Raw genomic sequence first — 126,927 nt, forward strand, 5'->3', positions numbered from 1 at the left:
ATCTCTCTCTCTCTCTCTCTCTCTCTCTCTCTCTCTCCCTCCCTCCTTCCCTCCCACCAGGTTCCTTATTGTGGATAAAGTGTGGTCTGTCTGTGTGTCTGTCCATCCATCTCTCTCCCTCCCTCCCTCCCTCCCTCCCTCTCTCTCTCTCTCTCTGTCTGTCTGTCTCTCTCTGCCAGCTCCATTCCCTCTTCCCCCTCGGAGCTCTCAGATTGCCTTGATGTTGACCCTGAGTCCCATGCTTCCTCCTCCTCCTCCTCCGATTCGGCTGTCTGACTCCTTCCCCCAGCTCAACCAGCCTCTGCCTGACCATAAACAGCTCCTGGCAGAGAACATAACTTTCCTTGTCCTTCTATTTCAAGGCTAGATGGGTTTGTCCAGGTGCTTCAGAAAGCAAACGGCTCAGCACCAGCTTTCAAGATTCCATCCATAGATCACGCGCCAGAGAGCAGCTCTCTGCGTCCTGAAAGGCCCAACACGGAGGATTATTTATAGCACAACTAGGTATTTGTAATAATCCATGTCACATCAGCTTGTCTTAAAATTATTTCAATTACTGTAAGAAGCTGATTGGGAGGGGGGAGGGTCAAAGAACTGTGTAATGGATGAGATTATTTTGTTTAATTTACTGTTTTGGACAAGCTATAAATCAGTCATGAGAACTATCCTCATCTGGCTGCAGATTCTTTGGCCGGCTGCCTCACCTTCCACCTGGGCTGTGAGTCCAAAGGAACAAAATCTGGTAGAAGGGAATGTTCGTGGCTCAAGGCTGAACTTTGGAGTCCTTGCTGCTCTCTGGACTTGGATATTTTCTTGCAGACATTTCATGACCCAACTAGGTAGCATCATCAGTGCTAGAAGGAGTGGGTTGTGCAGAAAACAGGAGGAGGAGGAGGAGGAGGAGGAGGAGGAGGAGGGGAAGCAGCTAGGAGGGAGACGAGGAGGACTGTGGGGTCCGTGGTGCTCTCTGAGCTTGGTTGCTTTCTTGCAAATGTTTCATAACCCAGTTAGGTAACATCATCAGTGCTAGAGGGGAGAGAGATTTGTGGAAAGGAAAAGGAGGAGAAATAGGTTGATGAAGAAGGGTGGTGTCAGGGTTCCAAATAGCATCCAACAGTAAATCAGAGTCCGAGGCAAAGGATTCCTCAAAGTTCCCATTTATTAAGAGAGCCATGTTGACACATCTGGGAAAACCCGAATCTGAAAGCTTCCCAGTTTCCCCCACCCAGTTGAAAGTTCAAGATCTTGCCCCCCCCCCACACCCACAAGCCCATCCCATGGTCCCATCTCCCACTGCCATGCTGGCAGCTTCCACCCATCCAGTTCCGGCCACGTGCAGAGGTGCAGAGACAAAGGATAATGACCTTGGCTTTCTGGAAAGAATGTTGTTATGGCTACGTAGCATCTAACTCCATACAATCCCTCCCTCCCGTTTTCCCAAAATAGGAAATTCCTAGTAGAATAATAGAAAGTGTGGCAGCCCAAAGACCCAAAGGAAAAGACGGCTGCAGGCCTGACAGATGCCAGGACTGTGGGGTCCTTGGTGATCTCTGAGCTTGGTGGTTTTCTTGCAGATGTTTCATTACTTAGGTAGAAGGGAATAGAGTTTATAGAGAGGAGGAGGAGGAGGAGGAGGAGGAGGAGGAGGAGGAGGAGGAGGAGGAGGAGGAGGAAGAGGAGGAGGAGGGTGTGTGTGTGTCCTGGGTGTTTTCTGAACTTGGTTGTCTGCTTCCTTGCAGATGTTTCATTACCCAACTAGGTTATATCTTCAGTGTGAGGGAGTTTAGGCGTACTATTTATACACAGCAGCTTGTGGTGTATGTATGTGTGTGTGCATGTATGCACACACGTACACACATGCACACTCATGCACGTATGCATAATGCGCATCCCACCAATGTTAGATGGGTTTGGAGGGACACGGTAAGGATGTCGGCACACTAAGCCCTCGTGCGAAATTGCCTTCTGCCTCATCCCCCATTTGATATCCTCTTTCTGCTCTTAACGTGGAGATCATGTGTGAACAACTCAAAAGCCAAACATTTCGGCTTCCTCCTCCTGCGACAGGTTACGCCTGGCATTATCTGCTGCAAAGGGAGCCCATGGAGTGCGGGAGACCAAGGCAATATATCTAAAAGTTTTGCTTGGCATCCCTGGTGCTTCCATCCGATGCCGCCTCCCTTCGCCCAGCTGACCAATCCGACAGATCCTTTTTTTTTAAAAAAAAAAGTTTTTTATTCTCTTACATACCATTTTGCGTATACATTCACCTAATTGTCATTCTTCTTTACATTTATCATTCTTATACATTTATTATTTCATTTAATAGGTTATAATGTATATTTTGGGTTGCTTTGTTTACCATCCCTTCCTCCTGTTGTAACACCACCTTCTTTTCCCTTTCTTTTCTCCTTCCCTCCCTTCTCTACTTCCTTCCTTCCTCCTCTCCTTCCCCTTCCTTCTTCCCTTAACTCTCCCCTACTCCTGCTCTTCCCCTTCCTACCCTCTTCTCCTTCTCTTCCTCTCCCTTCCATCCTTCTCTCCTTCCCTCTTCCTTCCTTCCCTCTTCTCCTTCCCTCTTCCTTCCTTCCCTTCCTTCTCCCCTTCTCCTACCCAGACGATACACTATTAAATGAGAAAGGGGGGAGAGAAGGAAAATAGAAAAGAAAGTACTAAATATGAAAGTATATATTCAAACGAGAGGTGTAAAGGGGTTAGGATAGATTAGCGAAGGGAAGGGAATAAGAAATGATACCAAATTACCATCCCACGAAAACATAACCTGAGGTTTGAAAGAGACCCCTATAAGAGCAGAAAAAGAAAGGGAGAGAGGAGGAGAGAATGAAAGGAAGATGGGGGGAAGAAGAAAGAGGTAAGGAGAGGAGGGTGGAAGGGAGAGAAAGAGAAGGAGGGAGGGTAGGAAGGGGAAGAAATCAGACGGATTCCGATTCTTCTCCCCAAAGTCTATTGCAACCTTTTCCATCAAGACCACAGATTTATGGCACCTAACCCTCGAGTGGCTCAGGGTGTGTTTTACTTTCCTTGATCTTCCTTTCATCCGAGATCCTGAATGGGGCATCCTGGGTGTCGCATTCAGGAACATCAGTTGCCTGGCAGGACTTACAAATGATGCTTTATTGGGCAGGGTCAGTCCCACCCATCGCCCGAGCTCTTCATCCTTCCAAGATAAACGCAGGAATTCGCAGGAAGCCGCCTGCCAAAGGCTGATGGATGGTTGAAGCTCTTCCTTCCTGCAGTCGGCTTAGATTAGCTGGCTGCCGGGGCCCTACAATCAGGCCTTCCCCCATTTCCTTCACAGCCAGACGCTCCGAGCAGGGCCAGCAATTTTACTTCTTCCTTATTTATTTATGTGGCAGAGGGATGGAGAGAGGAGACGCCCGTGTGCACCCAAGGAAACGCTGGGGGGGGGACGGGACGGGTGTTTCCGTAATTGTGGCTCTTCTCCGGAGGCCAAACTAGGCGGCAGAGGCTGAAGCCTACCAGGAAAGGGGCAGCATTGCAGTCAGCCTTCATTGCTCTTCCCTCTTCTACATGGGCGGAATATCATATTTAGTCTCCTGAGCAACGCATTCGAAGGAGGACGGGCACCGAGAGAGGAGACGATTCTTGGCTCAAGGTTGAAGGAGAACGTCCTTCGTGGCCTTTCAGCAGAGGTTTCATGGCCCCACTGAGTCAACCGGGCTGTGACCAGGGGGGCCTTTGCCCAGGTTCGACTGGTGCACCAGTTGCGGCCCTATTTGGACCGGGGGGCACTGCGAACAGTCACTCACGCCCTCCTCACCTCAAGACTGGATTACTGTAATGCGCTCTACATGGGGCTGCCCCTGAAAAGTGTTCGGAGACTACAATTAGTCCAGAATGCAGCCGTGCGAGCGATACTGGGTGTATCTAGGTACACCCACATTACACCTATCCTCCGTGAGCTGCACTGGCTTCCTATTGGTCTCCGAGCACGATTCAAGGTGCTGGTTGTTACCTTTAAAGCCCTACATGGCTTAGGACCCGGATATCTACGAGACCATCTTCTGCCATATAGCTCCCTAAGACCGATAAGATCGCACAGGATGGGCCTTCTCCGGATGCCATCAGCTGGACAATGTCGGCTGGCAACGCCTCGGAGTAGGGCCTTCTCTGTTGCTGCTCCGGCCCTATGGAATGAGCTACCCCCAGAGATCCAGACCCCTCCCACTCTCATGGCCTTCCGAAAGGCTATCAAAACCAGGCCTGGGGTTGTTGACCTCTTGATTGAGGTCCAGCCCCGCTTAGACTGAGTGCATGGTGTGTTTCTTTTAATTTGTTGTGTTGTATTTGTTTTTAATCTTTTCTTAATATTTTTATTTCTGTAAGCCACCCGGAGTCCTCCAGGATTGGGCGGCCTATAAATTTAATAAATAGAATAGAATAGAATAGAATAGAATAGAACCAAGGAACCTTTCATGACCCTACTAAGTCACGTCACCAGTATATACTGATGGTTTTCCCACTCCGGATTGGTGGGAGAATTCTCGGTGGTTCCTGATTAGGCTCTGGTTTAGTGTTTGGTTCTTTGTCTGAACCCATAATTCCTCATATGGGATATTGTGCTCTGCCTTCTGAGAGAGGGGGGGGAGGGATGGATGGAGGGATGATAGATAGATAGATAGATAGATAGATAGATAGATAGATAGATAGATAGATAGATAGATAGATAGATAGAGATAGAGATAGAGATAGAGATAGAGATAGAATTAGAATTAGAATTTATTAGAATTTGTAGGCCGCCCTTTTCCCTGAGGGGACTCAGGGCGGCTCACACAAAAACTGGGAAGGGGAAATACAGACATTAGGACAAACAAGTAATAAAATAGCAAGCAACATACATTCATCATTCGGGAGGGGTAACTATCCTATCCCCAGGCCTGACGGGCGAGCCAGTTCTTCAAGGCTATGCGGAAGGCTTGGACAGTGGAGAGGGTACGAATCTCCACGGGGAGCTCGTTCCAAAGGGTCGGGGCTACTACTGAGAAGGCCCTCCTCCTTGTGGTTGCCAGCCGGCACTGGCTGGCCGATGGAATACGGAGGAGGCCTAATCTATGGGATCTTATCGGTCGCAGGGATGTAATTGGCAGATAGATAGATAGATAGATAGATAGATAGATAGATAGATAGATAGATAGATAGATAGCAATAGCAGTTAGACTTATATACCGCTTCATAGGGCTTTCAGCCCTCTCTAAGCGGTTTACAGAGTCAGCATATTGCCCCCAACAACAATCCGGGTCCTCATTTCACCCACCTCGGAAGGATGGAAGGCTGAGTCAACCCTGAGCCGGTGAGATTTGAACTGCTGAACTGCAGCTAACAGTTAGCTGAAGTGGCCTGCAGTGCTGCATTTAACCACTGCGCCACCTCGGCTCATATTGGACTGCCATTTTTCAGAAATGGTGTACAATCTCCTGCTTGGGAGGGGATGGACTAGATGACCTCCAAGGTCTCTTCCAACTCTGTTAATCTGTTCTCTTCTTTCTTCCTTTTCCTTCCTTCCTTCCTTCTTTCTTTCCTTCTTTCTTCCTTTCTTTCTGTCTGTCTCTCTGTCTGTCTTGGATTAGATGACCTTCAAGATCCCTTCCAACTCTGTTATTCAGTTCTTTTCTTTCTTTCTTTCTTTCTTTCTTTCTTTCTTTCTTTCTTTCTTTCTTTCTTTCTTTCTTTCTTTCATAATGTAGGGAATCCTGCTTGGGCAGGGGGGTTGGGCTAGATGACCTTCAAGGTCCCTTCCAACTCTGTTATTCAGTTCTTTTCTTTCTTTCTTTCTTTCTTTCTTTCTTTCTTTCTTTCTTTCTTTCTTTCTTTCATGATGTAAGGTATCCTGCTTGGGCAGGGGGTGGGTGGGCTAGATGACCTACAAGGTCCCTTCCATTCATCTGTTAAATCTGTTAAATCAAGCGTAGGACTTTTCGTTCTAAGATTTCAAAGGGTTGCAATCGTACAATTGGAGCTGCTGTTCTTCGAAAGGTGAGCCCTGTTCAGACTGATTATGTTCCCAGCCTACACGGCCCACTTTTATACATCTGTGACAATTTATCAGGCATTAAATACCAACCATTCATCATCTTGTAAAAATTCTCCTTCAAGTTATAAATCAATGTTACTTTCAGCCCAGGCCCCACGTCAGAGAGCTTAGAAATATTAGCATCAGGTATGTAACTTTAATTCTGAGCATTCTCGAAATAAACGTCTAATTAAAAGCAGAGATTTTTCTTTGAGGTTTGATGGATCAACTCTTTGCAAGGAAAAAAAAACATGGGGTTGTTGTTTTTTATATGTCAGGGTTTCTCAGCCTTGGCTACTTGATGGTTTGTGGACTTTGATTCCCAGAATTCCTCAGCCTGCACAGCAGGAATTCTGGGAATTGAAGGCCACGGATCTTCACGTAGCCACGCTATCCTATGTGCTAATGGCATCCAGATTTTTCTTGTACGCAAAGAGGTGGAAGGAAGGGATAAATTCTCCCAACAGAAGGATGGGTGGAGAAGTCCATGGAGTTGGCAAAATTGACAGTTTTGATTAAAGACAAAACACTTTATCCTTAGGATAGAACAGAACAGAATTAAGAAATGGATAGAAATGAATGGAATGGAAAGGAAAGGAACAGAATTGCCATAGCAATAGCCCTTAGACTTCTATACCTCTTCACCAGTGCTTTTACAGCCCTCCCTAGGAGGTTTACGGAATCAGCCTTTTGCCCCTTAACGATCTGGCTCCTCATTTTACCCACCTGGGAACACTGGAGTCAACCTTGAGCCAGGTGAGATTCAAACTGCCAAACTGCTGGCAGCCGAAGTAGCTTGCTGACAGAATGGGATGGGACGGGACGGGACAGAATAGAAATATGGGATGGGATAGGATTGGAGAGCATCCAATACAGTGCAATGCAATGCAATGAAAAGTAATACAGTATAATGCAATACAATGCAATACAATCTTCCAGTGTTGGAGCATCCACAACTTCTGGAGGCAGCCAGTTCCACTGATTAATTGTTCTAACTGTCAGGAAAGTTCCCTGAGGATGGCCTCCGGGATCAGTCTGAAAGCTCAGAAGACAGAACCTCTGGTCCCAGTGATCAACCCAGATTAGAACCTGTTCTGACCCCTCCTCCTCCGTCCAGGAACGAAAGCTGAAACCAACGTAAATGAGAAGGTTTCTTTTAATCAGTCAAGACTCTCGTTGGCTGCAAGCCACATTAACAAAGAGATCAGCACTCTGGCAGCAAGTCCTACAAAACTTCGCAGCTGACACTGGAACACCATCTGTCGGCTGTGACCAGGGGGGCCTTTGCCCAGGTGCGCCTGGTACACCAATTGCGGCCATACTTGGACAGGGGGGCACTTCAGACGGTCACTCAGGCCCTTGTCACCTCAAGGCTCAATTATTGTAACACGCTCTACATGGGGCTACCCTTGAAAAGTGTTCGGAGACTACAGCTAGTCCAGAATGCAGCCATGCGAGCGATATTGGGTGCACCGAGGTACAGCCACGTTACACCTGTCCTCCGCGAGCTGCACTGGCTGCCAATTGGTCTCCGGACGCAATTCAAGGTGTTTGTTATTACCTTTAAAGCCCTACATGGCTTAGGACCAGCCTATCTGCGAGACCACTTACTTCCATACACCTCCCAACGGCCGATAAGATCCCACAGGGTGGGCCTCCTTCGGATACCGTCAGCCGGACAGTGTCGGCTGGCGGGCCCCCGGAGGAGAGCCTTCTCTGTGGCTGCTCCGACCCTGTGGAATCAGCTACCCCCAGAGGTCCGGACCTTACCCACTCTCATGGCCTTCAGGAAAGCCGTTAAAACCTGGCTGTTCCGGCAGGCCTGGGGCTGTTGACCTTAGTGTTAAGGTCCAGCCCCGATTAGAACATATGTGTGTTGTGAATTTTTAAACTATTTTTAAACTTATTTTGCTTTTCTTTTTTCTTCTTTCGTTGTAAGCCGCCCGGAGTCCTCCGGGATTGGGAGGCCTATAAATTTAATAAATGAAATAAATGAAATGAAAACTTGGCAGCAATGCAAACAAACTCTGGCAGCAATCCAGCCTCCCAAGTTTGTTTTTTGTTAGTCCTTAACGTTGACTTCTGCAGAAGGCGGTGGCACAAGCAGTCTCTTTTATAATCAGGAGAGGATCTTAATGAGCATCACCTGAGTGTAATCACCTCTTATAATTACGCCGTTGTTCTTGACGCCAAGTAGCCCTTCGATGGCGTGCATCCTGGAACAACTCACAGGTGTTTTCTGGATCACTCACTCTTGTCTCCTCCCCACTGATCCAAGGCTCCGGCACCACCTGGTGGCCAGCCAGTCTCTCCTCTCCCTGCTCGGAGTCAGAACCCTGTCCAGGTCCTCCACATCCTCCAGGGCCGACTCATAAGACCCCTCGCTGTCAGAGTCTGGTAGCAGCTCCAACGGCTCCTGCCGGGCCACAACAGAACCCCCACGATCCCTTCGGGCCCTAGAAGTCTGTGTTTCTATAATGAAGACCACAGGTGGCAAGGCTTGCTGACTGGGGAATTCTGGAAGTTGAACGCCACTCAAAGCTTACTGGCTGAGGAATTCTGGGAATTGAAGTCCCCATTTCTTAAAGCTGCCAAGGTTGAGACACACCAGGGTGCACAACCTCCTTCAGAAAAACTTACATTTTCTCGTCTTTTTCTGCTGCAGAGACAGTCTCTTCCTTCTGCTCCCCTCCTAACACCAAGGAAGGTGAGACAAGGGTTTTTTTCAGCCCTGCGGTTCCCTTTCAAACCAGGTTGAGGGGGTGGGGGAGAAAAACTCTCTTTAACTAAATAATCCAGAAATGGACACGTGCTTCGCCAGGAGGACCCTGCTTGCAAAACTGACATGAGATTGCAAAAGATGCCTTCGCTGAATACATTTTATTTTCACTTTATTATTTTATGTTTAGGGAAAACGGGGGAAGAATGGCAGAGTTACCTGGGTGCGTTCATCAGCCCTTGCTCCAAAGCTCATCCCTGGGTTTTATTTCCTATAATAAGGCCTATTATGGTGGCTGTTGGGGGGCCGGGGGGGGGGGACGACAGCTTTTCCGTCCTGCATGCCATTAACCTAATGGGAAAGGCTAATAGATGTTTACGGCCCTTCCTTTGTATCCCAGCTTCGCCATCTCCTTCCCAAGAGCGGCCTCAACAGGCGTCATTATTCTGATGAACCTTTAGAGACTCCAAATGCCACCAGCACCCCAGGAGCCCCTGCCGGCTCACAGCTTCCTTTCCTCTTACCTCGGCCGGCTGTTCTACCTGGGAGACAGGTTGGGGGGGAGGGTTCAAATTGGCACCAGGGGGGAGGTTGGTCACACAGAGAGGAATGCAGCCCCCTCCCTTCTCTCACCTTCCTCAATGTCAGGAAGGGAGCAGAAGGGGGGAGGGTTCCTCTACAGCGGAAAATGGCAAAAGGAATGGCCAGGTTTTCTGCAGGAAAGAATAGAATAAGACTAGAGCAGAACAGAACAGAATAGAACAGAACAGAATTAGAATGGAGAGAATTAGAATTAGAATTAGAATTAGAATTAGAATTAGAATTAGAATTAGAATTAGAATTAGAATTAGAATTAGAATTAGAATTAGAATTAGAATTAGAATTAGAATGAATAGAGTAGGGTAGGATAGAGTAGAACAGAACAGAACTAGAATGAATAGTAGAGTAGAGTAGAGTAGAGTAGAGTAGAACAGAACAGAACAGAACAGAACAGAATTAGAATGAGTAGAGTAGAGCAGAGCAGAATAAAATAGAATAGATTAGAATAGAATAAGGAATAAAATAGAATAAGAAGTAGAGTAGAGTAGAGTAGAGTAGAGTAGAGTAGAGTAGAGTAGAGTAGAGTAGAGTAGAATGGAGCAGAGCAGAATAGAATGGAAAAGAACTCTGTGATTCTTCCCGTCCTTTTGGCAACCCAAGGATTCACTTCTATAGTCTCTCTCTCTCTCTCTCTCTCTCTCTCTCTCTCTCTCTCTCTCTCTCTCTCTCTCTCTCTCTCTCTCTCTCTCTCTCTCTCTGTCTCTCTCTCTCTCTCTCTCTCTGTCTCTCAATTAACTTGTACATTTTCTCTGGCGTTCCCATTCTTCCAATTAATAAAGTAGACAAAAGCTTTTAGCCTCAGGTCTTTCCGCTTCTTCCACAAATATTCCTTTTTTCACAGCTAATCACAGATCATCCACTAGCTTTTTGCACACATTTGCACACCTTGAATTGCCTCCATTTCCCCCTCTCAAATAAATAATTGACGAAGACTCACACATTCATTTCCTTTCCCTGTTTTTTCACTCTTTCATACCCCTTGCCTTCCTTCACCCTTTTTCGTCAGGCCTCTGGTGCATCTAATGAAGCCAGTGGTGGGATTCAGCCGGTTCGCACCTGTTCGGGAGAACCGGTTGTTAACTTTCTAAGCAATTTGGAGAACCGGCGGTTGGAAGAAATCCCATTTCGTTTTTTCCTCACTTTACTGGGCTAATCCTGTAAGGAAGGCAGGAAAGAAACATTCTGGTGTTGTTTGTAGCCTAATCTTTATTGCCCTGCTTACAGAAACTGCCTCTCCGCTTAACCCTTATCACCATTGTAACAACTAAGGAGAAGCACCCAACCATGTGAGTGATGTTGAGTTGGCCACGCCCACCCAGTCACATGACCACCGAGCCACACCCAGCCAGCCAGTCATTAGGGTAGAGAACCAGTTGTTAAATTATTTGAATCCCACCACTGAATGAATGTCCTGAGTTAATGTAGGGACTCTGTGTCTCTGCAGCATCATTCAATCTACCTAACATCTGCTGCAAATCATTCCGTTTCCCAAATCTCATCAAATGTATGCAGGGTCTGCGCTTGGTTGTTTTCCTGCAGACATCTCATGGCTCAACTAGGTAACATCATCAGTGCCAGAAGAAAGAGGAGGAGGAGGAGGAGCCTCCTGTTGGAATTCATTGTTGGTATTTCTATTCGACAACTACAGTAGTAGACAGCCAGTAGGTGGCAGTGTTTACAAGTTTAGCTCTATGGTATATACTCTATGTTCTTTTGTTCTTCCTGTTTCCTGTCACTTGTCTGGAATGGTAAAAGATCTCCAGCTTGAGCAGAGGGTTGGACTAGATGACCTCCAAGGTCCCTTCCAACTCTGTGATTCTGTTATGCCTCTTGCAGCACTCATGCCCTCCTCACATCATTGCAAAACAAGGCATGCTCAATGCCCAGCGTGTTTAAATCCTCAGGAGGCAGATGAATCCTTTTAATGGACTTGCAAAGTGGTTACTATGAAGACCTCCCGTCCTGGATGGCTTCTCTGCATTCCAGAGCCGGACCCTGAAGGGAATTGAATCCTCCGGCAATGATGGACTTGAAAGCATCTCCTCTTAATGCATTAAAAAAAAATTGCATTGTGGCAATGTCTCACAAGGACTTGGAAGTTTCCTTCTGCTTATCTTTTTTCCTTCTACTTGTCTTGTTTCTCTTTCCTTTTTTCTTTCTTTCTTTTCTTTCTTTCTTTCTTTCTTTCTTTCTTCTATAACTGTCTGGTTTGGCTCTGCAACCCAACAAGACAGACAGAGACTTCCGAGGAGAGTCAGAACTGCAGAAGGAACAATTGCTACCAACCTGCCTTCCGTTGAGGGTCTGTAACACTGCAGGAGTCAAAAAGAGGGCTGTGAAAATATCTACGGACCCCTCGCATCCTGGACGTAAATTGTTTCAACTCCTACCCTCAAAACGATGCTGTAGGACACCGCACACCCAGACAACTAGACTCAAGTTTTTCCCCGAATGCCAAAACTTTGCTAAACAATTAATCCCAACAACACTGTCAAATTATCTACTAAGAGTGTATTACTATTATTCTTCACTTCCTTCCTAGTAACTATCTCTCCCTACTTATGAACATAACTATGTTGCTTGTATCTTTAAAATTTATATTGTTTTTATTTGTTTCCTAGTATGATTTGATTGCTTATTAGTAACCAATAGTAACTATCACTAAGCGTTTTATGATTCTTGATGAATGTATTCTATTTTATTTTTCTTTATGTCCACTGAGAGCATCTGCACCAAAGACAAATTCCTTGTGTGTCCAATCACACTTGGCCAATAAAGAATTCTATTCTATTCCATTCCATTCCATATTTCTATTCTATTCCATATTTCTATTCTATTCCTTATTTCTATTCTATTCCATACTTCTATTCTATTTCTCTCTCCTTTCTTTCTTTCTCCCCGGTGTTTCTCTCCTCAGGCAAACCTTACACCTCTGTTAGAGGCAGGGGAGGACTTTCCACCCTGTGGGGAGGGGCAGAGAAGTGACTGAGCCCATATTTATTAAGGGGGGGTGGGCTCCTCTTCGAATCGTAAAAGAAAGGCAGGAGGGGGTGGCATCTACTGCAAGGATCTTGTTTTCCAGGAGCTCCATTAGATAAGATTCAATTAGAAAAGGGGGGGATGTCAATAAGATTGATTGATTGATTGATTGATTGATTGATTGATTGATCCAGTTATTTATTGACAGGGGTTGAAAGCATGCCTTACTCCCTACAGTTCAGGGGTCTCGACATTATCCAAAGCCGGAACAATTAGATGCAAGAACAAAAGGCAGTTGTGGTGTCCTGTTCTGGTCACCACAATACACAAAAGAGATGTTGGAACAATCAGCCATTAAGAAATACAACTAGCATTTGATACACGAGCCATGAAGTCCTCAGAAAACACAGGTAATTCTCAACTTACAACCACAATTGAGCCCAATAAGTATGTTGTTAAGTGAGTTTTGCCCCGCTTTACAACTTTTCTTGCCACCGCTGTTAAGTGAATCACGGCAGCTGTTAAAGTAGTCACACAGTTGTTAAGTGAATCTGTCTTGGCTTGTCGGAAGGTCGCAAAAGGGGATCGCGTGACACCCCCCCCCCCCCGCCAAGACACTGCCACCGTCATAAATGCGAGTCAGTTGTCAAGTGCCTGAATTTGGATCGTATGAGTATGGGATGGTGATAAGTGTGAAAAACAATTGTCACTTTTTTTCAGTCTGTTGTAACTTTGGTCACTAAATGAACTGTTGTATGTGAGCATTTAAGAGGTAGGTCATGTTTCTCCCCACCCATCGACCCTCAGGGCTAATTTCTGAACGGGTTGCCTCCAGGCGTTGTGCGTGCTCCATCACCGCAGGTTTTCAAGAAGGGACGGTATAGCGGCCTCCTGCTTGAGCAGGGGGTTGGACTAGAAGACCTCCAAGGCCCCTTCCAACTCTTCATTCTGTTATTCTGTTCTGTTCTCTTTCCCTTCACCAGCTTAGAGGAAGTCCTCAGTTGGCGTCCAACGTCTGAAGCTTCCAGAAGGACAGACCTCCTTCCTCCCCCCCAGGGCCACCGGAGCCTCTTAAGCATAAGAACAAGCAAGGATCGCGAAAGGACCATCATCTGATCGCGTCAGCAATTTGGGTGACTTCGCCGTCTCCGAAGCCTTCAGACTCTGGATCCAAATGGGCAATTCATCTCATTTCTTTGTTGCAGGGTCTTCATCCAAAATGCATGAGGTTCCCCATCAGAGGGTCCATTAAAACAGCTGGAAATATGGGCGAGGGGGGAGGGAGGGAAGGAGGGAGGGAGGGAGGGAGGGAGGCAAGAATGGGAGACAGAGAAATTGTGAGGAAGGGAGGGAGAAAAGGAAGGGAGGAAGAAAAAGAAAGGAAAGGAAGACAGAGAAAAGAAAGGAGAGAAAGAAAGAGAGAGAGAGAGAGAGAGAGAGAAAGAAAAAAGAGGACTGTAACCAGGCAGGCAGGCAGGAAGGAAGGGAGGCAGGGAGGAAGAAAGGAAAGGAAGAGAGAGAAAAGAAAGGAGAGAGAAAGAGAGAGAAAGGAAAGAAAGGAAGGAAGGAAGGAAAAAAGAAAGAAAGGAAAAAGAGAAGGATTGTAGGCAGGCAGAAGGGAAGGAAGAAAAAGAGGGAGAGAGGGAGGGAGGAAGAAAGAAAGAAAAAGAAAGAAAGAGAAGGACTGTAACCAGGCAGGAAGGAAGGAAGGAAGAAAAAGAAAGGAGGGAAGGAAGGAAGAAGAGAAAGAAAGAAAAAAACAGGGAAGGAAGGAAAGAAAAGGGGTCTCATTCAAATGAAAAAGACATTTTTCTTTGGATTTCGATTTGAATTAATTCACAGGGCTCACGTTTTAATCAGAGTCCCAAACATCAACTTTAATTACTGCCATTTCATTAGTTCAGCCTAAAATGAACTGGTTGAACTAATTGGCACTGAAGTCTGACTTTAATGAAATTGGGAACAAAGCAAATTAATCAAAGCTTCTCCCCCAAATGGCTGAGAGGCAGCAATTCGCATTTCACACCCGTAACACAAGTCAGGCTACGCAGCAGGGACTTTACGCCCCACCCTTTCCCCACCTGACACTCATCCCGGCATGATGGAGAGGGGGCAAAGGGCAGGGGTTCTCAACCACTATCAGGCCACGGCTCATTCAGACCCGGGCCCTGCGACTGGTGGATGTTCACACTCGCGAAGCTCTGCTTGTGGAAGCGACATGCACACCGGCACCCGCTGCTTATGGAAATTGTTGTCGGCCGCGGGCCCCTCCAGCAGCCGAATCAGAGGAGGAGGAGATGTGGGAGTCAGGGAGGGCAGGAAGAGGGAACGGAGCTGGCACAGAGAGAGAGAGAGAGAGGAGCCTGGGCCGTCCTTCAGCCCTCAGATGGAGGGTCAACAGCCCCCAGGTCTGGAGGTGGCAGATGAGGAAGAGGAGGAACAGCTGGGCCCAGTGCCTGACGCGCGGATGCACAGAAGGCAGAAGGAGAGGAGAGCAGTGGAAATCTATGGGCCGGTCCTTGGGACGGAAGAGCCCCCGCTGCTTAGCGAAGCCCCACCCGAGCTCCAGAAATAAAAGGAAGCGGGGTGGACATGAAACCACGAAAACGGCTCTCCCGGGCTCTGGAGGCTCTCCAGAGGCTGGAAACAGGCCTGTTCCCGGACTTCTAGGAGGTCCAGTTTTCACCCTCCCGGAGCCTCTGCGCAGGCCCTGCACTCACCTGCCATCCAAAACAAGCCTCATGGAGACTCTTGGGATAGGGGGGGGCAGTGTGGGGCGGGGCCCGCTGGTCATTGGAACTACTGGTTCAGTGAACCCGGTTAAAATTAACATCCGGTTTACCTGAACCATTCCCAAGCGGCTGAATCCCATACCTGGACAGGGCATGACCTTTAGGACATAATAGGATTGACCCACCACCATTACAATAGCAAGAAAAGTCCCATCATTGCACAACCCCCCCCCATGGGCATTTCAGGCATTTCACAACCCCCAGCAGCATCGCAGAAACCTCTAAAGATTTACCCACTCATTTAAGCAATTGGTCAGCTGTCCCAGAACTGTGGTTGGTTCTGCTCATCCATTAACGGAATCCTTCTGCGCATGGGCAAGGAACATGGCTGCTGAGTTCGCCGCTCTGGCTTTGCACTGAAAGAAAATCTCGTGGAGAGGAGGAATTTGTGCTCTGGAGCTGAGCCGAGGGAGGCTGGGGGTGGTGTGAACTTCTTGCGGTCCGGGAGCTGGCAGTGGACCGGCAAATTTCTACTTCTCCGAGCTGCCAGCTCCGAAAGACGCCGGCACAGTTGAAGCCGCTGACGCCGCCCAACACCGCGGCCCAGCTGGTTTGAGAAGCCCAACCTCCCCCTTCGTGTTTGCTGCCTGACCGCCGCGACTACGACCTCCGCTGTGCCGCTAGCCTGCCGTTGCCGGCTTGAAAAACGCCGCGGCTCAGCTCAGCTGTTTTGGGACTTCATGGCCAAGCTGCCTGGGAAACTTTGATCTTCCCCCGACTATTGTTGGTGCCGCGGCCCCCGTTGTCTGTTGGCTCGCTGGTTGTGGAAGCGTTGTGTCTCTTTCCATCTGAGCCGCCTAACATCGCGGCTCGAACGAACGAGCGTAGCAGACGGTGGAGATTGGAACTAACTTAAACAACAAACAACGAGAGAGCTGGTGAGAGAGGGGAGTTTGGGAAGCGTCAGGGACGCAGAGGGACGCTGCCTGTTGCTGGCCACCGACATTGCCGGCCGTGGTTACCATCTAATGCCGCCTAACATCGCGGCTTGAACAGAAGGAACTGGTGGAGACCGTGGAGATTAAAGGAGAACTAAGAGAGAGTTGGTGAGGGGGAAATTGGCCCCTGGGACAGAGTTGAGGGAAGGTGGAGAGTCCTATGATTCACAGCTGGCAGCGGACCGGCAAACTTTAATTTCCGAGCTGCCAGCCTCCATAGACGCCAGCATTGTTGGCTAATGAAATTGACCACCCTGGACTTGTTTTTGATGCGCTGGGCCCCAAGAACGTCGGGCCCGATTATTGAATGGAGCGCCCCCCCTCCCCTTCTACCAGAGATAGGCTTCCCTCCCTCCCTCTTTGGACTCTTTGGACTCCTTTGATCCTGGAAATGTCATCAAAAGAAGCTGTTGAAATGAACACACTTACCAGACTTCTTGCTACTATGGTTAACTCCCCGGTTCGTACCATTGCAGCTGACTCCCGAACTCACTTTACCCCCCAGCCCCTCCCCCCCCTGGACTACACTGAACTTTTCAGAAGAGCCCCCCCTCAAGGTAGGCCCTCCCTTAGGAGAGGGCAGAAGACACCTCTGGACTACCTTAAACTGAACATTGTGTCTATGAGCCCGTGCAATTTTTAAACTTTTAAATTTTAAATTTTACTTTAATACGGTATGTTGAGTGCATGGGACTGCTTGGGATGATATGAATGATCTCACTTTTATTACTATTACTGTTGTAACTTTGTGTTTTAATTATTTCGTGAGGATTGTTTGAGTGAGAGTTTGGGTATGACTGATTCGGAGGACCTGCCGGGGTATACGGGGGTCATCGGGGTGGTTGGGGGGACCACAACCACGGGTGAGGGTCGGAGCATTGCGGTCATGACAGGGAGAGGCAGATACGGCGGGGACTTTAGGGCAGGCCATCATCGGGGAAGGAGGGCTCGCTGTGTCATAGAGATCCCTCCTTCCGGCCCTAGGAGTCCCACTCCAAGGTCAGATGGCGCGGGTGTTCAGGACCCTGGTCTCAGGCTGCTGTCGCTAAATGCCAGGTCTGTTGTTCATAAGGCCCCCCTCATCCGGGACTTGATAACTGATGAGGGCGCAGACCTGGCATGTATTACTGAAACATGGCTGGGCCCTGAGGGAGGAGTCCCCCTCGTCGAGATGTGCCCAGCCGGATTTCAGGTGCTACACCAGCCGAGAGCCCAGGGAAGGGGTGGCGGTGTGGCTATTGTAGTCCGGGAGTCTTTAGTACCTCGTAGGATCCCTGCTCCAGAGCTTGTCGGGTGTGAGTCCCTGCTAGTGAAGCTGGACCTCAAGGGTCAAGTGGGTTTGCTGCTTACGTACCTGCCTCCCAACTACGTTGCAGCAGCCCTCCCCTCGCTCCTCGAGTCAGTAGCCGAGCTAGCGGTTGAGTTCCCTAGACTTATAGTTCTGGGGGACTTTAACTTGCCTTCGCTCGGTGAACACTCTGATGGAGCGCAGGAGTTCATGGCTTCCATGACAGCCATGGGCTTGACTCAAGTAATTCGAGGCCCAACTCACTCAGCGGGTCACACGCTTGACCTCGTATTCCTCTCGGAGCAGTGGAGTTACGATCTTGGTCTGAGGGGTAATGAGGTCATACCCCTGTCGTGGTCAGACCACTACCTACTGAGGCTAGACTTCCGGAGGCCAAACCTCCACCGTAGGGAGGAGGAACCGACCAGCTGGTTCCGCCCCAAGCGACTGATGGATCCTGTTAGGTTCCAGACGGAGCTTGGGGTTATTCCTGATACCCTCGCCCACAGTTCGGCGGAGACTCTCGTCGCTGCCTGGCACTCGGCAGCTTCGGAGTCTCTCGACCGGATTGCGCCGCTACGGCCCCTCCGGGTCAGCGGCCCCCGGAGGCCTCCTTGGTTTACTGAGGAGCTCCGGGAGGTAAAGCGCCGGAGGAGACGCCTAGAGCACTCGTGGAGGTCCGATAGGTCCGAGTCGAAACGGGCACTTTTGACAGCATGCACCAAGGAGTATATTCGGACCCTAAGAACAACAAAAAGAACATACATTGCCTCCTTGGTAGCGTCCGCCGAGTCCCGCCCAGCCGCCCTGTTTAGGATAACCCGCTCCCTCCTAAATAGGAGGGAGACGGGGGACTCCTTACAGTGTAAGGCTGAGGAATATGTCCAGTTCTTGGCGGACAAAGTTGCCCGGTTTCGAGCGGACCTGGACTCCACCCCAGTAGATCCAGCCGAGACACAAGGAGAAAACTTGGCAAACCATCTCTGGGTTGAGTTTCAGGAAGTTGCCTCTGGGGATGTGGACAAGGCTATGCGAGCTGTGAGTGCCTCCACCTGCATACTGGACCCATGTCCCTCCTGGCTGGTTGCCAACAGCAGTGAGGTGACACGAGGCTGGATCCAGGCGGTTGTTACCGCTTCTCTTCGGGAGGGGTACTTTCCCACCGCGCTTAAGACAGCGGTGGTGAGACCCCTCCTGAAGAAGCCGTCTCTGGATCCAGCTATTCTTAATAACTATCGTCCAGTCTCCAACCTTCCCTTTGTAGGGAAGGTTGTTGAGAAGGTGGTGGCTCTCCAGCTTCAGCGTACCTTGGAGGAAGCTAACTATCTTGACCCCTTCCAGTCTGGCTTCAGACCCGGTTACAGCACAGAAACCGCTTTGGTCGCATTGACTGATGATCTCTGGAGAGCTAGGGATGGAGGCCATGCTTCCATCCTAGTTCTCCTGGACCTCTCAGCGGCTTTCGATACCATCGACCATGGTATCCTTCTGCGACGACTGCAGGAGATAGGGGTGGGCGGCACTGTCTTGCAGTGGTTCTCCTCCTATCTCTCGGACAGGTCGCAGTCGGTGTTAGTGGGGGGGCAGAGATCGTCCCTGAGGCCCCTAACCTATGGGGTGCCGCAGGGGTCGGTCCTATCCCCCCTACTATTTAACATTTACATGAAACCGCTGGGCGAGATCATCCGAAGGCACGGGATAAAATATCACCAATATGCGGACAATACACAGTTGTATCTGTCCGCCCCGTGCCAACTCAATGAAGCGGTGGACGTGATGAACCGGGGACTGGAAGCCGTTAAAGACTGGATGAGAGCGAACAAGCTGATACTCAACCCAGACAAGACCGAGTGGCTGTTGTGTTTCCCTCCCAAAAATTTGACCACCATACCATCACTCAGGCTGGGGGGACAAAATTTAAACCCCTCAGAAAGGGCCCGCAACTTGGGAGTCCTCCTGGATTCACAGCTAACTTTTGACCACCATCTCTCAGCTGTGACCAGGGGGGCATTTGCCCAGGTTCGCCTGGTGCGCCAGTTGCGGCCCTACCTGAATCGGGAGGCCCTCACAACAGTCACTCGAGCCCTTGTGATCTCTAGGCTGGAATACTGTAATGTGCTCTACATGGGGCTGCCCTTGAAGAGCATCCGAAGACTTCAGCTAGTCCAGAATGCGGCCGCGCAAGTGATCGTGGGCGCACCACGGTTCGCCCACATAACACCGATCCTCCGTGAGCTGCACTGGCTACCTGTTGGTCCCCGGGTGCACTTCAAGGTCTTACTCACCACCTATAAAGCGCTCCATGGTAGTGGATCTGGCTATTTGAGAGACCGCCTTCTGCCAATTACCTCCCTGCGTCCCATCAGATCGCACAGAGTTGGCCTCCTCCGTATTCCATCCGCCAGTCAGTGCCGACTGGCGACTACTCGGAGGAGAGCCTTCTCTGTTGCGGCTCCGACACTATGGAACAATCTCCCCGTGGAGATTCGTACCCTCACCACCGTCCAGGCCTTCCGTACAGCCCTCAAGAACTGGCTAACCCGTCAGGCCTGGGGATAATCTTATTTCGCCCCTCCCGAATGCTGAGTGAATGTTGAGTTTTATTGTCTAATTTACTTTGTGCACATTTCTTTTTTTGTATTGTCCTACACTCCCCTTCCTTTTTTGATTGTAAGCCGCCCTGAGTCCCCTCAGGGAAAAGGGCGGCCTATAAATAAACTACAAACTACAAACTACAAACCTTCTTTCCAGTCAGCCTCCATTTTATCTTCAGTACCTGTCTGAACCAGATGCATTTTTCTCCCTATATTTTTCTTCCTTCCTTCCTTCTTGGCTTCTCTGCTAATGACCCTTTTGAAGAGGACTGTTCCTTCCTTCTAGACAGCCTTCTGGACCATGATGGGTGGTCATTGTTTAATCTGTCATCTGTGGTGGACTTCCAATTAGGAAGGACTCACGGCACTCACCCTCTGGTAGGGAGGAAGCATGTAAAAAGGACAAGGCTTCATTCATACATACACACAGAGTAAAAAGGGAGAACAGTCACCATGTGCTTTACTGCTCAACTATTTAACTGTAACAGGAAACAGGAAACTCTACATAGAACAAAAGAGCATAGAGTATATACCATTGATCCAAATCCGTAAAACACTGCCATCTACTGGTTGAATACTACTGTAGTTGATGCATAGAAATATGTTCCAACAATGAATTCTAACAGGAGACGGCTTCTTCTCCTTTCTTCTCCTTCTTCCATCCATCTCCTCCTCCTCCTCCTCTCCCTCTCCAGGAACTGCCCTTCCTTCTGGCACTGATGATTCACTGGTTGTAGCTGCCATCTTGATTCTTTGGTCCCCTTGCAGTGGACGCCTCTGCCTGGAGGCCAAGATCCCATTAGTATTATGTACATTCCCATCCCCATTATGTACATTATGAAAATAGGCCTCTTCTCTTCTTTTTTAAGATTCTCCCATTCATTTCTCAACCATCTTAACAGTCTTATTCTCCCGTTAGCGCCTTTCGGTATCACTCCATTTGTTATCCTCGGAATGGTGCGCTTTTAATTAATTTGTTATTTATTTGGCTTGGTTTTTATTGTTTTATACCCTGCTTTGATTATTGCCTCCCACCACGAAAGTGTTGGGCTAGCAAGGAAACCATAAACATTTTAAATAGGGAAATAAATGTCCTAGCGGGAGATTTTCCTAGAAAAGAGACTAAGTGGGATGTCTTAAAGCAGAGACGATAAAAGGAAGGGGGAAAAAATACCCTTGCAAACGATTCCAATTAGGGCTGAAAAAAATGATGGAAACAGAAGAGACCTGGCACCAAAAAAATACTGTAAATTCTTAAAAGGGGATCCAGTTCCAGAGAAGCTGGTGTAAATAAAGGGAGAACTCAGAACAAGCAGATGGTCCAAAGACTCAGTTTTAAAGACAACACAAAGGTATTTTTTTTAGTTCAAAAGAAAAGGGAAAAAAATAATAATTGGTGCACCGGCTAGAAAATGCTAGCTGGTTTTCAGAAAATGACAGGACTCTTCTCTTCTGATTCCATGTTTTGCAGTCCAAAGTCACAGCCTTGCTAGGAAGCTTGAGAATGGAGAGATTCCAGGGGCAGAATTGAAACTCCAGATTAAGGATAACCTGGTTAGAAAAAGCTTTGCCGAGGCAGGAAAGGTAAGCCAGTGAACTGAAGGCTGGAGAGTTTGGCATCAATAGTGGAAAGGTTTTTTTTAGCCATGGATAATTATTGAAAAGTTGCTTTTAATAATCACCTTGCAAACGATACGGTAACTACAGAGAGAAGTCAACATGGATTTGGAAACTAGCCAAGGAGAAAAGCAACTTGAAATAAGGAGGAATTTCCTGAGGACAATTAACCCGTGGAACTGCTTGCTACCAGAGGTTGTGGGTGCTCCATCACTGGAGGCTTTTAAGCAGAGACTGCACAGCCTTTTGGGTCTGAAATGGTGTAGGGTCTCCTGCTTGACCAGGAGGTTGGCCTAGAAGACCCCCAAGGTCCCTTTCCTATTGTGCTATTTTGATCATTAAAGAAAGAAGCAACCTAGAATTGACAACTAGTTTCCTGTCAGTCAGAACAATTAACCAGTGGGTTCTCTACAGAGGTTGTGCGTGCCTCATCACTGGAGGCTTTTAAGAAGAGAACAGACAGCCTTTGGGGTCTGAAATGGTGTAGGGTCTCCTGCTTGACCAGGAGGTTGGACTAGAAGACCCCCAAGATCCCTTCCAACTCTCTTATTCTGTTAATTAATTAGTGAAAAATGCCTTGTCTCTAGAAGTTGTGGGTGCTCCATCATAGGAAGCTTTTAAGAAGAGAATGGACTGCCATTGTGTCTGAAATGTTCTCCTGCTTGAGTAGGGGGTAGAACTAGAAGACCTTCAAGGTCCCTTCCAGCTCTGATGCTAATGATGAGGACCAAATCTTGCTATACTATACTAATATTCTGTTTTCAAGGAAATGTTCCGTAATAGACGGGAGCAATGCTGTGTGAGTAATATATCTTGATTTGAAGAGTGCTTCACAAGGTGCCTGTGATGTGTGAATAGCAAGCTAGTTTTGTGCATGCTGGAAAGCATGAACACTAAATGGATGAGTAACCCTCCTCAAAAAGTGTTCATCAATGGGTCCTCACCAGATTGGAGAAGATCCTGGCACTTCAACATTTTTATTAATGGCTTGGATGAAGGTGGGAAGCGTGGTGGAATGCAGTCTGGATTCCCAGCAGGTGGGGGCTGCATTCCAGAGGGGAAAAGGACAGCCAAGTTTTAGATAGTTCGGTTGGGAGAAAGAGAGTTAAGACAGTGGCCCTCTAGCCATTCTCAGAACATGTATCTTTAATGATGCCAGCAGTTGCTTTCACTTGGCAGGATTTCTGTTTATACTCGAAGGGGCTGTTGGAAAGACAGCTGGGCTTCCTTGGAGTTGTCTTTTTTCCCTTGAAAACATTTTGCTTCGGTTCTTCTGAACTGAAGAAGCTTCTTGGCTGAGAAGTGAAACTTTTTCAAGGGAAACAAAAAGCAAAAAAGACCAGTTGCCTTTTGAAAAAGCAACTTTGGGACAACAATGACCTCCATGGATCACCATAGACGGAAATGTGGGTCATGGAAGAATATCAAATCCCCTTCTTCATCGGCTCAGCATGCAAGATGGATGCAGAGAAAGCAGACTCAGACCAATCCCTAAAGTTAAGGACAATTCAGAAGGCCGAAGAGCAGATCCACACCCATTGGGCAAGACTACTTTTCCTCCTGCTGAGTGTGAAGTTTCCGAAAGACGGCCTAATTAATTTACGAGCCTCGAGACAAAGTTCCAAAGAAATCCAGTCATTTATTAGGATCAACATTTTAGCATGTTCTTCTGCGGAGCCGAAACTGATTTCCGGTTAATGGTCTTTGCACTTTAGCCCTAACTCTCCCCGCCCTCAGTCTGTGTCATAAATCACATCCACCAACGAGGTTGTAGAAATATGAGATCCGACTCTGGCCGAAGGTATGCATGGAATCCTCCCTCCAATGTCAACTTGATAACAGTCATGGTAACGCTTTACAAGTTGACACTGAGCTTTATGAAGTGGGGAGACAATTCGGGGTCCTTAGTGCTCTCGGAGCTTGTTTGTTTTCTTGTAGATATTCCATTACCCTGCTAGGTAGCATCATCAGGGCTACAAGGGAGTGGGGTTTGTGGAGGGGGAGGAGAGGAGGAGGCGGAGGAGATGACAACGACTCTGGGGTCCTTGGTGCTCTCTGAGCTTGCTACAAGGGAGTGGGGTTTGCTCTCTGTTTCTATACTAGTGTTGGTGGGAGTGTTCTTGTTAAGTGTTTGCTTGAGTGGGTAGTTCCTTGATTGGGGTATTTTATAACTTCTTGGTTGTTGTGTCTAGTCTTCCTCTTGGTGTCCATCTCTGCTCATCTGATAGTTGATTGAGGAGATTTTGGTCCTTTTGCTTCCTTTCTGGGTTTTTCATTCTCTCTTTTGAATGGTGTGTAGCGGCTGTTTCTCTCTATGTGCCTGTTGATGGCTGATTCATTTGAGTGCCAGGATTCCAGGTCTTCTCTAACGTTTTGTATTTGGCTTAACTAGGATGCTCACCGTCTCCCAGTTAAAACTGTAGTTGCATCTTTCCATGTGTTGGAAGAGCTTCCACCATGTCTTGTGACTGCCAGTTGATGTGCATGAATGTGAACTGGTAGCCTTCTGGCATCTCCAACAACTCGCCACAGTCATCTCTATCAACCAGTGGAATTAAGCAGTGAATTAACAATTAATTAATTAACAATTAAGCAGTGGAGCAACTTGCCTCCAGGAGTTGTGGGTGCTACATTATTGAAAATGTTTCAAGAAGAGACTGGACAGTCATTTATCTGAAATAGTATAGGATCTCCTGATTGAGCAAGGAGCTGGACTAGAGGACCTCCAAAGGTCCCTTCCAGCTCTATTTTATTTGATTGATTGATCTCACTGCGGATCAATTCCACGCAGGATAAATAGTATCTACCATTATTTCTTCCTTATTTTCATTTTTTGTCAAAGAAACAGTGCCAAATAATATTTCTTACATTGAGTTATCCTGCGTGGAATTGTCCCGTGTCAAGTTATCCCTTGGTGAGTTGAGCGTGGTGAGTTGTCCCATTTTGGTGATCCTCCTGTTTGTTCTAGGACCCCGCAGTTAAGAATTTAAGAATACTGTATTGTCATTGTACCTATATACACCGTACACCCATACAACGAAATTCACATATCACCCAGAGACCAGGCCCAACACACATGACAATCCCCCCCCACACACACACATACCAAAAATTCCCTCCCCCTAAACCACCCAAGCATCCACACAACAGACCAAGGAGTGCTGTCCAATAGCTCACGGATGGTGGCCCTTTAGTTCATTGTTGAGTGCAATTATAGCTCTGGGATAAAAGCTGTTCGGAAGACGTGTGGTCCGAGTTTTAATGGTTCTCTATCTTCTGCCAGAAGGCAACAGTCTAAAAAGATTGTAAGCAGGATGGGAAGAGCCTCCCAGAATGTTGTGCGACTTCCTCAAACAGCGAGATGGGAAGATGTCGTCCAGGGCTGGTAGTTGGAGCCCAGTGATATTTTGGGCAGTTATATTCTGAGTTGAATTCAGTTGAACCCTGACTTGCAAATATTATCTTCTATTGGGAAAATAATTGAACCCATAGTAGATTAAGCTCCAGTTTTTCTCCTGTTCTGCAGATTAACTGCAGGTAGATAGAGATGTTTTATAATGGCCATTGGTTTTGAAAGAGGAGTTACATTGGTTCCTATCAGCTATTTGAACATCTCAGACAGATACAGATTAACAGAGTGGGGAGGGAGCTTGTAGGTCATCTAGTCCAACCCCTTGCCCAAGCAGAAGACCCTACACCATTTCAGACAAATGGTTGTCCAATCTCTTCTTGAAAGCCTCCAGTGATGAAAGTTCCCACAACTTCTGAAGGCAACTTCAGTTTCATTGGTTAATTGTTCTCATTGTCAGAAAATGTCTCCTTATTTCCAGGTTGAATCTCTCCTTGGTCAGCTTCCATCCATTATTTCTTGTGTGGCCTTCAGGTGCTTTGGAGAATAGCTTGACCCCTTCCACTCTGTTGCAGCCCCCAAATATTGGAAGACAGCTATCCTGTCCCCCCTGGTCCTTTCCTTCACTAGACTAGCCATGCCCAGTTCCTGCAACCGTTCATCGTATGTTTTAGCCTCAAGTCCCACCCATTAGTTTCCACCCATTGCTTCTTGCCCTGCTTTCAGGTGTTTGGGAGAACAGGTTGACCCCTTCTTCTCTGCAACAGCCCCTCAAATATTGGAAGACTGCCATCATGCCTCCCCTGGTCCTTCTCTTCACTAAACTGGACACCCCCAGTTCCTACAACTGTTCTTTGTATGTTTTAGCCTCCGGTCCCCTCATCATCCTGGTTGCTCTTCTCTGCACTCTTTCGAGAGTCTCCACATCTTTTTTATAGTGTGGTGACCAAAACTGGATGCAGGACTCTAGGAACAGGAAATAGACCCTATTTCAAATCTTCTGAATCCCATCTCCCTCCGGGGGAAAAAAATCATCCCCAACACATTCGCTAAAATGTAGGAGCAAAATCAGCCATCCCCCAAGTGGCAGCTTTTCTAGACATTCGTCTTTCCTTTTTCCTTTTATTGTTCTTTTCTAGTTCAAATACAAAAGGTCTCCAGGGAAACTTTGGGTGGTCTCCCAATGCCAATAAATAATTAAGGGGTTTGGGAGGGAAATTAACACAAGAAGCAAGAGATTAGGACACTTTACAAGGCAATCAAATTTGGTCACCCTTTATTAGCTGTATTAATCGTGTTTTCTTAATAGATCCCCCTCAGCTACAGTGCATAAAGGCCAATTTGGAATATGAATGTGGAAACGTTCTGACTTCCTTATCAAGACTGAATTAATTTGTGTGGGCAAATGTACTGAATATGAGCCAAGCTGGTTTCCCAGTCAATACATGGCCTTATGCTTGAATTCTTCTCCCAATGCTCCCATAGAGGGTATAGATCTCTTGGTGGTCTTCTGTCCATTTGCTAACTAGGTTTAACCTGCTTAGCTTTCTTGATAAAATCAGTTCAAATCAGGAGATCAAATTATCTCCTTCGGTTTAGAGCAATTGGCTCTATTCTATTCTATTCCATTCCATTCCATTCCTAAGTCTTTATTCTATTCTATTGTGTTTTCCATTCTAATTTCTATTCTAGTCTCTATTCTATTCTAATTTAATTCTCTACTCTATTCTATTCCTGTTCTATTCTATTCTTATTCCTATCTACTGTAGCCTATCCTACCCATCCCTACATTTCCCTTCCCTTCCCTACCCTTCCCTCCCCTATCCTACTCTAACCCTAACCCTAACCCTATCCTACTCTAACCTTCCCTATCCTACCCTTCCCTTCCCCACCCATTCCTACCCCTTTCTTCCCTTCCCTTCCCTCCCCTATCCTGTTCATCTCCAAGTCCCCTTGATTAACCCTCCTGCCTTCCCCAGGGTCAGCAGCTGTCAGCTCCTTCCTACCACCCACTTTCCATTCAACACAAGAAAGAGCTTTTTCCCAGCTGCGATTCGACTGGGGCAGGTGGAGCGTGGCGTTTAACCAAGAAGGATGCCAACCTGCAGGAAAGGTTGGCATCTTTCCGTAGGGAGCTGAACCACACTCCCTGCACCTAGACGGGCAGGCACAACGCCCAAGGACCCCCGAGCAGGAGCCTCCCTTCTCCCTTCCTCCACCCCCAGCAAGTTCGAATCCCACTTTGGGAGATGTACAGATGCGCAACGCCCGGCGTCTTTTATCCGGAGCTTTCAAACGCTCCGCGGGGAAAGCGGTTCCCTTTGTCTTCCGCCCGGCCTGAAAGCAAGATAGATTTTCATTAGCAGAATCGGTAATGAGCATATGGCATGAGAGTTTTAATCTTGCCTTCCTCCGATAATTACGGATGGCAGGGGGGCAGGAAGGCAGGCAAGAGGCGCAGATGGCATTAGCCGGCCTCCGTGCCGCCACCTGGGAGAAATATCGCCAGATCAGCCCTGGAAGGCTTGGCGGACACGTCTGTCTGGGGGGGGGGGCAGGCGAGCTGAAATGCCCCTGGCAGAAAAGAGAATACCAGAGCTGGAGGGGACCTTGGAGGTCTTCTAGTCCAGCCCCCTGCACAAGCAGGAGACCCTATACTATTTAGGACAAATCATTATCCAATCTCTTTTTAAAACTCTGCAGTGATGGAACAAGCAGAATTTCTGGAGTCGTTTCTCTGGTGAAGGGTTCTGTCCCGAAATGGCTCCTTAGTTCTAAGTGGGTTCTTTCCTCGATTCGTTTTCCATCCGTTTCCTGACTGTTCAAACAGCACTGACCTATAACAAAGTGGGGGGTTCTATGGCTAAGACGAGCGATACGATCACGGGAGGAAAGAGAAGGAGAAAGGGAAAGAGAGAAAGAGGATGAAAAAAGGAAAAGAGAGAGAGAGAAAGCGAGAGTGGAGGGAAGGAAGAAAGGAAAGTGGGAGGGAGGGAGAAAGGAAGGAAGGAAATGGAAGAGAGCAGAGCTAGGTTGCTCCCGGTTCGGCCCAACTGGTAGTGGAATTCAGGCCTGGGTTGGCAGAACCGGCAGGGACCCAGGCCTGCCAGGCCCACGAACTGGTTCCCTCACTGCCGCTGGGCTGCTGCCATTCTGGTTTTGAGTGAGGAGTTCACTGTAAATTGTTTTGGCCATGCACAAAGAACAACTGACAATTGCAAACTGGTACTAAAACCGGCAGCAACACTCCCCCCCCCCCCGGAAGGGAGGAAGGAAATGGAAGGGAGGGAGGGAGGAAGTAAGGAAATGGGAGGGAGGGAGGAAGGAAATCGGAGGAAGGAAGGAAATGGGAGGGAGGGAGGACATGGAAGGAAGGAAATGGAAAGGAGGGAAGAAGGATGGAAATGGAAAGGAGGGAAGGAGGAAGGAAGGAGCTGAGAAAAAAGAATCAAAAAAAGAAAGGAAGGCTAAGGAAAGCCGTAAATTTGCTTAAAAGCTTCTCTGCTCTTTAACGAAATTGACACCTTCCTCCATTTGCAAAATTACCGTAACAAGCGCAGACAAAGCATAAAATACCTGAAAGCTCTTTGCGCTGAACGCCGTTTCCAGGCCCGGCCAGGCAGACGCTCTTGGGAAGGGCACAGAGAGGGGTGGGCGCAGATCCACCCACCCGGCCCAGCCTCTCCTCCTGTTATTCTGCTGGAGAATAGCTGCCTTCCGACCATTCTTCTATGCCTTTTTCTATGGTGGGAAAATGGGAGGGGGGATTGTACCGTGTTAAATGCTACGTAGTCATAACAACATTCTTTCTAGAAAGCCAAGGTCATTATCCTTTGTCTTTGCACCTGACCGGAACTGGATGGGAGGAATCTGTCTTCGTGGCAGTGGGAGATGGGACCATGGGATGGACTGATGGGTGTGGGGGGCAAGATCTTGGACTTTCAACTGGGTGGGGAAAACCGGGAAGCTTTCAGATTTGGGTTTCCACAGGTGTGCCAAGATGTCTCTCTTAATAGATTGGAACTTTGAGGAATCCTTTGCCTCGGACTCTGATTTAATTTTGGATGATATTTGGGACCCTGACACACACATTCCAACAATTTCAAAAAGAAAAGGAAGCACAAATAGTCCTTGACTTACCGCAATTCATTTAATGACCGTTGAAAGTTACGAGGGCAGTGAAAAAAAGGGACATTATCAGTTTTCGCACATACGACCATCAAAATTCAGACACGGTCACAATATTCCCGGGAATATTCTCCATGAGGAAGCCAGATTCACTGCAGGTTTCGGAAGTGAGTTTTGCCCCGTTTTATGACCTTTCTTGCTGCGGTTGTTCAGCGAATCACTGCAGCTGTTCAATTAGTCGCCCAGTTGTTAAGTGAATCGGGATTCCCCTGTGGACTTTGCTCATCAGAAGGCGGCCCAAAGGGATGGCGTGATGCTGCAACCGTCACAAGTACGAGTCAGTTGCCAAGCCTCTGAATTTTGTTCATATCACATCCCAATTTTAATGTTGCAACGGTCGTATGTGTGAAAAAGGGTCGCTTTTTTCAGTGCTGATGTAACTTCACCAAACAAAGGGTTGTATATCAAGTACTTCCTGTAGTTTAGTTTATTTGTCTTAGTTTATTTGTCTTGTATGCTGCCCACTCCCGGAGGACTCCGCGCGGCTGACAATAGACAAGGGAAGGGGGATAAATAGACAAAGACAACACTTTAAAAAAACGCAACATTCACAGTTTCCATGGGGCTGGATGTTTCACAAGCCCCCCGGCCTGTTGGAGCAGCCAGGACTTGGTGGCTTTGCGGAAGGCCGGGAGGGTAGTAAGGGTCTGGATCTCCACGGGGAGGTCATTCCAGAGGGCCGGAGCAGCTACAGAGAAGGCCCTCCCCCGGGGGGTGGCCAGCCGACATTGGCTGGCAGATGGAATCCGGAGGAGACCTAACCTGTGAGATCTAATCGGTCTATGGGAGGTAATCTGCAGGAGGCGGTCTCTCAGGTACCCAGGTCCAATGCCATGTAGGTCGTTTATAGGTAGCGACCAGCACCTTGAAGCGGGTCCGGAGACTAATGGGTAGTCAGTGCAGCTCGCGGAGGATAGGTGTGACGTGGGTGTACCTGGGAGCACCCACAATCGCTCGCGCGGCTGCATTCTGGACTAACTGGAGTCTTCGAACACTCTTCAAGGGCAGCCCCATGTAGAGCACGTAGGCCATTCCTTTGAGCTGCTTTCTGCTGAATTCCTTGCACCGACCAAGGTGGGGGTCAGACACGATGACCTCAAGGGAACCGTCCGTATTCCATGCAGAGCCTGATAATAACTTCCTCCGATTTTATTCCCATTGCCTTTGCCGATTGCTGTTTTTGTGTTCCCGGTGCGTTTATTTTAATGCTATCTTTATTCACAAGGCCACAATGTTAGTTCCTCCTTTCCGCCCTCGTCTGTGATTACGCTGTGGATGATGGGATTATGGCTCTTTGGGAAAGTAGCCTCAATTGTTCTCCTGCAGTTGTTCAGCAACGCAATATTCTGCTTTTATCTCCCCTGTTGGGAGCTCAAGGGCACCGCTGGAGCTGTTTGGGTTGCAATTTTGAGCCTGTTGCTCCCTCTCTCTGAGGGAGCTTTACTCTTTGGGGTGCCGTTTCCAACCCTGTGTAACGGGCCTGCACCTCCGTGGCGGAGCAAAGCACGAGAGCTGAAGAAGCTTCTCGGAGGAGAAGTGAAATATCTTCAAAGAAAAAACAAGAAAAGTCCAGTTGCCTCTTGAAAAAGCACCTTTGGGACAACCGTGACCTGGAGGATGGAGAACCTCCATAGACATGAAGAGATGGAGGGTTGGGGGGAAGGCAGGCAGGGAAGGGAAGGGAAGGGAAGGAAAGGAACGTCTTTTTCAAGGTCACCTAAATAAAAACCATCTCCACAAATGCTTCAGTTTTAGAAACTTCTTATCAAGCAATGAGAGACACAGAGAGAGAGACAGAGAGACAGAGACAGAGAGAGAGAAAAAAGAAAGCTTGGGGGAAAAATTTTGGACATGGGATTGAACTAAAGAAATTGTGGTTTCAAAATTATAAAATGACAATGTCAACAGCTTATAAGGAAAATTTGTATAAGATGTTTTACAGGGGGCACCTACCCCCAACGAGAATAGCAAGAATGTCCAAGAATAAATCGGAAAAGTGTTGAAAATGTCATCAGACTCCGGGATCATATTGCCACCTGTGGTGGACTTGCATAGAAGCTAAAAGGTATTGGACTAAAATCGACATGTGGTTGAAAAAATGACACAGAAATGCATAGACTTTAAACCAGAGACTTTTTTATTGGGTATTTTACCAGATATATACACTAAAGACTTGAAATATTTGATCGTAAATATTTTAACGGCAGCTAGAATTGTATTTGCAAAAAACTGGAAAAATGAGAAAATACCAATGCAGGAGAAAGTTATTCGAAAAACAATGGAATGTGCTGAAATGAGTAAATTGACATTTGAAATCAGAGAACAAGAGGATGAACTTTTTTTTTTTAAGATTTGGGACTTGTTCTATCAATGGATACAATTACCACAATCTTGAATTGTAATAATAGAATGTGATAGGAGATATCATAAAGACATATTACTATTATACAGATTATATAGATTTATAACAGTAATGGACTATTGGGATATATATGAATTAAATATTTAGAATATCTTGTTTAAAATGAAGAAATAATAATTGTAGTTGAATATATGAGACACAATGATAAAGATATATTTATATACATTAGATAGATATTTTATGATTTTGCATACAATTGAATGTAATGATACGCAAATATAAAATGTTGGTGAACCTTTTTTTTATACTGCAAGAAATACCAGAATAAGATAGATGATATGATAAAGATAAGTTATTATTAAATAGATTTATAATGATGTAACAGATAGTTGGCATACATATGAATTTAATTCTTAGAATACATGTCTAAAAGGAAGGAATTATAAGAGTAGACTGAATATATGATTTACAATGATAACAATGTACTCATGTATATTAGGTTAATAATTACTGATTTTATACACAATTGAAAGCGGTGATGCACAGGTGTTTGTGACCAAACTACATGCTAAACACACATATAATTGATGGTATTTTTATGTTATATGTATGTTTGTTTTTGTTTGTTTAAAAATAAAAAACTTCTAATAAAAAAGAAAAAGAAAGAAAGGGAAAGAAAGAAAGAAAGAAAGAAAGAAAGAAATTGGTAGAGAATGATGTCTAATCCTCTAACAGTAACTCAGACAAAGATCTTTGAGTCTCTGTACTGAGTACAGAGTGGTGATATATCTATATCTATATCTAATCTATATTATATTCTTACTACTACTATATTCTCCTTCAAAGAAAAAGCGACTGGACTTTCTGGTTTCCCTTCTCCTCCCAGAAGCCTCTTCAGCTCTGGATGGACACACAGATTAATCAATGGAACATCTTGCCTCCTGGGTGGATGGACAGACGGATGGACAAACATACATATTAATCAATGGAACAGCTGGCCTCTGGAAGTTGTGGATGCTCCATCATTGGAGGCTTTCAAGTAAAACCTGCACAACTGTCTCTGCTGGTATAAAGACTCCTGATCTGGAGAAGGGGTTGGGACTAGAGGACCTCCAAGGTCCCTTTTCAGCTCTAGGATTCTAGGAGATAAATAAGATTCATATGAGAAAGAGATAGATAGATAGATAGATAGATAGATAGATAGATAGATAGATAGATGGATGGATGGATGGATGGATGGATGGATGGATGGATGGATAGAAGGATAGATAGATAGATAGATAGATAGATAGATAGATAGATAGATAGATGGATGGATGGATGGATGGATGGATGGATGGATGGATGGATGGATGGATGGATGGATGGATGGATGGATGGATGGATGGATGGATAGAAGGATAGATAGATAGATAGATAGATAGATAGATAGATAGATAGATAGATAGACAGACAGACAGACAGACAGACAGACAGACAGACAGACAGACAGACAGACAGAAAATGGATGGGTGGACGGATGGACAGACATACTGATTAATATCAGTTGAACAGCTTGCCACTGTTCCATCACTGGAGGTTTTCAAGAAGAGACTGGACAGCTGTTTGACTGGGATAGTATAAGGACTCCCGCTTTCGGCCGGGGGTTGGACTAGAAGACCCCCAAGGCCCCTTCCAGCCCTCGGATTCTATGGTTTTGTCCTTATGCCCAATGGATTGGAGACCTTTCTCTGCCCAGCCAGCCAAGAAATTCCTCTGCAAATGCTCCTCTGGCAAATGCAGCTTTCCTTCAGTTAGAAGTCATGGCCAACGGTTTAATGATCATGGCCAGGCTGCTTAGGATGGGACTCCTGGCCCTCTTCCGCAGCCTTCATCTCGTTGGCAGCCGATTTGAGAAATGTTTTAGGCCCATTGCTTTTATTGATTTTGCTGCCCTGCGTTGACTTGGCTGCTGAAAATGACTCATAATCAACAATGATGAAGAATGAGACTGAAGGAACGCTGGAGGTGCCAACTCTCCCGGCCTCCCCAGGCAGGGAGTTTTCTACATGCGCTCTCCAGGCACAGTAATAGCAGTAGACTTATATACCGCTTCATAGGCCTTTCAGCCCTCTCTAAGCGGTTTACAGAGAGTCAGCATATTGCCCCCAACAATCTGGGTCCTCATTTCACCCACCTCGGAAGGATGGAAGGCTGAGTCAACCCTGAGCCGGTGGGATTTGAACCGCTGAACTGCTGATCTAGCAGTAGCCTGCAGTGCTGCATTTAACCACTGCGCCACCTTGGCTCTTCCAACGTGGCATGGGGGCAATTGCTCCAGAGCCCAGATAGATTGATCTCCACGTGGTGGTATTGAATTTGGTTATCTTATTGAACAGGCTGTGCTGGGATTTGGAAGCAACCAACGTCTAGCCCGGGTATAGGCAGTGTGTGGCTCTCGAGCCACATGCGGCTCTTTCGTCCCCCTGCTGTGGCTCCCTGTCGGCTGGCTGGCCCTGCCCCTAGCCCTGCCCTCCCAGTCACTCCTCGCAAGGCCTGAGAAGGTAAGGGTGACGGTGGGAATGGAGACTCCCTCCATATTCCAAAGCGGGAGGGAAGCACCCCTGTACTTGCCTCTTACCTCGCGGGAGCTGATTTATTTAGAATGGAATAACAGAGTTGGAAGGGACCTTGGAGGTCTTCTAGTCCAACCCTCTGCCTAGGAAATCCTACACCATTTCAGACAAATGGTTGTCCAATCTCTTCTTAAAAACTTCCAGTGTTGGGGCTTTCACAACTTCTGATTCCACTGATTAATTGTTCTCACTGTCAGGAAGTTTCTCCTCCGTTCTAGGTTGCTTCTCTCCTTGGTTACAATACAATACAATAGCAGAGATACACAAATATAAAATGTTGGTGAATAGAATAACAGAGTTGGAAGGGACCTTGGAGGTCTTCTAGTCCAACCCCCCGCCTAGTCAGGGAACCCTACACCACTTCAGACAAATGGCCGTCCAACCTCTTCTTAAAGACTTCCAGTTTTGGGGCATTCACATCTTCTGGAGGCAACTTCTGTTCCACTGATTAATTCTTCTCACTGTCAGGAAATTTCTCCTCCATTCTAGGTTGCTTCTCTCCTTGATTAGTTTCCACCCATTGCTTCTTGTTCTACCCTCAGGTGCCTTGGAGAATAGCTTGACTCCCTCTTCTTTGTGGCAACCCCTGAGATATTGGAAGACTGCTATCATGTCTCCCCTGGTCCTTCTTTTCATTAAACTAGACATACCCAGTTCCTGCAACCGTTCTTCATAAGTTTTAGCCTCCAGTCCCCTAATCCTCTTTCTTGCTCTTCTCTGCACTCTTTCTGGAGTCTCCACATCTTTTCTACATCATGGTGACCAAAACTGAATGCCGTATTCCAAGTGTGGCCTTACCAAAGGATTATAAAGTGGTATTAACACTTCACGTGATCTTGATTCTCTCCCTCTGTTGATGCAGCCTAGAACTGCGTTGGCTTTTTTGGCAGCTGCTGCACACGGATGGCTCATATTTAAACAGTTCTCCACTAGGACTCCAAGATCCCTCTCACAGTTAGGACTATTGAGCGAGGTACCACCTATCCTTTACCTGGGCATTTTGTACAGTTTAAGGTTGAACCTGTGGGGGTTTGAGGATGTAACAATGGAGCCAGGTAGAGCATTCCAGGCGCTGACCACTCTGTGAATGTTGTAGCGGATGATTTTGGGTGCTATGCATAGATCAGATCCTGGGCGGTGCAGTTCCAGATTGTCCAAGCCCAAAATTTCGAGCCTGGTGGCGTAAGGGATCTTCTTCCAGTGCTCCTTGGTGCTGCGCGAACCTTGGTCACTCGGGGAGAGCTGCAACTTGATCTCCGGCCTGAGATACTAGCCTGGCCTGGCTGCAGCCAATGCTGGGTGTCATAATGGGCTCCAGGGGGAGGAGGAGGAGGAGGAGGGGATGCCGTCTCCCCCATTGTGGAGCTGCGCAAAATGAAAACCCACCAGTGATGGAACATCCACAACCTCTGGAGGAAAATTGTTCCATTGGTTAATTCACCTCACTGTCCGGAGATTTCTCCTTAGTGCTAGGTTGCTCGTCTCCTTGATTGCATAACAGATAACAGATTAACAGAGTTGGAACTTGGAGGTCATCTAGCCCAACCCCCCACCCAAGCAGGAGATCCTACACCATCTCTGACTGAGAGCAGCCCAGTCTCTTCCTGAAAGCCTCCAGGGATGAAGCTCCCACAACTTCCGAAGGCAACTTCTGTTCCATGGGTTGATTGCTGGTCTCACTGTCAGGAAATCTCTCATTATTTCCAGGTTGAATCTCTCCTTGGTCAGTTTCCATCCATTCTTCCTTGTCTGAACTTGAGGTGCTTTGGAAAACAGGTTGACACCCCCTCTTCCTCTCTGGGGCAGCCCCTCAAATATTGGTTGATGCTGTCATGTCCCCGCTGGTCCTTCTCTTCCCTAGACCAGCCATGCCCAGTTCTTGCAACCGTCCATCGGATGTTTTACCCTCCCATCCCCTCATCATCCTGGCTGCTCTTCTCTGCCCTCTTTCTAGAGTCTCAACATCTTTTTATATAGTGGCGAACAAAACTGGGTGCAATCTTGTTTGGTTTCTCCTGTTCTGGGGAAAGGGACTTGCAAATCTGGGGTCCTTTCTTCTATGCTCTGTCTCTGTCCCCAGTCTTCCTGAAGGACAACCAAATGGAGAACCATAACAGGCTGGAACTTGGAGGAAGTGAAAAATGACTGGAGCTGGAAGAGTCAACCCTTCATTCTTTAACATGTATAAACTTTGGGGAAGTAATTAATGTTATTGCCAATGATTTAGGATGCCTGAATTAAAATTGGAAAGGTAGGAAAAAACAGATCTTTGCGTTCAGTTTCAAATATGTTTTTATGCTGCCCAATTCTGCCCTTTTTGGTGATTAATTGCTCATCATTTTTTTCCGATTAGCCTTTCTAAATTTTTCAACCATGCTCCCTTGTTTAAATTAGAAAAACGAATACATGCATTGTTATTTTTCCAAGCAACTGTTTCTGTCAGAAGAAATGTGAGGATTAGCTGACAAATATCTTTCAAGGCCTTAAATTAGGATTTCTATAGCCAAGCTGCTAAACTTGGGCCCACCACTAAAAAGGTAAAAGTTCCCCTCGCACATATGTGCTAGTCGTTCCCGACTCTAGGGGGCACTGCTCATCTCCGTTTCAAAGCCAAAGAGCCAGCGTTGTCCGAAGACGTCTCCGTGGTCATGCGGCTGGCATGACTCAACACCAAAGGCGCACGGAACGCCGTTACCTTCCCACCAAAGGTGGTTCCTATTTTTCTATTTGTATTTTTATGTGCTTTCGAACTGCTAGGTTGGCAGAAGCTGGGACAAGTAACGGGAGCTCACTCTATTACGTGGCACTAGGGATTCAAACCGCCGAACTGCCAGCTTTTCTGATTTACAAGCTCAGTGTCTTAGCCACTGAGCCACCGTGTCCCTGGTCCAACCACTAGATGGCAGCAAAAGATGGGGGGGAGGGGGATCTCAAATCTGCTGCCACCTAGAGGTGGAGCCAATAATAGCCACTATGGGAACCATTGCAAATCAGGTTGGCCTTTTCGTTCTCAATTGCTTTGGGGGGGGGGACATTTTTAGCTTTGGGGATATTTCACACATTTGCTAGCATCCCTCTGGCAGACTCAGGATGGGCTTTGTGGTTGAATAAGGAGGGAGGGGGGAGGAAATGCCACCACTGCCGACTGCTGGAACTGTGAATAGCAGGAGTGAAATCAACTTACCTTCACCACCACTTCGCATGCGCAGAGTGTCAAAAATGGGACACTGTGATGATGTCCAGGCGGGTGGGCGGAGCCTCCCACCACCACCACTCACAGTTCACCCAAACCGTGTAGAACTGGCCGAATTGCACCACTGGCAAATAGGTTTTGTGGGGGAAGAGCGTTTGTGTGTGCACGCTTAGGTGTGTCGGTGTGTTGTAATAATCTTCAGAGACAAAATGGGTCTTTGGGAAACACACATAAATTAACCACACCTTAAAAATAAGCGTTTGTGTACAGAGAGTCCTCAACATGATCCCAATTGGGACCGGAATTTCCATTACTAAGAAAGGAGGTTAAGTGAGTCATGGGCAATTTTATGACCTTTTTTTGCCCTGGTCATTAAGTGAATCACTGCAGTTGTTAATTGAATCATGTGGTCATTAAATGAACCCAGCTTCCCCCATGGACTTTACTTGTTAGAAGCTGGCTGGGACACTCCACAAATGGCGATCATGTGATCCCAGGACAGGGCAACCCTCATAAATGCAGGTAGTCCTCGACTTACAACAGTTTACTTAGTGACTGTTCAAAGTTACGACTGAAAAAAGTGACTTATGGATGGTTTTTCACCCTTACGACCATTGCCTCATCCCCAGGGTCATGTGATCAAGATTCAGATGCTTGGCAACTGATTCATATTTATGACCGTTACTTGTGATCCCCTTTTGCAACCTTCTGACCAGCCAAGTCAACAGAAAAGCCAGATTCACTTAACAACCCTCATACTAACTTAACTGCTGCAGTGCTTCTCTTAACAACGATGGCAGGAAACATCATAAAATGAGGCAAAACTCACTTAACAATCGTCTCACTTAGCAACGGAGCTTTTTGGGCTCCATTGGGGGTCACACACTGAGGACTACCCCCTGTGCACGCTGGTTTCCCAGCATCTGAATTTTGATCACGCGACCGTTGGGATGCCGGGCTGGTCATAAATGCGAGGACCAGTCATGAGTCCTTCTTTTCAGGGCTGTTGTAACTTCAAACCATTGTTAAGCAGATGGTCATAAGTGGAGGACCTCCTATCTGTCCGTTCCCATTAAAAGGATGTCCCAAATACAATAGAAAGTCACACCTCAGAGGATGAAGAATTGGCAGGAAGCAGCCTTCCTTAGTTCTCCTGGTAACACACACACACACACACACACACACACACAAGGGATCTCTCTCCCTTCCCCATGCATTTAAATTCCTTTCAAATGCTTCTCAGTCATTTTACTGTGGGAGGTGTGTGTGTGTGCGTGGGTGTGTGTGCCCGTGGGTGTTTTCAACCTGACCCTATTATTCCTGAAGCTGTGATGGTTTTATTATTCTTTCCGCACAAAAAATTGTGATGGAACCTCGCGACCTCTGCCTTGCCTAAAAGAAGCTTTGGAAAATGACATGCTGAGATCCACTTCCGAATGTGCTCACGGTTCCACGCTTGAGGTGCCCCATTCACACACACACACACACACACGGCCCATATTTAATTCTGCCTCTTCCTCCTCCTCCTCCTCCTGGGGTTCTAAACCAGTGATTTTCAAACTTGCCAATTTGAAGGTGGGTGGACTTCAACTCCCAGCATTCCCCAGGCAGCACAAGAAAAGAGAAGGAGGAGAAGGAGCACAAAGGACAGAAAAAGAAAAAGAAGAAGAAAAGGGAAGGGAAGAGGAAGAGGAAGAGGAAGGGAAGGAATGAGAGAGGGGAGAGAGGGGGGGAGGAAAAGGAGGAGAAAGAAGGAGCACAACGGAAAGAAAAAGAAAAGGGAAGGGAAGGATAGAGGAAGAGAAGGAGAGAGAGGGGGAAACCGGGAGAGAAAGAGAAGGAGAAAAGGGAGGGGGAGGAAGAAGAGTAGAAAGAAAAGGAAAAAAGGGAAGGGAAGAGGAGCGGAAGAAAGGAAAGAGAGAGACAGAATGAAAGAATGAGGAAAAAAGAGAAGGAGAAGAAGCAGCAGGAAGAGAAGGGAATGGGAGCTAGAAAAAAAGGAGGAGGAGGAGGAGGAGGAGGAGGAGGAGGAGGAGGAGGAAGGAGAAAGGAGAGAGAGAGAGAGAGAGAGGAGAGAAGGAGGAAAAGGAAGGAGAAATTGAAGCAGGAGGAGGAGGAGAAGGACCAAGAAGACTGTTTCAGCATCCCCAGGGTCACATGATCACAATCCAGTTGCTTGGCAACTGACTCATGACGGATGATATGCCCCAGGGTCACGTGATCCCATTTTGCAACCTTTTGACAAGCAAAGTCAATGGGGAAGCCAGATTCACTTAGCAACCGAGTTACTAACTTATCAACTGCAGTGTTACACTTAACAACCATGGCAAGAAAAGTCATAAAATGAAGCAAAACGCATTGTGGTCGTAAGTCAAGGCACCCAGAGAGCAGCCCTGTGTTTCAGCAACCTCTCCCTGGGACCCAACAGGCCAGCCTGGAGCCAAAAAGAGACGGAGGTGGATTTCAGCACCATGGAAAGCAACCGGCCATCGCCCTGATGAAGGGAAGGTGAGCTCTGGCCATCCTCCTGCCTAGACCACTGCAATGAGCTCTACGTGGGGCTACCCTTGAGGAGTGTCCAGAGGTCTCACAAAGTGACCACCCTGAGGACAGAGACAAACCTCCAGGTGGCCTCAAGGACCCTCTCAGACGGTTGCAAATGACCAGCTGTCTGCAAGGAATATAAAATCCTTCCCTTCCCCACCATCCAGTCAGAGCTGAAGGAGCTTCTCGGATGAGAAGTGAAATGTCTTCAAAGAAAAAACAAGAAAGCCCAGTTGCCTCCTGAAAAAAGCACCTTTGGGACACCCAGGACCTTGGATGGCTGGGAATCTCTACAGGCTCCCCCCACCAGAAGAGGCAGAGATGGATTTCAGCACCATGGAAAGCAAATGGACTGGACTGAACTCAAGAAGCTTCTTGGATGAAAAACGAAACCTTTTTCAGAGAAAACACCAAGAAAGTCCAGTTTCCTTTTAGAAAAACCACCAAATGACCTGGATGGTGGAGAACCTTCACAGGCAACTGGCAATTGCACTGATAAAGGATACCTTGGCTCAGCCATTCAAGCCCTGGTTATCTCCTGTCTAGACTCTTGCAATGAGCTCTACCCTTGAGAAATATCCAGGTGTTTCAGCTAGTGCAGAATGCAACTACGTGGTGGTGTGGCCTGTCAGCAGCCGAATCAGAGGAGGAGGAGGAGGCGTGGGAATCAGGCATGGGAAAGAGCATCAAGGCAACCTGGGAGCTCCGAGGGGGAAGAGGGAATGGAGCTGGCAGAGAGAGAGAGGGAGGGAGGGAGGGAGAGAGACAGAGAGACAGAGACGGAGCCTGGGCCGTCCTTCAGCCCTCAGATGGAGAGTCAACCTCCCCCAGGTCTGGAGGTGGCTGATGAGGACGAGGAGGAAGAGCTGGGCCCAGTGCCTGATGCACAGAAGTGCAGAAGGCAGAGGAGAGCCGTGGAAATCTATGGGCCGGTCCTCGGGACGGAAGAGCCACTGCTGCTGGAGAAGCCCCGCCCTAGCTCTGGGGGTAAAAGGCAGGGGGCGGGGATGAATAGATGTAGCAGACAACTATTCATCTTCTGGACAGACGGACTTGTTAGCCTGCAGTGGGAGAGAAACTTTTTTGTTTCCGGCATTCCTAATGAAGGATCCTTTGGGTTCACTTCAGAGGGTCGGCCGTGTTTGGGGAGCTGGGTCAGAACAGACGGGCAATCTTGGGTGCCCAAAGGAGGGTTGATGTAACACCTTTGCTCCACGATCTGGATTGGGTGCCAGTTTCCTCCTGGCTCAAATTCAAGGTGTGGATTGCGATCAGACCACAACACGGAGGAGGAGGAGGAAAAGGAGGAGAAAGAAGGAGGAGCAGAAGGTGCACAAAGGAAAGAAAAAGAAAAGAGAAAGGAAGGAAAGAGGAAGGGAAGGAGAGAGGGAGCGAGAGAGAGAAGGAAAAGGAGGAGAAAGGAGGAGGAGCAGAAGGTGCACAAAGGAAAGAAAAAGAAAAAAGAAAGGAAGGAAGGAGGAAGGGAAGGAGAGGAGAGAGAAAGAAAGAAAAGGAGAAGAAAGGAGGAGGAGCAGAATATGGGGCCCTTTTCGCCCCCTTCCATCAACCCATCCCATCTGCTTAGGCAGGGAAGACATGTTGCAGACCCCATTAGTTAAAGACCTCCAACTGGGGAGGGGGAGTTTACAGGAAGAGAGCTTTCTCTGTCATTGACCCCACCCTGGGGAATGTTCTCCCCCAGAGATGAGGCAGCCCCTCCCCTCTCCTGTCCTTCCAAAAAGGAATGAAAACATGACTCTGTGCCAGGGATGGCTAAGCTTTTTCTCATTGTGTGCCGAAAGCCATAATGCAATGCACACATGACACACACACACACCTGTGTAGCGCCCCCCCTGCACATGTATGCACTCCCCCTCCTCTTCCCACACTCCCTGTTTTGGGCGGAGTGGGCCTCCCCGCAGCCTCCTGGAACCAAAAATGAGCCACGGTGGTTGGTGGGTGCACCCGCTGTGTTCCCCCATGCCCCCCCCATGCATGTCCATGTGACCCCTGATGTATCCAAGCGTGACCCCGGCGCATGCGCACGCAACCCCCCTGCCCCCTCCCTGTGCATGTGCATGTGCATCGGTTGGCCAGCGGGAGGCGCACACACATGCAGAGGGGAGCTGAGCTGGGGTTTGCCACTATGGCTCCCTGGCCTTGCGTGGGGAGTCCAGAGGGCCACCAGCTGTGGGGCCGGTTGGTGCCCCCCAAGTCTCCCTTTTGCCTTTTTGCTCACTTCAATGGTAATTAATGATCCCTGCCACTTTCCACATGTGTAACTTCTTTTAAAAAAAAACTATTGAACAGGTTTTTTTTAGAAAAAAGACAAAAAGAAAAAAAATTGCAATTTCCTGCTGTACGACATTTCCATCTCGGTATACACCCATTGTAAACGTACTTCTCCCAGTAAGGGAAGGGAGAAGGGGAAGGAGAGGAGGAAGGAAGGAAGTAGAGAAGGAAGGGAGGGAGAAAAGAAAAGGAAGAGAAAATAAGGTGGTGTCATAGCAGGTGTGAAGGATGGTAAACAATACATTCCAAATTATATCTTATATCCTTTTAAATGGAATAATAATAATATAAGAATGGCAAAGAAAAAGAATAACTATGTGAATGTATACCTATGACTGCATGTAGGAGAATAAATGACAGTAAAAATATAAAGCACAATATAGGTAAATAATACTTGATCATAAGTAGCTAAGTATAAATAAATAAAGAAATGTACATAAAGATGCATAATGAATAAGGAGATTGTGAACGCAGGATAGAAACGTATAGAAGGGAAAACACTAACTGCAAAGAAACCGATTCGGAACTGCTGTATGATATACGATGGAACTTATTGTTCCTATGTTGTTTTCAAGTCATGTGTTTGTTTTTGTTAATGTGTTTATGTGTTCTGTTGATGTGCTTATGTGTATAAAATAAAAGTTCAAAAAAAAAAGTAAATGTACTTCTCCCCCCCCCCCTTATTTCAGATTCTCTTTGTGTTTGCATATGATACTACTCTATACATGCCTTAATTTACAATCCTTCATTCCATTGATACAGGTTTGTTCATCTCTGCCTACCCATTGCTCATTCCTCACTTCTCCCGTCCCTTCTTCATTTCGCCTTTCCTTAAGCTTTACGCCTGTCCTCCAGCCATCTGTACCACTCGTTCCGCACCATATAATATTCCCTTTCCCCCTTTTCTTTTATTTCTCTTGGAAATTTGTCCACTTTCACTATAACATTCCCCTCTGTTGGTGCATTATTATTCTTCCAATTTTCTGCATACGTTATTCTCGCTGCCGTGGTGATATGTATAATTAAATATTGTGATTTTTTTTGTCATATTTCCTTGTAGGTATTCCCAATAGAAGTAATTCTTAATTATTTTTAACTTTTATATACGCTATTTTTATATGCCAATGTGTTGTCGTCCACCCCCTCTCCAAGGCCCCTCTCGGGAGTGACAGGGGGGGGCAGTTCTGAAACAGGGAAAAATAAATCAAGAGAATGAAAGAATAAATAAACACCCCAGTGCCTTTTTCCCTCCACCCATTTTGCACTTGGGAGGAGCAAAGAAGAAGGAATTCCTACAAAAGGCAGGCAGTCTTCACACGTTTTGAGACAAAAGGGCTCGGCAGCTCTTCCAGGAACCGAGAGACTCTACAGCTTCAATCGGGCCTAGCGGAATTCGCGGAGGTCCTCCTCGCGTCCCACCAGCCAGGGATGCGCAGGAGAGTAGATGAGAAGAGTTTGCCGCCGATTCATCTCGGCTTGATGCTGGCAGAGGCCGAGCACCTCAGATGTGGGGCTGTGGGTTTTGGGCAGAGTGCTGTGCTTTGCCTTTCGCTCTTTTGCTACCTTTTTTTTCCTCCTTGCTGAAAATGTCACCGGGAGGGAAACGAGCAAAACGGAGACAAACAAATCCCTTCAAATCTCACGAGTCCCCCCCCCCCCAAAGCAGAGGCGAAGGCGCCCAGCGCGAGAAGGAATGAAAAAGCAGTGTGTGCACTTGGCTTCCCCAGCCACCCAGGGGGTTGCCCCGATGAAAGGGGCAGGCGGAAGTCCTCCGGGGGCTTGAACGACACGGTACACACAACGTTAGAAGCTGGGTTGGTGCTAACATGGAGAGGGAGGGAGGGAGGGAGGGAGGGTGAGGGAGGGGGCCTACTTTAGTACGGGGTAAATCCAGCCTCTTTGGTTAATTTATAGCAAAGGGTATTGTGCCAATCCAGGTAAATTTGATCTGTCATTTTCTATCTGTCTGTCTCTCCATCTTTATCTCTCTATATGTATCTCATGCACCATCTTCCTATCTGTCTGTCTATCTGTTTATCTATCTGTATCTAACTCATCTATCTATCTATCTATCTATCTATCTATCTATCTATCTATCTATCTATCTATCGTCATCTATCTATCTATCTATCTAAAGCCCTACATGGTATTGGACCTGGGTACTTGAGAGACCACCTGCTGCCAATTACCTCCAACAGACCTATTAGATCCCACAGATTAGGGAGGATCCCTCCTCCAAATTCCATCCACTGGCCAATGCCGATTGGCTACCACCCGGAGGAGGGCTTTCTCTGTGGCTGCTCCGGCCCTCTGGAACGAGCTCACCGTTGAGATTCGGACCCTCAACACCCTTCAGGCCTTCCGCAAAGCCCTTAAAACCTGGCTGTTCCGACAGGCCTGGGGCTGACGGGTGCCCCGCCCCCACTCAAATTGTGTGATTGTTGAGAGTTTTTTTAAATTGTTTGTAGTTGTTTGTCCGTTGTTTTTTTCCTCCTGTTTGTATTCCCCACCCCCTTACTTTGGTTTGTGAGCCACCCTGAGTCCCTCTGGGAATAGGGCAGCATAGAAATGCAAAATCAAATCAAATCAAATCAAATCTATCTATCTATCTATCTATCTATCTATCTATCTATCTATCTATCTATCTATCTATCTATCTATCTACCATCTATTGATCTTATCTATCGATCTCATTTATCATCTGTCTATCTATATCTGCCTATCTCTCTATCTATCTGTATCTATTATCTACCTGTGTCTATCTATCCCATCCATCCATCTCATCTATCATCTACCTCTCAATGTCTGTCTATCGATACCTGTCTGTCTTTCTATCTGTATCTATCATCTACCTGTATCTATCTCATCCGCCCACCCATCCATCCATCTATCTCATCTATCATCTGTCTGTCTGTCTGTCTGTCTGTCTGTCTGTCTGTCTGTATCTATCTATCTATCTATCTATCTATCTATCTATCTATCTATCTCTTTCTTATCTATCTTATTTACCATCCATCTATCTACATTATCTATCTAATCTATTTCTAATATATGTGTGTATGTGTATGTGTGTGTGTATATATGTATGTATGTGTATACATACATACATACATACATACATACACACACAAATACACACACACACATACACACACACACATATATATTTTAGAAATAGATTAGATAGATGATAGATAGATAGATAGATAGATAGATAGATAGATAGATAGATAGATAGATAGATAGATAGATGAGAGACAGACAGACAGAGACAGATAGAGACAGACAGACAGACAGACAGACACACCTCTGGTCAAACTACGTCTTTTCGAGGGAGCATCACTGGCTGCTGATTTGCTTCCGGGTCCAATTCAAGGTTTTGGAGTAGGGAGGGAATGGGGATTTTGCAGTATCCTTCCCCTTCCATGCCCACAGAACCACACCCACAAACTGTGCCACGCCCACAAAGCCACACCCACAGAACCAGTAGTACAAAAATTGAATCCCACCACTAGTCCAGATAATCTGGCTTTAAATAGGATGCGGCATTTGTGGTGTGCAACACCCCAGTTACTCCTGCAAACCATCACACAAAGCCACAACATCCTTGTTTGTTGGTCAGTGGGCGAACATGTGTCGACAGAGAGATTCCCTTGGGCTCATCTGGTAAACCCCAGAATTGGACTCTACAAATCTAGAAACTCATTTTGGTTTTCAGCAGCTCCTGGCCCTGATCCTGAAGCTCCTTGGCAGCTTGGGGGTATCTAAGCAACACAGCCAGGACTCCTGGTCACCCCCAGCACACACACACAAAAAAAGGTTTGGCAGGCAGAAAAGGAAAAAATATTGGATGAAAATTCAAACATGGTTGGAGAAAATGATAAAGCAACATATAGATTTAAAGAAGTATTTTTGTTAGGTATATTGCCAGAAAAATATGGCAAAGGGGTTGTATATTTAATATTGCATTGACAGCAGTGAGAATTCGATTTGCACAATATTGGAAAAATCGAGATGAAAAGATAATTTAAAAAAATATTAGACTGTGCGGAAATAGATAGGTTAACGTTAAAGAACAAAGAGAAAGAAGACAGAATATTATTTTAAGATGGGATTTGTTTTACAAATGGTCAGGCAACAAAGGGAGAAATTAGAAGTTGGACAAAGACGAATCAGAACATTATAAGATCTGGGATAAATTTTATCGATGGTTGGAACAAAAAAGGAAAAATCCAAAATAAGCGATGACTAAGATTTATAGAATGCAGATTGGAATTATGTATGAAATTGTAACAGTGAAAATGTGTAAGACGAGAACAAAGCAACGTGGAGGGAAATACGATATCTTTATATTTGTAAATACTGACTAGACCAATTGTAAATAAGCAGCGTGGTTATAATATTTAACTTTATATTTTAGTGTGTATGGCAAAGACATTGCCAGGATGGTTACGCTGTGCCCAATGTTTTAATGTGTGTTTAATTAAAAAATCTTTTTAAATAAATAAAAAAAGAAATTAAAAGTTGGAAGAATAGCACTATATAGAAGTAAATATTGTTATTATTCTTGATATTACGTATAAGTAAATTGACCAAGAACAATGCACTTTTTATGAAGCACTTGGGTATGTTAAAGAAAAAAGCACAAATAAAATTTACCATAAATAAAAAATAAAAAGGGCTGCTGTTTGGCATGAGATAAGGCTATTTACAGAAAGACAAAATGCCATTTCCCTAGAAGGACCTTCTCGTGGGAGAAGGAGGTGTGTGTGTGCCTGGCTTTTATGCCAGCGATAAAGCATTGGGGACAAGAGACGCATAAGAAAACATCCTGTTCTCCAGCAACCTTCCAATCCTACCTGTTATGCAAAACTGAGCCTCACAACCTCCAGCGTAAATGAGCCGTGTTACTTTATGTCGTCCTACAGGACAGGATCATTAACATATAAAACGTATAAAATCCAGCGTGCCTGAAATACGTACTCGCGGCTCAGGTTGGTGGCGATGTCCGTGATACGCATGGTATTTTTACGGCCCTTATGGCATCCGCTTTTCGCTCTTATCTTTGAAGGTCTAGACTCCGACTGACTTAGAATAACTTTACTTTGTCACTACTTCAAATGTACACTAATCGGCAGGCGTTAAAATGAAATCCCGTTGGCTACCCAGTCTGCTCTTCTTCCAGGGCTTCTTGGAGATGCTCCTGCCTCTGTTTCGCCTCCTTGGGAGAACTGTGAGTACTTTGATGGCATCTCAGCTGCCACCTCATTATCTGCACTCACACAAAACACTGAATCATGAAGTAGAGTTCACACAACTTGGCAACTAATTGAGGTTTAACATGACCACATTTAGCCTGGGGTCCTTGATACTCTCTGAACTCGGGTTGTTTCCTTGCAGCTGTTTCATGACCCAACTAAGTAATGTTCTCAGTGTTGGAAGAGTTTGTCAAGAGGAGGAGGAGGAGGAGGAGGAGGAGGAGGAGGAGGAGAGTTGTGGGGTCTTTGGTGGTCTCTGAGCTTGGTTCTTTTCTTGCAGATATTTCATATCTCAAGCTAGATAATATCATCAATGGTAGAAGGGAGTGGGGTTTGCAGAGAGGAGAAGGAGAAGATGAAGGAGAAGGAGAAAGAGAAAGAGAAGGAGGAGGAAGTTTTGTGGAAAGGAGGGGGAAGAGGAGGAGGAGGAGGACAACTGTGGCATCTTTGGTGCTCTCTGAAGTTGGGTTGTTTTCTTTACCCAACTAGGGAACATCGTCAGTGCTAGAAGGGAGAGGGGTTTGCTCTCTGTTTACATACTAGTAGCTCGCTCTGTAATCTTGATAGGAATGTCCTTGGGGCATGGATGATAGATGCATACATGGATAGATACATATAGATAGATAGATAGATAGATAGATAGATAGATAGATAGATAGATAGATAGATAGATAGATAGATAGATAGATAGATAAGATCAATATATATATATAAAAGCGAAATACCACTCACTCATCGTCACCAAATCTCCAGAACCATAAAAGCCTACAAACTTGAAATTTGGCACACATGTTCCTCTTGGCTTCTAGGTGCTCACAAAGAAAGGATTTTTTGAAATGACCACCACATCATTAGTATTTCTTATATTATTATTAACACGCTCTGATGCTAAGGAGTTAGACATTCTACTCCCCCTCCCCACTTGAAAAGAACTCTGTTCCAACTGCCACTTGGGTGTGGGTGTGGCCATCACGTGACTCATCTGGACTGCAGGTTGGCAGTTTAGACATTCTACTCCCCCTCCCCACCTGAAAAACGCTCTGATCTAAGGAGTTGGATTGAGGGGGGGAGGCCTCTGTGGGGCAAGCCTGGGGGAGAGAAGGGGAGAGGAGAGACCCATTGTAACTATTCATTAATTTTCAATCTGTAAGTGTCTATTTATCAAGCCAGATCACATAGTTTCATAGCGGAGCACGGGTATCCAGTTAGCTGATAGATGAGAGAGAGAGAGAGAGAGAGATGGAGATATAGACAGACAGAGGTAGATAAATGGATAGACAGACAGACCAATAGAAGAGACCATCTGTAGTTTAGCCTTGAATTGTGGGGTCCTTGGTGCTCTCTGGTTATTTTCTTGTAGATGTTTCATTACCCAACTAGATAACATCATCAGTGCTAGAAGGGAGTGGGGTTGGAAGAGGAGGAGGGGGAGGGGAGGAGGAGGGGGAGGAGGAGGAGGAGGAGGAGGAGGAGGAGGAGGAGGAAGAGGAAGAGGAAGAGAAGGATTGTGGGGTCCTTGGTGATCTCTGAGCCTGGTTATTTTCTTGTAGATATTTCATTACCCAATTGGGTAACATCATCAGTGCTAGAAGGGAGTGGGGTTTGTTGTCTGTTTATCTACCGGTGGCTTGTCGTTTCAGTGTTGGTGGTCTTGGTCTTGGTAGTTCCTTGATTAGGCTGTTGTTTACTGTTTGATTGTTTGGTAGCTCCTTGATTGGAGTATTTTAGTCTGTGCCTAAATAGGACTAGGAGGTTTCAGTCTGTCTGACTTGTCTGTCTGTCCGTTGTTCAATTTACAAGACCACCCATCTCACTGGGGTGACTCTGAGCAGCTAACATCATTTAAACTCAAAATACCATCAACAATGTGCAAAGAAAACCCAGCCGGTGTCTCTCTCTCTCTCTCTATTCTTCCTCCTGTCCTTCCTCTCACCTCCTTTTCCTTTATCTTTTTTAAAAAACCACATTTTGGGGCGACTGCAGGCATCCACCTGGGCCCCCTTCCTTCAGAGGAACTGTGGAGATTATGGAAAGTGCAGAAGAAGAAAGCTGAGGGCAAGCTCTACCCTGAGGCCGAAACTACACAACTGGGATCACAAAGAAGCTTTGACTGATTGACGTCCTCCTGAGCTTCCTTCATCAGAAGTCCAAGAGAAGCTCTACGGTGGGGAAGACCCACTTGCCACACAGGTATTGGTCAGCCACACCCAAGGTCTCCTCTCCTGCTGTACCCCAAGGTTAAAAGATTAACCAAGGTGGAAGGGACCTTAACAGGTCATCTAGTCCAACCCCTTACCCAAGCAGCAGACCCTACACCATTTCTGACAGAGGACAGTCCAGTCTCTCCTTGAAAGCCTCCAGGGATGAAGCTCCCACAACTTCCGAAGGCAACTTCTCTTCCATCGGTTGATTGCTGGTCTCACTGTCAGGAAATTTCTCCTTGTTTCCAGGTTGAATCTCTCCTTGGTCAGTTTCCATCCATTCTTCCTTGTCTGGCCTTCGGGGGCTTTGGAGAATAGCTTGACCCCCAACTCCTCTCTGTGGCAGCCCCTCAAATATTGGAAGATGCTATCATCCTTCTCTTCCCTAGACCAGCCATGCCCAGTTCTTGCAACCGTCCATCGTATCTTTTAGCCTCCAGCCCCCTCATCATCCTGGTTGCTCTTCTCTGCCCTCTTTCTAGAATCTCCACATCTTTTTTATAGTGTGGTGACCAAAACTGGATGCAGTACTCCAGGTGTGGCCTTACTAAGGCTTTGTAGAGGGGTATTAGTCCCTCCCTTGATCTAGATTCCATCCCTCTGTTAATGCAACTTAGGATTGTGTTGGCTTTTTTGGCTGCCTCCACACCCGGCTGGCTCCTATTTAGCTGGTTGTCCACTAAGCCTCCAAGATCCCCCTCACAGTCACTGCTCTTCAGCCTGGTTTCACCCAATTTTTATGTGTCCTTTGGGGTTTTCCTTGCCTAAGTGGAAGACTTCACTTTTCTCTCCATTGAATTTCATTTTGTTCGAGAGGGCCTAGGGTTCAAGCCTATCAGAAGGCTTTGGTGCAAATATCCAAATTCCTTGGACAGCAGAGGTGACCAATGAGAGGGGCCTTCTCATTGGACACACCTGATGGACCTATTTAAGAGAGGGAGCCCATAACATCTCCTGTCTCTCTGCTCTGGTGGGACAGGTAGAGATGACTAGGAAACGATGGTCCTTCAAATAACAGGGATGGAGCCACCATGGAGAAGGTCCTTCTTCTTGGTCCCACCAGGTGGCCCTCCTTAAGAGAGGAGACCCATAACATCTCCTGTCTCTCTGCTCTGGTTGGTCAGGTAGAGTTGACTGAGAAATGATGGTCCTTCAAATAACTAGGTGGAAGCCACCACAGAGAAGGTCCTTCTTCTTGGTTCCACCAGATGGATTTTCTAAAGAGAGGGGACCATTGACATGTCCAGCTTCCCTTCTTTGGTGGATCAGGTGGACATAACTGAGAAAATTCAGCCTTTCAAACAACAGGGAGGGAGCCACCACGGAGAAGGCCCTTCTGAAGAAGGCTTGCAGGTTGACACTTCTCCTTGGTACCATCCAGGTGGACCTTTCTAGGACATCAATATGAGACCATGGCCCGGTGTCTGAATTTTGACCATGTGACCTTGGGGATGCTGCAACGGTTGTGTGAAAACGACTGTACGTCACTCTTTCCAGTGCGGTTGTAACTTGGAATGGCCGTGAAAGAAACTGTCGTAAGCCGAGGACCAGCTCTGTCTCTGAGAGGTTTGGTTTGGAGTTTGGTTTCCCTTTTCCCTGCTTGTCTCTGGGAAATTGTATGGATGGGGGTGTTGGGCTTTCCACAGGCTCCGGCACGAAGGTCTGTGTGAGTTCCTTCCCTGCGTTTTCCCTTTGGCCTTCGAGGTGGCATTGTCCACTCTGGATAATTTCTTCTTCTATAAATCACGACCGACCGACTCAAGGAACGGCTTGGGAGCCCACCTCGGATGGCATGCAAGAAAAGGGGGTCTCTGAAAAATCCTCTGGGAGGGCAGCCTCAACAGGTGAGAGAGAGAGAGAGAGAAAATAGAGAGAAAGAGACAAAGAGAAAACAAGGAAGAGAGAGAGATAATGAGAAAGAGAGAGGGGGAGAAATAGAGAATGAGGAAGAGATAGGGAAAGGGAAAGAAAGAGGGAGAGAGAAAGAGAGAGAGACAGGAGAAAGGAAGAGACTGAAAAAGGGAAAGATAGAGAATGGGGAAGAGGGAGGGAGAAAGAAAGATGGAACAAAGGAAGGAAAAGAGGGAGAGCAGAGATGAAGGGAGGGACAAAGAGAGGGAGGGGGACAGGTAGAAAAAAGGAAAGAGAAAGTAAGATAGGAAGAAAGAAAGAAGGACGGAAGAAGGAAAGGGGGGAGAGCAGAGATGAAGGGAGGGAGGGAGAGAAGAAAGGTAGGGAGGAAGAAAGGAAGGAGGAAGGAAGGAGGAAGGAAGGAAGGAAAAGAGGAAGAGCAGAGATGGAGGGAGGGAGAAAAGAAAGGGAGTGAGGAAGAAAGAAAAAAGAAAAAGAAAGAGGGGGAGGGAGAAAGAGAAGAAAAGGAAGGAAGGAAGGAAGGAAGGAAGGAAGGGCAGTGCAGGCATTGCAGAAGAACCTTGTTAGTCTCTGATTGCCAAAATTCAGATGAGCGCCTTCATAAAATGTGTTAGTTCAACAAAGGTGCTCTCACACTCCTCCTCCCTTTGCACACTGACAGCCTCATTTCTTCTTAGCATCGGTGCTAGGCTTCCTCTGCCTGGAAGAGCCTCTGACTTTCCTTCCTAGATTGGTTTGGACTGAAGTTCCAGCTCTGGCAGCAAAACATGCTGTAAGTGAAACCTCCGAAACATCCGTGTTAAATAAGGTTGTGAGAATGAGAACGGATAAATTGACTCTCCCAAGGCTAGGAGGGAAAAAGACAGGCAGCAGAGGCCTTAGGAGCACGGAGAGAACACAATAACATTGTAAAAGTAAGGGATAGTATTCATTCTTTCATTCTTTCATTCTTTCATTCATTCATTCATTCATTCATTCATTCATTCATTCATTCATTCGTTGACATAAAGCAACTCTGGGCAGCTTGCATGCAAAGCTGACCTACTGGTGGAGGGACGTAGACCAGAGGTGGGTTCCTACTGGTTCGTACCGGTTCAGTAGAACCGGTTCGTCAAATCTACCGAACCGGTTAGAAGAGGTTCCACCAGTGGACCCGGAAAGCAGGCCACACCTACAGAAGAGCTTCCAAAAAATTTTGAAACCCACCACTGACACACACATACACACCCACACACCCCACACACAGACACAGAGAGAAAGAGAAAGAAAGGACAAAAGAACGAAAGAACGAAAGAAAGAAAGAAAGAAAGGTGAGAGAGGATTGAAAGAAAAAAAGGAAAAAGGGACAGAGAGACAAAAGGAAGGAAAGAGAGAGAGAGAGAGAGAAAACACATGGCTGGCAAGCCACTCCCACCAGGTCACATGGCCAGCAAGCCACTCCCACAAAGGAGGCCACACCCACAGAGAAGGTTAGAAAAATTTTTGCAACCCACCCCTGACGTAGACCTCTATTAGACGTATTTACTCAGGGTAGATCAGAGGTGCGTTCCTTTTTTTAACGTTTTGCGTATGCCCAGACCTATTTTTGTGCAAAGGCGCATGGACGCACATACTGCCGGGAGCAAAATCCCTTTCTGCTCTTTTTCCTCATTTTCCTCAATCTGAGCCATTGGGAATGGATTGAGCGGCCCAGAAATCTCGGTTGTTCATGAGGTTATTTATTTGTATCCCATATATTTGTATTATTTTTAGAAATAAGGCAGTGAAGGTACTCAACACACCTTCCTCCCCCTATTTCCCCCCTGAGGTGGGCTGGGCTGAGAGAGAGAGAGAGAGAGAGAGAGAGAGAGAGAGACCGGCCCACGTTCAGCTCACTGTCTTTCATGGCTAAGGCGGGACTAGAACTCACCTTCTCCTGGTGATAGGCCCAAAGTTCACCCAGCTGTCTTTCTTGCCTAAGGCGGAACTAGAACTCACAGTCTCCTTGGGATTGGCCCAAAGTCAGTCAAATGGCTTTGTTGTAAGTCAAGGATTATCTACCGATGTTTCCCCAAAAATAAGACAGGGTCTTATTTTAGCAATAGCAACAGCAGTTAGACTTATATACCGCTTCTTAGGGCTTTCAGCCCTCTCTAAGCGGTTTACAGAGTCAGCATATCGCCCCCAACAACAATCCGGGTCCTCATTTCACCCACCTCGGAAGGATGGAAGGCTGAGTCAACCTTGAGCCGGTGAGATTAGAACCGCTGAACTGCAGATAACAGTCAGCTGAAGTGGCCTGCAGTGCTGCACCCTGACCACTGCGCCACCTCGGCTCCCTTTTCTTTTGATCCCCCCCCCCCGAAACAAGCGCTTGACCTTATTTTCGGGGAGGCCTTATTATTTTCGAGGTGCAGGAGGCGGCGAGCGTGGTCACCTCATGGCTGCTGCTGTGTTGCAATATTTTGGGGGAGGGCTTATTTTGGGGGGAGGGCTTATTTGAGCGTATGCGCTCAAAAGCCTAATTGGGCTTATTATACGGGGAGGGTTTATTTTCAGGGAAACAGGTATAAACAGCGAGGAGACCTAGAACTCTTCTGCTTTGGTTAAAAAGAAAGCGGGATGTGGGTTAAGTAGCTTTATTGATGCTTGCTTTATTATTCCCTAGGCGAGGTCTGGGGTGAGGCGAGCTGATTGGGGTCATTCTCGGATGAAGCTGCAGCTGAGAAGGATCGTGGTTACCACTGCAACAAAACATGTTATCTTTGGTTTGGCAACCAATTAGCTTGTAAAGATGACAGGGTTTGCTTTTATTCAAGGCCAGCGTTTGCCCCCCCCCCCCCCCACTTAGAGCGGTGGCTCTATGGGCTGGTTTTCCCAACGTCTGTCTTAGCTGCCTGTTGAGGGGTTGGGGGTTTTTTTGGCGATGGAAGAATTGCAGCGATGGCCGGTTGTGTTGTATTCCGAGGAGGTTCTCTCACCAGGCCCAAACAGCGGGAGAGAGATTGTCTTTCTCCCGCTTAATCTAGAAATTTAGAAACACTTTCTAAAGCTTTGTCAGGCCTGCAGCCGTCTTTTCCTTTGGATCTTTGGCCTGCCACGCTTTCTATTATTCTACTAGGCATTTCCTATGGTGGGAAAATGGGAGGGAGGGATTGTACGGAGTTAGATGCTATGTAGCCATAACAACATTCTTTCTAGAAAGCCAAGGTCATTATCCTTTCTCTTTGCACCTCTGCACCTGACCGGAACTGGATGGGTGGAAGATGCCAGCGTGGCGGTGGGAGATTGGACCATGGAATGGACTGGTGGGTGTGGGGGGGCAAGATCTCGAACTTTCAACTGGGTGGGGGAAACCGGGAACCTTTCAGATTTGGGTTTTCCCAGATGTGCCAACGTGGCTCTCTTAATAAATTGGAACTGAGCAATACTTTGCCTCGGATTCTGATTTACTTTTGGAGGCTGTTTGGAACCCTGACAACTTCCCCGCTGAGGAACAGGGTTTGAATCAGCCTGTAATATCAAAATGAAGCTGTTTTGCCCAGTTTCCCTCCCACCAGAACTTCACCCACTGCAAAAGAGATGCGGGAACGACGGAGGGCAAAAGAAGAAGAAGGGACGACAGAGAAGGAGGTGGCTGGATGGAGTCACCAAAGCAGTCTGCTTGAGGATGGCAGAGGACCGGAAGGCCTGGAGGAACATTGTCCATGGGATCGCAAAGGGTTGGACAGGACTTTGCAACTAACAACAACAACAGAGCAATTAACCAGTAGAACAGCTCACCTCCAGAAGTTGTGGGTGCTCCATCACTGGAGGCTTTCAAGAAGAAATTGCACAGCCATTTGTCCAGAATTGTACAGGGTCCCCTGCTTGAGCAGGGGGTTGGACTAGAAGACCTCCAAAACCCCTTCCGATAGTGTTGTTCTCTTATTCTGTTCAGTGATACGCTGATCTTTCTCCCAAAGGTGCTTTTTTTCAAGAACAGTAGCAATAGCAATAGCAGTTAGACTTATATACCGCTTCACAGGGCTTTCAGCCCTCTCTAAGCGGTTTACAGAGTCAGCATATCGCCCCCAACAACAATCCAGGTTCTGGACTTCCTTGTTTTTCTTTAAAGATATTTCATTTCTCATCCAAGAAGCTTCTTCAGTTCATCTCCGCAATCCAGGATAACCTCACCCAAAGTCTAATTACCAATTCATACCCAACCATCTAGAAATTACATGCCTTTTACTAACAGTGGATGTTCTGCACCTGATATTCCTTAATATATTGGTGAGGTCAAGAGGCCATAACTGATCCAAATTTATCAAACAAGCATCCGTAATTAAGGTCAACACCTTAGCTTCCTTGGCAAACGTGCAGATAATGGGGTTTTAAAATATTAAGGTGAACGGATGACATCACGGCAACCTGAGGTTCGGCAGCCCAATTCATACCTAGGAATTCAACCCCAGGGGCAACCTTTAAAATAGAGAGACGTCAACGAATGAGAAAATAAGGAAAGATGCTGGAGGATTGGTAAAAAAGCTAAGTATGCCCTTGAATGAATGTTGCCTCTTGATAGTTGTGCATCCATGCCATGTCCTTGTCTGTTTAATAGGAGAGGATTGCCGCCTTCTTCTGAATTTTATTTCCTCCATCCTAAACAGAGGAAGCAGGTGGGCACCTAACGAAGTACGGATAATCCTCAACTTACAACCACAATGTCTGTTGCTGAGTGAGACGGTTGTTAAGTGAGTTTTGCCCTATTTTATGACCTTTCTTGCTACAACTGTTACGTGAATCACTGCAGTTGTTAAGGTAGTCACACGGTTATTAAGTGAATCTGATTTCTCCATGGAACTTTGCTTGTCAGAAAGTTAATTAGAATAGAGCTGGAAAGGACCCAGGAGGTCTTCTAGTCCAGCCCCCTGCTCAAGCAGGAGACCCCTCTCCCATTTCAGACCAAGTGGTTTTCCAGTCTCTTCTTCAAAGCCTCCACTGATGGAGCCCCCACAACCTCTGGTGGCAACCTCTGTTCCACTGGTTGATTGTCCTCGCTGTTAGGAACTTTCTCCTTAATTCTAGGTTGCTTCTCTCCTTGCTTAGTTTCCATCCATCGTTTCTTCTCCGGCCTTCCGGTGCTTTGGAGAATAGGTTGACCCCCCTCCTTTTTAAATATTGCAGTGCTGCTAATATCATGTCCCCCCCCCTTCGTCCTTTTCTCTAGACTGGCCAAACCCAGATCCTACAAGCCTTCTTCATAGGATTTTGTCCCCAAGCCTTTCCTCAGTCGCTCCTCTCTGCGTTTTTTCCCAAGTCCAAATATCTTTTTTTCTTCTCTTGTGGTGACCAAAGCTGGATGCCGTAATTGTGTTTAAAAACTGGTTGCAAAATCACGCAACCCAGGGACACCGCAACCGTCGTAGATATGAGTCCCTTGCCGTGTGTCGGAATTTTGACCCTGTGGATATTGCAATGGTTGTGAGTGTGAAAAATGGCCATAAGCCACGTTTTGCAGTACAGATGTAACTTCAGTCACTAAATGGGCTGTTGTTAAGTCGAGGACTACCTGTACAAACCAAGCCTGAACCTAATTAGTTTCCGAGATCGACCAAAGTCAACTGGATGTTGCCAGATGCAAAGGCTGTGAGAGGGAGAACGGACAGCCCTGGGGTTTTGTGGGCGCAGCTATGGAACCGTCTTCCCAACACAGTGGAAGGGGCTCCCTGTAGGGAGTAAGGACGGTGACCTGGATGGAAAGACCAAGGACCTTCTCTTTGGCAAAGGAGACGGAGACACTTTAAAACCCTGAGAAATCTGAAGAAGCTCAGGCAAGATGCCTCCCTGATTGACAAGAGGATAAGTGTGGGGGGGGGCACAATCAGCCGTGGACGATTGGGTTATTATAGCTGATCTCAATCAAGGGTGACTCTGCTCTTCCTTTGCAGGTGAGATCCACTCTGATCTACTTAGTGGGTAGACACTGGATGACATTTGCCCTTTCTTTCTTTCTATCTTTCTTTCTTTCTTTCTTTCTTTCTTTTCTTTTTCTTCCACCCTTTTCCTTCCTTTTTGCTTTTTGCTCTTTTTCCCTTCTTTCTTTTCCTTTTTTCTTTCTTCCCTTGCATTCTTACTCCTTCCTTCCTTCTTTCTTTTCTTGCTTCCATCCTTTTATTCTTTACTTCCCCTTTCTTCCCTTTCTTCCTTTTCTCTTTCATTCCTTTCTTCCTCCCCTTCCTCCTTTCTTTTTTCTTTCTTTACTTCTACCTTTTCTTCCTTCCTTCTTTCTCTCTTTCCTTCTTGCTACCCTTTCTTTCTTTCCTTTCCACCTTTCCTTCCTTCTTTCCTTCTTCCCTTCCTTTCCTCTTCCCTTTCTTCCTTTTCTTTTTCATTCCTTCCTTTCCTTCCTCCTTTCTTCATTTTCCTCCCCCCTTTTCTTTCTCTTCCCTTTCTTCCCTCTCTTCTTTGACCTTTGTAGCAATGACATTCCCCAGCTCTGGTGCAGTACCTCTGAAGAATTCAAGCTCCTTGCAACATCTACCCCTACTCACTAATGCACCCCTACTCACCAAACTGTCCAAACTGCCTGGAGTTGTTGGGGAAGAACGCCAGAGGGCCAGTGGTGAGAGGGCAGCACCCTCGGAGACCCAGCCGAGTATAAATGCCTGCATTGGGGAGGGGGGGTCAGCTATGGGGGGAGGGGGAGGATGAAGTGGGCATGTTGAGGCAGCACCCAAGAGGCCACAGGTTCCTTCTTCCGACTGGACTGGGATGGGAGTGAGGGACATCAACCCTCCTACAAAGAGTGAAATATTTTGAGAAATATTTTTAAAGGCAGGATAAAATATTTCCCCCTAAAAGAGAAATAAAAAAAATCTTAAGGGAGACAGTAACTCAGCCCTAGCCCCCTGCCCCCAACAGATGTTTGGTGCCGACTGAGAAGGACTGGGTCAGCCTATCTACAAGGCAGCTCCAGGGTGATGGGATTGAGACGTGACCCTCCAAGCCAGGACGTAATAGGGTCATCTAGCAGCAGGGCTCACTGCATTGCAAAATCTCCAAAGGACTTTGCACCAGAACTTCAACCAAACTTATCTCAGGCAAGCATGGCACCATATGGGACTCTGACTACAGCCAATAGAATACGTGTTCTTGCGCAGGAATAGGAAGCTCAAGTTCAAAGCCCAAAAGAAGGTATAAAAGCCCCTCGCTCTTAACCCCCCAGGTGTTCAGCTGCACTAGAGAACCATGTGCTTGGTGATTGTCTGAAAAACTTAGAGAGAGCTTGGGAAAAATTCCATGGATGAGAATCCTCAAGGGGAAAACAACTCAAGAAGCTTGGGAAATTTTGAAAAACGAGATTACAAAAGCCCAGTCTAGCACAATACCAATGAAGAAGAAAAATAACAGCTCCCAAAAGAAACCAGCATGGCTGCATAAAGAACTCTCTGACAAATTGAAAGACAAAAAGGATAAGTATAAAAAGTGAAAAGAGGGGGACATAACTAAGGCAGAATATCAGCAAATAGCCCAAGCCTGTAAAGATGAAGTGAGGAAAGCTAAGGCTCACAATGAAGAATGGCTTGCCACAAAAGTAAAAAAAACAACAAAAAAAAAAGCTTCTTCCAACATGTTAAAAAGAAGAAAAAAGTTAAGGAAACAATTGGTCCATGGCTGGGAGAAAGTGGCAAGAAGGTGACAAGCAACAGGGAGAAAGCAGAACTATTTAACTCATGTTTTGCATCTGTCTTTACACAAAGGGATAAAACAGTCCAACCTATCAAAAACAGCACCTCAAAAATCAGATTAGGAACACAAGTTGAAATAGGGAAGAAAACGGTAAGTGAGCCCCTGTCTACCCTGGACGAGTTCAAATCACCAGGACCGGACGGATTACACCCCAGGGTTCCGAAGGGACTGGCAGACGAGATCTCAGAACCACTGAACTTTATCTTTCAGAGATCCTGGAGCATCGGAGAACTGCCAGAGGACTGGAAAAGAGCTGATGTGGTTCCCATCAAATAGCCATTTGTCTGGAACGGTATAGGGTTTCCTGCCTAGGCAGGGGGTTGGACTAGAAGACCTCCAAGGTCCCGTCCAACTCTGCTATTGTATTGTATTGTATTGTGTTCACCATTAAATCATCTTTCCAGCCAGCCTCCATGCTTCCAGTGTCTTTCTCCCAGCTTGGAACTGAGCCAGATAGATATTTCTCAATGGAGTTCATACTCCCTTCTCCAAACCGCAGGGACGTGACTGTGTGGGAAGCTCCGGAAGGCTCTTTTCCGGGCCCTGCCCCGCGGTCGCTCGGCCCCTTCCTCCTTGCAGGCTCCTGAGCCCCCCCCCCCCCATCCACCTGGCTTCATGCCTGTTCAGCTGTGGCTATAAATTGCTTTCCCGGTTGTGCCGAACTCTACCTGCTGTAATATTAAAAGGTGACGAAGGTTTTATGAAGCCGGCCCAACCGCTCCTATGAATGTCAATGACAGCCATCATTTCCCCACAAGGCTTTCGTGGCCACTCATGCCTGAGAAGTCCCATGAATTCCCTCCCCCCACCCAAGTCAATTCTCCGTCTGGAGAGAAAAACAGCTTCACCTCTGGAATGGCCAAGTCAGCTGAGGAAACTGCCATATACAAGCCCACATTATTTGCCCAACGTCATTCCCAAGAACGACTCCAGCCTGCCTCAAGCTGACACTCACACACACACACAAACACAAACACACACACACACACACACACAGACACTTGTGTAATCCCCAACTACCCTGTTTTCCTGAAAACAAGACCTCCCCGGAGAAGGGTAGGCTGCTCTTACTGCTGGTTCGGCATGCAAGAAACATTTTGCGTGCATGCTTTGCTCGTGCAAAGGCCAAATGCGCGCTCTGTGCCAGTGCGCGTTTGCAGCTGAAAAGGTCAGCGCATGCGCAGAACATTAGAAAAGGGGGAAAAACAAATCCTTGCAATGAAGATTGTCCTGCGTATGCGCAGAACCAAAGACCAAGATGGCGGTGCCGACAATAGAGCCGGTTGGGAGGTGTGACAGGTGAAGTTACTACCTACTCGGCTGAACCAGCCTGGAACCCCCCTCCGTCCCCGGATAATAAGCCCAGTTGGGCTTTTGAGCCCATGCAGTAAATAAACCCTCCCCGGAAATATTGCAACACAGCAGCAGCCATGAGGTGACCCCGCTCCCCGTCTCCCGCACCTCAGAAATAATAAGACCTCCCCCAAAATAAGGCCAAGCGCTTGTTTCAGGGGGGGGGGGGTCAAAAGGAAATAAGACCCTGTCTTACTTTTGGGGAAAGACGGTAGCTTTATTCCAAAGAGGCTTTTTTTCCCAAGAGGCAGAGGGACTTTCGTGTTTTGTTTTTTTTGCTCGAAGGCGTTTCGCTTCTCATCCAAGAAGCTTCTTCAGCTCTGACTGGACGGTGGGGGAGGGAAGGACTCTCTTTCGTTGTGCTGATCGGGAATCGTGGGGTTTTAATGAACAATGCATCTTGAATCCTAGGGTTGGAAGGGGACCCCAGAGGTCTTCTAGTCCAACCGTTCCTCAAAGCAGGAGACCTTCTACCATCCCAATCAAGTAATTGTCCAATCTTGCCTTGAAAGCCTCCAGGGATTGAGCACCCACAAAGCCATGAAACAAGATAGTCCACCGATTGATTCTTCTCACTGTCAGGAAATTTCTCCTCGGTTCTAAGTTGCTTCTCTCCTTGATTAGTTTCCACCCATTGCTTCTTGTTCTGCCCTCAGGTGCCTTGGAGGATAACTTGACTCCCTCTTCTTTGGGGCAACCCCTGAGATATTGGAAGACTGCGATCATGTCTCCCCTGGTCCTTCTTTTCATTAAACCAGACATTCCCAGTTCCTGCAACTGTTCCTCATATGTTTTAGCCTCCAGTCCCCTAATCCTCTTGGTTGCTCTTCTCTGCCCTCTTTCTAGAGTCTCCACATCTTTTCTACATCGTGGCGACCAAAACTGAATGCAAATATTCCAAGTGTGGCCTTCCCAAAGCCTTGTAAAGTGGTATTAACACTTCAGGTGATCTTGGAAATTCCTCCTCAGTTCTAAGTCGCTTCTCTCCTTGGTTAGTTTCCACCCATTGTTTCTTGTCCTGCCCTCTGGGGCTTTGGAAAATAGTTTGACTCCCTCTTCTTTGTGGCAACCCCTGAGATGTTGGAAGACTGCTATCCTGTCTCCCCTGGTCCTTCTTTCTATTAAACTAGACGTACCCAGTTCCTGCAACCGTTCTTCATATGTTTTAGCCTCCAGTCCCCTAATCCTCTTTGTTGCTCTTCTCTGCACCCTTTCCAGAGTCTCAACATACATCGTGTATTTGGTATAGATCAGAGGTGGGTTCCTACCAGTTCGGACTGGTTCGGCCAAATAGGTAGTAACTCGGCCGGACACACGACCGTACCGGTTCTCTCCTGGGCACCGCCATCTTTATTTTCTGTTCTGCACATGCGCAGAACAATCTTCACTGGAAAATGTAATTTTCCCCCTTTTTTAATGGTCTGCGCGTGCCAGTCCCAGAGATGGGCCATTTTTTGCAAAAACAGATGCATTTTTGCCTTCCCCCAGCCTCCAGAAGGCTTCAGCAGGGCTGGGGGAAGGCAAAAATTCCTGCTAAAAGTGTTCCCGGGGGCCGTGGAGGAGAACAACTGTTTTTTCTTACAGGGGTGTTTGCAGGCGCTCCCTTAGCTCCAGCGCGGCTGAAGCCCCCTCCCCCAGTCAAAACTTTTCACCACCATTTCGGTGGGTGTGGCTTGGTGAGGAGGTCATGTGACTTGGTCACACCCACTCAGTCCCATGCCCCCCATCTAGCCACGCCCACCAAACCGGTAGTAGAAAAAAATTGAAACCCACCCCTGGTGTAGAGAGCGCTAGATTGGAGTATTCTTGTTTACTTAAAGGTCGGCTATTCCATACAAACCCAGACAGAGTTCATGATCAAAGAAGGTGGGAGAAGAAATTCTTGTCTAAATGGTTTTTATTTCCCCCTCTCTAATTTGCCTCAGTGTTACTTTCTTAGCTCAGCTCTGGAGGGAACCGCTAATTTTGAGCCAAAGATTGTGCCATGGTCTCCGAGTTCATTAAGATTCCTTGTAAATCAATTATTTAATGAGTGGTTACAGTGCACTCAAATATATCAAGGGCATTTCCCAGGTGAGGCCGTGTTTAAAGCGGAATTCTTTGTTTTTGTTAATGGATGAGAACTAGAGTATTACGCAGTCCAAAATACATACACACGTATGCAAGTATGCGGAGAGAGAGAGAGAGAGAGAGTACACAAATGGACACACACACACACACACACCCTCCGTTCCAATTCTGCTGCAAAGAGTGAATTAAAATATATGCTTTCCAAAGGTTACTTGCAGCTCTGCAATTATTCCGTGGTGGAGGCGCATTATTAAAGATTGGCTTCAGTTTTTATACAAAAAGATAATAATTCCAAGCTGGAAATATTATTATTATTTTTCCCATAAAAGGAGGAAGGAGAGGGGAGAAGGAAGCTGATTTTTAATACAGTTTTCATTCCTTTATGAGTTCCTTCCCTGCCAACCATTTAGGCTCTTACGCAATTGAGCACAATGTAAAACACGAAATGAGCAGGCATTTTAAAAAAAAACCCTCTTCAAAAGGAGCCATTTGATCTTAGAGAGTTGAGATTTATAAAGAAAACCTTTCAGGCAGCTCTTAGCCACTAACGGAACGATAATTGAATTACTACTGAAAGGACAATTCAAAAGGCAAGCAAACCAAAATCCTACCTCCTAACGGATCTGTAAGTAAATCCCACTAAAGGCACCCGTGCTTCCTTCTGTGTAGATGTGCAGTTATCCATTTAGTGGCCATTCAAAGTTACGACAACACTGAAGAAGCAACAACCGATGCAGCATTCCCAGCGTGATCAAATTCCAGACATTTGGCAGCTCTGGCCCATACTTATGACGGTTGGAGCGTTCCAGGGTCACGTGATCCCCTTTTGCGACCTTCTGGCAAGCGAAGTGCTTGCGGGGGGGGGGGAGGTGGATTCGCTTTACAGGCGTGTTACTCACCGAACAATCAATGAATCAATCAGAATAGAGCTGGAAGGGGCCTTGGAGGCAACCCAACCCTCGGCCCAAGCAGGAGATCCTACACCATTTCAGACAAGTGACTATCCAGTCTCCTCTTCAAAAACTCCAGTGGCAGAGCAAACACAACTTCTGATGGCAACTTCTGTCCCACCGGTTAATTGTGCTCACCGTTACAATGCTTCTCCTTGCTTCTCCATCACTGAAGAGAGTAGACAGCCATTTATCACAAACAGTATAGGTTCTCCTGCTTGAGCAAGGTCCCTTCCAGCTCTATTCTATTCAATATTCTGTTCTGTTCTGTTCTATTCATACCTCAAAGGTCCCTTCCAGCCTTATTATTCTATGGCCCATCTTCTAATCCATGCGTCCCTTCGTTCTGTTGAAATCACCTTGTCCTCTAAAACTTGCAATTATAACTACATACCTTGATAGCTGTCTTCTAGTATTTGAGGGCCTGTAACAGAGAGTAGAGTAGAGTAGAGTAGAATACAATAGAATACAATAGAATACAATAACAGAGTTGGAAGGGACCTTGCATGTCTTCTAGTTCAACCCCCTGGTTAAGCAGGAAACCCTACACCACTTCAGATTAATGGTTGTCCAACCTCTTCTTTAAAAAATTCCAGTGTTGGAGCATTCACAACTTCTGGAGGTAAGTTGTTCCACTGATGAATTGTTCTAACTGTCAGGAAATTTCTCCTCAGTTCTAAGTTGCTTCTCTCCTTGATTAGTTTCCACCCATTGCTTCTTGTTCTACCCTCAGGTGCCTTGGAGGATAGCCTGACTCCCTCTTCTTTGTGGCAGCCCCTGAGATATTGGAACACTGCGATCATGTCTCCCCTGGTCCTTCTTTTCATTAAACCAGACATACCCAGTTTCTACATCATGGCAACCAAAACCGAATGCAGCCTTCCAACTGTGGCCTTACTATGACCTTATAACCAATTTCATTGTATTTAAGTACAATGACAATAAAGATTATATTTATACTTATAAAGTGGTATTAACACTTCAGGTGATCTTGATTCTCTCCCTCTGTTGATGCAGCCTAGAACTGTGTTGGCTTTTTTGGCAGCTGCTGCACACGGCTGGCTCCTATTTAAACGGTTCTCCAAGATCCCTCTCACAGTGACTACTATTGAGCAAGGTACCACCTATCCTGTACCTGTGCATTTTGTTTTTCCTGACTAAATGTAGAACCTTACTTTTTCCACCATTGAATTTCATTTTAATAGATAGTGCCCAATGTTCAAGTTTGTCAAGATCCTTCTGTATCTTAAGCCTGTCTTTTGGAGTGTTGGCTATTCCTGCCAGCTTGGTGCCATCTGCAAATTTGATGAGTTCCCCATTTATTCCCTCATCCAATCATTGATGAAGATGTTGAAGAGTCCTGGGCCCAAAACAGAGCCTTGGGGTCCCCCACTGCATATCTCCCTCCATGTAGATGCAGTTCCATTGAGGACGACACATTGAGTGCGGTTGGTCAGCCAGTTAGGAATCCATCTGGTGGTGATGCTGTCCAACCCACATTCTTCTACTTTTATCTAGTAGTAGGTTATGGTCTACCTTATCAAATGCCTTACTGAAGTCCAAGTAAGTCCAAGATTAGAGAAGAGGGGGAGAAAAAAGAGAGAGGAGAGAGAGAGAGAGAGAGAGAGAGAGAGAGAGGAGAGAGGGAGGAAGGGAGTCAGAGAAAAAAGAAGGAGGGGGATGGAGGGAGAGAGGGGGAGGAAGAAAGGATTTAAAGAAGGAAGGAAAGAAAGATGGAGGAAAAGGCGGAAGGATGGAAGGAAGGAAAGGAGAAACCCTCTGCCTGCTTCCCTCCATGTGGAGGCCGTTCCATTGAGGACGACATGTTGAGTCCGGTTCGTCTGCCAGTCATTGGAAGAAGGGTTAAATCTCTAGCATATGTTCCTTTTGTGAAAATAAAACTCGCAAGGTTTCGGAGACGCCATGAACCCCAGCCAGATTATCTGGGGAAAGAGGCACCCACTCTTCCCCAGGCTCTGATCTTCTGCCAGGGAAACCTCCGGCAGGAAAATCACATGATGTTATATTTTGGCCCAGCGTCTTCTCCTGACGCTGCCTTGCGGTCTCGTTTCTAGCCCAGCCAGCAAACTAAGCCTCTATGCGGATGCCGTGGGCTTATTAAATTGCTCTCTAATATCCCCATTATTTCACATCTCCCCATTTCGCATGGAGATGTCAGGACACGCGGGGGACGAGGAGACGTCCAAAGCTTTCCAGGGTTTTTGTAGAAGCCCCAGATTGGTGAGCCAAGACGGGCTTCATTGTTGTTGTTTTTTTCCATCAGTGCTTCTCAGAGCTCAAAAGCTTTTTTGAGGTCCGTCTCTCTCTGGAGAACGTGCTTCCCTTCTGGCCCACACATCCAAGAATGCTGTTCCTGGCCATCTTCTTCTTCCCAAGGTGGCCTCTCCATCATTTGCCTAGAACAAGGCAGGACGACGGCTGTAATTTCAGCTTCATGGGACATCTGGCAGGAGATCTGCAGGCAGGGCAGGGGGGAGGGAATCTCTCTGGAGCTTTCTTCCATTGTACAAAAACGGCCATGGTGATGTTGGAGGACTCGGAGCACTCCAGCTGAGGGGGGATCTTCCTCTCCAGCTGTGCCTTTGTGAAGAAGAAAGAGGCTCCTTTGGAGCTGGAGAACTCTGTAGATGTTTATATGCAGTGCAATGCAGTGAGACACGTGCAGATCCGTCCATTGGGGAAACAGAACATCCACTTCACAAGCGCCTGGCGGAACCTGGGAGAGCAAACCCACCAGGGCTAGATCGAGAGGTCCATCTGCATTTCAAAGACAAAGGCCGCTCTTTTGAAGACATCAAAGTCCACATTTTGGACAAAGAGGATCAGTGCGTTGAGAAGAGGGGTCAAAGAGCCCATCTGTGTCCAAACTGAACAGGCCTCTCTTGACTGAGGGGAGGGATACAAACTCATCTATCTCCTGTTCACAACAATGTCCTTTCCGCAGTCCCAAGGTGGCTCCACCTCCACCACTCAGGTGACCCTGAGGACAGAGATAAACCTCCAAGTGGCCTCAAGGACCCTCTCAAAGGACGCAAAGGACCAGCTGTCTGCAAGGAACATAAATCCTTCCATTCCCCACCATCCGGTCAGAGCTGAAGAAGCTTCCTGGATGAGAAGTGAAACGCCTTCAAAGAAGAACCAGGAAGTCCAGTGGCCTCTTGAAAAAAAGCCCTTTGGAACAAACTCTGCAAGTCGTCACATTTATTTTCAGGGTCTGCGTGGCCTTTTCGCCTCTTCCTTTAACTCCATTTGTCAGTTGTGGAGAGAATGTCTGCGCAACCGTTGAGTGAAGCAGCAGCAGCAGCAGCAGGGACATAGGAATAGAAGGACGTCCGCCTAACGGATAGGATGGGAGGAGAGAATGCAACGTGGGAAAGAAGAAGGGGAATCTGCTGGGAACAGTTGCGATGTGTGGGGTGTTTTCATCTGGGGTTTCAATCGGCCAGCCGTGCTCTATTGTGGACGACTCCATTCCATGATTCCTTCCACCCACCAGGCCAAATTCAGGGCCTTGTGGCTCCTGATCCTGCTTGACCCTTATCAGCTAAACAACGTAGAAAGGGGTGGGCAGAAAAATCAATGTGGGTCACTTAGGGTTAGACTGTGTGCCAGTCCAGGAAGTTGGGTTAGTAGCGGGTGCTTTTAAGCATGGAGAGGCATCATGTGGGGCTTCCCTCCTCATGGTTGGGTCTTCTACCGAAACTCCATCTGTCTATCTGCTCGCCTGCCAGCCTGCCTCCCTACATCTATTTATATATCTATTTATTTATTTATCTCTCTCTTTATTTATCTCTCTATCTCCATCTATTTATCTATCTATCTATCTATCTATCTATCTATCTCTATCTATCTATCTATCTATCTATCTATCTATCTATCTATCTATCTATCTATCTATCTATTATTTATCTTCATCATATATATACAGTATATAGCTACCATATTTATTTATCTGCTTCACCTACTCTGTCTATCATCTATTTCATACCTACTTTATCTGTTATCTACCTATTGTGTCTACTCTATCCTATATCTACTATATCTACTATTTATTGCATTTGTCTGTCTGTCTCTCTCACGCTATCACTCTCTGTCTATATCTATCTATCTATCTATCTATCATCTATCATCTATCATCTATCATCTATCATCTATCATCTATCATCTATCATCTATCATCTATCATCTATCATCTATCATCTATCATCTATCATCTATCATCTATCATCTATCATCTATCATCTATCATCTATCATCTATCATCTATATCCATCTATCTATCATCCATCTATCTATCATCCATCTATCTATCTATCTATTTATCTTATACAGAGGGATACCATCAAGATCAAGTGATGTACTAATACCACTCTATAAATCCTTAGTAAGACCACACCTAGAATACTGCACCCAGGTTTGGTCACCACACTATAAAAAAGGATGTTGAGACTCTAGAAAAAGTGCAGAGAAGAGCAACCAAGATGATGAGGGGATTGGAGGGTAAAACATCCTATGAATGGATGCAAGAAGTGAGCATGGCTGGTCTAGGGAAGAGAAGGACCAGGGGAGACATGATAGCAGCCTCCTAATATTTGAGGGGCTGCCCCAGAGAGGAGGGGGGTCGAGCTGTTTTCCAAAGCCCCCAAAGGCCAGAGAAGGAATAATGGATGGAAACTGACCAAGGAGAGATTCAACCTGGAAATAAGGAGAAATTGTCTGACAGTGAGAGCAATCAACTCATGGAAGAGAAATTGCCTTCAGAAGTTGTGGGAGCTCCATCCCTGGAGGCTTTCAAGAAGAGACTGGACTGCCATCTGTCTGGCATGGTGTAGGATCTCCTGCTTGGGTGGGGTGGGGGATTGGATTAGATGACCTACAAGGTCCCTTCCAACTCTGTTAATCTATCATCTTTCTCTTTCATCTTCCTGCCTGCCTTCCTGTGGTGTTGAAGCACTTTCTTGGAGTGTATCCAAGAACTCTCACATCAACACTGTCAGTCAAGGCACTAGAATATAATTTGAGAGAGGGAAAAACTCCCTTCTACTACTGATGATGTTCCCTAGTTGGGCCATGAAATGTCTGCAAGAACCCAATTCAGACAACACCTCAGTCCAACCCTGAGCTCTGCCTGCCTGCCTGCCTGCCTGCCCGTGCACTCATCTATCACCTTCAAATCAGAATACTATTATAACTCATTAAAAAACCATAACAGTAACAGGGCCCCACAAACCTTGGAAACCACATCAGAATTTACACCCCGTTGCAAACTGTCACATTTTAAAATGACCTATCCCCGTCCACCTCCCTGCTGCACACTTTTCCCTTTGCCTTGTGCAACCTGTTCTCTCGCCTGGCTGCATCGTCGTCTTCACGTATTCATTTTTTTAAAAACATTATTTCATTACTTGCAGCCTTCTCCTCCAGCCTCTTGCAAGCCTCTTCTGTCTTAAGGTATCCATTTAACGGCAGCTATAAATCTGAGGAGTGGCCCTCTTGTTCTTTATCCCACTCATCTGAGAAGATAATAAACAGCCGGATTCAAGGAGACAATCTTACGGCATCCTCTCATCGTTTCTCTCCTGCCTGATGAGGATAGATTCTTTTTTTTTGGGGGGGGGGGGGCGGTAGCTGGTCTGTTCAGCTCTGTTTCATATGAGCTTCCCTAAAACAGGTGGCTTTTTTTAGGTAAAGCAGCTTTCACCCAGCCTAATTCTCTCTCATCTCTCTCTCTCTTTCTTTCTTTCTCTCCCTCCCTCCCTCCCTCTCTAATCTTGGACATACTTGGACTTCAGTAAGGCATTTGATAAGGTAGACCATAACCTACTACTAGATAAAGTAGAAGAATGTGGGTTGGACAGCATCACCACCAGATGGATTCGGAACTGGCCGACCAACCGCACTCAACGTGTCGCCCTCAATGGAACTGCATCTTCATGGAGGGAAGTATGCAGTGGGGGACCCCAAGGCTCTGTTTTGGGCCCAGGACTCTTCAACATCTTCATCAATGATTTGGATGAGGGAATAAATGGGGAACTCATCAGGCTGGCAGGAATAGGCAACACTCCAAAGGATTTAAGGCTTAAGATACAGAAGGATCTTGACCAACTTGAACATTGGGCACAATCTAATAAAATGAAATTCAATGGTGGAAAGAGTAAGGTTCTACATTTAGGCAAGAAAAACAAAATGCACAGGTACAGGATAGGTGGCACCTTGCTCAATAGTCCTAACTGTGAAAAGGGATCTTGGAGTCCTAGTGGAGAACCGTTTAAATAGGAGCCAGCCGTGTGCAGCAGCTGCCAGAAAAGCCAACACAGTTCTAGGCTGCATCAACAGGTGATGTAAATACCACTTTATAAGGCCTTGGGAAGGCCACACTTGGAATACGGCATTCAGTTTTGGTCACCACGATGTAAAAAAGATGTGGAGACTCTAGAAAGAGTGCAGAGAAGAGCAACGAGGAGGATCAGGGAACTAAAACATAGGAAGAACGGTTGCAGGAACTGGGTACGTCTAGTTTAATGAAAAGAAGGATTTAGGGGAGACATGATAGCAGTCTTCCAATATCTCAGGGGCTGCCCCAAAGAAGAGGGAGTCAAACTATTCTCCAAAGCACCTGAGCATAGAACAAGAAGCAATGGGTGGAAACTAATCAAGGAGAGAAGCAACTTAGAACTGAGGAGAAATTTTCTAACAGTTAAAACAATTAATCAGTGGCCTCCAGAAGATGTGAATGCCCCAAAACTGGAAGTTTTTAAGAAGAGGTTGGACAACCATTTGTCTGAAGTGGTGTAGGGTTTCCTGCCTAGGCAGGGGGTTGGACTAGAAGACCTCCAAGGCCCCTTTCAACTCTGTTATTCTCTCTCCCTCCCTCCCTCAATCATCTCCCCTCCCCCTCGCTCTCAGCATTTGCTTCAAGTCTCATATGGAGAAACTTTCTGACAGTGAGAACAATCTATCAATAGAACAGAAGTTGCCTTCAGACGTTGTGGGAGCTTCATCACTGGAGGTTTTCAAGAAGAGACTGGACAACTATTTGTCTGAAATGGTCCAGGGTCTCCTGCTTGGGGGTGTTGTACTAGATGACCTCCGAGGTCCCCTTCCAACTCTGTTGTTCTGTAAAATCTTTGGCTCCATTCAGCTGAAACGCCCACCCTTCTCTAAACTTTTACAAATCACGAAAGACTAAAGAAAAGGGGAAGAAAGCTACAGACCCCCCAGTTCCAAGAAGCCTGTATTTGGGGTGTTTGCGGAGTCAGTCGGAGAAAGGGAAGGCGGTTTATTTATCTCAACCTGTTTTGATCCTCCCGCGAAGGGACCTCCTGTCTCCAGCCTGATCTGAAGCCAGCACTCTCTGGTCCTCGGGGCCTATCGCAGGGGATAGATCATGGAAGTTAAATCCCACATCAATACTCCAGACCTTTGGTCACCTGGAGCCAAACCTGCTTTCGCTCAGAGACGCTGTTTACTCAGAGAAATTAATGTGCGACTTCAAAGCAAGCTGGGAGTCGTTCGCAGAGGGAGGAAATTATGGCTAGGAAAACAGAGATTTCTGGGGAAAGGCCAACCTGACACCCAGGGGATGGGGGGGGCGGGGGGGGTGTTTTCACTCTGAAAACCTCTTTGATTCTTTCAGGGAAGGCAGGTGGGGAGAAGGGTTGGCATAAAGGCACGTTTTTTCCGATGCTTCGCATCTGCCTGGAAAAGTCTCGCTGGGTTCGTGCTGCAGCTTGGAGCAGGGAGAAGCAAGGAAGAGGAACCTATCCTGCCCCTCTGCACACATCCAGGGGAACAGCCTGACTAATGGGGAACCCTTGGCTCTGGGATGCGCATAGAACCATAGGACTGTGATGACTGCGATGAGGCAATAATCGAAGAGCAAAGCGCAAAATCAGAATAGCCACACTTCCACATACAGGAAGCTGCAAAATTATATTATATTGTCATGTTCTTTGTGTTTGGATTTGCATTTTTTTCCCCTTGTTTTCTTTCCTTTTTCTTTCTTTACTTGTGGTTTTTTTAAAGTTGAAAATGTTCAATTAATTTTTTTTTTTTAATTAAGGAACCGTGATGGCAAACCTCTGGCACGCCATCTCTCCGGGAACGCCAGCCACTGCCTGCTGCTCTTCCGGGCTCCAGCACGCACATACAAGTTGATCTTCGTGCATGCGGAAATGCCGAAAAGTGGGAGAGCAGCTCCTTGGCGCGCATGCCCAGGCCAGAAGCTGGAAGCTTACCTTCCCGGCACGCGCATGCTCGCCAGGGAATTGCTCTTCTGGTTTCCGGTGCTCCCCCGCATGCACACGCTCCTGTCTTGGGACTCAGTGTTGAAAGGGTTCACCAACGCTGCCGACATAGAACAAAGAATCCTAGGGCCGGAAGGGACCTTGGAGGTCTTCTAGTCCAACCCCCTGCTCAAGACAGGCGATCCTGTACCATCCTGGAGAAATGGTTGTCCAATCTCTTCTTGGTGACCTCCAGTGATGGAGCATCCACAACTTCTGGAGGAAAGCCATTGCACTGATTAGAATAACTTTCATCGTCACTTTGAATGTACAGTAATCGGCATATATTGAAATGAAATTTAGTTGCATGAAGCTCTCAAAGGGTCTCCACCTCTAATGTGTTCTACATAAACATGACTAAATAAATAAATAAATAAATACAAAAGTATGTATATACCCACATATATATTATGACACAGAGAGACAATGCAGTCTAGTTCAGATGTATACATGGTGAGGGGAACGAATCTTGCTAGGTTACTGGATGGATGGCCTAGGGAACAAAACTGTTCCAGAATTTGGAATGCCTTCTAGAGATACTTTGAAACGTCCCCCCCAGAGGGGAGCAATGGAAACAGACCGTGCAGTGGGTGTGTGGGTTAATGCTTTGAGCCCTATGCACAGAATGCTTTAAGCAGCATCCTGATTAACAGGAAGCAAGCTTCCTGTAATCTTCTCCACTGTCCTCACCACTCTCTGTAGGGACTTTCTATCTGAAGCGTTGCAGCCACCAAACTAAATAGGGATGCGATTTATTAAGAGGCTCTTCATTGTACCTCTGTACAAAGTGGCCAGGACATAAGGAGAAAGAGTGCTCCCTTCATCTGGTGCAGGAAATGCAGGTGCTGGTTTGCATTTTTTAAATTAATTAACAGAATAACAGAATTGGAAGGGATCCAAGGAGGTTTTCTAGTCCAACCTCAAACAAGAAACCTATACCGTTCTGGAAAAGTGGTTGTCCAGTCTTGAAGACCCCCAGTGATGGAGCACCCACAACCTCTGGAGGCAAGTCGTTCCACTGGTTAATTGTTCTAGTTGTCAAGAAATTCCTCCTTAGTTCCAGGTTTTATTTATTTTATTTATCTATTTGTTTTGTCAAGTGTGTGCAAGATAATAGATATAAGTACGTACAAGGTTATGAATCCATGAAATGGATACGAATGAATGGGCTTGTGAGGACAGGGAGGGTAGGCACGCTGGTGCGCTTATGCAGGCCCCTTCCAGACCTCTTAGGAATGGGGTGAGGAGGTCGACAGTAGGCAGTCTAAGGTGAAAGTTTTGGGGGTTTGAGGATGTAACTACGGGGTCGGGTAGAGCATTCCAGGCGTTGACCACTCTGTTGATGAAGTCGGATTTTCTGCAATCGAGTTTGGAGAGGTTTACTTTGAGTTTGTATCTATTGTGTGCTGGTGTATTGTTGCGGTTGAAGATGAAGTAGTTATTGACAGGTAGAATGTTGTAGCAGATAATGTTATGTACTACGCTCAGGTTGGACCGAAGACAGCAAAGTTCTAAGTTACTTCTCTCTTTGATTAGTTTCCACCCATTGCTTCTTTTGCTGAGTGTTAAGTAAGCTCCCCGTTGGGAGAGCGAGTACATTCAGAGAAGCGTTTGTGAGAGTTGTGTTGGAGAACACACAAACCAGCATACAGAGACAGTGCAGTTTAAATAGGCTTTTACTTTCGTGGAAATAGAGGTATCAGAGTCCCAACCCACCATTAGATTATATTCCTAACACTGACCCCCCCTTCTTTTTGGCAAACACCTCCCCCCCCCTCGGTTATCACCGATACAGGTGTCTGCCAAGCAATCAGTCTGGGCATCTTTTTCAATGTGGAAGGAAATCGGATGAAATGAGCATCCGTTTGCATGGATCTCCTTGAAAAAGAAGGAAGGCAGATTTAACTGCCACTCCTTCCAGGCAGAAATAGTTCTACAGGTAACACTCAACTTATTGTAAGGTCCCAGCAGTTTCCCCGAACCACTGAGATGCCCAAGAGAGTGGAGACTCCAGACGAGGCTTGCACAAAATATCAGCTTTTATTTATGGCCGTAGCAAAAGCTGGGCGACCAAACTGTTAGGTAAGCTCCCCGTCGGGAGAGCGAGTGCATTCAGAGAAGCGTTTGTGAGAGTTGTGTTGGAGAACACACAAACCAGCATACAGAGACACTGCAGTTTAAATAGGCTTTTACTTTCGTGGAAATAGAGGTATCAGAGTCCATCAAACAGTCCAAGTCATACACGGATAAGACAGTCAGTCATCAACGTCTTTCAGTTAAGGGATAATCCAAATAACATAGTCCAGTATCATATAATCAGTTCAGTACTCAAAGTTTGCTAGCAGTTGCAAAACTTACAATAGCTCACGGCACTTTCTAACAGCCAGCTTCCAAAAACACTCAGATCAGATCAGCCCAGCATCTAACAAACAGAGAGAGCTAACAGTCGTTCTGGCTCCCTCTTATGGCCGATTGAGGAAAACAGCAACCAACCACATTTTACAGTATAATTTAAAGAAACAGGTATAGCATTGCTATATGATTTATATATTGCCAACCCAACCGTTGGAATTATATTCCTAACAAAAACTATATCCAAAACATATAAACCAATGCCTGGAAGGAGGAGCCGCCCTCTGCAAGAGGAGCTCAGAGTATTATATACATTTTAGGCAGACAGAAACAACGTTTATCCAATCAGAGACAAACCTGATCTTTAAAGCGTCCTTTTGTCCAAGCTCCTCTCTCTCTCTCCCTTCTCCGTGGAGGATCCCTAGAGCCTTGGGGAGGGGGTGGCAGCCCCCCTTGGCCAAGTTGTTATTCCAGCAGAAGGCTTTAAGGATTTATGAGCCAGGAAAACTCCCTGGTTTGGTTCCTTTATCTATGGGGCCTGATATTCCCGTGTAACAATTCCTTCTATGCTTTCAAGAATGTGCCTAGCTTTGAAGCCAAGAGATAGAAGCGAAATGCAGCAGTGAGAGAACATTTGCAGTAATGTCATCCAGTATATTAAGGTTACAATTTGCTGGGCTGGAAAACAAGTAATTTCTGACCGTATGCAATAATATAAGCAGAAGCCAGCAGCAAGGCTTAATTCTTAATAAATGATTTCTAGCAGTATCTCATATCAGAAGCAAACGGCAAATGTTGGTTTCATCAGTAACAATTATATAGTAACATAAGCAATTCGTAATAAAAGCAAATAGCCAATATCGATTCATATTGATTCATGTATTCCTTCATTATGACCACAATTAGAATCAGGTTGCCTGATGCTAAGCAAGGCGGCAATTAACTGAGTTGCACCCGGTTTTATCTTTCTGGCCAGGATTATTAAGCGATTCCCTTTGTCCAGGGTGGTATGAAGTCTCCAGCCTTGGGCAGAGGTTGGACTAGAAGACCTCTGAGGTACCACAGAGAGGAGAGGGGGTCAAGCTATTCTCCAAAGCCCCCGAAGACGAGAGAAGGAATAACAGATGGAAATGGATCCAAGGAGAGATTCAACCTGGAAATAAGGAGGAATTTCCTGACAGTGAGAACAATCAACCCATGGAAGAGAAGTTGCCTTCGGAAGTTGTGGGAGCTTCATCCCTGGAGGCTTCCAAGAAGAGACTGGACTGCCATCTGTCAGAAAGGGTGTAGGGTCTCCTGCTTGGGTGGGTGGGGGGTTGGACTAGATGACCTACAATGTCCCTTCCGACTCTGTTAATCTGATGCCCTGCACCAGAGAAGGAGCAGAAGGGAAGAAGCTTGTGAGAAAAAGGGGAGAAAGGTTTGAGCCAGAAAATACAGATAATTTACAGGCAATCCACAACTTATAACCATCCGTTTAGTGACCGATCGAAATTACAGTGCTGAAGATTGAGATTGGACAACCATTTGGCTGAATTGATATAGGGTTTCCTGCTTGAGCAGGGGGCCTGGCTAGTCTAGGGAAGAGAAGGACCAGGGGAGACAGGGGAGCATCTTCCAATATTTGAGGGGCTGCCCCAGAGAGGAGTTGGGGGTCAAGCTATTCTCCAAAGCCTCTGAAGGCCAGACAAGAAATAACAGATGGAGAGATTCAACCTGGAAATAAGGAATCATTTCTTGACATGGAGAACCATCATCCCATGGAAGAGAAGTTGCCTTCGGAAGTTGTGGGAGCTTCATCCCTGGAGGCTTTCAAGAAGAGACTGGGCTGCCATTTGTCAGAAAGGGTGCAGGGTTTTCTGATCGGGCAAGGGGGTTGGACTAGATGACCTACAAGGTCCCTTCCAGCCCTAGGATCCAACGATTCTGTGCCAAGGATCCATCAACCCCTTCAAAGTTACCAGAATAAAGTTGGCAGTTTTTCCCTATTTCATCCCCACAGTACTTACATTTTATTTTATGTTTTTTGCTGCGTCTATCCTAACGCCCTCTGTCTTTAATACATAAGGTAGGACAGCCAGGCGACAAGGCCACAAGTCTCCCTCCCTGGGTGACAATCAAGATATGGAATGGAAGAGAGAGAGAGGAAAAACCTCTCTGGGCTGCTCAGAGCATTTAATTGGTGAGAAAGTTACTGCGCTGTCAAAAGAAGGACGGTGCAATAAGAATAATTTCCAAATTTCCAAATCCACCTCTCACCTGTGTGTCTGGCAATAGCTGGAAGATTTCTAATTTTCACATAAGAGATTCCTTTCGCCCCAGCAGGAGTAAAGGATACACAGCCGAAGTAAAGCCAGGGCCGGCTCTTACTATAGCTCTGAATAACTTTTGCTTTGCATCTAATAGCTGGTCAAATGGAGACGTTTGGACTAAACCAGGAGTTTTTGTTTTTCCCCTCTGTACAAAGTCTCCATAAGACACTTTCACTCTCTGGTCTCCTGTCTAAAGTAGCAGCTGCAGCAGTGGTGAGATTCAAAAATTTTTACTACCGGTTCTGTGGGCATGGCTTGGTGGGTGTGGCTGGGTGGGTGTGGCAGGAGAAGGATACTGCAAAATCCCCATTTCCTCCTGATCAGCTGGGACTCAGGAGGCAAAGAATAGATGGGGGCGGGGCCAGCCAGAGGTGGCATTTGCTGGTTCTCCAAACTACTCAAAACTTCTGCTACCGGTTCTCCAGAACTGGTCAGAACCTGCTGAAAGCCACCTCTGAGCTGTAGTGTGGACGTAAGACCCTGAACCACTTCTTCCTAACTGTCTACTGTGATTTTTAGGCCAAACACCCCACCTTTTAGGGAAGCTAACAGAAAAGAACATTTGTAGCTCAGGGTTGAGGTCTGCGCTCTGTGGTGCTCTCTGAGCTTGGTGACTTTGTTGCAAACGTTTCACGGGCCAACTAGGGAATGTCATCAGTGCTAGAAGGGAGGGAGGTTTGTGGAGAGGAGGGGAAGGGTAGGAAGAACACTGCGTGGTCCGTGGTGCTCTCTGAGCTTGGTTGATTTCTTGCAGATGTTTCATGACTTAACTAGGGAGCATCATCAGTGCTAGAAGGGAGGCAAGTTTGTGAAGAGGAGGAGGAGGAAGAGAAAGAGGAGGAGGAGGAGGAGGAGGAGGAGGAGGAGGAGGAGGAGGATAGTGGGGTCCCTGCTGCTCTCTGAGGTCTTTACAGATATTTCATGACCCAACTAAACCTCTCCAGTGCTAGAACAGAGGGCATCATAAGTCTAGGACTACCTGTAAAATATAAATAAATAAATAAATAAATAAATAAATAAATAAATAAATAAATAAATAAATAAATAAACAAACAAACAAACAAACAAACAAACAAACAGAATGAAATAATAAAAGAAGGCCTGTGTCGGGAGGTGTATTTGTGCCACACTGATGTTGCTCAAAGGAGGCCTTGTCCCATCGCGAAACAATTCCAGAAGGAAACTGAGTCACGGGGCCTCCGGATTCAGAGCCTCTGAACCCAGACCTCCTTCTGAGTCACTCTGGCTCGTTCCTTGCCCCCTTCAATTTTTACAACTCTGCTCGGTGACCTACCAATCCGAGACCATCTTCGCCAACTCCGCGTTCCGCTACCTTTTTGGAGATGTTCTCCACTGTCCCCCATTTGCATAATCCTTGTCCTAAATCACAGCCCAACAACCACAGCGCTCATTAGCCGCTGTTTAATTAAGCAATATGGATCCTGCTTTGATATTTACAATTCCGCTCTGGCTGATTGATAGGGGAAAGTGTCTCATTTTTAAATACAGCGGCCATAAAGTTTAATACCGCTTGACTTATTGGGAGTTTTCATTTACCGCTCCAGATGCAGATCCAACCCAGCTTAAAGTAGTGGCCCTATTAAATTAGTGCTAACTGTGCGTGGAGCAATAGATGACGAGGTTCATTACTACCGGTTTGCCGGGTAATTATTGAGATCTGGATTTACACACTCGCACAAGTCTACATCACTCTTCTCCGACTCCGGGAAAAAGACAAGAAAGGACATCAAGATTCACACAAACCTTCTCAGCTTCTACCAAATTGTGGGCAACAGGTTTTCAAAAGAAAACTCAAATACGCAACTAGGAATGGGGGGGAAAACAAAGGAAGTTACCCAATCTATAAATAAGGAGGGTTTTTCCCCTTCATGCAGCTGGGGTGGGTAGGGGCTGTGTGTGACACATCTGGCCCGCAGGTGCCAGTTTGATTTGCCAGCTCTAGGCCAGGGGTGTCAAACTGATGTCTGTTGTGGCCTGCCAGTGGCCAGAGGAGCTGGCAGAAGATTCGGACAATGAGGAGGTTGGGGAGGAACCTGGGCCAGTCCTGGAGTCTGGGGAAGGCTTGGATGAGGGCTCCGTGTTGGAGGCAGAGAGGGGCCCAGGGCCGGATGACAGTTATCAGCTGCCTTCGGAGTCAGACATCAGTAAGGCAGAGGAACAGCTGGAGCCTGTTCCCAGTGTGTGTATGCACAGAATTGCCAGACAAAGAGAACAGCTAAAGAACAGGGGCCAACTCGGGAGTAAGGCCACCGGTGGACAATGAATGGCCCCTCCCAGAGGGAATAAAAGAGGAGCGAAAGGGGAGGGGAGTTTGCAGGAGACCATTAGTTCAATCCATTAGGGTGAAGATCTGTCCCTGACGTCTTGCCAAGTAATTGCTGCTACAGCTTGGCGTTTGGAAGATATCGGCCTGGCAGCTCTCCAAGCCTGATCAAGGCCTGTAGTTGTGAAATCTCTTGAAAGACTTCGCTGGAGAGGAATTCACTTTAAATCAGTGGTTCTCAAACTTTTTTTTGGCCGTGCCCCACCTAAGCATCCTGATGCGCCCCCCACATATGATTCTTACTTTATTCAAATAGTGAACTCTACTCACCTGGAGGAAGCCTAAAAGGCCATTAACCTGGTTTGAACAAGGTTCAAATTGCCCCCATTGCAAATCAAATTGCCCCCCTGTGGGGCACGGGCTCCATGTTGGGAACCACTGATTTAAACTAAATAAAAGGGGTTTTATCGGGGGGAGGAGTCGGCTTCATGCTTTTGGGAAGCCTGGGCCAGAACAGCATCATCATGGCAGCTGTCAGGCCTGCAGCCATCTTGTCTTTTGGGTCTTTGGCCTGCCACACTTTCTATTCTTCTGCTATGCATTTTCTATGGTGGGAAAATGGGAGGGGGGATTGTACGGAGTTAGATGCTACGTAGCCATAACAACATTCTTTCTAGAAAGCCAAGGTCATTATCCTTTGTCTCTGCACCTCTGCACCTGACCGGAACTGGATGGGTGGAAGCTGCCAGCGTGGCGGTGGGAGATTGGACCATGGGATGGACTTGTGGGTGTGGGGGAAAGATCTTGAACTCTCAACTGGGTGGGGAAAACCAGGAAGCTTTCAGATTCAGGGGCCAACAGGGCTCTCTTCATAAATTGACCAATACTTTGCCTCGGACTCTGATTTACTGTTGGATGCTATTTGGAATCCTGAGAGTGGCATCACGTGATGTATCACAACTTTCCCCCCCTTCACTAAAGCGGGAGTGGGCGTGGTCTGCCAGTGATGCATGGTGCTGTGGATCGCCAGTTTGACACCCCTGCTCTAGGCTATTACTTTGCGACTCTCTGCTACTCAACGTAGCCTTCAAGTACCAGAGAAACTCATCAGAACAACCTGTCTCACTTGGGTGAGCTCTCCATGGTGCTGAAAGAGCAAACACTAATTCCCTTTTTAGTTGGGAGCTTCCTTTTGAAGATATCTCAGCAGGTAGCATGGCCTGGCTGACTTCATTTGGGCTTTTAACCTAAGCTGCCAAAGCGGCCTTAATTAGTATCTGAACAGTGGAACGCTGGAGCTGAATATTCAATTTTTTTTTTAAACCACAAAAGCAGATGCACTTGTGAGGAGAACTACATGGATGCATCCATGCAATTATTCAGTCAAGCCAACGTTTTCCTCTCCTTCTCTCAACCCCTCCTGGATTTTTTTCCTGATCATCAAATTTATTAGCAATCTCTAAGTTTGAGAGTACAAAGGCAGTACAAAAAGCAACGGATGGAAACTAATCAAGGAGAGAAGCAACCTGGAATGAAGGAGGAATTTCCAAGATCATGGGAAGTGTTCATAACCGCTTTATAAGGCCTTGGTAAGGCCACACTTGGAATTCTGCATCCAGTTTTGGTCACCACGATATAAAGAAAGATGTGGAGACTCTCGAAAGAGTGCAGAGAAGAGCAACAGAAGATTAGGGGACTGGGGATAAAACATACGAAGAACGGTTGCAGGAACTGGGGATGTCTAATGAAAAGAAGGACCAGGGGACAGATAAAAGCAGTCTTTAGTCTGCCCCAAAGAAGTTTGTAGAATGGAGGAGGGAGGAGAAGGAGAAGGATGGGAGGGAGAAGAGGAGGAGGAGGAGGAGGAGGAGGAGGAGGAAGGAGAAGGATGGGAGGGAGAAGAGGAGAAGGAGGAAGAGGAGGAGGAGAAGGGGAAGGATGGGAGGGAGAAGAGGAAGAGGAGGATGAGAGGGAGAAGAGAAGGAGAAGGAGGAAGAGGAAGAGGAGGAGGATGGGAGGGAGAAGAGGAGAAGGAGGAAGAGGAAGAGGAGGAGAAGGGGAAGAATAGGAGGGAGAAGAGGAGGAGGGGGATGGGAGGGAGAAGAGGAGGAGGAGGAGGAAGAGGAGGAAGAGAAGGAGAAGGAGGACTGCAGCCCTTGGTGCTCTCTGGGCTTGGTGATTTCCTTGCAGACATCTCGTGACCCACTAGGTAACGTCCTCAGTGCTTGTCGGGGTTTGCTCTCATTTTCTGGTCTTCCAAAACTTGGCCTTTGTTCCCTGGTGAAGCCTATTGAGCCTCTTTGATGGGTGACCTATACATCTTACAAATAAACGACGTAAATTCATTTCTGTCACACAGGGGTCCAAGAAGGGCTTTGCCCTAATAACCCTCTATCCTGCTTCAAATAACACACTCACACCCCTTGGGGGTGGGGGGAGCCAGGCTCCATTATTTTACACAAGTGCCCCAAAGCCAGATCTCAAACTCACAACCACCCACGACCGATCGCTCTGCTCCCCCCCCCCCCAAGGATCCTCTGCCCCAGTTCCACCACTCCCAGTTTAAAACCCCCACGCAGCCCGTCCAACCTATCAAGACGTGTTGAATTTTAATTCCCGTCTTCTTCTGCAATGGCTCTTCTGTCACTCGCAGATTTCAAATCCCCTTCCCCTTCCGCCGCCTCCTCCTCCAAGCAAATAACTGGCATGATTGAAGAGGAGGGGGCTCCGTTCACAGCCCACCCACCCCACCTCTCCCGAATGACACGAGATTGATGAGAATCCCCCATTTGGACGTGTTCTCTCATTTCCCCTCTCATTCCTCACCCGGCAATAGGCGGATCTCGTGATTTGTTTTATTTTTTCCCCCGGCTTCTTTCTTTTTTTAAAGGCAGCTAATTTAAAAATGAAACACCGGTGGTGTGAAAACAACTGTTTTCGTGTGTGTGTGTGTGTGTGTATCTATATCTGTCTTCCGGAGAAACGGCATCATGATATCGTTGGGGTCAGAAGTGTTATATATATATATATATGGAAATAAACATGGAGAGACAGAACAGAAACTCAGCAGCAGCAGCAGCAGCAGCAGCGGCACCAAAGAGGTGGGGGGAAACATCACAACTCAGCTCTGCAAAGGGAATCGAGGCAGCTAAAGGTCTTATGCAAAGGTCACAACTCTTTTGTCACAGGGAGGTACAAAATATTCGGCACATGTGCGCACACACACACACAGACACGCACACACACACCGCTGCAGGATAGAGGTAATCTTTAACGGGCAACCCACAATGGATCCAGAATTTCTGCTGCAACCTGAGAGAATGATGAGTGTTGCCCCGTTTTACGGCCTTTCTTGCCGCCGTTGTTAAGTGAATTGCCACTGTGGTTAAGCTGTTAACCCGGTTGTTAAGCGAATCTGGCTTGTCCCATTGACTTTGCTCCTCAGAAGGTGGCAAAGGGGGGATTCAAGTGACCCCGGGAGAGCTGTCCTCCGAAGTACAGGTAACCCTCCGTATACGGCATATACTCATTTAGCAACCATTCAAAGTTACGATGGTCCTGGAAAAGGTGATTGTCACAGTGTTCAGAGTTATGACCATTGCAGCATCGCTGGGGTCACGTGGTCAAAATATTCAGGCGCTTGGCAACTGACTCACATTTATGACGGTGGCAGTTTTGCGACCTTCTGAGCAGGAAAGACCATGGGGAAGCCTGATTCACTTAAGGACCAGGTTCCTAACTTAACAACTGCAGTGATTCATTTAACTATTGCAAAAAAAGGTAGTAAAATGGGGCAAAACCCACTTAACAACTGTCTTGCTTAGCAACACTTGGGCTCAATTGTGGTCGTAAGTCGAGGAGTGCCATACATGCCAGCTACAAGAGTCCAGATTTTGATCACGTGGCCACAGAGTTGGCTGCAACTGATGGTGAAAGACGGTCATTTTTTTTCAGTGCTTTTGTAACTTTGGTCATTAAATGAACAGACGTATGTTGAGGACAATTCCGACCCTCTCAATTCCTGGCAAATAGATGGGGAAGAAATGGAAGTTGTGACTGATTTTACTTTCCTGGGCTCCAAGATCACTGCAGATGGGGACTGTGGCCCAGAAACCAAAAAATCACTTTGCTCCTGGGGAGGAAAGTGATGGCAAATCTAGACAGCATCCTAAAAAGCAGAGACATCACCCGTCCTAGAGGAGATTATCCCTGACTACTCTTTAGAAGGCCAGATCCTGAAGAGGAAACTCAAATTTGAACATTGATAAACTTGAACATTGGGCACTATCTAATAAAATGAAATTCAATGGTGAAAAGAGTCAGGTTCTACATTTAGGCAAGAAAAATGAAATGCACAGGTACAGTATAGGTGGCACCTTGTGCTCAACAGTAGTAACTGTGAAAGGGATCTTGGAGTCCTAGTGGAAAACCATTGAAATCGGAGCCAGCCGTGGACAGCAGCTGCCAAAAAAGCCAACACAGTTCTAGGCTGCATAAACAGAGGGAGAGAATCAAGATCACGTGAAGTGTTAATACCACTTTACAAGGCCTTGGTAAGGCCACACTTGGAATACGGCATTCAGTTTTGGTCACCACGATGTAGAAAAGATGTGGAGACTCTCGAAAGAGAGCAGAGAAGAGCAACAAAGAGGATTAGGGGAATGGAGACTAAAACATAGGAAGAACGGTTGCGGGAACTGGGGATGTCTAGTTTAATGAAAAGAAGGACCAGGGGAGACATGATAGCAGTCTTCCAATATCTCAGGGGTTGCCACAAAGAAGAAGGAGCCAAACTATTCTCCAAAGCACCTGAGGGTAGAACAAGAAACAATGGGTGGAAACTAAACAAGGAGAAAAGCAACTTATAACTGAGGAGAAATTTCCTGACAATTAGATTAGAACAATTAATCAGTGGAACAGAAGTTGCCTCCAGAAGTTGTGAAAGCCCCAACATTGGAAGTCTTTAAGAAGATGTTGGATAGCCATTTGTCTGGAACGGTATAGGGTTTCCTTCCTAGGCAAGGGGTTATTATTATTATTATTTATTAGTTTTGTATGCCGCCCACTCTCGGAAGACTCCGGGCGGCTTACAATAAAAAAGGGAGGGGGGATATAAAAAATAAATAAAACAACAGTTTAAAATTACAACAACATTCACAACCTAGAATGGGGCTGGACAATTCAACAGTCCCAGGGCTGCCGGAACAGCCAGGTCTTCGTCGCTTTACTGAAGGTTGGAAGGGTAGTGAGGGTCCGGATCTCAACGGGGATATTGTTCCAGAGGGCCGGAGCAGCTACAGAGAAGGCCCTCCCCCGGGGGGTCGCCAGCCTACATTGACCGGCCGATGGAATCCGGAGGAGGCCTAGTCTGTGCAATCTAATTAGTCGGTGGGAGGTAAATGGCAGGAGGCGGTCTCTCAGGTAGCCAGGTCCGATGCCATGTAGGGCTTTAAAAGTAATGATTAGTACTTTGAAGCGTGTTCGGAGACCAATGGGCAGCCAGTGCAGCTCGCGGAGGATAGGTGTAACGTAGGTGTACCTAGGTACCCCCACTATGACTTGCGCGGCTGCATTCTGGACTAACTGGAGTCTTCGGACACTCTTCAAGGGCAGCCCCATGTAGAGTGCATTACAGTAATCCAGTCTTGAGGTGATGAGGGCGTGAGTGACTATCTAAAGGCCTCCCGGTCCAGATAGTGTCGCAATTGGTGCACCAGGTGAACCGGGGCAAAGGCCCCCCTGGTCACAGGCGACAAATGATGTTCTAATGTCGGCTGCGGATCCAGGAGGACTCCCAAATTGCGAGCCCTCTCTGAGGGGCGTATAATTTCACCCCCCAGGCTAAGCGATGGAATAGCTGGACCATCCTTGGGAGGGAGCATCAACAGCCACTCAGTCTTGTCGGGATTGAGCACAAGCTTGTTCGTTCCCATCCAGACCCTGACAGCCTCCAGGCACTGGCACATCACTTCTACCGCTTCACTGAGTTGGCACAGGGCGGACAGATACAATTGTGTATCGTCCGCATATTGGTGGTATTTAATCCCGTGCCGGCGTATGATCTCACCCAGCAGCTTCATGTAGATGTTAAATAGGAGGGGGGACAGGACCGAACCCTGCGGCACCCCATAATTGAGGGGCCTAGGGGTTGACCTCTGCCCTCCAACCAACACCGACTGCGACCTGTCTGAGAGGTAGGAGGAGAACCACCGGAGAACGGTGCCTCCCACTCCCACCTCCCGCAACCGTCGCAGAAGCATACCATGGTCGATGGTATCGCAGGCCACCGAGAGGTCAAGGAGCACAAGGATAGAAGAGTGACCCCTATCCACTGTTCCCTCTAAGGTCTGCGGCTGCGCGGCCGCGCACGTGGCAAGAAAACCCCGCGCAGAGGTTTCTAACTGCCGCGCAGTGATTTCTCCCAAAGCAAACATGGGGAAGTCCTTTGCAGGCGGCTAGAACAAGTCCGCAGACTTTGTTTTGATGAGCACAGAGCGACTGACGGTAGTTTGTGCCGGCCGCGGCCGCTCAAACTAGCGTCAGTCGCCCCTGTGTTCAGCAAAGCAAGCCCGGGGAGGTCCTTTGTTGGCGGCTAATCCTAGCCGCTTGGGCCCGGCGCTGCAGCTGAAGTAACCCCCTAAAGCCCCTGCCGCCACCAGAATATCTGCTGCCTCCTCCTCCTCCTCCTCCTCCTCTAACAGCACTGGATTTGCCGCCCGATGCCGCAGCTGTGATGAAGCCGCCAAAGCTCCCGTCAGCAGCACCCCCGCCTCCCCCTCCACGCGGAGCACCTGAGCTGGGCCCCGTGTTATCCCTCCCCGTTCCTCCTCCGCCGTGCTTTTGAGGAGCCCTGAGGCCGCGGGACCTAGTAGGAAGGCGGTGGAGGGGGCGGGAGCAAGAAAAAAAGACCTCCTGGCTTCTCAAAAGCACGGCGGAGGTGGAGGCAGCAGCAGGGGTAACCCAGCGCCCAGCTGAGGTGCTCCGAACGGAGGGGGAGGCACCGCCGCCGCTGCCATGGGCGGGGGCGCCTGCAGGAGATTTGGCTGCTTCACCTCGGCTGCAGCGCTGGGCAGCAAATATGTTGGTGCTGTTGGAGGAGGAGGAGGAGGAGGCGGCAGCAGTTATTCTAGTGGCGGTGGGGGCTCGTTGGCATCTTCAGCGGCAGCCCTGCCCCCTGTGAAAAAAACCGAAGATGGAGCAGATCCACGCAGATGACGTCGCCGCAACATGACTGGAGGAGGAATTCTGGGAGTTGAAGTCCACAAGTCTTAAAGCTGTCAGGTTTGAAGACCCCTGGGGTTTTTTTCTCCCCTAAAGGGTTAGGGGTGCAAGGATCTTGTAACAACACCTTTAAGACTTGCGTGCTTCAAATGCCAGACTTTCTGAGCCAACATTTTGGTTGCTAAGCAGGACCGTTGTTAAGTGATACTGATATTATATAACACGTTTAATTAAGCGGGTACCTTGAATAAACATAACTTTGAGTTTCAAATAATACTGATTTCGTTGTTGTCTTAGGTGACACATGTGAAAAAAATTCAGGTGCTCAGGCATGAAAATGTGCCGCTCAAACTCTATACTTTTCTGCTCACACTGAAAAAAAATTAGAGGGAACATTGTCCCTATCCCTGGCTCGCCAGAGATCATTGATCAGTGCGACCAAAGCAGTTTCCGTGCTGTAACCAGGCCTGAAACCGGACTGAAAGGAGTCCAGATAATCGGTTTCATCCAAGGACCGCCGGAGTTGAAAGGCCACCACCTTCTCAACAACCTTCCCTATAAAGGGGGGGTTGGAGACTGGACGATAGTTACTCAAAATGGCTGGATCCAGAGAAGGTTTCTTCAGGAGGGGTCTCACCACCGCATCCTTTAGGAGGAGCGGGAAGGATCCCTCCCGGAGAGAGGTGTTAACTATTGTCTGGATCCAACCACGTGTCACCTCCCTGCTGGTCGAGACCAGCCAGGAGGGGCACGGGTCCAGTATACAGGTGGAGGCACTCACCGCTCCCATGGCCTTGTCCACTTCCTCAAGAGCGACAAGTTGAAACTCGATCCATGAAATACGCTCAAGACCTTCCCCCAGTACCTCGGCTGGTACTGTGCAATTGGAGTCCAGATCTGTCTGAATCCGAGCGATTTTATCCGTTAGAAACTGAACAAATTCCTCAGCTCTACCCTGTAAAGGGTCGTCCGCATCCCTCCTTTCAAGAGGGAGCGAGCTATTCTAAACAAGGCGGCTGGGCGCGATTCAGCGGATGCAATAAGAGTAGCAAAATGCGCACATTTTCGCCGCCCGTATTGCCACAAGATAGGTCCTGATATAGGCTCTCATCAGTGCTCGGTCTGATTCAGAGTTACTGGCTCTTCAGTGGCGCTCTAGGCGTCTCTTTTGGCGCTTCATCTCCCGGAGTTCCTCGGTGAACCAAGGAGCCCTCCTGGATCCGCTGCCTCGGAGAGGCCGCAAAGGCGCAATCCAGTTTAGAGCCCCCACCGCCGCTATATTCCAAGCAGCGACCAAGGACTCCACCGGACTGTGGACAAGAGCGTCAGGTATTTCTCCAAGCGCCGTCTGAAATCCCATAGGGTCCATCAGGCGCCTGGGGCGGAACCACCTAATCGGTTCCTCCTCCCTACAGTGGGGGATTGGTTTCCGAAAGTCAAGCCTCAGTAGGAAGTGATCAGACCATGGCAAGGGCAAGATCTTAATGCCCCTCAAATCTAGATCATGTCTCCACTGCTCCGAGAGGAATACGAGGTCGAGTGTGTGACCCGCTGAGTGAGTCGAACCCCGGATTACTTGGGTCACGTCCATGGCTGTCATGGAAGCCATGAACTCCTGTGCCCCATCAGAGTGTTCACCGAGCGAAGGCAGGTTGAAATCCCCCAGCACCATAAGCCTGGGGAACTCTACCGCCAGCTCTTCTAGTTGGACTAGAAGACCTCCAAGGTCCCTTCCAACTCTGCTATTGTATTTGTAATAGTAAATACTTTGGCCACCTAATGAGAAGGAAGAGCCTCATGCTGGGAAGGATGGAGGGCAAAAGAAGAAGAAGGGGACGGCAGAGAAGGGGGGGGGCTGGATGGAGTCACCAAAGCAGTTGGCTTCAATGGACTCCAGAGGATGGTCAAGGATGGGAAGGCCTGGAAGAATGTTGTCCATGGGGTCGTGATAAGTCAGACACAACTTTGCAGCTAACAACAATGTTGAGGACTAACTGCATTTAATGTCCAACCCTAGCAAAATCAGCGATTCAGACTTGATTTAATGCAGCATCTCTATTTTCTGTCTTATGGATTCCATCTTCTCCATCCAGCCTGATGTAAATTGCCAACCAAGCACCAACCAAGATTATGGCCAATTGTGATGGGCGTTAAGTAATTTCCTAGACCCAAAAGAAATTGGTTGAAAGCTGCATTTAACTCTCATCATCCTCATTGAGATGCATTCTCAGTCCTCTGAGGAAGAGGGGGTTGTATGAAGAGAAAGAGAGGGGGGGAGGGAGGAAAAAGGGGACCCTCAATGCTGAACATAAAATGTCATGCATTTCAAGCCAGAAATATTTTCGCTAGGGATTTTGCCTGAAACTTATAATAAAGAGATTACCTATTTAATTATCCATATATTAACTGCAGCTAGAAATGTATTTGTACAACATTGGAAGAGTGAAGAGATTCCTATTGATGAGAAGCTGATCTGGAAAATATTAGAATGTGCAGAAACGAATAGATTAACACTAATAATTAAAGAAAAAAGAAAAAACTGAATATTGTAAGATATGGGAAGTATTTTATCAAGTTAGAGGAAAAAGGGGGAAATTGGAAATGAAGGAAAGAGATAAAAGAAGAGTAGAAAATATGTTAAGATGGAAGTATAAACTTTAATAATTGTTAGTATTGTGATGAGGAAGATCATTACAATTAATGCTAGTATTGTATTTTTATCAGAAAATATGTTAACAGGAAAATGAATAGTTTGATAGTGTTCAATTGCTTAATATATTGCAATTTTAAGATTAGAGAATTAATATTAATGTGAATGATGTTGTAAATGCTGAATGCTGTTACACAGAGGACACACTGTTTAAGGAAAGATGAAATGTTTATGTTGAAAAATAAAAAAATAAAAAAATTTTATTAAAAAAAAAAAGCATACATTCTCCTACAAAGGCAAAATGAAACTTTTCTGGTGATGGATCCTCTTCTATCACAGCGGCTGAACATTCCTGATGGGCAGCAGATGCCCAAATCTGCACAGTGCAATTTTTAAAAAGCAAAGACTCTAATAGTCCAGGAAAATGAGAGAGCCAGTTGTGATTAAGGTGCTGGCCTAGAAACCAGGAGTCGGTGACTTCTAGTCTTGCCTTGGGCAGAAAAGCCAGCTGGGTGTCTATGGACCAATCACCAGGAGACTGTGAATTCTAGTCCCACCTTAGGCTGAGTGACTTTGGGCCAATCACTAGGAGATTGTGAGTTCTATTCCTGCCTTAGGAATGAAAGCCAGCTGGGTGTGTTTGGGCCAATCACCAGGAGACTGTGAGTTCTAGTCCCACCTTAGGCTGAGTGACTTTGGGCCAATCACCAGGAGACTGAGTTCTAGTCCACTTTAGGCAGGACTTTGAGCCAGCCAATCTCTCTCATCCCAACCTACCTCACAAGGTTGTTGTTGTGGGGAAAATAAGAGGATGAGGGAGTATTAGGAATGTTTGCTGCCTTGAGTTACTTAAAGAGTAATAAAGGCAGGATTAAAAATTAAATCTACAAAAAACCCCAAAACTCTTGACCCTATACTAGTCGAGAGAAGACGGATGAGTGTGGCTTATCTCATTATTTTAGAATCAGAATCAGAATCAGAATCGAGCTGGAAAGGACCTTGGAGGTCTTCTAGTCCAACCCCCTACTCAGGCAGAAAGCTCTATACCATTTGAGACAAATAGATGTCGATTCTCTTCTTGAAAGCCTCCAGTGATGGAGCACCCACAACCTCTGGAGGCAAGTTGGTTAAATTCAGGTTAATTGTTCCCGCTGTCAGGAAATTTCTCCTAATTTCGGGGTTCTCTCCTTGATTAGTTCCCATCCATCGTTTCTTGTCCTGCCTTCAGGTGCTTTGGAGAATAGCTTGACCCCCTCTTTTTCGTAGGAGCCCTTCAAATATTGGAAGGCTGCTATCATGTCCCCCTTAGTCCTTCTCTTCATTAGACTAAACATGCCCAGTTCCTGCAACTGTTCATCAAACGATTTTGGTTCAATTATATAAATATATTGAATTGTACTGTATAAAAATCCCTGTGTCTGGTTTTTGATGTGCTCCTTGGGCGTGAAACACAGGTGAAATTCAGCAGGTTCTGACAGGTTCTGGAGAACCGGCAGATACCACCTCTGGCTGGCCCCAGAGTGGGGAGGGAATGGGGATTTTGCAGTATTCTTCTCCTGGAGTGGATTAGGATTCGGATTCGGATTTATTTCATTTATATGCCGCCCTTTTCCCCGAAGGGGACTCAGGGTGGCTCACAACTCAGTCAAGGGAAAGGAGGTACAAACAGGGGGGAAAAAAGACAAACAAACAATACACAATTTAAAACACACAACAGCCATACCATTCGAGAAGGGGGGGCAGGAACTCATCAGCCCCAGGCCTGCCGGAACAGCCAGGTTTTAAGGGCTTTGCGGAAGGCCTGGAGGGTGGTGAGGGTTCGAATCTCCACGGGGAGTTCGTTCCAAAGGGTCGGAGCAGCCACAGAGAAGGCTCTCCTCCGGGTAGTCGCCAGTCGACATTGGCCGGCTGATGGAATTCGGAGGAGGCCTAATCTGTGGGATCTAATCGGTCTAGTGGAGGTGATTGGCAGTAGGCGGTCTCTCAAGTACCCAGATCCAATACCATGAAGGGCTTTGTAGGTGACGACTAGCACCTTGAAGCGTACCCGGAGATCAACAGGCAGCCAGTGCAGCTCGCGGAGGATAGGTGTTACGTGGGTGAACCGAGGTGCACCCACAATCGCTCGCGCGGCTGCATTCTGGACCAGCTGAAGTCTCCAAATGCTCTTCAAGGGCTGCCCCATGTAGAGCACGTTGCAGTAGTCCAGTCTAGAGGTCACAAGGGCACAAGTGACTGTTGTGAGGGCCTCCTGGTTCAGGTAGGGACGCAACTGGCGCACCAGGCGAACCTGGGCAAATGCCCCCCTGGTCACAGCCGACAGATGGTGTTCGAAAGTCAGCTGTGGGTCCAGGAGGACTCCCAAATTGCGAACCCTGTCTGAGGGGCGTACTGTTTGACCCCCCCAGCCTGAGAGATGGAAAACTTGGCCAATTAGTAGGAGGGAAGCACAGCAGCCACTCGGTCTTATCCGGATTGAGTACAAGTTTGTTAACCCCCATCCAGACCCTAACAGCCTCAAGGCACTGGCACATCACGTCAACTGATTCACTGAGTTGGCACGGGGCGGACAGATACAACTGTGTATCGTCCGCATACTGATGGTATTTTATCCCGTGCCGTCGAATGATCTCACCCAGTGGCTTCATGTAGATATTAAACAGGAGGGGGGAGAGGACCGAACCCTGCGGCACCCCACAGTTCAGGGGCCTAGGGGTCGATCTCTGCCCTCCAACCAACACCGACTGCGACCTGTCCGAGAGGTAGGAGGAGAACCACCGTAGAACAGTGCCTCCCACCCCCACCTCCCGCAGTCGTCGCAGAAGGATACCATGGTCGATGGTATCGAAGGCCACTGAGAGGTCAAGGAGCACTAGGACGGAGGCGTGATCTCCATCCCTGGCTCTCCAGAGATCATCGATCAGCGTGACCAAAGCGGTTTCCGTGCTGTAGCCAGGCCTAAATCCCGACTGGAAGGGATCTAGATAATCGGTTTCCTCCAAGGACCGCCGGAGCTGAAAGGCCACCATTTTCTCAACAACCTTCCCCACGTATGGGGATTTTGCAGGATCCTTCCCCTGGAATGGGGACGAAATGGAGATTTTGCAGTATCCTTCCCCCAGGAGTGGAGAGAGAATGGAGATTTTGCAACATCCTTCCCCTGCCACGCCCACAGAACAGGTAGTAAAATACTTTGTATTTCACCACTGGCATGAAACCGAGATGCTTCCTGCTTCTGTACAAGCCAGAGACGTTTGTCATTCCACAATTCCTCGATGGAATAGAATAGAATCATGGAAGGGACCTCGGAGGTCTTCTAGTCCAACCCCGATTGGCTTCTTCACTCTGGGTAACAGCTCACTGGGGCGTGGGGGGCAAGAGCTAGGACCCCCAAGGTCACGGGAGGAACCTGTGCACCATCTGATTTCCCCCACACCCTCCTTCTGCCGTGCCTTTGCTGCCCCCCACTGGCATTGCCACACCAGATGCACGTAAAGATTAATTACAAATGAGGCTTTAAAAATAAATCTGACCGTTTAGATGCAGAGAAGGGGAGAGAGAGAGAGAGAAATAAAAAATGGCAACTCCCATTAGCAGCCAGATGACTTCTAAATACGCAGTTCTCGGCCTTTGCAAGCTGTGAGCATCGCAGGATCAGGCCAGTTTGGGGAGGGGGAGAGGCAGAAGCCCCTGCAAGGAATCAGCTGGCAATTTCCATTCATTAGACCCCAGGACAGGACCTCCAAAAGCATAAAGGCAAATATCCCTGCTGGTTCTCCATAAACCTCCTCTGGGGAAAAACGGATTTATTTCGTCCTAAAGCTAAAAGACCTACGGAGATTCTCGGCCATCCAGGTCATGGTTGCCCCAAAGGGGCTTTTTCAAAAGGCAACTGGACTTTCTCGGGGTTTTGTGGCAACGGTCAAAAAAGCCAACACAATCTTAGGCTGCATTAACAGAGGGAGAGAAACAAGGTCACGTGAAGTAGTTAATACAGCTTTATAAAGCCTTAGTAGGGCCACACCTAGAGTCCTGCATCCAGTTTTGGTCACCACACTATAAAAAAAGATGTTGAGACTCTGGAAAGAGGGCAGAGAAGAGCAACAAAGAGGATGAGGAGGCTGGAGGATAAAACAAAGAACAGCTGCCGGAATCGGGCATGTCTAGTAAAAAGAAGGGCCAGGAGCGACAGGACAAGAGTGTTCCAGTATTTTGAGGGGCTGCCGCAAAGAATAAGTCAAGCTGTTCTCCAAAGCATCTGAAGGCAAGAAAAAGAAGCAACGGATGGAAACCAATCAAGGAGAGGAGCAACCTGGCATTAAGGAGAATCTTCCTAGCAGGGAGGACAATCAACGTCCAGTGGAAGAGAAGTTGCCTTCAAAGGTTGTGGGTGCCCCATCACAGGAGGCTTTGAAGAAGGGACTGGACAGTCAATTGTCTGAAAGGGTATTGGGCAGAGATGAGAACCTTTTCATCACAGAGTCCCAAAAGTAGACGGTGCATGTGCGGGCACGTGTGCGCACCCGAGTGCCAGAACCCAGAAGACAGCAGCTGACTGGCGCGTATGCATGCAACAAAACCCAGAACAGCAGCTGGTGACATTGTTCATGCCCACAGAGAGGGCTCTACGTGCCCCATCATCCATCCATCCATCCATCCATCTCTATCCATCCATCCATCAATTTATCATGTATCCATTCTCTCTCTTCTACATCTTTATCTGTATGCATCTACTGATCTATTGATTGATCAATCCATCATGCAGCTATCCATCCATCCATCCATCCATCCATCCATCCACATCTATCCATCCAACAATTTATGTATCCATTCTCTCTGTTTCTCTCCCTAATCTCTATCTAATCTCTATGCATCTACTGAGCTATCATTTCATCATACAACTATCCATCTATCCATCCATCCATCCATCCATTAATTTATCATCCATTCTCTTTTATCTACCTAATCTCTATCTAATCTGTATGCATCTACTGATCTATTGATTGATCAATTCATCATACAGCTATCCATCCATCCATCTCTATCCATCCAATAATTTATGTATCCATTCTGTGTTTCTCTCCCTAATCTCTAATCTCTGTGCATCTACTAATCTATCGATCAATCAATTCATCATCCATTCATCTAACAATTTATGTATCCATTCTCTGTTACTCTCCCTAATCTCTATCTAATCTCTATGCATTTACTGATCTATCAATCTACCAATTCATCATGCAGCTAGCCATCCATCAATTTATCATCCATTCTCTTTTATCTACCTAATCTCTATCTAATCTGTGTGCATCTACTGATCTATCGATCAATCATCATCCATCCATCCATCCATCCATATCTATCCATCAATTTATCATGTATCCATTCTCTCTCTCATCTACTTAATCTCTATCTACTGATCTATTGATCGATCAATTCATCATGCAGCTATCCATCCATCCATCCATCCATCCATCCATCCATATCTATCCATCCAACAATTTATGTATCCATGCTGTTTCTCCCTAATCTCTATCTAATCTCTATACATCTATTGATCAATCAATCAATTAATCATGCAACTGTCCATCCATCCATATCTATCCATCAAACAATTTATCATGTATCCTCCCTCTCCCTCCCTCCCTCCCTCTTTCTCTCTCTCTCTGTTATATTTGTGTACACTTTTGAGAGCAGGCAAGAGAATTTCATTTTTAATGTGTGCCAGTGTGTCCACAGAATATGACAATAAAAGTTATCTTAATCAACTGGTTCATATTCATGACTTTTGAATCGTCCCAAGGTCACGTGATCCCCTTTCGTTACTTTCTGAGAAGCAAAGTCAACAGGGAAGCCGGACTCATTTAACAACCATGTTCCTAACTTAATAACTGCAGTGATTCACTTAACAGCTGTGGAAAGGTAGATCGTAAAATGGAGAAAGCTCACTTAACAAATGTCTCACTTAACAACATAAACTTTGGGCTCACGTGTGGTCATACATCAAGGTCTACGAGAGGAAGCTGGCTGCCAGATGATCCCACAGCGTTTCTGAACCCTTTTTTTTAAAAAACAGCAACCCAAAAGACCTTTTTTTATATATAAAAATAATGAAACGTTGCATCCTTCCCTCCAGCCGGCCTCTTCCGATCATTTTATCGCGAGTCTCAAAATGAATAAAACATCACGCCTTCAAAACAAAATCACAGCATTTATTACTCCAGGAGAAGAAGGAGAAAAAAGAATATACATATTTAGATTCCCTTTTCGAATACGAAATATATTATGGACTTTGAGTGGTCCTGAGTGAGCGCCGAGCTGCAGGCTGGGAGGAGATGGCCAGCCGCGTCTTCCCACATTAAGCGTGATGCTGGGTGGAAACACAGCACCTTCGCAAAAGTGTGTTGGTGAAAATGAGTTGGTGGCACGCAGCGACGGCCCCCTCGCTTCCCGTCACTGGGGGAGGTTCAGCCTCACACGAAGCCTAGCAAATCCCATTTGCAAATGGGGGAATAGCCCCAGGACCTCCACCACTGCACCCAGGGAACTGAATTAATAACAGTTCAGATGGCATCAAGATCGTGTGAAGCATTAATGTCACTTTATAAGGCCTTGGGAAGGCCACACTTGGAATATTTGCATCCAGTTTTGGTCGCCACGATATAAAAAAAAGATATGGAGACTCTGGAAAGAGTGCAGAGAAGAGCAACCAAGAGGATTAGGGGACTGGAGGCTGAAACATGTGAAGAACAGTTGCAGGAACTGGTTTAACGAAACGGTTGCAGGAACGTCCAGTTGAATGAAAAGAAGGATTTAGGGGAGACATGAGAGCAGCCTTCCAACATCTCAGGGGTTGCCACAAAGAAGAGGGGAGTCAAGCTATTCTCCAGGGCACCTGAGGGCAGGACAAGGAGCAAAATGGATGGAAACTAATCAAGGAGAAGAAGCAACCTGGAATGGAGACGGGGAGGCCTGGTAGTATCTTCTAATCCTTGGGGGGCCACCAGGAGGAAGTCATCCGTTTACTCTCCGTAGCACCTGAGTGCAGGAAAAGAAGCCATGGGCAGAAAGTCCTCAGAAGGAGATCCAACCTACAAGAGTTAATTTCCTGATGGAAATGGAATCGTTTGACACCGGGAGTCACTAGATGCTTTCGGGAGAAAGTGCTATTATTTAACAGAACAGAATAACAGAGGAAGAGAGTTGGAAGGGACCTTGGAGGTCTTCTAGTCCAGCCCCCTGCTCAACCAAGAGACCCTCTTCCATTCCAGACAAATGGTTGTCCAACCCCTCCTTCAAACCCCCCCCCCCCCCGTGATGAAGCAACTACAACTTCTGGAGGCAAAGTGTTCCACTGGCTGATGGCCAGGAAATGTCTCCTTAGTTGTAACCCTAACCCCTCGAAGATTGGAAGGCTGCTACCATGTCTCCCCTGGTCCTTCTTTCTCTTAAAACTAGGCACGCCCAGTTCCTGCAACCGTTCTTCCTATGTTCTGTCCTCCAGTCCCCTAATCATCTCTGTTGCTCTTCTCTGCTCCCTCTTTCTAGCATAATTTGGGGAGAGTTAAAATAAAATAAAATAAAATAAACACCGCAGCCTCACCGCGAAATATCCTGATTTAATAGTGCCAGAGCCTGGGCAGAGCAGGAAAGAAACACAGCCGCCCATCACGAGGAGCAGTACAGATGTGGTGCTGGGCAAGTGCCCTCACAGCCCCCTTCTCTGAGGAAGGGTCTCGCCTCTTGTGGGCACTCAGGGCACGGAGCCTCCGGGTCCGCAGAGGGCTTTGGAGAAGGGGAGACGTCCTGGCTTAACCAGTTGCCAGCATCACCGTCTTAATGGAGCCGGGCAGCCAGAGTGGCATCCTGCCCGAGGTCAGGCAGTTCCTGTCAAGGACAGGCCCCTCTTCCTCTGCCTCTGGGGTGGTTCTCCTCCAGGCTCTCTTCGGATTCTCCCTCTGCCTCAGGCACCAACAGAGCCACCGTCTGCCCTAGGGGGCCTCCTTGGCCTCCAGCTTGTAATGGTGCTCAGGGAGCTTCCTCAGACGTTCTGCGGCCTGTGGGGAGAAAAAGCAGCATGGAGGGAGAAGGAGGAAAGGGGTGAAGGCAGGGGCCTTCCTCTTTCTTTTCCAGGCTGCAGGGGGCTTTAGTGAATGCTCCCCTCTCCCCAAAAAGAAACAAAACTCAAGGACTTCTCCTGTCCTTCCTGGCTCCTTCAGTATCTCCACAGTTTATTATAGGAGGTCTCCAAACTTGGCAACTTTAAGACTTGGGGACTTCAAGTCCCAGAATCCCTGGCTGAGGGATTCTGGGAGTTGAAGTCCACAAGTCTTAAGGCTGAGGGATTCTGGGAGTTGAAGTCCACAAGTCTTAAGGCTGAGGGATTCTGGGAGTCCACGTCTTAATTGTTTTGAAGGCCCCTCGTTTATCACAACCCTTTCCCTTAGAGCTCTGCGACTGCTTAGCAACTTTACTGTCCGAAAAGCAGCGTTTGGCCACTAACTGTGAAGACTCCCCTCCCAAAGGCCACACAACGCCCCCGAGTAGGGTCCCCCTCCCTCTTTCAACAACCCTCAGCCTTTCCCTGCCGATCCCCACGGATCAGTTCAGCCACTCAGTGCTGGAATTTTAAACTTGGAAGCTCCTTGGTGCTCTCTGGGATTGTTTTCTGGCAGACCTTTCATTACCCAACCAGCATGGATGATGTTGCCTAGTTTGGTCATGAAACGTCTGCAACAAAACAAGCAATCCCAGAGAGCACCAAGGACTTCACAATCCTCCTGTTCTCCCCCCCCCCCACTCCCCCTTCTCCTCCTCTTCTTCCTCTCCCTTCTAGCACTGATGAGGTTACCTAGTTGGGTGATGAAACGTCCACAAGAAAACCACCAAGCTCAGAGAGCACCAAGGACCCCTCAGTCCTCGTCCTCTTCCTCCCTCCTCCTTTTCCTCCTCTTCCTCCTCTCCACAAACTACACCCCTTCTAGCACTGATGAGGTTAGCTGGTTGGGCCATGAAAGGTCTACAAGAAACCCACCAAGCTCGGAGAGCCCCCAGGGACCCTCGTTCCCACCCTGGGCTGCAAATACCCCGTTTCACTTTGAAGCTCTTTCCAAGGAGAGTTGCAGACCATCCCCTGCAGCCCCTCACCTGCTCCGGGGTCAGGTCCCTCTGCGCCTGAGCCAGCATCTCGTAGCCCACCATGAATTTACGGACGGTGGCGGAGCGCAGCAGAGGAGGGTAGTAGTGGGCGTGGAGCTGCCAGTGCCTGCAGTCGGCCTCCAGGTACGGCCCCGTGGGGGCCCCTGTGGGGGGGAAGAGGAGGCGGCAGAGAGAGAGAGAGAGAGAGAGAGCAGGAAGCCAGGCTTTAGCCCAAGGGAGGGAGGCCGGGTGCCGGCTGTCCCAGGATTTGCTCCCTGGGGGGGCAGAGAGGAAGGAGGCGGCCAGGACGGAGAGAGAAGCCATAAAACCGACACCTGTGAGCTGCCCCTTTACAACCCGTGGACTTCGACTCCCAGAATTCCCCGGGGAGTTGAAGCCCACAAGTCTTAAGGCTGAGGGATTCGGGGAGTTGAAGTTCCCAAGTCTTAAAGCTAATAAGGTTGGGGAGTCCACATGCAGAGGTGCTTCACACCCTCCTTTTCAATCTATGGCTCTCAGCCGGGGGGGGGGGGGGAATGTGGCTGGCGGTTTGCAAAAGTTGCCTGCTATAAACTCCGTTGGCCAAGGACTCCCTGCTGGTGGGGCCCAGGAGAAGCTCCGGCCCTTTGGAACATCTGGCCACCATAGGGGAGACCCCTGCCGTCTTCTTGGGCATCAGGAAGGGCTCTAGGACTTGGTTATGCTTGGCTGGCATGGGCCCCACGGAAGATGTAGGGCTGGAGGTGGCTGGTAGAGAAGGCGCCACTGCTGCTCCCCCCCCCCACCCCCCAAAACAGGCTTTGAGCCTCTTCTTCATCCTTTGAAACTTCTTTAGTCTGTTCATAATTGATAATTGCTTTTTATTTGGGGAGGTTTTATTATGTTGTAAGCCGCCCACTGTTGCTTTGAGATGTGAGATAAGACACATAGCCAAGGGAGGGAGGGAGGAGATGGGAATGAAGGGAGGGAGTGAGAAAGAAAGGGAGGAAGGAAGGAGGGAGAGAGGGAAGAAAGAAGGAGGAAGGGAAATCAGAGGCAGGGAGGGAGGGAGAGAGAGAAGGGAGGAAAACAGAGGCAGGGTGGGAAGGAGGGAGGGAGGGAAGGAAGGAAAACAGAGGCAGGGAGAGAGAAAGAAAGGGAGGAAGGAAGGAGGGAAAGAGGGAGGAAAGAAGGAACAAAGGAAGGAGGGAAATCAGAGGTAGGGAGGGAGGAAGAGAGGAAGGGAGAGAAAGAAGGTAGGAAAACAGAGGCAGGGTGGGAAGGAGGGAGGGAGGGAAGGAAGGAAAACAGAGGCAGGGAGGGAGAAAGAAAGAAAGAAAGGGAGGAAGGAAGGAAGGAGGGAGGAAGAGAGGGAGGAAAGAAGGAACAAAGGAGGGAGGGAGGAAGAGAGGAAGGGAGGGAAGGAAGGAAAACAGAGGCAGGGTGGGAGAAAGGAAGGAAGGGGGAGAGAGGGAGGGAAGAGAGGGAGAGAGGGAGGGAAGAAAGAAAAGAAAGAATGAGAAAGAGAGAAAGAACGAGAAAGAAAGAGAAAGAAAGGAAGGAAGGAAGGAAGGAAGGAAGGAAGGAAAGGCCTCCCAATCCCGAGAAGGTATCTCCCAAGACCGCTGCTTCCTGCCTGCCCCATGCCCAAGCCCTCTTGCCCTCTCCCCGAAGCTCACCATGCCAACCCATGGAGTAAGGGAAGGAAACCTGGAAGAGGTTGTCGTATCGGGCGAGGAGCCTCTTCATGATGGAGGCCAGGCCTGCAAAAAAGGAGGCTCAGAGGAGTCAGCACCCTCCAAGCCACCCCACAGCCCAACCCCCCTGCCAACAGCTGGGCTGGAGCCCCCACCCAAAGCAGCCCCATTTGCACATCTCTGAAGGGAGTGGGGGTTTGCAGCCAAGAGGAGGAGGAGGAGGAGGACACGACTCCTTGATGGCCTCTGAATTTGGAACTTTGCTTTCATGACCCAACTAGGTAACATCATCATAAGAGCCAAGGTGGCGCAGTGGTTAAAATGCAGCACTGCAGGCTACTGCTAGATCAGCAGGTCAGCGGTTCAAATCCCACCGGCTCAGGGTTGACTCAGCCTTCCATCCTTCCGAGGTGGGTAAAATGAGGACCCAGATTGTTGGGGGCAATATGCTGACTCTCTGTAAACCGCTTAGAGAGGGCTGAAAGCTCTATGAAGCGGTATATAAGTCTACTGCTATTGCTATTGCTATTGCTATCAGTGCTCGGAGGGAATGTGGAGAAGAGGAGGAGGAGGATTGTGGGGCTCTTGGGGCTCCCTTGGTTGTTTTCTTGCAGACATTTCATTACCCAACGTGGTAACATCATCAGTGCTAGAAGGGAAGGCTATCTGTTTGTAGCCGCTTTCTCTCTCTGTGTTGGTGGGGGTGTTGTTGTTGCAAGAAAACCACCAAGCTCAGAGAGCACTAAGGGCCCCACTGTCCTCCTCCTCCTCCTCCTCCTCTCATTAAACAGCTGCAAGAAAATAGCCAACCTCAGAGAGAACCAAAGACCACACTGTCCCTCTCCTCCTCCTCCTCCTCCTCCTCCATCTCCTCCTCCTCCTCTCATTAAAGAAAACAGCCAACCTCAGAGAGCACCAAGAACCCCACCCCTCCTCCTCCTCCACCACTACCATCTCTTCCTCCTCCTCCTCCTCCTCTCATTAAACCTCTGCAAGAAAACCGCAGAGCTCAGGCAGCATCGAAGGACCCCAGAGATCCCTCCCGAGCCCACCGCCCGAGGCCCCCCTCTCCCCACCGTCCACTCGCTTACTGTCTCTCTCGCCCTCCCGCAGCTCCTCCAGCCGGCAGACGTGTCTCCGAGGGAGCAGGAGGGTCTGGAAGGGCCACACGGCCCAGTAGGGCACCACCACCAGCCAGTCCGCATTTTCCACCACAACCCGTTCCTGCAAAGGAGCTCCGGATCAGCCGCGGAGCCGGCATCCCCCAGTGGAGCCCGGCCCCCTCTTCCCTAACGGGCCAGGGGTCCCCACCTTCCGCTCGGCCTCCAGCCGGGCATAGTCCAGCAGCATGGGGGCAGAATTGTCCTGGTAGTACTTCCACTGGGACTTGTCCTCCAGCGAGGCTTCGTTGGGCAGGAAGTTACTAGCCCAGATCTGCAAAGAACGGAGAGTCAGCGGGAGGACTACCGTATTTTTCGGACTACAAGACGCACCGATGTCTAAGACACACCAAGATTTCAAACAGATAAGTAAGAAAAAAACGGTCTTGTCCTCCCTGGCCCCCAGGAACACTCTGCAGGCTTCAGCAGGGCTGGGGGGAGGCAAAAACACCTCCGTTTTTGCAAAATATGGGCAGAAAATGGGCCATTTTGAGAAAATTGGCATTTTTGCCTTCTACCAGCCCCACTGAAGCCTGCAGAGTCTCCTGGGATCTGGGGGAAGGCAAAAATGCCTCCGTTTTTGAAAAAAATGCACTGTTTTTTTTTTTTTGCAAAAATGGGATGTTGGGGGGGGGGAGCTTCAGGATGCCAAAAATGGCTGTGTATAAGACGCATCAATATTTCCACTCTCTTGGGGGGGGAGGTGCATCTTATACTCCGAAAAATACGGTAGGTATGTCTAATGAAGAGAAGGACCAGGGGAGACAGGATAGCAGCCTTCCAATATTTGAAGGGCTCCTACAAAAAAGAGGGGGTGAAGCTATTCTCCAAAGCACCTGAAGGCCGGAGAAGCCACGGATAGAAACTAATCAAGGAGAGAAGCAACCTAGAACCAAGGAGAAATGTCCTGACAGTGAGAACAATTAACCAGTGGGACTACTTGCCACCAGAACCTGTGGGTGCTTCATCCCTGGAGGTTTTTAAAAAGAGCAGACAGCCACTTGTCTGAAATGGTATAAGGTCTCCTGTACGAGCAGAGGTTAGAATGGTTGGACTAGAAGACCTCCAAAGTCCCTTCCAAATCTTTTATTCTGTTGCTCTAATTTCTGCTGACTGCTGGTTGACAGCAGTTTGAATCTCACCAGGCTCAAGGTTGACCCAGCCTTCCCTCCTTCCAAGCCCTCAATAGAATGAGGACCCAGATGGTTGGGGGAAGAGGCTGACTCTGTAAACCACTTAGAGAGGGGTTGTAAAGCACTGGGAAGTGGTATACAAGTCTAAGGACTATTTTCCTTCCCTCCCTCCCTCCCTCCCTCCCTCCCTCCCTTCCTTCCCTTCCTTCCTTCTTTCCTTCCTTCCTTCCCTTCCTTCCTTCCTTCCTTGATTACAATTTTCAAGATCCATTACTGGCAGTGATGGCTGGCGATGGAGAAGATTGGGGAAGTTGGATCCACAGTGCAGGGATTACAATGCAATATTGCAGACTGACTCTGCCCATAGCCAAGAGTTCGATCCTGACTGACTGAAGGTTGACCCAGCCTTCCATCCTTCCGAGGTCAATAGAATGAGGACCCAGATGGTTGGGGGAAGAGGCTGACTCTGTAAACCGCTTAGAGAGGGGTTGTAAAGCATTGTGAAGTGGTATACAAGTCTAAGGACTATTTTCCTTCCTTCCTTCCATCCCTCCCTCCCTCCCTTCCCTTCCTTCCTTCCTTCCTTCCTTCCCTTCCTTCCTTCCTTCCTTCCTTCCTTGATTACAATTTTCAAGATCCATTACTGGCAGTGATGGCGGGAGATGGAGAAGATTGGGGAAGTTGGATCCACAGTGCAGGGATTACAATGCAATATTGCAGACTGACTCTGCCCATAGCCAAGAATTCGATCCTGACTGACTGAAGGTTGACCCAGTCTTCCATCCTTCTGAGGTCAGTAAATGAATAAATGGTAAAATGAGGACCCAGATTGTTGGGGGCAAGAGGCTGACTCTGTAAACCGCTTAGAGAGGGCTGTGAAGCACTGTGAAGCGGTATGTAAGTCTAACTGCTATTGCTATGAACCAATGGAACAGATGTTGTCTCCAGAGGTTGTGGGTTCTCCACCACTGGACATTTTTAAGAAGAGACTGGACAGCCATTTGTCGGAGATGTATAAGGTCGATCTAAGGTCTCCTGCTTGAGCAGGGGTTGGACTAGAAGACCTCCAAGGCCCCTTCCAGCTCTATTCTGAAGGAATGATATACAGTTACATCCAGTCCCAGGACTCTAGGTTCTACAATTTCCGAACGCCCAGCCACGTGCAACAGCCTAGAGACTAGAGAGCTTCATGCTTGTGCCTTGCAGCTGAGAGCAGCCCATTTGCAAGCGCACACTGCCACCCTGTGGCTCTGGAACAGCCACAGCTACAAAGCTCTCCGTCAGGCCTGGCAAGTGGGGTCTGCGACAACTCGCCACAGCCAATCCCCCACCGACAAGGGGCTGTGCACAACTGGCCTCAGGACAAGCCCCCATTGCAATCTCGCTGCGGGGCAAGAGTTACGCTAATCTCAAAGAAAGGGTGGAACAGAATAACCGTCAAATTATCATCGTCAAACATTGTCAATCTGTCAAACCGTTCCCTAAGGCTGCGTTACTATTAGTCTTCTCATCATTCCTATCCCCCATCTCCTCCCACTTGTGACTGCAGGACTGTAACTTTGTCGCTTGTATCCTTACGATTTATATTCTTTCCTAATTGCTTATTTGTACCCTGCGACTAACATCAAGTGTTGATTCTTGACGAATGTATCTCGTCTTTTTATGCACACTGAGAGCAGATGCACCAAAGGGGAATTCCTTGTGTGGCCAATGAAGAATTCTATTCCATTCCATTCCAATTCTATTCTCTATCCTATCCTATCCTATTTTCTGTTCTATTCTCTATTATATTATATTATAATTCTGTTCTATTATAATTCTATTCTATTCCATATTTTTAATTCATATACTATTCTCTATCCTATTCTATTCCATCCTATTTTCTGTTCTGTTCTATTCTCTATTATATTCTGTTCTTAATTTTAAAACGGGGTAAAATTCATTTAATAAATGTCTCGCTTGGCAACGGGAAATATTGGGCCCGTTTGCGGTCTTAAGACAAGGACTAACTGTAAACCAAAAACGGTTTTTGTCTAAGGCAGGGGTGGTTAACCTTTTTATACCTACCACCCAGTTTTGTATCTCTGTTAGTAGTAAAGTTTTCTAAGCGCCCACCGGTTCCACAGTCATGGTGATTTATAAAGTAGGGAAGTAACTTTACTTTATAACATTTATAAAGCAGAGCCACAGCAAACCCCTTCTGCCCACCGTGAAAGCTGGAATGCCCACTAGTGGGCGGTAGGGAGCAGGTTGACTCCCACTGCTCTAAGGGAAAACTTCCTTACACGGATATTCCATTTCTCCCTTTGGAAAAGAGCAGCCCCCCCCCCCCACCCTTGGAAACGAATCCTTGCCCCCACCCTCCCTTTTCGGCAAGAGATCCCACCGCTACCCCCACCTCCAACTGCCCTCACCTGTCAGGCTTCAAAAATGAAGAAGAAAAGAACCCCCTTTGAAGTGCCTTGATCAAAGGCCTCCCCCAGACAAGCATCTCAATCAAAAGCGCAAAGGTATTATGGAATTGAACAAAACCCTCTGAATAATCCCAAGAATAATTTATGCCCTGCCCTTCCACTTCTGGATTGTTTAGCTTCAAACTTCGGCAAACCAGAAAGGCTGGAATGAATGTCAAGAGTTTGTTGCAGCAATCACATCCAGAAAGCACACACCGGTAACTGATTGAGCAGGATTCATTAACTTCTCCTTGGAAAGTATGCAGTGGGGGACCCCAAGGCTCTGTTTTAGGCCCAGGACTCTTCAACATCTTCATCAATGATTGGATGAGGGAATAAATGGGGAACTCATCACATTTGCAGATGGCACCAAGCTGGCAGGAATAGCCAACACTCCAGAAGACTTAAGGCTTAAGATACAGAAGGATCTTGACAAACTTGAACACTGGGCACTATCTAATAAAATGAAATTCAATGGTAGAAAAAGTAAGGTTCTACATTTAGGCAAGAAAAACGAAATTCACAGGTACAGTATAGGTGGTGCCTTGCTCAATAGTCCTAACTGTGAAAAGGGATCTTGGAGTCCAAGTGGAGAACCATTGAAATAGGAGTCAGCCGTGTGCAGCAGCTGCCAAAAAGGCCAACACAGTTCTAGGCTGCATCAACAGAGGGAGAGAATCAAGGTCAAGTGAAGTGTTAATACCACTTTATAATGCCTTGGGAAGGCCACACTTGGAATACAGCATTCAGTTTTGGTCACCACGATGTAGAAAAGATGTGGAGACTCTAGAAAGAGTGCAGAGAAGAGCAACAAAGAGGATTAGGGGACTGGAGACTAAAACATAGGAAGAACGGTTGCAGGAATTGGGTATGTCTAGTTTAATGGAAAGAAGGACCAGGGGAGACAGGATAGCATCTTCCAACATCTCAGGGGCTGCTCCAAAGAAGAGGGAGTGAAAGCTATTCTCCAAAGCTGCAACACTGGAATTTTTTAAGAAGATGTTGGATAACTATTTGTCTGAAATGTTATAGGGTTTCCTGCCAAAGCAGGGGGTTGGACTAGAAGACCTCCAAGGTCCCTTCCAACTCTGTTATTCTATTCTATTCTATCTAATATAACACATGAGTTCCCCCCCCCACCCCCCAAAAAAGAGGGTGAAAATCTGGGTGCGTCTTGTACACCGAACGTAGCCCCACCCACCCCCACCTGAGGCCAAAACCGCAATGCATGGAGGCAGCGGTGGTCTGTGGCAATCCCTGCAGCCTGGAGCAGCTGATTGGAGGGGTATTCCGGCAGTATTCCGATCCACCCGCCAATCAGCTGTGCTGAATCAGGCTGCAATAAGTGCTGAAGCTGACCTGGCTGGTCAGAGCTTTCCGCAGCCGTCACGTTCAGACAGCACCCTCAAGTAAGCAGGATTCAGAATAATCATAATATACAATACAATGCCAAAAGCAGGTTTTCCAAGGTAGCAGTAAATACAAGCAAAACACAAGCAGTTTCACTTTCAGTTCTCTGCTGAGCTGGGATCCTTCCTGTCTCCTTGTTGCTCCCACAGCAAATTTCAAATAGCCCTCATTGGCTGACTTAGTTGCTATGCCTATTCATTGGCTGATCTTGTTACCATGTGTCAGCTGAGCACCATGGATGCTGTTAGGCAGAGGCAGAATTTTTTTTCTTCTTATTTTCCTCCCCAAAAACTAAGGTGCGTCTTATACTCCGGAGCATCTTATACTCTGAAAAATACGGTATATACAATACCAAGAGTGGTTCTTCCAACATGGTACAAGCAAAACAAAAGCAGTTTCACTTCTAGTGGCAGGCAAATAGTTTACAGCTCTGCACAGACTCAGAGCTACAGAGCTAAGCCACGCCCAGGCTCCAAAGTGTTTCAGCTCCCATTGGCTGACCTTGTTACGAAGCCCGATCCCAGTTCATAAATATATCTATTCTGACAATGATTTTTAAAAATAAAAAATAAACAAACACCATCGTCAAATGTCCAGGTAAGTTTTTAAAAAAAAGATTTGGTAGTGGGCTGCGACACAGGGGATGGGGACCCCTGTTCAAGAGCCTGGAAATGCCCTTCAAAAAACATCTTCTGATGATCGGACCTTGGGCGACAGCTCTGTTGCAAAATTCAGGGGGGGAATCTCCTTACCTGACAATGAGGGTGGGAATTCGAACAACCCATCATGGCTCCCTTGTTCTCAAAGATCTGGAAACCAAAATAAACAAGGTAAAGGTTTCCCTTGCACATATGTGCTAGTCGTTCCCAACTCCAGGGGGCGGTGCTCATCTCCATTTCAAAGTCGAAGAGCCAGCTCTGTCCGAAGACGTCTCCGTGGTCATGTGGCTGGCATGATTAAATGCCGAAGGCGCACGGAACGCTGTTACCTTCCCACCAAAGGTGGTTCCTATTTTTCTCCTTGCATTTTTGTGTGCTTTCGAACTGCTAGGTTGGCAGAAGCTGGGACAAGTCACGGGAGCTCACACGGCGCTAGGAATTCGAACCACCGAACTGCCGACCTTTCTGATCGACAAGCTCAGCATCTTAGCCACTGAACATCCCTTTTAAACAAGGAGACAGAACAACAAACAAAACAACAGGATCGTTTGGTTTACATCAGAGGTTTCCAACCTTGGCCACCCTAAGACTTGTGGACTTCGACACCCAGTGTCAGGCCTGCAAGCCATCTTTTCTTTTGGATCTTTGGCCTGCCACATTTCCTATTAGTCTCCTATGCATTTTCTATGAAATGGGAGGGGGGGTTGTACGGAGTTAGATGATATGCAGCCATAACAACATTCTTTCCAGAAAGCCAAGGTCATTATCCTTTGTCTTTGCACCGGACTGGAACTGGATGGGTGGAAGCTGCCAGCATGGCAGTGGGAGATTGGACCATGGGATGGGCTGGTGGGCGTGAGGACAAGATCTTGAACTTTCAACTAGTGGGGAAAACCGGGAAGCCTTCAGATTCGGGTTTTCCCAGATGTGCCAACGTGGCTCTCTTCATCAATTGGAACTTTGAGGAATCCTTTGCCTCGGACTCCGATTTACTTTTGGATGCTATTTGGAACCCTGACACTCAGAATTCCTCAGGCAATGTTACGATGTGAGGACTTCGACTCCCAGAATTCCCCAGTCAGACAGCAAGTTGCTAAGGTTGAAAAACACTTGGACCACACTGGTGTAGGATTTAAACTGGGCACTGCAGAGGAAAGGCTGGGCCACCATCCCTGGCAGAGATACTCACCTGCACCCAGGTGTAAGAGGCACCCAACTCGACCGCTATCTCCACCCACTTGTCAATCACCCGGCGGATCTCAGCAAGAGACATGAGGGGCAGAGTCAGGTCAGTCCAAGGATGGAAGCACATGACTTTGCTGGAGAGAAGAGTGGGAGGAAGGGAGGGACAAAATGAGGCAACAACAGAAAGTACCATCCCTGAATTCCATCTACGCAGGTGACCCTTATCTTAAAGGAGAGAAAGGGGGAAGCAGAAAAGGAGCAATAATCCATCCCCAGCCTATTTGGTTCTGAGGGGTCCCTGGTGCTCTCTCAGCTTGGGGGTTTTCTTGCAGACGTTTCATGACCCAACTAGGTCACATCATCAGTGCTAGAAGGGAGGGAGGTATGAGGAGGAGGGGGAGAAGGGGGAGGAGAAGGGGGAGGAGGATCTAGCTATCTACCTACCTACCTACCTACCTGCCTATGGTGGCGCAGTGGTTAAAATGCAGCATTGCAGAAATAACTCACTGCTCACTCCAGCAGTTCAATCTTGACCGGTTCAAGGTTGACTCAGCCTTCCGTCCTTCCATGGTCAGTAAAATGAGGACCCAGATTGTTGGGGGCCTCTTAGAGAGGGCTATAGAGTACTGTGAAGAGGTATATATAAGTCTAAGTGCTATTGCTATCTATCTATCTATCCCTCCCTCCCTCCCTCCGTCTATCGCAATAGCACCTAGACTTATATACTGCCTCACAGAACTTTCCAGCCCTCTCTAAGCGGTTTACAGAGTCAGCCTCTTGCCCCAAACAATTTTACTGACCTCGGAAGGATGGAAGTCTGAGTCAAGATTGAACCTGGTGGGATTCGAACTGCCAAATTGCAGGAATCCAGCAGTCAGCAGAAGTAACCTGAAGTCCTGCACTCTAACCACTGCACCACCAGGTAGGTAGGTAGGTAGATAGGTAGGTGGGTGGGTGGGTGGGTGGGAGGGAGGGAGGGAAGGAAGGAAGGAAGGAAGGAAGGAAGGAAGGAAGGAAGGAAGGAAGGAAGGAAGGAAAAATAGGGAGGGAAGGAAAAATGCAAGGAGGGAGGAAGGAATAACAATAGCAGACTTAAGATACCACTTCACAGTGCTTTCCAGCCCTCTTTGAGTGGTTTATAGAGTCAGCAAATCACCCCCAACAATTTGGGTCCTCATTTTACGGACCTCAGAAGGATGAAAGGCTGAGTCGACTTTGAGCCTGGTGAGATTCAAACTGGCGAACTGCAGTCAGCTGGCAGTCAGCAGAAGTCGCCTGCATTACTGTACTCTAACCACTGTGCCACCATGGCTTATAGTTCATAACATCATAAAATGGAAATAACAGCTGAAAGCAATTCCCCTTCCGGGGTTAATGAGACTTAGCTCAGGGCAACAAAGAGCAGGCTAGACTTACCACACGCCTCGCGCTGATGCTGAACGCAACAAGGGATGTTCGTCGGGCTCTGCAGGAGAAGAATGTCCGTCAATAAGAAAAAGGAGGTATAATTAAGAGAAAACGGGAGGCAGGTATCCACGGACCAACTAGCGAACGCAAAAGAAATAAACACTCTCAGGATATTTGAACTCCCCAAAAGTACAACTTTATTGGATACACCATCTCAGAACTGCAGAAGCAAAACCAGCTCTGGGGTTTCCCGCCCAAATATTCGCTTAATGAAACAATAGATTCCCTTTCTCCCCACCCCTGGGTGATCCCATTGTCCGACGAAGAGACGCCCTCTTGCTATGGGAACAGTCCATCTCTTTCTCCAGCACCTGCAGCTGTGACCTTGATGGTTTCCGGACTCTCAGGCTCTCCACACACACATTCTCAGCATTCAGTTTCCCTCTTCCCTCCTCCCGCTTGGGTGACAAGTTGAAGAGCGATGGAAGCTCAGAATAAGCAATTCAATCTTGACCGCAGGATGGCGAGTCCCGTCAAACTGATTCAGTCTGGCAGGGTCCATGAGGAAGGCCTCCTCTCCTGTGGCTCCTCCTTCTGAACATCTTCCTCCCTCTGCTTCCATGTGAGTTTGGTCCCAACCCTCCTACCTTTTCATAAGGGCCTTAAAGACCTGATTGGTTGGCTCCCCAACAGGGGAACAGCACAGTGGAGGGGATTTTATCGAGTAAAGATGGATCCCACCTCTCCCCCATCTCCCATTCCACCCCAGCCCTCCCCGGGTGTCCTCAGATTTTAATGATTGGGTTTTAATTTATTCATGTTTTAATGCGGTGTTTCTCAGCCTGTGCAATAACTTCAACTCCCCAAATTCCCCAGCCACACCCCTTAAAGCTGCAGAGGTTGAGAAACACTGTTGCAATGTATATATGTATAGATACATTTGTCAGCCTGCAGCATCTTTTCTTTTGGGTCCTTGGGCTGCCACACTTTCTATTATTCTGCTATGCATTTCCTATGGTGGGAAAATGGGAGGGAGGGATTGTACAGAGTTAGATGATATGCAGCCATAACAACATTCTTTCTAGAAAGCCAAGGTCATTATCCTTTGTCTCTGCATCTCTGCACCTGATCGGAACTGGATGGGTGGAAGATGCCAGCATGGCAGTGGAAGATTGGACCATGGGATGGGATTGTGGTGTGTGTGTGTGTGTGTGTGTGTGTGTGTGTGTAAGATCTTGAACTTTCAACTGGGTGGGAAAACCAGGAAGCTTTCACATTCGGGATTTCCCAGATGTGCCAACGTGGCTCTCTTAATAAATTGGAACGTTGAGGAATCCTTTGCCTTGGACTCTGATTTAATTTTGGATGCTATTTGAAACCCTGACAACATTTTTATGACTGCAAGCCACCCAGAGTTACCCAGAGTAAGATAAGATGGGCAGGCAATATTTATTTATTTGTTTCTTTGAAAACGCCCAAATAAATAAATACATGGCAAATGTTTGAAGGGGATTCGCCTTAAATCCCACCCTTAGGTGTCTCACAAGGAAGTCCCCAATTAGAGACTGGCTGCTCTGATGTACATTTCAGACAATGGAAGAAACAAATAAGCTACGGTGAGTTCTCAACTAACAGCCATTCATTTACTGACCCTTCAAAGTTGTAACAAGTGAAAAAAGTGACTTATAGGATGAACAAATGCATTTCACAGTTTTTTGTTCGGTCCCATTTAAACTAACATCTGAAGGACAGGGAGAGATACACCCCCCTGGCACCACCAAGCCAACATTCTTGGCTTAGTGTCTATGGAGATCCTCAGTCATCCAAGGTCATGGTTATCCCAAAGGTGCTTTTTCAAGAGGCAATTGGACTTTCTTATTTTTCTCTGCAGACGTTTCACTTCTCATCCAAGAAGCTTCTTCAGCTCTGACTGGATGGTTGGAAGGATTTATATTCCTTGCAGACAGCTGGTCATTTGCATCCTTTTTGAAGAGCCGTTGAGGCCCCTTGGAGGCTTATCTGTATCCTCAGGGCCACCTGAGTGGTGCAGACGGCCTTTCAGATCTTCCAAGGAGCTATTCTGACCTGGCCTTCCCAGAAGCAAGAAGCAAGACTCCCCACAAAGGAAAAAAAAACCCTCTTTATTTACACATTGGGAATTAACTGCATTCACCAACAGAAAGTCCGGGCAAGAGTCCTGGTAAGAAGTCAGCTGAAGCGATAGTCCTTATCAGCACGTTAGGATAAAGGCAAGATTGTGAGATCCCAGGCTGCAAATTAAGTCAGTTCAAACAGAGAAATAGACAAACCTCAGTTCTGGCAAGGCAGCCTTTGTGACATGAAACACGATGAGCAAAATCTTCAGAAATACGAACTGTTGTCCCTTACAACCACCACTCCACTTTCCTCCTATTTATTCCCCAGCCAGGGAGGGGCCATTCAGCGCCCACGTTTGATTTGCTTCCCAAGTCGACTCCTCGTCCTCCGTTGTTCACCTCTCCTGACTGCTCTGCGCATATGTGCATCTGGCACAGACCCCAGCTGTTCTTCCTCCTCACTCAACTCAGCCTCCAAAGGCAGCTGCCTCTCTGGTGCCTGGGGAATGTCGGACGGCCCTGGCTCCATCTCTGTCTCTGATGCTGAGCATCCACCAGAGGCTTCTCCAGGCTCCAGACTTGGCCCACGTTCTTCCCCAACCTCCTCCTCATCCGAGTCTTGATGCCAGCTCTGCTGGCAGCTGACAAGCCACAACAGGAGCCACACCTATTAGCACCACTCAAGTGACCCAATTGTGGTCGTAAGTCAAGGCACCCAGAGAGCAGCCCTGTGTTTCAGCAACCTCTCCCTGGGACCCAACAGGCCAGCCTGGAGCCAAAAAGAGACGGAGGTGGATTTCAGCACCATGGAAAGCAACCGGCCATCGCCCTGATGAAGGGAAGGTGAGCTCTGGCCATCCTCCTGCCTAGACCACTGCAATGAGCTCTACGTGGGGCTACCCTTGAGGAGTGTCCAGAGGTCTCACAAAGTGACCACCCTGAGGACAGAGACAAACCTCCAGGTGGCCTCAAGGACCCTCTCAGACGGTTGCAAATGACCAGCTGTCTGCAAGGAATATAAAATCCTTCCCTTCCCCACCATCCAGTCAGAGCTGAAGGAGCTTCTCGGTCTTCAAAGAAAAAAACAATAAAATCCAGTTGTCTTATGAAGAACAGAACAGACTTGGGGCATTCTTGGCTTAGCAAAAGACGAAAGGACCTCTTCTTACCAGGCTCCGGAGCATCTGGTTGCAATGCAGGGAAATCATTGTCAAAGACGAATGTGCTCTCATAGTGAGGATTTACCTGCATGAGACAAAGAGTGAGGGATTACAAAGATATTAGTTATATATGAACTGTTGGGGGGGGGGTCCAAGATTTTTCCTCCTTTTTGGATAAGACCAAGGTCCCACAGGGGGTCCTCGGCATAAACCTTCCATTTGGAGACTGCTACTTACAATAGCACTGAAAAAACCACCGGTTTTCACCCAATCCCCACAGCATCTCTGCGTTCGTGTGACCAGAATTCAGATGCTGGGCAACGGACTCATGTTAATCACGGTTTTCATTTATGTCCCGGAGTCACGTGATCCCCTTATGCTTCTTTCTGCCCTCTGTTCCCCAGGCTGCCTACCTTGCTGTTTGCCCGCGTGGCCCCAGGACACAAAGGGTTGGCCGGGTCATGGCGAGGGGGCTCCTCCTCGGGGGGCTTCTCCACCTGCCCTTGCCAGGGGCGCCGCATGCGGTGGGCAGAGACCAGCACCCAGTCCTCACGAAGAGGGTTGTAGCGCAGGTGTTGGTGCTCTGGGGAAGAGACCCGGGTGGTGAGGCTGGAAGGGGTCCCACCAGGTGATCAAGGGCCCTGCCGGGAAATGCTGCTCTCCAGCAACAGCCCCCCCCCCCATCCCCAGCAACAGGCCCCGCCCACCCAGAATAACCCTGCATCCAGTAAGGCCCCACCCTCTGGGCTAGCCCCTCCTCTCCATTAATAGGCCCCGCCCCACCAGGATAGCCCCTCCTCCCAAGCAAAAGATCCACCCATCCAGAATAACCTTGCCCCTCCTGTCCAACAATAAGCCCCGCCCTTCAGGATAGCCCTGCACCCAATAAGACCCCACGCCTCCAGGCTAGCCCCGCCTCTCCAGCAATAGGCCCCGCCCCTACAGGATATCCCCTCCTCCTAAGCAACAGGCCCAGCCCATCCAAAATAACCCTGCACCCAGAAACTCCCCGCCTCTCCTGGGCAGTTCCGCCTCTTCACTAACGGGCCATGCCCCTCCATGGTAGCTCCTCCCCCCCAGGCCAGAATAACCTTGCCCCTCCTCCCCAGCAATAAGCCCCTCCCCTCCAGGATAGCTCCTCCTCCTAAGCAACGCCACGCCCCCTCTTCTGAAGAACCAGATCCACTCGCTCCACCCACCCCACCCAAAAGCCCCGCCACTCTCGGACGGGCTCCGCCCCTTTTGCCAAGAAAGCCCGCCTCTCCCCCTATCCAAGACTGCGGCGCCTCCTTAGCAGGAGACCACGCCCCCTTCCTCCGTCTCCTCCCCCTGCTGCTCCTCCCCCGATCAATAGGCTCCTCTTTCATGGGAAGCCCCGCCCGCGCCTGCGCAGTTTAGAAAGACCCCCCCTTCCCCCGCGGGAGGGGGGAGGGGGGCTGTGGGCAGCGCTGGTACCGCTGGGCTGGAACTTGGCAGCCGCCTCCATGCCTTCCGCCTGCCACGATCACCTTGAGGGAGGAAGAGCCACGTCTCCTCCGGCTAGCGCGCGATTGGCGGGCTGCGATGACGCCACCAGCGCGTGGAGAGGGGGCGGAGCCGACCCGCCGCTGGCGCCGCGCTCATTGGCTCGGTCGGGGGACGTCGGGGTGGGCGGGGCGAGGGCGGCGATTGGCCAGGGCTGCCCAGCGCGCGCGGCGTGACCTTGTCCGGCCCCTCCCTCGGCCTCACTTTTTGCGTCCCCTCAGCGGCGGCGGCGGCGGCGGTTTCGGGCGAGAAGAGCGGCGGGAAAATGCGGTGGCTCCCCGGGCCGAGCTCGGGCTGGGCCGGTCGGGGCCTGCGGGTGGCGGCGGCGGTGGTGGCGGCGGCGCTGCTGTTCCAGGCGCTGCGCGGATGGGTCTCCTCGCGGCGCTACGAGTTCGAGCCTGAGGAGATCGCGCTCCTGGCCAAGCACCACGCCGGTCAGTGCGGGACTCCAGCGCCCATGGTGCTCCGGCGGAGGGCTGGGGAGGCGGCGGTGCGGGTGGATCCCATCCCCCGTGGGTGGGGTGGGGGGGTGGGGGGAGCGCCGGTGTCCATGGTGCTCAGCGAAGGAGCCGTGAAAAGGGGGGGGGGTGGTGCGGGCGGACTCCGAAGCCCATGGTGCTCCGCGAAGGGCCCTGGGGACGCGATGCGGTCGGACTCCCTCCTCCTCCCCCCCCGCTCAAGCGCCGCTCCTTCTCCCCCTCCCCCCCCTGGCAGGCCTGGACCACGAGCTGGCCTTCGCCAGGATCATCGTGGAGCTGCGGCGGAGGCATCCGGGCCACATTCTGCCCGACGAGGACCTGCGCTGGGTGTTCGTCAACGCCGGCGGCTGGATGGGCTCCATGTGCCTCCTGCACGCCTCCCTCTCGGAGTACGTGCTGCTCTTCGGCTCCGCCGTCGACACCAGCGGACACTCCGGTGAGGAGCGCCCACCCCCGCTTCCTCCTCCTCCTCCTCCCTCCCTCCCGCCCACCCGAGACGCCCCGAGCCTCCGCGTTTCCCCCCACCCCCCCGAGTAGTATAAGACGCCCCCAGGCTTTGAAGAGGCAAATTTAAAAAAAAAAAAAAAAGGATTTTGCACTCTGCAAACCCCCCCAAAATGGCACGAATAGCCTTTAGGGGGCTTGCAGAGTCCTCCTGGGTCCAAACCGAGCAAAAAAACGACCCGTTTTTCACGAAAACGGGCTCGTTGTCCAAAAAAAACGGCCATGCGTAGCCTTTGGGAGGCCTATTGTAGAGTCCTCCTGGGGGAGCAAAATTGAGCAAAAAAACGGCCCGTTTTTCCCTCCTTTCTGCCCTCCCCAGGAGCTCCGAAGAAGGCCGCCTACGGGGTCTGCAGGGCCCTTTTGGTGAAAGGGGGGGGCGAGACTTTGGGAGGCAAAAAAAATGCTGTATTCAGTGTATAAGACACACCCAGATTTTCAGCCTCTTTTTCGAGGGAAAAAGATGCGTCTTATACTCTGAAAAATACGGTATTTAGCATCATGGTACGGCATGCCAGTTTGACAGCCGCGAATAGAAAGACACAACAGAGGGTTGGTGAGGCCAGCACAAAACATGCCCTCTGACACCCCTAGATGAGATCGCATGGGCTCGCTGCCTTAGGAGGGGGAGGAAAACCCTCAGAGACGACTTCTTTACCCTCCCACCGTGGGGAAGGAGATGTAGAAGCATAGCCAGCCAGGCAAACAGGCTGAAGAAGAGGCTCCATCCGTGGGCTGTCGGACTCCTGAATGCGAAATAACGTCATAACTACGTAGTACGATGGACTTGCAGGGCCAACGCAACATGTAACATGTTCACACGGGTTTAATGGGACTGGGTGTTTGTTAACATGATTTATTGGGTTAGGGATTTTCTGTCTTCACTGTCATGATGATGATGATGATTTATTTGTCAGTGCACAGCACACATACAATGAGATTGGTTGAGCTCCCTCAGTGCACACACAGGCCCCCAACACAATACACAGTGAAGACAAAATCCCTAACCCAATAAATCATATTAACACACACGCAGTCCTATTGTGTGAACATGTTACACATTACACCGGCCCTGCAAGTCCATCGTCCTGTGAGTTGTATTGCGTTGGGAGGGATGCACTGAGGGAGCTCAACCAATCTCATTGTACATATGTTGTGCACTGACAAATAAATATTGCACTTTTTGGAGTATAAGATGCACCTTTTTACTCCAAAAAAGAGGGTGAAATCTGGGTGCGTCTTATACTCCGCATGTAGCCGCCTAGGTCGTCTGGAAAAGGGGCAGGTGAAGCCGGCGCTACAGAGATTGTGATGGCTGGAAAGGAGAGGTGTTTCCCTTTCGGGGCTCCCGCTCGGCTCCCAGGAGGGCTCTGGCGGTGGCAGCGGCGCCTCACATTGCTGGGGAGTGAAGTCATTGTGGCCATTGTCTCCCCTGAGCTGCCCGCCGAATCTCTGAGGCACCTTTCACTTGCAGGAGGAGGAGGAGGAGGGCGAGGGCGGAGTATACCAAAGACTTTGAGTAAGTGGGAAAGAAAGCCGAGCTTGGAACCTGCCAAAAACTGCCGCCCGAAAAAGTTCGCCTTTCTTTCCCAGTTCCTCAAAGGCTTTGGTTTAAGGAGGCGCTGCTGTATCTCTTTGCTGCATGGCAGATCGTGTGTGTGTCTGTCTGTCTGTCTGGGATCAGTCATGCAGCAATGAGATACGGCAGCTGGGCGCAATAGCAGTAAGCAGATCCGGAGAGATTGTGGGATTGAGGAAGGGAAGAGAGGAAGAATCTCTCCAGGAAGACTTTGGTTCTTGGGATTGCTGAGTTGCCACCCAAAACGCTGGCATTGCGATCTCTGCGGTACCCGCTTGACCTGCCCCTTCTCGGGCGGTTCCGGGCGGCAGAGATCGCGGTAATAGCATTTTCGGGTGGCAGGGATCTCAGGAGCCGAAGCCTTTGAATCAAGCTTGATTGTACCCCATTCCAGGTTTTTAACTTTCCAATCTAGCATTCTGATAAAAACCTTCCTAGAGAGATTGTTCCCCTTCCCTTCCTCCCCCCCTGCCCTCCCTCCTCCGGGCTCTCCGGATTTCCTTATGGCTATTGTGCCCAGCTACCGTATCTCTTTGCTGCACGACCGATCCGACACAGACACGCACACGTGATCGGTCGTGCAGCAAAGAGATACGGTAGCTGGGCACAATAGCCATAAGGAAATCCAGAGAGCCCGGGGGGGGGGGGGAGGAAAGGAAGGGATCCAATCTCCTCTGCACGAAGACTTTCCTCAGGACCCTCCACTTTCTCTCTGGAAAATTGCTATTTGCATCGTCGGGATTTGGGCTAATGGAAGAAGCACGGGATGAAAAGGGAACTTCGGAATACAGGAGCGCCCTGCAGCTGCCGCATTCCAGAGTTTCCTTTCCATCCCGCACTTCTTTCACTGGCCAAAATCCCAACGTTGCCAATAGCTTTTTCCCGAGAGAAAGTGGAGATCGAGGGTCCTGAGGAAAGTCTTTGTGCAGAGGAGATTGGACCTCTTCCCTTGCTCCAACCCCCCCACCCCAATCTCTCTGGATCTGTCATGCAGTGCTTATTGCTACTGGTGCTATTGAGCCCAGCTACCGTATCTCTTTGCTGACAGATCCAGGCAGATTTTGGGGGGGGGGGGGTGACGACGAGGCAGCCTCGTTTCTTTTATGCCAGTCCAAGGGGAGGGGGAAAAACAACAAAGCGCGGAGACAGCTGTTTAGTCCTGCCCTGCCGTGGGAGAGGTAGAGAAAAGTGGATTTCAGATAGATAAAAGCCTTTTTTTGCCCTCCCCAGGAGCACTTTGCCGGCCTCCCAAACTTTTTGCATGCCCCATTTTTCACAAAAAAACGGAGCATCCAGATGGTTTGGGATGCCTGCAGAGTGCTCCTGGGAGCTGGGGAGGGCAAAAACTTTTTTTTTTTATTTACCTTGTCAAAATCTTGGTGCGTCTTATACTCTGGTATACTGCGAAAAATACGGTAATTCAGTTCTGTGCATTTCGTTTTTGTTGCCTAAATGTAGAACCTTCCTCTTTTCACCATTGGATTTCAGTTTGTTAGATAGGGCCCAATGTTCAAGTTTGTCAAGATCCTTCTGTATCTTAAGCCTGTCTTCTGGAGTGTTGGCTATTCCTGCCAGCTTGGTGCCCTCTGCACATTTGATGAGTTCCCCATTTATTCCCTCATCCAAATCATTGATGAAGATGTTGAAGAATCCTGGGCCTAAAACAGAGCCTTGGAGTCCCCCACTGCATGCTTCCCTCCATGAAGATGCAGTTTCATTGAGGACTACACGTTGAGTGCGGTTGGTCAGCCAGTTACGAATCCATCTGGTGGTGATGCTGTCCAACCCACATTCTTCTACTTTATCTAGTAGGAGGTTATGGTTGACTTTGTCAGGTTGCTGTTGTATTTTGCATTGCAGTGTTTTTCAACCGTGCTAACTTTTAAGATGTGCCAACCTTTCCTCTGAATTCCACACTTCTTAAAAGTTCACAAGGTTGAGATACAGAAACTGTTAGGAACTATTCTTGGGCACTTGAAACTGGGACTAGCATCTGGATGTTCTTTCTCCCCACGGCAGGTCGCTATTGGGTGGACATTTATGACACCCTCATCTCAGGCACCTTTTGGAAATGGAGAGAGGGAACGACTAAACGCGAGATTTATTACCCAGGTGAGTTTGAGATTCCTCGCCTGGAGGCCTGCGTGACAACGGGAAATCCCAAGGTGGGGGGGGGTCTAATTGCTGCCTGTACGCCTCCCGCAGGAGACACCACTATCCACCTTTCCGGAGAGGGCACCTCCGTGCAGTGGAGCGCCGGCACGTGGATGGTTGAATATGGCCGAGGCTTCATCCCCTCCACCCTGGCCTTCGCCCTGGCTGACACGATCTTCAGCACTCAGGACTTCCTCACCCTCTTCTACACCCTCCAGGCTTATGCCAAGGCCCTGCTCTTGGAGGCTAACACATACTTCAGCAGCACCAGTCAGTGAGTCTCGGCCCCCACCCACTCCCCACTCCCAGCCGATGAGAAGCTCGCCCCCTTCCCCACCCTCCCATCTCGTGTGCTGGCGAACCTGGTGCAGCTCCCGGGCCTGCCCTTCTTGGCCACACGCGGTTGGGTGCATCGCCCGCGTGTCAGGAAGCAGAGGTGGGTCCACGCCCTTCTCAGTTGCCCATCCACGAACACCTGGATGTCCTGCTGTAAAGAGGTATCCATAACTGCCCCCTGGGTGACAATTCGGTCTCTCTTGGAGCATTGTGGAGCCACGCAGGGGAAAAAGTCCCAGGTGTTTTATGGCAGGAGTGGCGCCCATGTGCAGCGGCATCGGTGCACAGTTGACCCAAACAATGCCATTTGCATGATGGCATTTGCCAGGCCCCTTTGGAAAGAGACGTTGCATCCTCTTTGCATGCTTTGAGTCGAGGTGCCTCCTATAGTGGCACCAACGCCCCTTGGTCCTTCTCAGCTTGGTTCCAAGTGGCCCTTTTGATCCCCACAAATTTTGATAGGCAGCTGAGAAACAACAGCCGAATTGTGTGGATGGAGCCCTTCAGAGTGTACATTTCCACTGCTGTTTAAGGCAGACCAGCACTTCCTGGCACTTCCTCTTCCTTCCTTCCTTCCTCCCCATTTCAATTTCTCAGGTGGAAAACGGGTAATTTGGCTGAGCAATATCTGCCTTCGCTGGTTGGGAAGCACCCCTGCAGACCTTGGGGGGTTTTCTGGCTGGGCTTCTGGAAAGTTCTTTCCGGCAGACTCGCATTGTTCTCTGCCTGGGATCTCTGCGGGTGGATCTTCCACAGCTCTCTAGAAGATCCACAGTAGTTTGGAATTCCGGTTGCGTCTTCCTTGGGTCTCTCGTGATCCTTTTTCTCTCACGACAAATCAGCCAACTGCATGGACAGTTGGTTCATCCTTCCTTCCATGCTTGCAGCTCCCCTATTCCAGCTAATTTCCTCTAATCCTTTCAAAGGAGACTGGGAGGGGGGAGGTATTTCCCTGTTCCTGTCCTACTCTCCTACTCCCACCCTAGAGAGAGAACAACTCACTATGGGTTGGTGACTCTTGTCCACGCGTACCTCATCCGTTTAAGAGTAGATCTATTTGGAGCTAAATCTAGCCGAGTCAGCTCCCCTTGTGGGATTTGCACGTTTATCGTCCCCTTCTCTTCTCCGTCCGTGGCCCAGTGAAGCCCCTCGTTCCCACAGAGCTCGTGGTTTTGAAGAGATGCTATTATAATTAAGCAGTAGTAGGAATATTAGCATTGTAGCTGCCTTTCGTGGCCGGTTCTTCCTGGAGCGCCAATAACCAAAAATGTCTTTTGCAGCCCTCCTTTTCTTCCCCCCCCCCAAAAAAAACCCCTCCAGATTGTAGACATTCTCAAGATCTCATCCAGTTTGGTCCTGTCATAATGCAGAACCGCCATCCGTCACCCAAACTATGCGCCTTATTCTCTTGAGCTATGCACGTGTGTGTGTGTGTATGTGTATACCTCCTGTCGTTGATGTTATCTGGCTGAGAACCAGTAGTTGTTCATGGGAGTTGAAGGGATCCCTGGGAGAACGGGGATCCAGTGAGACTGAACCTGCTTGACTCAAAAAGGGATCTTGTAGAGTTGCAGAAGTGGCCAAACCCTGAATGTTGAGTTTGGGGCCTTGAAATTCAAGCAATGGGACCAAACCCAGGGTGGTTGATTCTCTAGAACAGGGGTCCCGGTGGACTTCCAACTCTCATGCTGGCTGGGGAATCCTGCAGTTGAAGTCCCACCCGTCTTAAAAGTTGCCACGTTTGAAGACCTCTGCTCTAGAACGAAGCGATGCCCGTCTTCTCCCCTCAGAATAGCCCGAAATTGCAACAATCAAAAAGGGGGTGTCATTACTCAACAATGAAGCTCCCCTCCTTCGTACTAACCCGGTATTATTAACCGGAAGACCCTGTTTCTGTAGCATGGGAATTAGGCTTAGGGTATTGGGGCCTGTCCTGGGCTTCTGCCTGGTTCCAGAATTCCCGAGAGAGAGAGAGAGATTCTCATCCTGAACGCTTCCGTCTCCTGGAAAAGTCTCCTCCCTCAGAACGGCCTTTGAGGTGGCTGGATGGTCAAAACCTGGATCCATTTTGGCTCCGGTCTGGATCCTGGGTTCTTCCAGAGTTTCATTTTGCCTGGGTGAAAGAGCCGGATGGAAAGGGAGGCTCCTCTCTTCTTGTGTTTCTCCTATGGAAATCCTTCCCTCCCCTTTTCATCCTTTTCCCCTGAAAGGTGAGCGGGGGGTTGTTGGTAGAAAGTGCCAGTAGGTGGCAGTAATGCCTTGTCCTGGCCATCCCCAGTGTAGTTGGGGAGAGGGCCTTCGATGCCCCCCCCTCGCAACGGCCATGGGGAGCCTGTCGAACTATTGCTCCACTGACACCCCCCCCCCCAAGGGCTGCTGCATGCAGGGTTAGGGTTAGGGTTAGGTCCAGTAGCCAGATTTGGTGGGCTGCATTGGTTGCCACGTTGCCTCTGCCCATGAGGGGGCCCCAACCCCTCCCTCCCGTAGGGGCCTCCTTACCAATTCCCGCTTTTTTATTTTATTTTGATCGGTCTTAAGCGCACATCCCCCCCCCCTCCCTTTCCTCCCACCCTGAGCCCTCCTCCTTCGTCCAGGTCAGCTCAGAGGCAGTGACGCATTGCAGAAAGTTTGCCTGGCACCGAGGCCTCCCCCCCCCCCCCCCCCGGTCCGTGCCTCTCCTTCCTCCAGCTGCTCTCTCTGAAGCCGTCCTCCTCCAGGGAGGCTGGCAGCTAGCTGGCCTGGGCAGCCCAGAATTTGCAGTCCGTGGGAGCCACCAGTCAACTATATAATAAGCATGTCTCCAGTTTCTGTTTTCTCAGTGACTGCAAGCGTTATCTTGTCTGGTGTTCACAAACAAGTGTTTGAGAATCCATGTGGGTGTGTGATTGTTATATTTTGACTTTAAAAAGAAAAAAATCCCCAATACAATGGACTGTGATTAAACCTGTCGCTTTGCGTGTCTCTGTTCTTCTTTGTCGCTGAGCATGGTTGCAAAAATAGACTTTTGCGAACGACACCCTTGTCCGCATCGGTTCTGTCTGAATTCCCTGCAGGGCTGGGCAGGCAGAGAGATATTCCCTGTGCACAGGTGGCCCTTGACTTGTTTTAGTGACCATTCAAAGTGACGACGACACTAAAAATAATGACTTATGGCTGCTCTTCACACGACCGTTGCACCATCCACAGGATCACGGGATCAAAATCTGGGTGTTTGGCAGCTGGCTCATATTTATGACGGGGCTCCATGACCCCCTTTTGCGACCTTCCGGCAAGCAAAGTTAATGAGGAAGCCAGATTCACTTAACAACCGTGTTGCCAACTGAAGAGCTGCAAGCGATTCACTTAACAACAGTGGCAATAGAGGTTATCCAACGGGGGCAAGACTCACTTAACAACTCTCTCATGTCAGCAACAGAGATTTGGGGCTCAGTTGTGGTCCTGAGTGAAGGGCTGCCTGCATTACTTTCATCTGGACTCATCTGGGCCCCTGCAGAAGCAAATGTTGCATCTGTCTTTGAACTCTTGGCGGCAGCAGCGACTTCATGCTCTGCTTCATTGGTAACTCTCTGAAGCGGGGGGGCTTACACCCCCCCCCCCCCAGTTTACAGTAAAGGCATTAAAGCAACCCAGGAAATGGAACATTTCTCCCGTCATGCTACGCCAAGAAGCAGCATCGTAAATCAGTGTAACCAGTATTTAGTTTTACTTTAGTTTATTGTCGTTGCACCTCGTACCACGAAATTAAATGCCATCATACGTAAGAACCTGAACCGGTCACTCGTGCCCTTGTGACCTCTAGGCTGGAATACTGCAATGTGCTCTACATGGGGCTGCCCTTGAAGAGCATCCGGCGGCTTCAGCTAGTCCAGAACGCGGCCGCGCGAGTGATTGTGGGCGCACCGCGGTTTGCCCACATAACACCGATCCTCCGTGAGCTGCGCTGGCTACCTGTTGATCTCCGGGTGCGCTTCAAGGTGCTACTCACCACTCATAAAGCCCTCCATGGTAGTGGATCTGACTATTTGAGAGACCGCCTTCTGCCAATTACCTCCCTTCGTCCCATCAGATCGCATAGAGTAGGCCTCCTCCGAATTCCATCCGCCAGTCAGTGCCGACTGGCGACTACTCGGAGGAGAGCCTTCTCGGTTGCTGCTCTGACGCTTTGGAACGATCTCCCCGTGGAGATTCGCACCCTCACCACCATCCAGACCTTCCGCACAGCCCTCAAGATCTGGCTATCCCGTCAGGCCTGGGGATAAGATCCTAATCTCGCCCCGCCCGAATGTCGAATGAATGTTGTGTTTTATTGGTTCTTTTCCTTTATTCACATTTCTTTTGTGTCCTGTCTTACACTTCCCTCCTATGAAAGGTAAGCCGCCCTGAGTCCCTTTAGGGAAAAGGGCGGCCTATAAATGTCAATAAAATGAAAAATGAAATGAAAATGAAAGAAACTGTGCAAAATAAAAGAAAAAAAGCACGTCCTTCACATTCTACGCAATTGAATTGAAAAGCCCCCCCACACTGTATTAATATTACACTCTACAGTAGGATTCAAGATAGCGGCTGCCCTGGGAGAGCAGCTCTTTCTCAGTCTACCCGTCCTTGTTTTTATTATCCTGTACCGGCTGCCGGAGGGTAATAGTTCAAAGGGTAAAGGTTTAGGTTTAGGTTTATTGGGATTTATATGCCGCCCTTTTCCCTGAGGGGACTCAGGGCGGCTTACAACCACAGGGGGGGGGGGGTGCAAGGTCAAAAACAAAACAATATGTGAACAAAGAAAAGATAGTAAAACACAACTTTCATTCAACAATCAAACACTCGGGCGGGTGAATTGGAAGCCTATCCCCAGGCCTGCTGGGAGAGCCAGATCTTGAGGGCTGCGCGGAAGGTCTGGATAGTGGTGAGGGTACGGATCTCCATGGGGAGCTCGTTCCACAGGGTCGGAGCAGCAACAGAAAAGGCTCTCCTCCGTGTGGTCGCCAGTCGGCATTGACTGGCAGATGGGATTCGGAGGAGGCCCAGTCTGTGCGATCTAATTGGTCGATTTAGGGAAGTAATCGGCAGAAGGCGGTCTCTCAAGTACTCAGATCCACTACCATGGAGTGCTTTAAAGGTGGTCATCAGTACCCTGAAGCGCACCCGGAGACCAACAGGTAGCCAGTGCAGCTCACGGAGGACAGGTGTAACGTGGGCGAACCGCGGTGCGCCCACTATCACTCGCGTGGCTGCATTCTGGACTAGCTGCAGTCGCCAGATGCACTTCAAGGGCAACCCCATGTAGAGCCCATTGCAGTATTCCAGTCTAGAGATCACAAGGGCTCGAGTGACTGTTGTGAGAGCCCCCCGGTCTAGGTAGGGCCGCAACTGGCGGACCAGGCGAACCTGGGCAAATGCCCCCCTGGTCACAGCTGACAGCTGGTGATCAAAAGTCAGCTGTGGGTCCAGGAGGACTCCTAAGTTGCGGACCCTATCTGAGGGGTATAAAATTTGACCCCCCAGCCTAAGCGTTGGTATATTAGCCAAATTATTGGGGGGGAAGCACAACAGCCACTCGGTCTTGTGCGGGTTGAGTACCAGTTTGTTAGCACTCATCCAGTTCTTAACGGCCTCCAGACCCCGGTTCATCACGTCCACCGCTTCATTGAGTTGGCACGGGGCGGACAGATACAATTGCGTATCGTCCGCATATTGGTGGTATTTTATCCCGTGCCTCCGAATGATCTCGCCCAGCGGTTTCATGTATATGTTAAATAGTAGGGGGGATAAGACCGAACCCTGTGGCACCCCACACGTTAGGGGCCTCAGGGACGATCTCTGCCCCCCGACCAACACCGACTGCGACCTGTCTGAGAGGTAGGAGGAGAACCACCGCAAAACAGTGCCTCCCACTCCCACCTCCCGCAGTCGTCGCAGAAGGATACCATGGTCGATGGTATCGAAAGCCTCTGAGAGGTCAAGGAGAACCAGGATGGACGCATAGCCTCCATCTCTGGCCCTCCAGAGATCATCGGTCAATGCGACCAAAGCGGTTTCTGTGCTGTAACCAGGTCTGAAGCCGGACTGGAAGGGGTCAAGATAAAGAAAAGGTGCCCAGGATGAGATGGATCTTTAAGGGTGTTTCGAACCCTCTGAAGGCAGCGGGAGCTCTAAAGCTCTTCCAAAGAGAGGAGGGGGCAACCTGTGGCCCTCTGGGCAATGACATTGGCCCCCTGGAGCGCTGTCCTGTCTACCACAATCGTCAAACCGTACACAGTTTATGCAGTAAGTTAAAACGCTCTCCGTGGTGCAGCAGCAGTAGAAGGCCACCACCAGCAGCCTTTCATTCGGTGGTGGTTTCTCGAGAAGCCTCAGGTCGTATCCTCTCTGCTGGGCCCTTTTGACCAGGGCTGCTGCAATGGGAGTGGCCCCGGCCAGCTCCTCCCTTCGGAGAATACCCACGGCCGAGTCTCAAGGCGCAGCCATGCCTGGGGAAGGGGGGGGGCGGTGATGAACATTGGAAACTGGGTCATAAGTCCCATTTTGGAGGTCTGCTGCACCTCTGAATGGTCACTAAGCCACTGGTCATAAGTCCAGGACTACCTATAGCTTACCTGCAAATTTCCCCCCTGCTGATCCTACTGCCTGTTGCTTCCAAAGCCCACCAGGGGGCGGCAGCCACCCACTTTTGCACAACTGCACCTTAACACAGATGGAGTTGCATTTGTGAAGTTGGTTCATGCCAAGCTCTTAAATTTGTCTGCCCCGTTTTTCCCCCCTGTATCAGTGGCCTCCTCCTCCTCCTCCTTTAAATCCCAAGCAAGCGCCAGGACTCTGCTTCCTGGGTAGCAGTCTTTAATGCCTGGGAGAAGACCTTCAAGACTAGGGACCACGTGGTAGCAGCCTCCCCATGTTTGCATATGGAGGTGAGAGCAGCTGTGAAGCCCTTTTAGGTAGGCCCCCTGTGTGGCATCCCTCAAAGAGAAGGTGGACGTCTCTTGACTTTGTTGAGCCTCCTTGAATAAGCTCCTAGGAGTTCCCGAACAGCTCCAACGGTGCTGCTCTGGGATAGGGTGGACAGATGGAAGAGAAAACGAAACGCCAAGCATCTCCTGGACAGCTCACGGAGGCAAAAATCACAGCATTGCACCTCACTTCTTTTGGAGAAAGCAACGGTGCTTGGAAGAGGGAAGAGGAAGCCAGGCTGCCAAAGAACACGGCGGCTGGGTGTCCTCAAAGCAGACGCAGCCACAGCAGATAACGACTCCTAGAAGCAGGGCAAGATTGGAAGACGCAGGGAGACCTGGCCCAGATGGTCACCAAGGGTTAGACATGGCTGAGTGGGTCACATTATCATCTAGTCTAGGGAAGAGAAGGACCAGGGGAGACAGGAGAGCATCAGCTGACTGCTAGTTCTGCAGCTCGGTGGTTCAAATCTCACCGGCTCAGGGTTGACTCAGCCTTCCATCCTTCCGAGGTGGGTGAAATGAGGACCCGGATTGTTGTTGGGGGCAAGAGGCTGACGCTGTAAACCGCTTAGAGAGGGCTGAAAGCCCTATGAAGCGGTAGATAAGTCTAACTGCTATTGCTATTGCTATCTTCCAATATTTGAGGGGCTGCCCCAGAGAGGAGTTGGGGGTCAAGCTATTCTCCGAAGCCCCTGAAGGCCAGAGAAGGAAGAATGGATGGAAACTGATCAAGGAGCGATTCAACTTGGAAATGAGGAGGAATTTTCTGACAGAACAATCATCCCATGGAAGAGAAGTTGCCCTCAGAAGTTGTGGGAGCTTCATCCCTGGAGGCTTTCAAGAAGAGACTGGGCTGCCATCTGCCAGAAATGCTGTAGGGTCTCCTGCTTGGATGGGGAGGGGGTTGGACTAGATGGCCTGCAAGGTCCCTTCCAACTCTCTTAATCTCTTCTGTATCAACATTATCTTCATTGATCTAACGCGAGGGTCCTCACACTTCTTAATCGGGAGGCCATTTCACGGTCCCTCAGACTGGGGGAGGGGGTGGACCAGCTGAGTGGACGTGTGACTGGGTGGACGCAGCCAATTTAGCAGCCCAAACAATGCACACAAATTAATTTGCTATGCTTGTGTGTGTGTGGAAAGCAGGTTAGTGGAGGGATGTGGCTGCCTTGGGGTGTGTATGAGGGACTTTTGTTTGTGAGTGTGTGTGTGTGGAGGCCGGGAAGGTGGGTGGGGGCCAGTGGGTGAGTGGGGCAATGTGGGCGGGGC

General features: G+C 48.2%; 2 protein-coding genes and 1 long non-coding RNA gene across 3 annotated transcripts; 1 reads left to right on the forward strand and 2 right to left on the reverse strand.

Moving 5' to 3' along the window:
- Window positions 1–63,933: 63,933 nt before the first annotated feature.
- LOC116505799 lies at window positions 63,934–70,924 on the reverse strand. Its single transcript, XR_004254973.1, has 2 exons — window positions 70,854–70,924; window positions 63,934–63,963 (listed from the first exon to the last, which is right to left on the reverse strand). It is a non-coding gene; the product is annotated as an uncharacterized LOC116505799 (long non-coding RNA).
- A 25,336-nt stretch (window positions 70,925–96,260) lies between these two features.
- Window positions 96,261–113,704, reverse strand: GALT (galactose-1-phosphate uridylyltransferase). Its single transcript, XM_032212836.1, has 11 exons — window positions 113,594–113,704; window positions 112,552–112,721; window positions 112,148–112,223; window positions 108,892–108,940; window positions 107,480–107,609; window positions 106,384–106,440; window positions 100,787–100,909; window positions 100,567–100,699; window positions 99,458–99,541; window positions 97,809–97,963; window positions 96,261–96,718 (listed from the first exon to the last, which is right to left on the reverse strand). Exons 1-11 carry the CDS (start codon window positions 113,622–113,624, stop codon window positions 96,653–96,655), a joined length of 1,074 nt encoding a protein of 357 aa, XP_032068727.1. The 5' UTR covers window positions 113,625–113,704; the 3' UTR covers window positions 96,261–96,652.
- A 159-nt stretch (window positions 113,705–113,863) lies between these two features.
- On the forward strand, window positions 113,864–121,659 carry SIGMAR1 (sigma non-opioid intracellular receptor 1). The gene is made up of 4 exons (XM_032212837.1): window positions 113,864–114,096; window positions 114,377–114,577; window positions 118,241–118,333; window positions 118,427–121,659. Exons 1-4 carry the CDS (start codon window positions 113,928–113,930, stop codon window positions 118,651–118,653), a joined length of 690 nt encoding a protein of 229 aa, XP_032068728.1. The 5' UTR covers window positions 113,864–113,927; the 3' UTR covers window positions 118,654–121,659.
- Window positions 121,660–126,927: the final 5,268 nt, after the last annotated feature.

The sequence above is a fragment of the Thamnophis elegans genome, chromosome 3, assembly GCF_009769535.1.
Source record: "Thamnophis elegans isolate rThaEle1 chromosome 3, rThaEle1.pri, whole genome shotgun sequence".
NCBI lineage: Eukaryota > Metazoa > Chordata > Lepidosauria > Squamata > Colubridae > Thamnophis > Thamnophis elegans.

What these genes read in the sequence shown, in the direction of transcription:
- GALT (XM_032212836.1), bottom strand. Translation starts at nt 113,624, where the DNA reads ATGGAGGCGGCTGCCAAGTTCCAGCCCAGCG. An exon ending in GGCTGGAGGCCGAGCGGAAG is followed by an intron (nt 100,700 to 100,786) that starts GTGGGGACCCCT and finishes GCTCCTTTGCAG; the next exon opens with GAACGGGTTGTGGTGGAAAA. An exon ending in GCGGGAGGGCGAGAGAGACA is followed by an intron (nt 99,542 to 100,566) that starts GTAAGCGAGTGG and finishes CCTTTTTTGCAG; the next exon opens with GCCTGGCCTCCATCATGAAG.
- SIGMAR1 (XM_032212837.1), top strand. Translation starts at nt 113,928, where the DNA reads ATGCGGTGGCTCCCCGGGCCGAGCTCGGGCTGGGCCGGTCGGGGCCTG. An exon ending in CCTGGCCAAGCACCACGCCG is followed by an intron (nt 114,097 to 114,376) that starts GTCAGTGCGGGA and finishes CCCCCCTGGCAG; the next exon opens with GCCTGGACCACGAGCTGGCC. An exon ending in CGACACCAGCGGACACTCCG is followed by an intron (nt 114,578 to 118,240) that starts GTGAGGAGCGCC and finishes TCCCCACGGCAG; the next exon opens with GTCGCTATTGGGTGGACATT.